The sequence below is a fragment of the Rhipicephalus microplus genome, chromosome X, assembly GCF_043290135.1.
Source record: "Rhipicephalus microplus isolate Deutch F79 chromosome X, USDA_Rmic, whole genome shotgun sequence".
Taxonomy (NCBI): Eukaryota; Metazoa; Arthropoda; class Arachnida; order Ixodida; family Ixodidae; genus Rhipicephalus; species Rhipicephalus microplus.
Window position 1 is genome coordinate 324425953 of NC_134710.1, and position 144179 is coordinate 324570131.

General features: G+C 44.9%; 1 protein-coding gene across 4 annotated transcripts; it reads right to left on the reverse strand.

Annotated features, from left to right (window-relative positions):
* Positions 1-11782: 11782 nt before the first annotated feature.
* Zasp52 (Z band alternatively spliced PDZ-motif protein 52) lies at positions 11783-112742 on the reverse strand. Of its 4 annotated transcripts, XM_037413670.2 has the most exons (17): positions 112257-112742; positions 58181-58332; positions 54289-54409; positions 52344-52513; positions 51051-51259; positions 46790-46988; positions 44632-44717; positions 42789-42891; positions 39574-39853; positions 35771-35836; positions 32940-33027; positions 30280-30366; positions 18354-18465; positions 16735-16921; positions 16089-16209; positions 14421-14536; positions 11783-12343 (listed from the first exon to the last, which is right to left on the reverse strand). In XM_037413670.2, the coding sequence occupies exons 1-17, from the start codon at positions 112362-112364 to the stop codon at positions 12266-12268; spliced, it is 2283 nt and encodes a 760-aa protein (XP_037269567.1). In that variant the 5' UTR covers positions 112365-112742; the 3' UTR covers positions 11783-12265. The 4 variants fall into 4 exon arrangements, with proteins under 4 accessions (XP_037269567.1, XP_037269566.2, XP_037269564.2 ...); XM_037413669.2 differs by lacking the exon at positions 30280-30366 and having other exon boundaries at positions 18354-18945; positions 51174-51259; XM_037413667.2 differs by lacking the exon at positions 30280-30366 and having other exon boundaries at positions 18354-18945.
* Between the last annotated feature and the right edge of the window lie 31437 nt (positions 112743-144179).

A 144179-nucleotide genomic window follows, 5' to 3' on the forward strand; every position in this document is an offset into this window, starting at 1 on the left:
AAAAAAGGCCCTACGCCGACGATATGGCACTGCGACCTGGCAGTCACCGTGGATTCTGCTCAAGCTTATGTTTCATCACTACCAGACAGGGACAATATCGCACGCAGCGCCTCCTCTGTTTTATGAATTTTAAGCAGAAGCGACTGATTCAACATGGAGAAGGCGCTGTCTGAGGCAAGGCAAAAAACATAAATGGCCACGAATGAGACCAGGGCTCATGTAGTACGGCCGACAGAAGGCTATCATCTTTCGACTACATTGGCAGCCAAGCACGCAAATACGTGGCCCATTTTTATTATTATTAAGAGCTGCTTATGGTGCGAGCGAATGAGCTCTATGATACTAATGTCTGGTTAGCAGAAATACTATCTACAAGATCATCCTTTGGTTGTCTCTCTTATCAAGAGAGCAGGGTGGCATTGAGGAAGATGATGACACTATAAATGCGAGACCATAGGCTGGGGCCGTATAACAGTCGGGATAATACAGCCTGCCCCTCATATAGCTAGGCTGCCCACACTCAAATGGAGTATTACGAGGGTGCCCTATACTGCACACTCTTACAATCACAATAAAATGAGAAAGGTTGTTCCCTACCTACTGAATTCCCTGTGAAAATTAAGAGCACGGAACACTTATCTAATGTGTTGTGTTAAAAAACAATAATACAAGATAAATTAACGTCCACGTGGCCATCATTGCAAGCGGGTCCTCTATACTAACATTTTACGTTAATGAGGGAGCCGGTAGCATTGAGTTACACCAAGCAGTTGTATGTGTGCACCATGTGATGGCCTACGTAGACGTTGTGACGATAGATCAACCTGCGCATGAAATCCACCTGTTACAATTTTTTCTCCTCACTTATGCAATTCATATGGTGCCATTCATGACGCCGTGTCATACATGTTATGACAGACTATTTTTACTGCATTTTTTCATGCATGGATTCACGTTACGTTATATATACAAACCAAACGGCCGTGATAGCTTCATGACATATCCATAATGTTATTTTTGCTATTCGTTGCTTGATATACACGACACGCATCTCAATAAAATTTTGCACTGGGTGAGCTTGTGTTTACCCGTAACAGACAATGGTCATGCACAAACTAAGCAATGACGAAGAAGAGGCGGACGAGTGCGAAATGTTTGCGGTCATCCGTGTCTTCTTTGACCTTGTCAAGTTTGCGCGCTACCATTTGCTGCCACGTCAATTTTGGTACATACAAAGTTGATCAAGTGATGGCGAGAACGCGATAGGACAGGTGGGTGGATAGATACGTGCATAATCAAAGAGTAATCTGTAAACCAGGATTGAAATAGTTCGAATTTATTTATTCCCGTTTAAGGAGGTTTCATTTAACTTTCGCTAAGGACATGGCAATCTTCCTCAAGCACAAACCCTTCGTACTTTTTGTAGATTCTTTGAGGCACAAACCATTTTAATTACGAAATTATTTTGATTTATGCGTCAAGTGCTTCGTCTTTAGAAGATAACGTAAGACAAAAGGAAGAAACAGCTCAATTTCTTGTAATTGTTAGTAAATCGTGGCGACTGTAATTGTGAACCTTGGATCTTACGGATATACGCGCACGTGACGCTCTGCGCTTACGAACTTATCACCACTCCTGCGAAACAAACGAGTCCTTTTAGTTTTGGGAGTCTTAATTTGACTGGCATGAGGCTCAGAGAGCGGGGATTAAAAATAAATGAAAAAAGGGGAGTTGGGAGAAGGGGGCATTACGATGATGCTTGTCAACTTTGGCACCGTTGACCGTCATTAATAGTAGATTAATGCTGCCCCTCTGTCAGGGCTTACGTTTTTTGTGTTTCTTGGAATTCTACTGAGTTCCTCTTTTCTTTATTTCGCTCTTTTCAGTAAAGGCTCATGAAAGCTTTCTTGTTGTTTCTTTGCTTTTGCCCTCGTCAACTTTTCTCATTTGTAATCGACTACAACAATCAGGAGTTAAGTTTTTCTTTTAGTTTTTTGGTTATTTGTAGTTATATGTAGACTTCTGGTTAAAAGTTCCCAAGCCACGCTTCCATAAAACCGCAAATATACATGAAATAGTGGCTTGTGACCTTTTGACTCCCCCACCCCCTTTACCTCTTAAAACTGCTTGTTTAGCACATTCATACTTTTTGTATCTGTGATTGGTTTGTCTTGTTGCTTATAATGCGACTATTTCCCCTGCATGAGCTTTTCGGCTGTGGCCGTGAATGTAATCCTGCTAGTGCAGCTCATTGTGTTACGAATTTACCGCACGTGCACGCTAAGGACAATCGACCGAAAATCTGGCAGCGGCAGATTTCCTGGCATAGGTCCCTGTTCTAACAGTATAAACAAGAAAGCGAAATCAATAAAGAAAGGACGCAGTAAGTAAATAGCAAGTTTTACTTCTTCTGAGGCTTTCTTATTAGTTATATAACATTATTAATACATTTTATGAAGTCTCCACGCGTCTTAACCGACGCGCGGACGTATTAACAGCGGGTATTAATTAAATTTTGGGGGGCAACCCAGCCGCACAACTTCACTCTGCAGTTTGCGGTTCCATAGTTTCTGTGTAATGTTTTTAGTGTTAGCTGATGTCGAGATTCTGGAACTATTCATTCAGCGTGACAAGCGCTCTATTTTGACGCAAGCTGTACGCACAATATTAACTCGAGCTTCTTTTTTTCTAGCACCATGACTCACCTTCGCTGCACTGTGCCCAAGCTGCTGACCTGTGAATGACAGGCCCGTCAAACTATGTGACCGTGCCCTTATGCGAGGCAACTGGAGAGCGAAGAGGCTTCAGCGCGTCGGTACGCCTATCATACGGTTCTCGATCAAAGCTTGGATCCACGCTTTTGCGGCAGCCACAACGCGGGACGAATACCACCGTAATTCCTGTACTCTAACACTTATCAATGATTTTTTTAGATTAACCAGGATTTTCGCGGCACAGGGAGGCATGGAGCTGAACCATGCACTTGTGCGAGACCGGGGTAGATAGAGCTGAATCCAAGCTACTAACCATCAGTTAACGCTTACCACTACGAGACTAGATTGATGAGATAACACAGTACAAAGAACCAGGATAACTACTTCTTGCCCATAGCTCCGTCAATATGTGCCTCAGATTCTGCTGCAAATTATTTGATATAGTTGCGGCCTCAGCTACCACACCAGTCGAAAATACCGTTTCATATCATTTAAACGGTATAGCTTCCGTCACTCGGCGTTAAAATTTACTCATTCTTGGCTGAAGCCCAATATGCACTCGAAGGCGACGTCACGCATCAATGGCATGACGCAATAATTCAGCAAAGCCGACATCCCATTTCCTCTATATTTTCTCTTCGCAGCACTCAATATGGTTACGTTACGTCGGAAACAGTGCCAAACACATGTTATTAAAGTCGAGTGTAGCCTAAAGTAACCAATCTATATACTCTTAATTCACGCGCCATCTCCGTCCCTGCAAGTCCAGACGCGCGACCACACCGTTGCACACTAGGTGCAGTTTTAACATGCCTACTATTTTAAACTTGCATTGCAGCATTCAAAAAGGAACGGTGCTGTTACTTCGTTGAAATAAAGCAATATGAAGTAAGTTTACAACGTGATTTGTTTCATTTCGAGACATGTACATTTTACTTGTTTAGAGGCATTTATGCGGCGTACGGATCATATAGTTTATAATTGAGGCGAAAATGAACTTTTGGGACAGTGTATATATCCTAATAATTAAAACAGCGCAAAAAATAAAGGAGTCAGCAAAATGACGCAGAACACAGCGCTTACTCGCACCAAGCTTCATTCATCACTATCCCTAAATATAAACTTGGCAGCTACACCATCGAGGGGCACAGAAAACAACGTTTGCTAACGCAACCCATCTACAAAACTGCATTCTCCGATTTTGTGCCATATGTCGTCTTGTTTTAATCGTCAAATGTAAGTGTTTTTCATGCGCAATCTTCATCGCTGTTAAGCCGCGAGAACGTGCAAATGTTTTCGTTTATGAGTTGGCTTCACTAAGACAAGCAGTGTGAAAAAGCCCGCTTGCAAAACCCAAGCTTCTATCGTTTTTTAAAGTTTGAAGTTTGAAGTTTGAAGTTTGAAGTTTGAAGTTTATTTTGCTTCCATTACAGAAACAAGGAGCAGGAGCAAAAGGCTACAAAGGCCTGACAAAGGGCTCCCACTCCTGTTGGCACTCAGCATCAGCGGTACATATGGCAATACAAAATTCATCACAGAAATTCATATCAAATTTAAAGATCATATAAGCAGTATACAGACCATCTGATGAATAATACATGATAAAAAGATAACATGTAGGTTAAATCAAATCAATCCGGATAAGCAGCCCGGAATACCAAAGAAATATGCACAATAAACAGTCGCAAAATACATAAGATTATTATTATACAGAATAAAATATACTGACTTCAGTAAAATATAACATAGGCAACGAGTGTGAATGGCATTATTCATTTGTGAAAAAAACAAAAAACATAACAGTATGACACGAAAAAGATACGCATCATACATATTCCAATTGATGATTTATAATATACAGTTTCATAGATTTTTTCGACATAGTATTAAAATCAAGGGGGCTTAGGTGATTTATTAAATGCGGAACCTGGTAGCCTATATGCTGCCGGCCATAAGCTGTTCGGAATTTCGGTATTACCCTAGTTTCATTGCGTAGAGAATAACGACATTTTGATTGGGGTGATTTAGCTGTGTAGAGCTTGTTCTTTTTTATATGCTGAAATATTCTATAATAGTACATTTGGTTAGCTTTTAGCAAATTGTGTTTAATAAACAAATCATGCGTTCGCAAATCTCGAAGCCTACCTGTGTAGTTTTCAAAGCATCTAAGGACTCTCTTTTGCAATATTATCAATTTCTGATAATTTTTTGAGTATGTTGTACCCCAGACTAGCATGCAATATGTAAGGCGAGAGTAGAACATGGAGTAATATAATACTTTTTTAAGCCAGAGCGGTATCAGATCCCGGATTTTATTAAAGCATCCCGTGATTTTACTCAGTTCAGCGGACAATTTTTCCACATGTGTCGTCCAGGACATATCGCCTCTAAACCATATGCCCAGGAATTTATGAGCCTCTACTTGTTCTATTTGCACATTTTGAAACAGTATTGCTAGCTTAAAATTGATCGGCTTGTTAATAGGGGCAAAAATAATGTATTTTGTTTTATTGACATTGAGTTGCAATTGGTTGCTGTGCAACCACGACATAAGTAGTTTTAAGTAATTATTTATTGAAATTTGTAGCATTTGCAGCGACTTTCCAGCAAAAAATACATTTGTATCATCAGCATACATAATTACACTTTGGGAATATGGTATATAAGCAAGATCGTTTATGTACAAGTTAAACAACAAGGGTCCAAGTATAGATCCCTGCGGGACGCCTTGTAGTATCTTTAATTTCGTAGATTTGGAATTGTTAATAGATACATACTGATACCTGTTTTGTAGATAACTTCGAATCAAGTCATGTGCTATCCCTCTTATCCCACAATCATATATCTTAGTCAACAAAATGGCGTGGCTCACAGAATCAAAAGCTTTTCTTAAATCTAGAAAAAGACCAATGGTGTATAATCTTTGTTCAATGTTATTTATTATTTCATGTTTTATAGAAAGTAATGCTTCTTCACAGGATCTTTTTTTTCGAAACCCATATTGCACGTCAGACATAATAGAGTACTTTTGAACAAAACCATCAACGCGAACGTTTATGACTGTCTCAAAAATCTTTGACATGACTGGTAATACCGATATAGGGCGGTAATTATTAAAAGTGTAGTCTGTGCCACCTTTGTGCACCGGGCACACTCTAGCCAGCTTGAGTGCTTCTGGGAACACACCCTGTTCGAGCATGCAGTTAATGACGTGGGTTAAAGGACTGCAAATTATATCCATTACATATTTCACGGCAGCTGGTTTGATATCGTCGTAGCCTGCAGCTGCATTGTTTTTTAGGTTACGCATGATGTTTGACAGTTCGTGCTCCGTAGCTGGTGCCAGTACAATAGAATTACTTGAACTGGTTTTTTTTTTATACGCATCTACACTTGGATGTTCATAGCGCACAGTCGAACTGTACTCTCCACTACGAATGAATTGGTGGTTTAACATATTAGCGGCTTCGTCATCATTTAGGATGCCTTGATTTGTAGTTACAACTATTGGCGCTGCGTCATTCTTTCTTTGAGCAAGATTGTTAACCGCCTGCCAGAACTTCTTTTTGTCATTTGCTACTTGGGAGAACAAATTCTCATAATAACAGATTTTAGCATATCTAAGTTCTGCATTGAGCTTATTTCGATATTTTTTGTACTCAGCAAACTTTTGTGGGTCACGCGTCTTAACGAAAGAATGATACATGTTATTTTTAGCGGCAATCTTATTTAAAAGTGCCCGCGTAATCCATGGCTTTCTAATCTTTTTCTTCCGGGTACGCTTAGTTGTCTTAATAGGAAAGGCTAGCTCGTAGCATGACATGAAACTGGCATAGAAATTGTTATATGCTTTATTTACATCACTTTGCTGGAAAATCGGTTCCCAGTTTGTCTTTTGGATCAGAAAGCGGAAATGAGCTAAAGAATTCGGGTTTATATTCCGATATGTGCACACGCCCATTTTTATGCTTTTATCATTTGTCATTGGCAAGAAACAAAATATCGGCAAATGATCACTTATGTCCACTGATAAGAGGCCAGCATAGCTACTTGTGCCAGGTGCATTTGTAATGGCGACATCTAGCAACGTCGCGCTATCCGCTGTAATACGAGTGGCTAGATTGATAAAATTTTCACAGCCATAAGCATATAGAGTTCGCTTAAGTTCACGCGCATTAGTGTCATTTCCCAGCATGTTGATATTCAAGTCACCCATTATCAGAAACTTTGAACCAGTGTTAGTTAGATAGTTTAATAGTTCATCAGTGAATTCAAAGAATGGCGTCTTATTTCCGTTTGGGGGCCGATATATGACACATACATAAAAAGATTTCAAACATACCGTAAGACATTCTATATGTTCGTTAGTAGTGGTGAAACTTGAAATCACTTCGTATTGCAGATGTTCTCTAAGATACATAGCCACGCCGCCACCACGCCCATTAGTACGTGTGATGCCTTGGTATGTGTACCCTTCTAATTGAGGCGGCTTTTCACTTTGCGTTAGCCATGTCTCAGTAAACATCAACACATTGAAGCTAATGTCCATATTTTCAAGAAATTCTCGCAGGTCATCTCCTTTGTCTCTAATACTTCGTAGGTTTAAATGCAAGGCTGCCATGAACTTATTTGGATTTAACTTAGAAACAGAAATATTAAACGAGTCATAATCGTGATAAGTACAGCAGTTGAGACCGGAATTAGCCATGTATGTCAGTAATTAGTGCACAAAATTGTGTTCAGCTAGACTGTGGCATTCACTCGACCATTTTATCAACATCATCCAAACAGATTAGGCGAAGCACAGGTGCGGTTTCATTTCGCCGTGCGAAAATCTTTCCGCCAGCTGTCCACACAAATTTCCAGTTAACAGCTCTTTTCTTTCTGATGGCAGCTCCGAGCAGCTGCTTAGCTTCTTTCGTCAAATGCTCATTGATGAACACTGGATTCTGCTTGTCGAATCCAAGCATTTTTGTGTCTAGTCTCGTCTTCTTTGATTTAGCAAGAATTGCATTCCTTTTGTCTCGGCGGACAAAACGAACAATAATGTTGGACTGGTCATGCCTAGCAGTAGGAACTCTGTGGCAGACGTCTATGTCATGCTTTTCAATGTCCTCTTTTATCAGTTCGCCAATTTTTGTTACCACTGATATTGGTTCACTGTCAAGAGGTATGCCCTTGATTTCTAGATTGTTTGATCGCTGGTATTGCTCTAGCTCCTCCAGCCTGCGCGTCAGCTTTGCATTTTGTGACTTCAGTTCCTTGTTTTCAAGCAGAATTTTTTGCAAATCCTCTCTTATAAGCTTGAGTTCCTGAATATCAGGCCTCAGTCCTTTAAGTTCATTCAATGTATCCTTAATTTCATGTAACTCAGCGGCTAATTCACTCCGCAGATCGTCAACCTGCTTTTTAGTCATAATATCTAAAAACGTACACTATTCACAATAAACAACAGATCCAAAGTCTGGGCAGGGCAGTTTTCGCTCGGCAGCAGTGCACACGTTTCACGTTTGGCAACACAAACAGAAAAACAGCAAGCCTCACCTGGAAAGACAGATATCTTTTAGTTACGTGTGCAATGTGCACCGCTGCCGAACTGCAAACGCCGGTAGGTCCGGGGGCGCTTTTTGAAGCCAGCCGTAGTGTCCACCGCCACCAAGCGGACGATGCCGATCGCCTTGTTATCACCGGGGGTGTAGCCGATCAAACCCGCCCGAAGATAGAGGGTCCGCCGGCTGGAAGTATCTTGGAAAAATTGTCCCTTGGTCCACGTCTCGCAGCTTGAAACTTTCAAAGTCTGGAAAGACAGATATCTTTTAGTTACGTGTGCAATGTGCACCGCTGCCGAACTGCAAACGCCGGTAGGTCCGGGGGCGCTTTTTGAAGCCAGCCGTAGTGTCCACCGCCACCAAGCGGACGATGCCGATCGCCTTGTTATCACCGGGGGTGTAGCCGATCAAACCCGCCCGAAGATAGAGGGTCCGCCGGCTGGAAGTATCTTGGAAAAATTATCCCTTGGTCCACGTCTCGCAGCTTGAAACTTTCAAAGTCTGGAAAGACAGATATCTTTTAGTTACGTGTGCAATGTGCACCGCTGCCGAACTGCAAACGCCGGTAGGTCCGGGGGCGCTTTTTGAAGCCAGCCGTAGTGTCCACCGCCACCAAGCGGACGATGCCGATCGCCTTGTTATCACCGGGGGTGTAGCCGATCAAACCCGCCCGAAGATAGAGGGTCCGCCGGCTGGAAGTATCTTGGAAAAATTATCCCTTGGTCCACGTCTCGCAGCTTGAAACTTTCAAAGTCTGGAAAGACAGATATCTTTTAGTTACGTGTGCAATGTGCACCGCTGCCGAAAAGTCGGCTGCACTTTTAACCACGACTGAATTACAAAGAAGAGAACTTGCTATTGTCAATATAAGCCATCTTAAATCACAAAGTGAGGTCCATAGGATCTGTTTATAACATTTTAAGAGCGGAGAGAACCTCATGGATCTGCGTGGTCGCATGATATCATCTGTCATTTACTGTTATCTCATGTCGTCGGTATTGGTATCGTTACGCAGTTGTAAAAACTCGTTTTATAAAACAAATGTGGCTGCTTAACGTATGACTGTGCGTGAATTTGTACATATCTACAGCGCCACTTCGTAAAGTTTCGCTGAATAAAACACTTATCAACACAGTCACCTTCTATTTGTATGCTCCGCATAACATCGACTCCCAAGAATCGTGGAATATACTGAGTTTTTTTTTTTTTTTTGCTCCGGAGAACGTATGTATCTCACAAGAGCACGTCCAGTGTGCATGACTACTGCCACTTCAGAAAGCCCGAAAAAACAAGCAACCTGCCCTCGGACTGGGAAAATGCGCGGACTTCTTGCCCAAGGTAAATTTACTGGTAAAGTTGTTCAGCGAGTAGGTTGTTATTGATGTTACAGAGTAAAATTTAATATTTTCATGACGATTCGGTCAGGATTGCTGATATAAAAAAACCAGCCAATCGAAATATGTGTGTTAATTGCACCAGTTAAAGATGGCACGTACGTCACGCGTAGAGGAATTTCTTGATTCATTTACTAGTTTTCCACAGGCAGGGTTAACTTTGTAATTTCAGTGCTCGGCGATTGTAAGGTCTGTTGGTTGCTTTATACATTATGAGTTTTCTATCAAACATCTGTAAACTTAGCGTCACGTAGATAATCAGTTAGAAGGCGTGAAATTTTCTTGCTCTCCTTCGCGGTACACTATCCACTGAACAGATGCATTCACATTTTTCAGGCTGTCTACAGCTTATTTTTTTCTACCGGCCGGACCAAATGAAGTGTTTCTATGTCACAATTTTTGCACACTTTTGTACAGTTCATGAGCAGCTCGTCCACTTTTGGATGCCAGTGTTTTGGTGCATGATGATGCTGTTCTTACTCGACAAAGTAAAGGTGTTTCCGACAAATGCGAAACCACTTACCTTCTTCACCCTGTGTACCTGGACAACGAGCGACCTTTGTTCACAGGCCCAGCCATGAGCCGTTTCATTTAATGAGTACGCTAACGTTTAGATACTAAGAAGGAGTGCCGCGCTCCCGAATTTCTTCAGGTCGGAACTGTTCCTAATGAAACGGTCACAGTGTGCTTGCGCTTGATCAGTTGCACCCTGATTTCACTCCCATGTAATGATGGGAGTGGCCATATCATTGCATTCTCCTTATATCAAAAGCACAAAACTTGCCATGCATTTGAGGTTAAGATACTTGTATTACTCACTGCCATTTTAAGCAGTTCAGTGCTCAGACCAACATCGTCTCCATAATTTGTATTGCCATATATTCGTATCTGCAAATGTCGTTGTCTCAAAAAAAAACATGTCAAATTTGCCAGAGACAACGATGAAGGCGAAATTAATGAGAGACAATATATTTTGTAACAGTTATTGGCATTAGCTTTATTCGTTGTACACACTGGATCAGCGTTGAGACACAAAACACGAGCCTCTTAATGTGGGGGGGGGGGGAGGTAAGGGGAGTACGCGCCGTCTGTTATGGTTTGGCACGTAATAGACAGCGTGACGGAGTAAGCAGACGCATTTAAGTATTTTGCCTTGTCATGCTGACTTCTCAACGACTTGGTACAATGCTTGCTGTAGTACAATAAATGATGCCTACAACAATAAGTAACAAATAAGACGACTAGAACTTCCAATGGGCAGGTGACCCAGCGAAAAAAACGATAACAATAAAATGCAGCACACCAGACGTTAGCGGAGAAGAAAGGCATGAACGAGTGTATAGGTGAAACGTGACGAATATAGCGTGTAAAAGTATGTTTTACTTTAGAGAGCTGGTTAGCGCTTATATAGTTGTTTCGTCTCGCTGAACCTTACGAAATCACACTTGTTTTATATTTCACCCCTAATCACTCACGGATTTTTTTGCTTTTTTTTATTCAAGCTTTGTTCGTCTCCTGATGTTGATTAGATAAGTGTTTGGGCCACTGACAGCGCCAACCTTGTGCAGATGCGAAAGAGGCTAGCGTCATGCATGTGTCTCCTCATTGAAATGTATTTTTTTTACGCTTGCACTGAAGCTTTACCTGGTAAGAAGCTAATTACTCGCCAACAAGGCGGTTTATTGCTTTCTTTTCCCTCTGTGACAGACATAACCTTAACGTAAACTGATGCACTGTCCCCAAGGCTCTTCTGCCTATCCCGCAGCTTGATGCTACCAGAAAACATGCCATAATCAAGAGATCAAAAACTATTTTGTCATGTTGAAGTTAGCGTGTCATCCTGTGAAAAAATCACTGTCTCATGAAGTTTTTTTGTCGTTTCTCGTGACCTTCGCTGTTTTCTTCCCCGGCTGTTTATTCACAGGTTCTTGCCGCCCAGAGGCATGTCTTCACATAGCGAGGCAGAAGTTAGCGAAGAACATCGCCCTCTTCATCGTCTATTTGCCATATCAAAGAACACAAAAATATATCACTTATGCACTTTGTATAACGTAATAAAGTTTTGTGCATTACAGATAATATTTTCATTACAGCGCGTTTATCGCTACCATAAAGAAATGTCCGATTGAGTAGTGTTTCTATATTCTCCCGCAAACATAATGTATCGACTGAACAATTATATTAAAAGCAATCTTATGCTTCCGGGTTAGTTCCGTACTCATCTTTAAAATCAAAGGAGAACAAGAGGGAAATATGGCAACAAGTAAAACAACAAAAATAAGAAAAACAGATTTGAGCCCCAGCGAGAAGCAGCTTCCAGCAAAACTAATAACCACAAAGTCCAGCAGCCGACAAGACGATTGCAGTGGGCGCCTTTCCATCCGCTCGAGCTGCTTCAATTTCCCGCCGAGCCGTTCTTATGAAACCTTTCCTTCTAGTTCTGCTCTTTTTGTCCGCAGAATCGGCTTCATGCAATTATGTAACGCTGGCTATCGATGACCTTCTTGTTTTCCTTCTGTTCATCTTTTTAGCTGAAGCTCGATGACTCCAAATGCCCCTGCGAATGCCCCATAGGCGCTGAGTCCATCTTCTTGCCCAAGAGGCTGGCTTAGCGGGCGTGTGCCTTGCAGAAGGGTCGTCCTCCTTTGGCAAAGAAACTTTGCCCTTCCAGGTTTTTCTGGCAAATCTGTGGAAGGCAAGCGACAAAGAATAATCAATTAGATGGGCGGAAGTGCACGGTGTCAGTAATGCTTTAGCAGTAAATATGCCGGTATCTGTGAATTACGGGAATTTTCACGTTCCCAATGGTTTAGCAGTTAACATGGTTGAAATTGACAGGTGGTCTAAATGGCTCTCGATTACAGAAGAACAGTAAGAGAAGACGGATATAGTCACAAGCCCATACATGATATTTCACTGCCCTTTCTATATCGTCATTACGTCTAGAAATCAGTCAGTCAGTCAACAAACTTTCTTAGGTCCTAAGAAACTACCTAGTCGTGATTGCAGGCCGGGCCCACGTTGAGGCTGGAAGACCTTGGTCCTCAGCCCATTCACAGGCCTTTTGTACAGCCCTTAGTTGCTCCTGGGAATCACCACTTCTGAGGGTTTTTTAACACGAAAGTGTTTTATGCCGGGGACCACCGAGACATTATTGACATATTTGCGTCTCGGTATACTGTTATAAAATTAACGCTACCAAACGAGAAAAAAAGACATTAAAAAATTCCCCACCGGGTGTCGAACCCCTGACTCCTTAACATGCGGCGAATAACGCCCGGTGTTCTACCGGATGTAGTATCGCGACAGTTGCGGAGGTCTATAATAACTAGCCTTAAATCTTTCTGTCAGTCTTTCTCGCACGGTGCTCTCTGTGGGCAAGACGGGGCAGTGGCACCGTCTGTGAGCGGTGAAGAGAAGTAATGCGGCAGGACAATTACTATCACCGATAGATAACAATTCGTCGATGAAGCAGTTAAGCATGGCGTCCGAGAACGCTTCTCTATAATAGTGAAAAACCCTGGCCACGCTCACACTGGGAAGTCGCCGACGCAGTAATGTTATTTGCCTTTCGCTTCATGTTCGCGTGTAGAAGCTCGTTGTCAGGTTCGTGGAGCTTCCACGTGCACCAATGGTGTTTCGCTTCCTAGTACTTCGGGTGCGATAGCAATGACAAATTAAACTGCCGCAGTAAGCACCTCAGCTAGGCGATAGCGTCGATGGTTGCATGTCGTTCCTTGGTAGAGTCATACAGAGGCCAGCGGAACGCGGGACGCCTGCGCGCGTTCGCGGGTCAAGCTACGATCATCGACTCCCGCGTTGCTGAAGCGCAATGTAGGAGTGCGTGCATGGTCACATGTGTCAGTTACCCTATCTCTCAGGAGAAAGCACCATGCCGTCTCTCTTCTTTATTGGCGACGCTTTGAAGAAGCATACATATTGAGTACCAGTTTATTATGCGCTTGTTAGTGTCACCTTTGAGCGAGATTTTTTTAACACATACCTGGATAGGCTGTATCCAGGTATATGTTAAATAATTCAGCTACCACAATCATTAAATCATGATCATTGGTGGTAGTCATCGCGATGTAGACGTGCCAAGTTAGGTGTCAATGTGGTGTCCATGTGAAATGGTGCTATAGCTGCCTAACATCAATGGACATTGTACCAGCTTTCATACACAACTACACAATAAGCACTACTTCTAAGTTGACACGTTTCACTTTCGTGTTACTCCTCCACCGATTCCTAAGACAGCCTTGAAAATGAAATAATTTTGTGCTATACTTTTAAATATTACAACGATAACTTGGTAGTATTTTATATCCTTGCCAATCATATTTACTTTATGCGTGAGAGTCATTCCTTAGTGACATGTACGTAGCGACTGGTCTCTGAGCCTCCAAAATTCTTAGTTGACATGCGGCACTACTCGAGTTTCCAGCTTTAAGAGGCACCTGACAATGTCCGTTTTGTTTTAATTTCTGTGTCGGTGCCCGCATACGTTGGCCACACTTATTAGAAGTGTGTCATTGCTTTGCTCTGGAAAAACAATTACCCCAAATAAATTATTTAAAGAAATGTGTGCAGAAGAGTGCGGAAATTAGAGACTTTCTTCATAGCTGGTAGAAACTGCATTATCGAGACGGCTGGCTTAGTTTTTTTGGTCAAAACAACTCTGTTTTCTGCGTCTACTCTTTTCCAGAAGTACTCGTGCACTAAATTACGCCGTTAACCTCAGTCGTATCACGCCCGTTACTGACCGTGCACTTGAAGCACTGGGAGTGGTAGTTGTTATTCAGTGCCTCAACCCAGCGATCTCCGGCCTCGATCGGAAATCCACAGCCTACGCACTTGGTGGTGAAGAGCTCGTTCCAGTCTGCAATTCGAGAATCAAAATTAGATTTTCGGATTAAGTGGGGGTCAATTATATGACCGATATGCGGCGTCAGTTTCACTTCACTCGATGATACCATACATTGCGCTTGACCTATTTTGCCACAATGCATGTAGGGGGAAATCAGGCTGAAGTACACTGATAAACATTATAAAAGTTTGCAAAAAGTAGTTTTCACAAACAAAATGGGAGTTCGTGAATGAATCAGCACAGGGTGACTACAGGACACAGCAGGATTGTTAGCCGTTGCTGACCTGGTGTGAGCTTCGCAGGTTGGTTGGCCTGCTCTTATTTGTTGCCGCATGGAAGTCCTGGTCTCGCAACGAAAAAATGTTTCTTCCTTCTCTTTACGGAGTCATCCAACATGCTTTCAGGGCTTCGAGAATATATGCGGAGAGACTGAGCATACGATTTATACGCTCGGACAATGATTTCAGAAGATGTAATTCTAACGGTTCCGTAAACGAATTGGTGGCGTATGATGGTGCAAAAATTTTTTTCTAGTAGTACCAGAATTTACAAGTAGTGGTTCAACTATAATTTAAAATAATTAGGTGTGGGTACTAGTTTTAGCACTGAGTAATTCAGTGACAGTGAGTAATTGCTCGGACAATGTATGTATATTTCCTATTGAATAGGTATCTTCACACGCGCTTTGAGATTGAGAGCAAGCATTAAAGTTTAAGGACATGTTTTTTTATTTTTCCCTTTTTTTTGAGATTAGAAAACAGTTTGCAAGAAAATGATTCAGAATGTCGGTAGAAATTTGTTGGTTTCGTAAGGAAATGGCTAGTTAATTTCTGCGCAGGGCACATCGAAGTGTACGGAAACCTTCACGGCTGTTTCTAAATGCACAGATGAGATTGCGCGTACGACGCGTGTAGTTGAGTTCATTTTGGAAGTGACAAAAGTACCAGCAATGCCGGTGGAATGTTGGATAATTCATGTCTGAAAGACGACGATCAGATTATCAGCGAATGACTGCCGTGCTTGTGTTCTTTTTTTTTTCGGCACAACTTTGCCCAATACATAACTCAATCTTCATCGATCAGTTTCACCGATTGTTTCTGCGCTCTAGCAAGCACGTGACAATATTATGATATTAGCAAGGACAGAAGGAAGAAAAATGGGCTACAATGACCTAACATTGCACGTGGCTTGTGACGCACTTCACTGTCCATGCTTCGCACTACCATTTGGCAGCACGAGGTCCTTAGTTGCACCCAAGACTAACAACGTTACTCGGCGTTACATCAACCGAGAGGCAGAAGCTGGGTATCAAATCGGCAATGTCAAGCTCCCAAGCAGAACTCACAGTGGCCGAGCCACTGCGGTAGTTGACAAATTTATTATTGTAATGTTACCATAATAAGATTATCTTTGTTAGTAGATAAAAGAATAGAATCAACTGGGAAACACGTACCGTAATGCATGACTGAAAACTATAGTAGATTGGTCAATCAGATATAGGGATCAATGTCTTTATATTGTATTAGCTTGAAAGAATGTTCGAGGGGCAACCGAGATACTCGACCTTTCTCGCAGTAGGGCATTCCATCTTCGAGGTAGAATGAGCTGTTTCCGAAAGCCGTCTTGCAGTACGTGCAGACGAAACATTCAGGGTGCCAGGTCTGCTCAAGGGCATTCAGACAATCCTGCGAAGAAAAATTAAAACAAATGAAGAATGTTTTATAACGCGTGAAGCTTTTAAGACAAGAAATCAAGTCACGGTGAGAGGCTCTACCAAAAAAACAAACCATGTCACCTTAGAATAGACCCGCAAAGTTCAGGGGCCCAAGTTTAAAAAAGTTTCTTTCTTTTTCGTTGGTACGGGTTCTGTCTTACTGGAAGGCGGCCGTCACGTTAATAAATTGACCAAAATCAGGAATGACTGAAACTTTGTCTTACACTAAAGTGTTTACGTAGAAGCTTTATTTGTTAAAAAGAACCCAGGTACTTCTCTCCTTTATATTGAGCCTCGCCTCGTACCCCGACATTCTCCGACTAACACAGCATTAATAAAGAAGCTTCAGCGACGTTTGTAGACCCTTAATGCACACTCTACGAGGGAAACTTCTCAATTACAAAAATAATTGACTTCACAGGTGATAAAGGGCTTTCATATGCTATATATAGAATTTCCAGGCTGGTTTAGTTCATTGTAGAAGGCATATTCTTACGCCTTTGATGCGATGTCCACACTTCCTGCAGATGGGGGCCATGTAGCATTCGTAGCAGTGTTCGCAGTACAACTTTCCCTGCTCCTCGACGAAGCCAATGTCCTGGAGCGACTTGCGGCAGCTACCATTGGAGCACAAGAAGTGATCTGGGCACCAGTTGCGTCCGAGCGCTGTCACAAACGGACCTCTGCAAAGCGAAATAGTGGTGGTCAGTGTGTATGCTTCGTTTTTTTGCCAATGCGAACCTACCTGCATACCATACGAGATCAAATAATTGAAAAGCATTAGTGACTTTCGGTTATTTTTTGTATCTTCGTTTGTTTGTTTAGACACTTGCGATGTCAGGACCTTTTGCTTCATACTACATTGAATATTGTGGCGTAGCCATAGCGAGCATACTTTTTCGGAGCCCCCGTATCACAGAGGTAAAAACACAGAAGTGAATAAAGAAACGAGTTGTTGGACACTCCTTCACACATCCTTTCAGATCAAAAAGGTCATGACGACCATGAGTACAGTGGTAAATACAACAAAACTATTTTTGTTAACCATATTACACGCCGAATTGAATCTGTCATCAACTGCGACCTACCAAGGTATAGAACAATCTCAGATAACCTCGCCTCTCAGTGACCAGTGTGCTTTGATATTGCTGCACTGCACACCTGATGAATCCTGAAAATATCTGCTAAAGGCAGCACTGCAATAGTAAAAATGTTTGGTTTGAGACATTTTTAATATCTGGGGTTTGGCGTCCCGAAACCATGATCTAATTATGAGACGACGTACGAGAGGGCTCCGAAAATTTCAACCATCTGGTCGTCTTTAAGTGCGCTGACATCAAACAATACACGGGGGGCCTCTACGATTTTGCTTTTACCGAAATCTTACAGTCGAGGCCCGATCGAATACGCGAACTTTGGGTCGGCAGCCGAGCGTCATAATTACAGCTCCACCGCTGTGCAATGGGTTCATACATAACGTAGCGGTGTAGCTCCTACGTAAGATATCACTGCACAGGAAAGACTCAAAATCCAATCGATGAAAGAACGAAATTCTTGAGAAATCGCTTTTGGTTTGATACAACCCTCATGAAAACAAGCAGATAATGAAGGCAAGAAAAGTATAGGAGACGTTAATTGTATTTTTATAGGTGTAGTATAGAGTAGTTAGGATATAGATGGACGGACAGTGAAGTGGACTGAAAGAAAACTGGCCGTCTACAGGGACCTAGCCTGCAATTTCAGAGAGTAAAAGGCGGGACATTTAAAATCTTGAAAGTATTGTGTCGGGTTTACTGTCGCACATCAACATCGATAAAGGCGATTGTGTGCGTTTGTGTGCGCTTGAGGAAGAGAAAGAAGGATATAGAGAAACATTGCTTTCCCGCCTGGCAGCTTCTGTAGTGCCCGGGTATCATACAGTTCCTCTGCGTCATACCCTGCTATAATTTTCTTCTTTTCCTCGATCTTCGGAGTTCATCTTATCCCGCTGAACAGCGACGGACAAATAAACGTGTCTCTATCGTACCAACCTACCTAAAAGCACACTGAATCTCTCATTCACCACACACGTCCAACATGCGTTACTCGGGTCCATGAAGTGCGCAAAATGCGTACCTGATGGGCGATCCGCAGCTGGAGCAGATGGGTATCTTGCCCCCGATGGCCTGCGTCAGCTTTCCACGGCCTCTCTTGGGCGCCGGCCTGGACCCCGCTCCTTGGGAGAGACCTGAAGGGCCCGTAAAAGGAGCCGATGAAGCACCGGTGGCCAGTGCAGGCGCGGGCTGCCCAACGGGCGTCCAGGGCCCACCGTTGCCTATTTTGGTCGGCGGCGCGCGCGACATCGGCTTGGGTGCCGTAGGTGGCGGCACCTTGACGCCACCGATCGGTTGCTGCTGACCACCGCCGTAGCCCGACAGTGGGCTCGGCGACGACGACACAAACGAGGGTGGTCGCGACGAAGCTGGGCTCGAGACGGGCGAGTATGGGGATGCGGATGGGGACGAGGGCCGGAAGGGCCCTCCCGGTGGGGCGCCGAGTGGCTGGCCGCCGCCGCCCCACTTAGGGGTCGACGGAGCCGCTGTCACCCTCTGAGTGCCCGGAGGAGGCCGATAAGTAGGAACGCTCGGCATGGCGTTCGACTCGAGAACGTTGCCGGCGTGAGTGGGACCACCGGCCTGTGCAGGCGGCCAGGTGAACTTGGCGCCTCCTTGCCGGCCGACACGGCAGCGGTGGCCAGCCGCATATGCAGCGAGGGCGTGGTGGCGTCGCAGATAGGCGGGAGACGGGGAGATAAGAACCAGGAAGGCAAGGACAGAGATAGAGAGGAAGAGAGGAACAGAAAGAAAAGACATGAAAGACGAACGAAAGAAGACAGGCCAGAAACAGCAAGCACGCTGGCGTAGCGTAGAAATGTATGCATGGCCGAGCACTTGGAACTATTTACACTCGAAAACCTGTAGCAGTCAGCCACTACGTGGTACAGGATTCTTTGTCTTCTTTATTTATTTCCAGAAAAAAGATAATGTACCAAAAAATCTCGCGCATAGAACTGAGCCCACCTGTTCAGGAACCCCAATTTTATTGAAAATACTTTTATCGCTTTGTTTGGAGTGTACGGTGTGGATTTCATTCATCTTGATGAAAGTCCTCTCATCTCGTTTGCCATAGAACATTCATATATCTTGCTTGTACTGCATGGCGCAAGTGATTTTCGTTTCGATATAAAGATTGTGCTTTGGTCTCATTCAGAGCCAACGTTTCGTATTCAACAATTAAACTTTACTCAACAGCCCTAAGGTGAAACTCCCGGAGTTTTTTTTTCTGTAAGTACTATTTGCCATTGGTTTCGCGAATGGTATTCGCTGATGATACTTCCAGCAGCGCAATTTCATGGGTGAATTTTTTTCCCTCAAAGAAAAGCTTGCGTAAGAAGACTTTTTTCTTTTTCTTTTGCATAGAAAATCCTATAGCAGGGCCATCACTTTTTGTACGTTATGGGAACCAGAGCATTCAGCATTCATGAATGTGACTTCTTGACGTGCTTCTGAGGCAAGGTTTTATAGTTTGCGCACAATATGCGGCATTCAGCTCTTCACTTTTCATACTCATACTTGAGGAGCATAGTTGACGTTTAAGTAGCTCGGCTTATTATTCGGTCCCCTGTGGCGCATTAGTTCTGGAATGATCGATAAACTTAAATGCGTGCTTTCTCAGACTACCCTGGTGGCTCAGGAGTTTCAGTGTTCGGAGTCCAATTTCGGGCCATTTTTTTAGACTACGGTTGCTCCAGTTTTTCGGAACCGTCTTATTCATGTATGACTTCGTAATTGACGCACTATTTTGAAAAGCAAGTGTTCTGTAAAAGAGATTATTTGGCTCACTGTGTATTGAAGATACAAACTGCCTTTAGTTTCTACTTTTGTTTTTTTGCACGCCAGGCGCCCAGTATTCCGCACGCCTATGAGCGCTTTACGCGTTTCTAGACAACTGGAGATTGCATAAAGGGCGCATTCGCTCCTAATGCTTCTTTTTTACAGAGCCTCTCTACTAAAACGCCGTTCAAATCTCCGCGACTTTGCTGAATGTGGCTAAATATGGCTCGTACTTGAGAAAGTCACGGTGGTTGCGTTACTAAGATGTTACGTCACAGTGATCGAAGACGTACTTCGCAAATACAAATGATATAAAGGCGTCTGTATGGTGTTGCAGAGGCACATAAGAGCGGCCATCGATTTCAAAAAGAGTGTAAGGCAGACTTCGCAGTTGGCGAGTGAATGCCCTGTATTGAAGCCATTTTAACACCTCAGAAAGCGCCGCGTTGCGGTTTTTAGAATACGTTCGCGGTGGAACTTGGATTACATCATCTGTGGATAGTGCTAATGGTCGGTCTATCAAATTCTTAAACGTGTTGAAGTTGTAGACATTGACTTACTACTTCGTAGTTAGCGTTAAAGTGCAATGAGGACTCAAGTATCTGTTGCGTTTCAGTATGATGCTCACTTCAACTCATTTTCAGTGCCAGTTCAAATCAAGTACTTTTGCCGAAATTTTAAGATAACGTCAATTACTTGCTCTCCATTTTGTCAGTACAGTGAAAATTAATAAAAATATTCAACGAACCAAGCTGTTGTGCTGTGATTTCGCTACACGACCTGAAAGACTAGTGAAGTACTGCAGAGGGAGAGACAATTTCAGCGGTGTTTAAAGCAGTAAAGAGTGGCTACGATAAACTAGCGCATCAGCAGTACCTAGTTCCTTCATAATTAAAGTTACATAACAGTATACCCCACCAAACGGACATTCTATGATGCACACATACAATTCAACTAGAAGTTGGCTCACCTGTACATAGACTACTCAAACGAGTGTCGACGAGATATTTTTAGACTTATCACATATGCACAGTATGTGTGGAAGTCATTCTGTGTGTGTGTGTGTGTGTGTGTGTGTGTGTGTGTGTGTGCGTGTGTGTGTGTGTGTGTGTGTGTGTGTGTGTGTGTGTGTGTGTGTGTGTGGGTGGGTGGGTGGGTGGGTGTGGGTGTGTGTGTGTGTGTGTGTGTGTGTGTGTGTGTGTGTGTGTGTGTGTGTGTGTGAATAACCTCAAAAAAGCTTCTTGGAAGGATATAACAATGGAAAGTACTGTAGCAGGTTTAATGATTAAACTTATTTCGTTCATGGTTCGGTGAAACTTTCTTACGCACTGAAGGATGAATTTATTGCAGTATTGTAAACGTGCACCCTTTGTTTACCGATGACGGTTTCTTAACAAGTGTACAGTTTCAGGCACTTTAGACACAATATGCGGTTAGATGTGCGCTTACTGGAGGACCGGAAATCGCGTTCGAAAGCAGTCTGCTTTCGCATGCGCCATTTGAACTTATGGGAGAACACACACATAAAGGACATGCAACTACATGCAATGCACGAAAGTACGGAATGTCACCAGAAATTCAATGCTAATAAATATAAAAAATAGTCGTAAGTACTGTAGGTCAGTACAATGCACTTATTTCTGCAAATGCACTTATTTCTGCAAATTGCACCCAAATGGTGCAATTCGAAATTTTCTTCGTCATCACTGTCTTATGTTTGACTGACTACTCATGGGGATCGTAACATGTGTCTGCGATATGAACATTTAAGTATGTACGCTGCAATGCAACTGCAAGTTTTCTCGAATAAGCTTTAGGCATCTAAGGTCCGTTTTATTTTTTCAAACAAAAACGAAAGCACCTAATTTCGCTTATACATGCACTAGGGGGGTGAGACTTGAGCGAGTTCTGTGCCCCCGAGTATTCGTGGTGGTGCTGGTAATTGCGGTGCAATCATAGAGTTTCCTAATATACACTAGAGGGAGCTCTGGCGTTAGTGTCTATGGGAGTTGACGCACGGCACTTCAGCGAGCATGGGAATGATGGGTAGTACACGTATTTATCTTATCTTCGTACTTCTGGCCTGCTTCTGGCTCCCTGTGTGTTCGTGTGGCTTGGGGCTGTTTTCTCAATAAACAAAAATCAGCAAATGTTCAGCGTTTTCACTTTACCACCTTATTCTTTTAGGCTTACGATTTCGAATCGGGTCACGAAGTTCAAAAGGGTTCGTTCTTTCTTTCAAAATGCCCCACCGCGGTGGTCTAGTGGCTAAGGTACTCGGCTGCTGACCCGCTAGTCGGCCGTGGCTGCTGCATTTTCGATGGAGGCGACAATGCTGAAGGCCCGTGTGCTCAGACTTCGGTGCACGTTAAAAAACCTCAGGTGGTCAAAATTTCTGGAGCCCTCCGCTACGACGTCTCTCATAATCATATGGTGGTTTTGGAATGTTAAACCCCACATATCAAACCTTTCCTCCAATACGAAACCGAAACCACCTATAAACGAAACCGTAAGTATGATTCGTCGCCCACAAGTACGATGACTAGGAAAATCCGTGTACTACCCATCATTTCCATTGTCGTTGAACGATCGTAGCGCCGGAGTCCCCTCTAGTTAATTTAAGGAACCTTTATGGTTACGATAGGCGAAGTTATAGCCTGGCCTAAATGACCGGCAAATGTTCCTCCTGGCCCCGCCGCGGTGGTCTAGTGGCTAAGGTACTCGGCTGCTGACCCGCAGGGCGCGGGTTCGAATCCCGGCTGCGGCGGCTGCATTTCCGATGGAGGCGGAAATGTTGTAGGCCCGTGTGCTCAGATTTGGGTGCACGTTAAAGAACCCCAGGTGGTCTAAATTTCCGGAGCCCTCCACTACGGCGTCTCTCATAATCATATAGTGGTTTTGGGACGTTAAACCCCACATATCAATCAATCAATCAATGTTCCTCCTGAGCATCTCTTGAATAAGAGCGGTTCGTCACCAAATATGACACAACCCTGTGTCTCGCAGGAAAGTATCAGAATACTTTGCACGCTCCTCGCTCCTCCTCGTTGCCATGAGCCCTTCCACAAAAATGAAATCTTCAACAGTCCCGTTCCTGTGACAACTTTTTTGCAGGCTGCGTATTATCGCTGCTCATCGCTCTCAAAACGAGGGCACAGCAAGATAAAATGTTCGATGCCGATATCACTACAGAAGACACAATACGGGAAAGCGCCTCACCCAGTCTTGGAAGACCAAGCTGGCGTGTATGCCGAATCAGTCCTTATCCGGTGAAGAAGCATTCTTTGTTTTCTAGGAAGTGCGTGGATTAAGCATAACTGATGGGAAAACTTGTAAATCACACTGAAGTGATTGTGTATTGTTCGAGTAAGATTTAGAAGCTCTCATTTTTGAAACAGAAGTCGGCGCTTTGCGTGAAAGCGCATCAGCTTTATCGTTGCCTTCAATGCTAATGTGTGATAAGATTCTTTAAAACCATACATTGAAGCTCTTGCCGATGAGGTTTTTGATAATCACCAGAAACTTTGTTGTGAGTATGTCAATTTTACAGCAGTCGCTGCAATGCCGACTGTGAGTCCGTCAGTACTACTACATATCGTCGTGCAGAAACAGATCACAACATTCGGAAAGCCGTGGTGATTGCAGTGCTTTCTACTGTTGTGGTCAACACAACACGATCCAGGCGGCCTGACCATGACACACCCAGGCACGGTATATGCAAAAAACAGCTGCGCAGTTATCCGATTACGTGCACACCGATCTATCGATGCACACTTGTAGATGGCCAAGGTACAGGGTGTTCAAACGGTCCAACACAAGCAAATTTGCTTCCGCAGCTTGAACGGCGCATTTCGCCGGCAGTTTAGGAACACTGAAAATACAGGCTACCCTCACAAAAGACCAAGGCGGGTTGATAGGGCTCCAGTGAGGCGATTTCAAGCCTAAATTTCAAATATGTGTTTTGTACCATGTAGAAATGTCAGTCAGTTCTTGCTCTTAGCTGCCGAAGCAGCACCGTGCCAGCGAAGGAGTCGCCCAGTCTTGATAGCTGCATCAGCAAAGCCTGAGATACCAAAAGGTGGTGTGGTGTAGATTCGGCTTCACTACTAACTTTCTTGTTTGACGCCACCTGGTGGACTTCCATCGCCAAGTGATAACCCCTTCCGTGTACTCCCCCTAAGCGTGTGCACTTACTCGGTGATGGTGATATGAGCTGCGGCTGATAAACAATCCGGCTTGTTATGAGCGCAGCATTCAACTTAAGACTTAGGATCGTTGCCCCAGCACACGCCTGTCATGCAGCGAAGTGTGTTGACTCTTTGTACGGAGGCGGCCACCATGTACCACCAAACACTCGTCGCCATAGCAGCTTATATTGTCATTAGTAGCGCCCAGGAAACGAACACTTGCTGCACAACGAATTGAATGGCTTGTGATGTTCAGCGACGGGCGTGTTGACTTCCACCGGGAAAAACATGAAGGCATATTTTTCCGCTGATAGCCAAGTGTCGACGATTGACGTGCTCGAAATGGCGTGATGTGATTGAAATATCCGGGCCAAACATTTTTGTTGATACCCTGAGAGCTAGATGCAGCTGTCATCGGCGTAGATGGATATTTTAACTGCCTTCGGGAAACGAAGAGGCAGACGCTGAAGCTAAAAAAGCCTTAAGCAGTGCCCCTGAAGTACGCATTGCGTTTTCACGAGCTGACACGAACGCCCTGGTTTGCTGCGTGATGCGCAGCTACACACTTCAGCACTGGACCAAACCTGAACGGCGACACCAGCGACTTCACAAATGGGACCCGGAAATGAGGTTCCGCATGCCCCTTAAATTGAAACGGCAACTCAAAAGTATGATCCACCATTCGTCTTCGTGTGGCGAGCACAAGACGTTACGCGCATATCTTCGGTCGCAGTGACACCGGTCCTAATTGTGAACACTGTGATGTGGCAGAAACGCTTGAGCACATATTTTGTGTCTGGCCAGGATACGCACGTGAACGACAAACACTGATTTTTTCTACTGAACTATATCGCAGTAGGTCATTAACTGATGAGACCGTGTTGGGCCCTTGGCCAGACACCAACAGTGCAACTGAAGTCACAATAGCAGGTATAACCTTTTTGGAAACAACTGGACTATATGCGCGGCTATAAAATGTGTCTCGGCTAGAAAGAACACTACATACTCACCTCTCTATCTCACCATCGTCATCCATTAATCTTTCTTTTCCCCTTTCCCTTCCCCCAGTGTAGAGTAGCAGGCTAGAGCAAGCTATCGCTCAGGCCAACCTCTCTGCCTTTCTGTAAATAAACTTATCTCTCTCTCTCTCTCTTAACTGCCTTCAAAGCTAATTTCAGGACGTCAGGAAGGCTGGCCAAGGCTGCGGTAAAAACCAAGGGAGATAAAACGCATCCTTGTGCGACGCCGAGGGCAACGTTTCGCTTCTCGCTCTTTACATTTCCAAACTTCATCCAGACAGGTCGGTCTCCGAGAAATTCACGCACAAAACTAAGGGCATTTCCCGAAACACCCATGGCTTGGAGTCCGTGGAGGCGATATCTTGATGCTTCGAAGTGAAGTGTGATTGTTGACGCCATTTCTACTTAAACGAAGACTAAGCATTAAATACTTCAATAATTGCTCAATAATCATCACTCAAATGAATTATATAAAGTATATGAGGCTATATTGCGAACATCAGATGACAATGAGCAAGGCGTCAAGCCGTTCAAAACCTTACATATTAATAATATTATCTGCAGTTTTATGTCCCAAAATTATGATATGGCTATGAGAGACGCCGTAGTGGAGGGCTTCAAAAATTTCGACCATCTGGGGTTCTTTAACGCGCACTGGCATTGCACAATACAAGGGCCTCTAACCTTCTGCCTCCATCGAAATGCGACCGCCACGGCCAAGACAGCAACGGGTCAGCAGCCTATAGCACCCTAGCCACTGTTTAACCGAGGTGGACAGCCGATAAATTGGACATATTTTAACATGTTCTTTGCAATAACGTATACAGTCCTGACTTATTTCCTTGGCATAAATAGCACTTGTGTCTTGAGAGATACACGAAGCCGGGTTGTATTCTTTCCTTTCTTTTTTTTTTGAGTTAGGCATGCAATGAGTTACAGGCTGTGGTAACAGTGCGGTGGCATTGAATGTATGTAAGCAAACTCGGGGCCGGCAAGTGTACGGAAACGCGGGCCTCGAAAGTGCGCCAATCACATGCGTATTTTTACATTTTCCAATAATTGGTGCTCTCTTGGTCACGCGCTTCTGATGTGACAATCTGGTCTATTATTGGGGTTACTTGTCATTTGTACGTTGCCACATTTATTGTTACGCATGATCATCGTCTTTGCTCGTAAACACTGAAGTGCTTCGCTGCTTAGCAGATGGATGAAAGTGCGGCATGAAGGAAGCAGAATCAGGAGAGAGCAATGTGCAACTTCAAAGAAAGAAAGAAAGAAAGAAAGAAAGAAAGAAAGAAAGAAAGAAAGAAAGAAAGAAAGAAAGAAAGAAAGAAAGAAAGAAAGAAAGAAAGAAAGAAAGAAAGAAAGAAAGTAGTGATGCAAGAATACGCCCACTACGCCTGCACCCCCCCCCCCCTTTTGCGGATAGAAGAACCCCTGATTATTTTGTTTATTTAATTTTCTTTTCCTATAGCGTATGCTCTTTTTTACGTTTTTATGCCCCTCACCCTCTCTTCTCTCTTCACCAGTACCGGGCAGCCAGCTGGTCCAAGAACTAGCTAACCTCCCTGTCTTTACATATATCTCTTTCTGTCTCTCTCTTGCTTCATTCACTAATGGCCAGTAAACAACACACAAAAGAAGACAGCTTTAAAAGTGAACATCAAAGTAACTGGCACTGAAACGCATCTTGCATTTCAACAGAAACATATTCAGAGGTAGTACCTTATAGTGTTGTCAAGATTATCTTACTTCCGAAAAAGCTGTCGTTTGGACGACGAATACATTTATATTGAGCGGTTGCTTGGTGCTTATTGCCTGCTACCGAAGCTCATCACGTTCTGTTCGCCTCTTGATTCGCACAACAATTGGCAAAAATTACTCGTGTGCCACCTCAACAGCAAAAGGTGTCGCATCACTCGAGTGCTCCAGCGTTTTACGGACAAAAGGGGCCGATTATTTCAATGCCAAGGCCGAAACAGCATTTTCGTTTATACTTCCATGTGTATACTCAATGCGGGCATGAGCTTGAGTGGGGCTTCGATCCGAGCCCAGGCTACTCGGTGTCCTCCACAAGGTCAAAGGCTAATCATCTAGGAGGCTCGTCTTTCGATTGCCGAAATCGATCCAATTACAATATAGCCAGCTGTGACCTGCTTCATCACGTGAAACGGGAGATTGCATGCGTTCGATTATGTGTCGCCGAGGATTCGAAGTAAGTGGAGGAGAAAGACCTTCCGCACCACCGAACATTGTGGCTCCAGATGACGGCTCTGATAGCGTTTCGCTCAGAAGACTGCGCATATAGAGTGTTTCGACAGCAGACTGCAGTTTAACGGAAACCTTCTGCTGCCGCGTTGTTGTGTGTGTGTGTGTTTTTTTTTTTTTTTGCTCAACTGAAAGCACCCAAATCTGCGAGAAAAGCGCGATTTCTTAATCACTGTCCAGCCTTTCTGTGAACTTATTCTTGCTCGCAGGAGATCGCAATGCCCCACGAATTCATTTCAGTCTTCTCCCACATTCTGCTGCCTCCCCGACACAATTACTTTCCTTCCAATCATGTGGATACAACAAGCGGTGCTTAATAATGTTCCCATATTGACCGTTATTTGGCCAACCTCCGCTCCCGAGAGCGACGTGCGCAGTGCAAAGACGGTTACCGCAGCTTGCCCAATCGCAAACGCCGCTTAAGCACAAATTGCTTGTGAAAGTAAGGATGATAATGGAAGCAACGCCATGCGGATATGCTGTCACAATTAACACGTGGTCTTCTATATGGGCAGAGCGTGCGCACCCTGTTTATCTTACTACAATGCGCTATATTCGTTCAATTCACAGAGCAACCGCTTATTTTGGAAATATCTGGACTGTTCGGTATATAGCAATTGTATCGTTTAAACAAAACGTACACCAAATGTGCTGCAATTCTAGTAAATTTATCCTAAACTATACTTACAGTTTGTTGTCGATTTACATTTTCTCGGTCAATTGTATCATCCAGACATTTCAACCAACGCCATTATATTCGTCACTATTGTATTCAACTCATATGTAAAAATATTAATAATAACAGAGCACACAGCCCTTCCTGCCAAGTACTGCGTACGACCATCGCCACCAACATTCACCTTGGAAGGGACACTGAATAGAAAAATATTTAGTAAACGCTAATTTCTTAATCCCAAACACACCACTTTTACCACGAGAGTATGCTTCGTAAAGGAGAAAACACGCGAAAAGAAATTGCGGCTGGAGATCACACCTTGAGATTATACCACAACAAACACCGTAATGTCATAGACTCTGGCGGCGTCCACTACTCCTACGTAGCTCTTAATCGGTAAAGATCAAGTACATTGTCATTTGTGGGAGCCACAGACGTAGCGTAAGAAGTTTCACAAAATTCATCGAGCAAATGTTGTGAAATTGCGAAAAAAAAAGGCTTCAAATCACTGACGTCGCGCGTAAAGATATTGGCACGACATTTTAAAATGAAAATTCAACCTAGATTTTCTCCTCTGATAATAAAGTTGTGATGGTGAAACATTCAACGTTATACTTCTCGGTTAACAATTTATCAATCTAAGCTGAGACATTGTTTCACTTAATTGTCTTTTTAAGGAACACTCGGGTGAAACACTGTATAAGTTTCGACTGACAAACTTTTCCAAACTAAGGCAATCGTCGTCAGTTGCACCATTTTATTTTAAATATTAGAAGCAAAAAAATGGAGGTAAAAATTTATTTTCACTTTTGGCACCAAAATTGAAACCTTAGTATCACTGAGACGGCAAAGGTGTCAGTGTATTTTTTTTTCGTATTTTCGCTTCATCAGTTGTACGATTTCCTAAATTTTTATATCTCAGAGTTATTGTTCACTTAGTACCCAATTTATTTCAGTTTTGTTAGTAAAAAATTAGGAAAAGCCCTAATTAATGTTATCAAAGCACGTCAAGTCACAGAAAGTTAATGTGGAAGTGTTAGTTCCACCTGTTCGTTTTTTTTTTATTTCCCGCTTATAAAGAGCATTCTCGAAGCAAGAGTTGAGGTTTCTGCATTGCGAAAAAGTTCTTTGCTGATAAAAGTTAAATCACTGTTTTCGTTAGACTACCATAGAAATGACTTTTTTTGACCACAGCTCTACACAATCCATATAGTATCACTTCCTTAGGAGGTCATGACCGGGCTTGTGAATTGCATATTTTAATACAGCAGGCTCTCAATGAGCTCAAACTGACGATGAAAGAGAACGTATAGGATTTGATAATCTGCCTTGTTGTCGTTTATTCTGAAACACCTGTGGTGCCTGCTTTAACAACAGTGAGAGCTTTGTGCAGATTACTCAGTTGACCTATTACATTTTCCTCTACACTTAACTACATAAATATAGAGTTAGAGGTAATTTAAATAAAAACGTTCAAAAATTATTGACTAGTAATTATGCGTGAAAAGTTATCACTTTCCTTAAAAGTAACAGCTAAATATTTCAGTACCCTTTAAATACCACTACCCTTTTTTTAAAGGCGATGCTCATTCGCACACCGTAATAACTGAGAAAAACATAAAATGAACTAAGAAAAAGTTGAGTGAACGTCATAAAAGTGAGCAAACTGTCAAAACCAACTTCTGAGAGGACAACACTTGTAATATGTACAGACGGGTCCACTGCTAAAGGGAACACCTGCGCGAGCACCATGTTTAGATTTCGCTATCTTACGGAATCATAGCGTCTTAGATATGCATAAGGCTACTGGTGGTTAAAAGTTGCGACTCCTCTTGACAGACTATTGACTTGCGTGCAGATTGTTCCTTAATCCACTTGCTCATTGAGGGCCAGCGATATTGATGGTGTGCAATCGAGTGTTCCCTTTAACAATGGTCCACACTTCACATTGTTGTGCACACTATTAGGATTCGCTGTTAGTAATCCAGCAGCGGGAGTGAATAAAAAACATATACTAACATTCCAGGACGTCTTCGAGTTCTGGTTCTTCATGCGCATGTCCGTTGCCAATGCCGTTTGTGTAAGGAGTGGGGGTCGCTGTGACGGCTGCGTGCACCGGGCCATGCAAGTTGTTAGCCACACTGCAATTCACTCGGTTCATCAATACGAGACGCGCGTGCTGTTAGCATTCACACCTGTGCCCGTCGCACTGCAACCCTTTGGGTCTATAGAGTTTCACAATATAATATTTAGAAGGGAATCTGGCCCTACTGTTTATGCGGGCTCCTCCAGCGGTACTTGTACCCCACGGGAATGATGGGTAGTACAGGTCCGGATATGCTTCAGAAGGATTACGCTCTTGAGATTCGCAACGCTTGTCTTCCGAATGTAGAACAAAGTAATATGAAGTTACTTCCACTTCAAACTTTCTTTATTCGCTTGAACGTAAAACTTATTGCGAAGAGTTCCAGAAGCCGTAAGGTGGAGGTTAAACCTGGACAGGTTTCACCACCAGGGTATGCATTGCTCTGCCACTGTATTCTAGATTTTCTATAAGGATATATTGAAATATTTTTGCAACACTTGAAAACAAACACGCGTCTTTCACCCTCGAAGGTACGCATTACCTATTTATGAAAATAACAGTACAGTATTGAGTGAGAAATTCTTAACGTATCGTCTGCTGCGATGCCAGGTGCGTCTGTCCACGTGGTCTGCCCCCAAGGTATCTCCCGTTTTCACGAGACTTCGAGTCAAATGAGCTTGATGTGGCGTCTACTTTGCTTCACCGTCATCTTTCAGGCGATTTAAACGACTTTTGGCAAGACGCACCCTTAAGAAAATACGATCTCTATGCAATATTTTGAACTGGACTTGGACGCTACATCTATGCGAAGCAATGAGTGCTAAAAATGACAAATATAAATTGTAAAGCTGCAATGTGACAGCAGATGAATATACCTAGTGGTTTTCAGCATCCTTCAGCTACAAAGACAGTGCTTCGCACCGCACCCCACTACCCACGCAGCGCGAAGAACGTAACAGAAGCGCTATAAAAATCTTTGGACAGTTCACTAGCTATCAATATGCAAGCTGAAGGCTGTACTTCCCATCATTCCCAAGGTGTTACAACGATGTCAGCAACAGTTTCCTCTATAGGTTACTGCATGAAACTGTATGCATTTGGCCACTTTGCGGACGTGGCGTTGTTATTCATGTCGAGTGCACACAAGGACACGAGACAGTAACAACATGCAAGATGAATTAACTGAGTCACTGTAGTAGTACAGTTTGACCAGACACAGGGGCGGGAGGGGAAGGATTGCACGGTGGGGGATGAGGATAAAATATATCAGCTTTCGTTGATGAAATGTATTCTTGAATGTGTGTCCTGCCTAATTCATTACACTTAGGGCTAGACATAATTACGGCAACACTAAACGCAACAAATAAAATTAAACAAAAACCTACACATCGTTCGTGACCATTCTTACGCCACCCTAGATCAGCCACTCCTCCAGCTGGCAGTTTCCAAAGTTCGCTGTAGGTTGGTATCAGTTTAGGAATGATATCCCGCTGAACAGTAAATACTTTATGCGAGGCTGAAAATTTCATTAGCTCCGCACATTTTCCTTCATTTAGTTGAAGTGCTAAATATGTCCAAATTTTAAAAAAAGGTTCTCATTTTATGACATACTTGTTTGGGCGTGACCAATTCAATGAATTATGTAACAGTTTACATGGATAGAGATATATTTTTTTAAAGCATGCAGAGAGAAATACGTGTAAATTTACATGTAGTTTAGAGACGCTGCTGCCTCTATGATTGGAGAGCCGCTAGGCAACCACCACTCATACAGTTGATCAACTGACAGTATTTGTGCAGTGCCTACAATAATGTGCTCGTGACACATGGCGTGCCTATATGATCCGGTAATTAGAACTGTATCCTTTTTCTCATCACTTAACAAAAAAAAAAACTGCTGCAAGCTCACACTGTGCGTTTAATTCACAAACTTGGAAAGCACATCAACATACAGGTAAAATGATTGAAATACGATTCCTTTCTTGCTGAGTATAAAAACGCAGTCTAAAACAGCGTTACCATTCACAGAACGTAGAGCTTATTTTTCATAAATGCAGAGAACAAACCTCTCTGATATCAAGTATCAATATCCAGTACTGAAAAACGGGAACAGCTGCCAAAAAAGATATCGTATTCAAAAAATATTTGTTACGCTATAAATTGTTTATTTGTATAGATGTAGCTGCCGTTTTTTTTTTGCAAAGAATGAATGTGTAATAAATTGGGGATAATAAACTAGGCATTATGTCTTTATCTTTGAAGATCGTAGATGTAATTGTTCACACATCTATACACATAATTGATTGATTGCTTGCTTGATCGATCGATTGATTGATCGATCGATCGATTGCTTGCTTGCTTGCTTGCTTGATTGATTAATTGATTGATTGATTGATTGATTGATTGATTGATTGATTGATTGATTGATGGATTGATTGTGCATGGGCAGTTGGCAACACTTTCAGTAAAGGACTCATCAATCTTTGGTCTCATTAAGTGTGAACGGGCTCACCAACAAAGCATGCAAAACATCCGTATAGTGGCCAACGCGTACACGCTACACGTAAGTATCTTCTGAATTCGCGGCTCTTACCTGGTATCGGACGGTGGGCGTCGGCCACAGGTGCTGTCACAGGATGCAGTGGTGTCATGCCACCGAACGGTGGAGTCGTCTTCGCTGACTGCCAGGTGAGCAAACGGAAAGAGGGGCGTCAGTTCCAGGGAAAGCGTTCTTGCACTGTCCGTTTGTTTTCTTACTGCTGTAGCTTCTTCTCGTGCTTTATGGGTGTGTTATAAGCCTCTACCACGTTTGTCTTGTTCCAGAGCAGTGACCCATATTTGTATGTATATTCTACCAGTGTGAAGCCCAAGTATGGCGGCGTTCAATTCCAGACCTCTTACGAGTGCAGTCATACGAAGATTAATGACGTCAAAAATAATCATGGTGCACACACAGCACGGAACATCAAAAAAATATACCTGAAAAACATTTTTGTGAGAAGTTAATGCAGAGCGAGAAGAAGCATTTTGACACACTTGAATATGGGCTAAAATCAATTTCTTCAGAAGAGGCATCACCTAGGTCTTAATACATTTAGTTGATGCCAAATACTCTGGGGCACTTGATGCAACTCTGACTATTCAGGTTACCACTTTGTCTTTGAAGTAACTCTTAGACACATCAATCACATGTAGCTATTACACACTCATTTGGATTATTCTCATAGTCAGGCGTTATTAACGAGAAGTAAAGATGAGTATTTACTAGTTAACACAGGGTATCTAACCAACCATTAACTTGTAAATTTATTTCTTTGTGACACACATTGTAACCTTTTAAATTGTTGCTAGGGCTGTCAAAATCCTCATCAACATATTACAAGATTTAAACATAGCAGCAGTGCACGTACTGAATGTCTGCAACAAAATGCGTTGGCTCACAGTCATTTTTTTGTTAGATTTGGTGTTAAAAAACGTTTTGATAATGAAAAGTTTGTGAAACATGAGTGCCTTTTTGGCAGGTTCAGCAGTGCCAGTTGTTTTCTTTTTTTACGTTGTTGCTGTTGCTATATCTGTGATTGCGGGATAGCCGACCACTCAATATTCAAGCATTTATTTCTCTTTTTCACAATTATTGAATAAGAATGTGACAGCAGCGTTTTTTCAAACGTCTGCAAGTTCAAAATCTTTCTCAAGGAGGCCTTGTCAGGTGACTAGCCTCCTCACGTGAATCTCAGTTTTAGTGATAGAGGAATTGGTTTAAAAGTCAGGGCGATTTCTGATAAATGATCGTTTTTTTTTACATTTGAATCCAAGCAGAAGGTAAAGCCGGATTTCACGAAAGCTTCATATCAATAATTTTAGTGATGCGTATACTTTACACGTGATATTTAGGAATTCTTTAAGCGTTCCCACAAGTAAATGAAACAGTGTAGTGAGTCAATAGCTTAAGTAAGGCGCTTGCGCTCGATTAACTTCAGCTTGTTTCTTAACTCATTATTGCCAGACATTTTTTGCGTGTGTTGTAGACCATGTGTGCTTTCCCACCAGAGAGAAAAGCAAAGGCGTCAAGAAAAGCATAAAAGATGTATTTTTCTTTCCGTCCTTCTCATTGTATGCGTGTATGGGGAGAACTAACGCTGTTCACATATACGTGCTTAACTTTGGGGTTAGATTGCATTTCGGCCTTGTATGAGCCGAGAGATAGATGGTAGTCTCGGGCATTTCACCACATGGAGTGCTGGCATGTGTGAGACCGCAGTGCGACTTACCAAGCTCTAAAGAGTAATAATAAGGTTTTCAGCTTCGTACAAGTGCATTGAATATATCTGCTCTATCAATAACCATGTGCGTGTTTTCAGTGGAGCGACGACATGACAGTAAGCGTTGTCGCCTTGCGATTGAACGTAACGCATCAAATGTGCGGGCGTACTCCTTGTTTGCCTTGTACAAGCATTACAGGCTATAGCACAGACAATCAGTCGCTAGTCATTCGCAATAACTTAAACACGACCAAAAAGTTAGTTATTGGCCTAGCCATAAGCTGCAAAGTGTTTTGCGCAATAGGGAGTTTTGGTGCCGGGGACACAAAGCTGGTTGCGTACGCACGCTCTTACTCTCCTTTGTATTCTCCATGGGTACTGCTGAAAGTACAAAGAAACGTAAGAGCGTGCGCATGTTTGCGTTTGTTCTTGTTTTTTCGTGTGCACTAACTGTCCTTCATTTCACGTGTGCCATAGTGTCCATAAAAGCGAGAATGAACTGCTCAGAGCAATAATGAATCGTTTGCGTGCCCCTGAAGTCGTATTTGACTCCTATCCAGCACAGTAGCGCCAAGATTAAGTAAGTATAGTAGCAATACACTAAAGGATGAAGCGTATTCGTTTACTTCGCTAAGTCACTACGTTGAGACGTTGAGGACGGGCAACACCAGCAGCATACACATGCTGCTAGCATTCGTCGCATCTCGTACACATACTGCAGCATGGCTCGTCGCATCTCGTGTCAAATTTTCGTATTGTTTTGGGGGCGTCTAGCTACGCTTGTTGCGCCATTGCAAGGAACCACAAATAGGCCCTTTCATGTTGTTTTGTTTAGCTTGTGTAGCGTAATGCAAGAGCCCAGGCTCCGCGCTATCGAAAATGCTGTTTGCGAAAAGAACTTGACTATGACATGTTACTTACAAATCCAGTAAATTTCCCATTCCTGTCAGCAAGCTTAGGCTCTCCTCCGCTTTACGCGAAGATATCTTAGTTCGCGCAATAGATACCAATAACAGTGGCTTGTACGAGATGTGCACGTTGATAGCTCGATGTGCATGTATAGTTCGCCTGCTACTCGCAGGAAAGAATTTTTTTGCTTTTCATTCACCACTGTAGTTGTGTAAAGTCTTAATAGGATTGGCTTCCACTTGGAACGCCTTACCTGCGGAGTCTGCGGCTTAGAACCCGCCACGGGAGAGTGCGCTGACACCTGGCGGAAATCGGACCGCTGTCCAGGAAACAACAGAAGTGCCGCAAGAAAAAAAGAGACCAAAGCGACAAACTCAGCAAGATGCAGGGGTGTTCAAATGTGCAAGTCAACACGGCTCGCATGCAGCTAGCTCACAAACCGCGCGTTCAAGCGTAGCTGTTGCAAATCACACCACACTACACGAAAGCACAAGGAAACATGCACTCTCTTCTCACAGCCATTACTCCTTCTCTGAGGCCTTCGAATTTCAGCCTGACATGCCTCCCGAATATATTGAAGAAAGAAACAGCACGCAATAGACATATAAACATATACAGGTCCCAGAGCCACAGAATTCGTTACAACACTGGACTAAATTGGCCGTTTCTTCCCTGTGCTATCCCATTTTTATGTGTTAATAATAATTTCGATTCTGAACAAACAAGTCATTATTCTTGCCCAGAAAAAGTATCATACATTTTTTTTATTATTTGAACACTGAGCGTCTTATGCATAAGACACCATTTGAAGCTGTTTTTCGTCCCTTAAGGCTGGTATTACTGGCTGGTTAGCACTTTAAATTACCGAAACTAACGCCTCGCGGGGTGAACGCAGCGCGTTGAGTTTTCTTATCGTTTTTTTTTGTCGCCAAACCACATAGCTTCGTATGCAAGCGAGCAGATAAACCATAGGCAGAATCCCGTGACTTTGCCTAATTTCCTAGCAGCATTTGTTGGCTATTAAGCATGCAGTTTGTTGTCACTTAACGCAAACTCCAACTCACACACCGCGAAGATAAAAAAGAAAGATTCCAGAATAAGACACAGCGATCACGACATGTGCAAGCACCAAGTGTGCGGCCCTCATGAATATTAATTTTTTGCTGATAACAAGAGTAGATCTTTGTGAGCTTATTACTAGTCATATCTTTAGATAGATATTGCGAACAGCGTATGATTTAATTGAGATAGCCATTTCGAAAATGGAAACAACCTGAGGTGTTATTCACTAAAACTTACTCACGTCATCAAGTAAACAAAACGATCGAGTCTGACGTATTATCCCTTAGAAAGTGTTACTTAGGAAACTAGTACTAGCAATCTTTAGACTTCCCTAATGCTGTAACATATTTTTTACAGAAGTGAGGCTGTTCTTAGGCCTCCACATTGTTCTCGAAGATAACAAAAAAAAAACTTGGCGTGCTCTGTAAGTTACGTTTTGGCTGACGGGCACCCGCTATTCAATGAGAAGAGTGGCTGGCTTTTTTATTTTCTTTCTTTTTTTCACGTAGTATTATTTTCCTAATCATATTAAGCAAGCGGTTCTGCCAATGTATTTCTACATCCGTGCACTTCTGTCTAGAGACTGAAATAAACCCAGCATTCACTGCATTTTATAAGTACCTCGCGTACTTTAGCACTCTTTAGCCAACGCTTCACACACACTGTGAGTATCCCAGTCCGAATAAACGGATGAACAACTAAAAAAATTACAACAAGAACAGAGATGCGGAACAAAGCTGTACGCGTTGTTAGGCTCAAGCATGGAGTCATGGAGTCATACACCATCAGCCCAGGGCCAGGCAGCGAAAAAGAGCAACACGTCGAGCCACACTCGCTCTGAAAAGCCGTGCACACTACAACTACTCGATCCGCAGCACCAGACCACGAAGTGCCGCCTATAGCCGCGTGCAGCCCGAGCGCGCGCCCAGACACCGCGCGCTGCAAGATCGCGACCAGAGATACATTCTCGTGAGGCTGTGAGGAGCGTTAAGAGCGAGGCATTTCCAGCCGCTCATCCCGTCGTGCATCTGTTACACTTGTTAGTCTTCTTATTCGTGCACGTGACGACGACCAGAGAGCAAACAGAACCCAAGATGGTCAGAGTGGATTTCAGTTGATTTCTTTGTCACTTTATTTGAAAAGCATTTCATCACACGATGGACAACACAGCGAAAATGACGTTCTTAACACTCCTCGGTCGGGTATCGTAGTGCGGTCCACCAGGTTTACCACGATGTACACAAATAAAAAAGTATCGCGCAAAGCTCATACCAAGAAAACAGATAAAACAATGATCCGTAACAGCACTACGTAGGATAAGAGACGGGACGTGGCCAACAGTGCCGAACGAGCGGGGCAATTATACGCGGGACAGACGATACAGGGCAGCCGAACACGAGCTAAATGGCGTACGCAAGAGACTTGCTGTTCTCTAAAGCACATTCTCTTCCACACATGTATAAAATAATTGCCTTACAATCAAACACAAAACAAACTCTGGCAGCACAATTTTCATGCTTCCATCTCATTTTACAATACAAAAGTGCAACGATTGTTAACAATTTCAGTACTGCAGTAAATGACTACGAAAGGAGTCTTTAAGATGGTTTCAGAAACAAAGCTGCCGTGTCTCAAAAACAACCACTAAAGCTTGCTACAGTAGTACGTAGTACACTGTTTTATGCTCAATACAGAAACCCGTAGGTGCGCTAATGAAGCACAGAACAACCATAAACTCTTGAGTATTTTGCAGGTACTTCTTTTAACACTCTTCAATGCAATATCCTGAGGGGGGAAAATGCAAACACCTTCTGATCACCTGGCTTGTTACGTTCGGCAGAGTATCATCACTTGTACGAAAATTATGAAAAAAAGAAATATCACACATACTGCCTAAATATCTTGGACAGACACACGTGAGCGCGTAAACGTAAACATCACATAAGTTTGAAATGAAAAAAAAATGAGCCAAGAAAACGTCAACTTTAGCATTTAAAAAATCTTGCTGGTGTCGCTTAATTTGTCAGGTGTTTTTTTTTCCTCGAAACTACTTTATTACACTGCTAGTGAAGTACGATATAAGGGCAAACTTTGCTTATCTATGTGATACGCTATCAGTGTTCTTTTAATTTATCTATATATGTCAGTACATTTACTTGCATATTCATGCGGAGTGCTATAATTCTTGAAGTTCTGAGCGCTTTAACGTGTACGGCTACACCCAGGAAAGTTCTAAGGGAAAGTTTCTGCGCATTGTGACTTCCTAAAAAAAGACAAAACGGAGATGGCTTTCAACCGTAGGACATCGGTTGTCCGTCAAGGGTTACCCTAGGGGCTGACATCCCCAACGAATTACAGCCTTATCAGTTTACTAGTTTACTAGTTGTTTAAACAACAGTTTGCTTGTTTACACAACAGTTGTTTAAACAACAGTTTAGTAAACAACTAGTTTACTAGTTGTTTACTAGTTGACATTGTCCTCATCATTTTGAGTTACAGACCACTGATACGCAGCGACAGTTACCTTTTTGCCGATGTGATGAGTTTAACGTAAAGGTAGCCGTTTGAAAATGCCGCTAGCTCATGTGTAGTTATGTCCGAGGGCGGAAAAACAAAAGCAGAAGCGTCCTTTCAGAATAAGTAAGAGTTTGGCACAGAAAGTTTAGCTAACCACACCAAAAACTGCGTAAAAACCTGCTCCATCATCCTTATTACGATCGGCCACCATGGCCAACGCCAATAGGTGTAGCATGGGGCACCGACACAGAGGAAAGACGAGTCGCGAGCATTCCTAAGCTGCACATCACAAGCCGCCTAGGTGGTCGTCGACGTGGCCGTGTACACGTCGCCCGGCCGCGTCGCGTGACGACGCCGCGCACGGGACGCGAGTCCTGAACCGCGCAGGGCTTGGCTTCCTGTCGATGCGAGCGGAAGCGGCGACGCGTGAGCCGGCGCGAGCCCCTAGTTCTGGAAGACTTTGCGGAGATTACTCACGCCCATGGCAACGGGGGAGTCATAGCAGATGCCGGGGCTGTCGGGTGGCGGCGGCGGCTGGTCAGCCAGCGGTGCGGCCGCGACCGGCGAGTGCGCGGCGGGCATCGCCTGGGTCGGCGTGTATGGAGCTGCCGGAGTGAACTTGGGCGCCGGCGGCGTGTACAACGGCGACGAGGCTGCTGCTGCGACGGGAGCCCTCGGGGCTACGGGCACCGGGGCCGGAGCTGGCGCCGGAGCCGGGGCCGGAGCCAGCGGAACTCCCTGCGGGATGTGGCCGCCCCTGGGAAGATGCAGGAGGCACTGATTTCGGACATTTGTTTACGCACGTAGCAAGCTGAAGAGAGTACACTTCAATGGAAGCGATCGCTCTTGTACAGGCACTTGTTTTCTTCAAAAAGTCGCATGCAGTTTATTTTGATATTCATGGACGACCAGTCACAAAACCGTTTATGACGGATTCTGGGAACAAACTAAACTTCTGAAGATGCTGATTGCTCCCTCGCTTACTCAGTTCGATGAAATGAATGGTCGCGCAGTTTTCACGCTATATATTACGTCCTCGTATTCTTCCCGAGTCTGGTTCAATTAAAAGTCCCTGGGTTGTTTTTAGACCACAGGGAGGAGTACCGTCGCTGATGGCAACCTTTGTTCGTCCTGCACCAGTCTGCCGTTATCTTCACAGACGATATATAAAGATACGTTTACAAAAGAAAAACACGTATTTTGTTTTGTTTTTACTTCACCCCCTATTTTACAGAGAACCCTTTTTAGTAGCCGCTGCAGTGGCAGGTTTATCACGTGCTTCCGCTAATAATGGTAATTGTTTCGGTGTACTATAGCCGCAGGGGTCTGATTTTGCTTTGAGTTCACTGCCAAAACTTGTCTCTACTCAAACATATCTGCCTAATAAGGAGTGAAAGCCCCGCAGGGGATAAAAGTCAATTATTCCTCATCGTCCCTCACATCCCATCTGCAGTTTTAAAGACATTAAGCCCCGTTTAAGAATTGTTAACAGAAATAGGATTCCTCGTATTTTCTTAAGCATAAATATTGAAAGCGTATCGCAGCCAACCAAAGATGCAGAGTCCTTAATATACTACTGGTTCGTTCATTTAAAGCTAACGCAAAAGATTAAACCATGCGGTTGTTGGCTTATCGTGTTCGGTAGAGCTATACACGGTAATCTGCGGGTGTCGCAGTGAACAGGGATAGCAGACTGCAAATTATGAATGAAAACAATGTATTCACGAAAGACAGTTTTTAAGAGAAACTCAATGAAACGCAATGTGTGTGAAAAAATTTATTAAGGGCCGCTGTAGAGGTGATAGCGACGCTCTATCGACCCTCCTTGACTACAGTATACAGGGCGTGTCAGTTGACTTGCACCAAGTGTGTTCTTAAAGGAGCACTCACATCAAATTTGAAATTTGAGATGTGCCCTTCATTCGATTGCTCGGTGTGCGTTGTCCGAATAATGTCCGAATTTACCTCTTGGGTAAATTCGGACATTATTGAACGTCACGTGGACGTTATTTTCTTTCGACGGCAAACAGCGTACGAGAGTTTAATGGAAAATGGAATGCCCTTGCGACATCGACACTATAGTGCTACGTGTTCGTTGTGATACATTCCACACATATCCTGAGCGATTATGTGCTAATAGAGATGACATCTATAATCCGAGTGTTCTTGCCGTGGCATCGAAGCCTGGAAACGCGCTCACTCGTCATGCCTGATCGTTGCACTGCTTTGAATGATTTCGTGAAATTACCAAGATGCAAAACACCCGTGAAAGATCGGCGAAAGAAAAGAGCCCGATTCAACGTGGGCTCAAGAGTCACCATGTCAGGGAACTATTGTGAGTTGCAGTCATCTGGTTCGAAGCATGGGAAAAGCGCGATGAAGCTGGCTCGTCATTACACGTATGTTACAAGCCAACACGATTAAAAGCTATCGAAGTGGAGTAGCGTATGAACAGATATCGTTGCTAACAAGTCACGCGCAGGTATCATTAATAGTGAATTTCAAGGTCTGTAGACCTTTTTACGTCCGCGAAATACCACGTGGGTCACTGCCGCCGCCACCGTGAGAAGCCGCATAGGTGAGGCCATCAGGAAGCGCGAAGAAGAACCTGGCAAGCATGGAACGTATTCTATTTCTCCACTGGTGCGCATTCCCTCTACCAATATTTTATTGACCCCTTTTCGTATACCTGAATGCTCTGCGCGCCAAAAAACACCAATATCGCTAATTTGAACGCACTAGCGAGCATGGCACCTCCTCATTCGAGCACCTCCTCATCGCTGCACCTCCTCATTGAGTACCTCCTCATTGAGCACCTCCTCATTCGAGCACCTCCTTATTGCTGCTTGAAACGACGTTTCATTTTGGAATCTGTTCTGCAAAGGGTCGATCGAAGCAAAAATGACTCGCGACGTCGCAGATTGCGGCGATTAAAAGCTCCATACTGTCGTATTTAAGCCTAGTCGACATTTTGTACGGCGACGACGGCAATACAGGTGACAAGGCATGACTGAATCTGTGCGCCTAGCAGACCAGATGTTTTCGAAGCAGCTGAGCCTAACGTCACTCTTTTCTCTAGAGAAGTGGTCAGCTGTGGCACGATCTGGACGCCACCGTGAGGTAGCACCACTGATAGCGACAGAGCTAAAAATGGCGGGATTGCCAGCCGTTTTGAATCGTGCTAGATACCAGTAATATCAGTCAATAAAAGTGATAGGTATTTTCCCTCAGTTGCGTTAGAGGTCGCGAATCACTACTGGTGGTCGATAGTTCTTCGTTGACGCAAAAATCTTGATATGAGTGAATTTGATGTCAGTGCTCCTTTAAAATTTCGCGCACGCTAAAGAAAAAAAAATGTAAAATTACAAGAAAGTTCACACGTGAAGATAGTTTCTTTTGTATGCGTAAATATGTGTAAGAAACCCAACAGCGCGGCAGTCTCTGGGTCTTCTGCCCATATTCTTACCATTATCTTAAGGTCTACTCAGCATGGTCTCAGCAAACGCTGATTAGAACTATAGCGATCTGCTTCGTCGGGACGAGCACATTTTTATCTAACACCTGTTGTGTAAATCGTCAACCGACACGAGCGCATGATTTTCTGCGTTCACGCTGCTGTTTTTTTTTGTCTATGTTAGCCTTAGGCATAATAAACTTCAGATTAACTAGTACACACGCAAACTTTGACTCACGGTGGCACGGGAACTGGCTCCAGGTTGCTGCCAGGCGCGATGTGGCGGGCGGCCTGCTTCGCATGGATGTCGCAGTACAGCTTGTCCTTGATGTTGAAGTATCCTATAGAAAGCCATGAAACGCCGAGATCAGAATTCTACGCGTGCTGAACATCCTCCGTGCGTACTCGCGAAAGCACGTGCAGATGCTAGACTCGCCGAGCACTTGCACTGTTTACGCTGTACAGTGTGAGCTGATTGATATGTGGGGTTTGACGTACCATAAACAACGTGCGATTATTAGAGACGCCATAGTGGAGGGCTCCGAAAATTTCGACCACCTGGGGATTTTTAACGTGCACCCAAATCTGAATACACGGGCGTAGAGCATTTTCGCCTCCATCGAAAATGCAGCTGCCGCAGCCGGGATTCGATCTCGTGACCTGCGGGTCAGCAGCCGAGTATCTTAGCCACTAAACCACCTTGAACTTCTCAGGAAATCGTCAACCTTGTAGAGTACACAAGCTCCTGAACGCATGTGCTTGTAGGCGGAACATTCCTAAATAATACATACTTCTATCCAACTTCACGAGGCACCTACCTACAGTACGGTCCACTGTTAGAGGGAACACGCAAGCTCGTGGCCAGCGCACAGCGCAGCGCTAACTAAGCCTATTTTCTATTGTTAAAACTGCGCCGTAATATCTTTCTCTGCCTCTTGTAAGGCTAAACGATACCTCGATATTCTGTCGCCGTTTCTGTTACGTTGTTTAATTACAACAGACACCGCTGCCAGCTCTCCTCATAACGCTGTCATGAGTGCTTCAGTGGAAAACCGAACGAAAATACAAATTTTTTCAAAAACATTCCTGCACAGGAAAATGGATTTTCTTTATTTGAGAGATCCTTTTTCAAAACAAACTGGCAACTCCAAACTTCCCCCCCCCTCTGTCCCCACCCCTTGAAAGATTCCTAGAATATAAAATACAATCAATATTTAAAGACGGCACAAGCGCTTGCCTCAGCCCACCTGATGCTATCCGTGTCCACCGGGTATGCGAGTGTGAACTAAAAAGACAAGCAACGACTAAAACTGTGTTAAGTTTACTGTAAGCTATAGAAGTTTGTGCTGTAGTGAAATAAACGCCCTCAAGCAGAAAACCATCACGCCTGGTAAGCTCTAAACCTGATCCTGGCTAACTCCTGGCTATATCCAGAAAACTAAGTAAAAATTGTCATGTGTCCAGTCTATATCTAGCATTTTGAGCGACACCGATTAAGAGTGTAGATAAATGCTGTCGTAGATAGATTTCACGCCTGGCAGATAGATACTCTGTCACAGAGCATATATCTTGCTCTCGATAATACATAACCATCTTATTTAGGTACATCGTCAGTGAAAGCATGACATAATCAATTATTCATACATTTGCATGTACACCTGCAATTGGCGCTGTAATTATTTTTCGCACTTGTAACTCATTATGCTTCTAGTTCTAACAGATTTATCGACTGGTATGATGCTATAATCCTTAGTGCGAACTGCCCAACGAACCGTAATTTGCGAGATAGAGCTCGGAGCTGCCTTAAAAGATGATTAGACTGTAGGCATTTCAAGGCCACATATAGCGTGAAAGGAAGAGTTACTCGAATGCATTACCTTCCTTTGCTTGTTTACATCTCGTTATACTTACAACAAAAAAAAAACAGACGTAGGTGAATCGCGTTAACTACGAAGTTTATTGAGCGTGAACGAGCGTCTCCGAAGTTTAATGACAGTACATGCATCGTGGATAGCCTCTTAATGATATCCAAGTGTACGCGTAGCGTCCTAACGTCGTTATGAAAGCACGACAATGTTTACCAATGTTCTTCAGAGAAGTTCCACAGGTGGCGCAACGGAAGCATTCAGCGTGCAGGGCGCGATCCTTGATGCGAACAAACACACCTCTGTAACAAGAAAAAAATTGAGATATGCATAAATTACTTGTTGCAAGGCGCAAACACTTATTATCGCCGCACTTCATGCAATGGTGATGACAAAGTGCAAAGTTCAATTATTTAGCAAAACAAAAGCGTCTTACGTAATGCGGACAGTGCGCGCATTTACAAAGAAAGAGCCGTCTCTATATAAGTCTCCATAACTATTACTGGCTATCGGCTATTATTCACATGTCAAGTGTATACTTGCGCGCAAACAAAAAACTTGAAGAATTTTTTTTTTATATTTTCGCGTGCAAAAGAGTTGAGCGTGATAGCGTAATCGGGCCCCATTCATATAACCTTCTCAATCTCTGGCCTAAATTCGCTTCTTGCTGTACACACTACAAACCATGCCGCAAAGAAAGAAAAATGTGTACACGCGGAACATTGGTCCTCTCAAACGATCTAAGAAGTCCTAGTGCGAGTTCTGAAGTTGGGAAAGGCACGCTACGTCATCATTATTTCTTTTGCCAATCGGCAAAGAATACACGTATCGCAACACGCGCTTCCATAGTTTTCTGACGCTGTTGCTGATGATTAGGTATGCCTATGCACTTTGTAATTGCCAGGCTCTTAAACAAACTACTGGCTATGCAATTCATATGTTTTTACGCCTGGTGCATACAATATGCTATATACTACCACCCAGTATGAGATGCGTTAAGGAGTCTCCTCGCACTACGTGGTAATCATACGGTGTTCTTCCCGAAACACTTTCAAGCAATGGCATCGCTGGCTCTGTGGTGGAACCCCTGCATGCCTCGCAGAAATCCGGGATTAGATTCTCACTCGAACCAAAGATATTCATTGCTTATGCATTTGCGCCTATCTCGAGTTTTCACTCACGGACAAGGCTGATTTTTCCCTCACAACCAATGTCTTCAATACCAAAAAGAAATTATATAGGTCTACCATTTGTTCAGTTAAGAGTTCAAAGCATGAGGGGTGTTTAATGCCTGAAAGCTGTTCGCAAATCATGACGTATCCTTCTGGTTTCCACTCCAGTCTCGACACTCACGTAATAAATTTTTCCTCGGATTTATCCTTCGCCAAGCTTCAGGAAGTAAATATAGGCAACTCATAGTCAGAAAAAGCAACAACAGAAATAGAACAAATGTAGAAATTCGGGTATGCGTGCGCTGAATTCTTCTATTCTGAGACGCGCGATACACGCGTGCTTACCAGCCTAACAATCCACCCCTCCCCCCTCCCCCCTCCCCCGCACATGCCCACACATATAAGGTAGCTCTCCCGAGTTCCCTTTTTCACTCATGCTCTCAGGAATACGAATTACTGCTGTTATCAGCACTTACCAACGTGCTAACCGCACCACTGCCACCACCAGCTTAAAATATTGAGGGATTCTCTCCTTTCTTCCGTTTGCTTTTGACATTTTTTCCGGTTTCGTCCTTGTTTCAAAGCACTCCCGAAGCCGGACGTCTCTGGAAATCTGAAGCCCGGCTTCGCGCATTTTCTTTAATTCATGAATGTGTTGCGGAAAGCACGACGAGGGAGTGGCGCAATAAGCGAAAGAAGCAACTTGTCGTAGCTCGAAGTGCGGGCTGTGTCTCACTAAAACGGTGCAATATTGCGCGATACAAGGCCGGTGACAATCAAGAGGGAAGCCACAGTCACAAATAATTGCAGTGGGACAAATATTTCTCAGTTAGCCAGCATCTCCGACACCCTGTCTTTCGACTTGCGTTGTTCGCCATCGCAAAAGTGCTGGTCATTCGCGAACCTTTCTTACTTGAGGGCAAACGCATCTTTCCTTTCATACCCCAGCTGACTCTCATCGGCTTCCGCTGTACTGCACAGTTTTACTGGTGACAGAGCGAAGGAAGTGGCGCAGGAAGGGCAGCGACACGAGCGCCGGACGACGATCTCTCGTGTGACAAGCGTTATAAGGGCGAGCGGACGGTGGCACCACACCGGCGGAGTCGTTCAGCGTTTGATGCGCGCCGCACACGGGCCGTCCCGCTTCCCGTAATGCATGTGGCACACGCGTGCCGTGACCGCGGGTGTGGCGCGGTACGTACACGATGAGCCTTCCGCAGTCGGCGCACGTGTTGGGGGCGCCCACGGAGGTGTTGGGCTGGCCTGCTGGTGGAGCGGGAGCCGTCTTTGGGGCCTCCACGTGGCGAAGGTTGACCAAGGGTGATGGTGTCGGGCTGCTGGCAGCCGCCACCGGCGAGGGCCCACCCGGCGCGGGGCTGCTGCTTCCGCCACTCGAGAAGTCTGCAGTGGAGAGACCCGCAAACATAAACGGGTCATTTCACTCAGCTGAACAATCGTCTACATTATTATTTATTTCTTCTTTTCACGGTGTTCACTGGTCCCTTTCTGAGAGCCCGCCCTCTGATTATGCGTGAACTAAAATACTGTCCACCAAATGGAAAACAAAAGAAAGAGATACTATTTGGTAGCGATTTACTTCTTAATTCAAGGCGCGCCAGCGAGCAAGGTACAGTGTCAAAGAAAGCAAACAACGCCGCACTCCCACTATCCTTCGAAAGAGGACCTATCCTTGAACAATTTGATCTCAGACTAGACTGGATATTCAAGCATGGGTGATACTTACGCATAGCTGCCGCTCTTACATCCATAAAGTTACTGTGAAAAAGTTGGCAGGTAGAAGGCACACTCGGTACAATCACATAATAGAACGCCACTTTTGCCGCTGTTTATTTTCTTTTAATTTTTCTGGTATTTGTAGGTTCCCGAGATCGATCATGAAGTACTGTACTACTGCAAACGAAGGCAGCATTCGCATTCTTGAATGAGAGCACTTGATTCCAATACAATGCTACATCGTTTGTTTTCGCAAAATTTTTGCTACGTCTTCATTTAGTAATACTAAACGTTGTTATATGAATAAGGTGCACGTTTTCTTCGGTCGTCCCTGCCCAAGAGGCTCAGTCACTTCCATAATAATACTACGAAACAGACACACACACAAGCCTGTCCGCGCTGCAGCCTGGAGCTGCATCTGTGAGGCCACGTACGTATGCTTAATTTAATAGAGTCTCAACCTTATAAGGTTGAGACTCTATTAACTGATTCTACTATCGTCCAAGCTGTCCTTTTGAGACGCTTGCTATTACGCTTTTTCAAACAGAAACAATCTGTAATAAAAACAAAAAGACGACTTGCACGTTTCGGTTTTTTTTTTCTTTCTCGCATGGTTGCGTTGATACGTCGCTCTTGGCATTTCAGCTGGCATTAGATATTCGGTCCACAGCAGCCTGCATGCTTCGCCCGCTCTAACTTTAGGGCATCCACGTGCTTGAAAGTGTTGAAAGTGACGTCGGACGTCATCTTTCTCATTTTTCCGTAATACTCCGCACGTGTCGCACACCGCGGTCGTGCACAATACGTGACGGCAGCACCGCGAGCGTGTGTGGTCACACCCGGCTCCAATGTGATGGCTCGATAGTAAATGCAAAGGAAATGCAAGGAAGTTGGCCAGGTTGCATGTGGTGTGCTACCCTGTGCTGGTGAATGGAAAAGTTGGCAGGAAGAGAAAAAATAATACGAAATAAAAGCGATAATGAGTGACCACGTACCTCAGAGTCAATCATATCGCAGTTTCTGCACGTTAAGGCCAATAACTGGCAACCTTGGGTGCTCGAATGTTCTCTCAGATTGCACGCACACCTAGAATTTACCGATCGTTCTGTTGATGCGAAAAGTGAAGTTGGGGCAAAAATACACCATTATCGCCCTTTAATCGGTGTTGGAAACACTGTTTGCTGTACTTCCCCCGTATCCGTTTTCCACGGCGTGTCAACGGAATTTAGAGATGCCAGTCATACCATCAGCACCCTGCCCCCCCCCCCCCCCCCATTTTTTTCTATTCTCAAGCAGCAAGGCTCTTCTGTAGCTCTCACAATAATGCTCGCCTTTAGAAATGTGCCCTAAACGTTCGTTCTGATTAAGTAACGATACATCAGCAAAGGATGCTATGCCGTTTTCATTCGAATACGGCCAAATAGCTGCGAATCAGAAAGCGTCGTTTCTAACACTTTTCAAGCACACCGTAAACACTACAGTAGAATTTCAGGTCAATAATAATTTCTAGATGACGGTACTTCCTAGAAAAGCGTTTTCACCTAATAGTTTTGGCTGGTACACCAGTCTTAATCAGACATCTATATTTTACTGACAATTTTTTTCAAAGTTGACAAACCCTTTTGTGTGTGTGCGTGTGGGGGGGGGGGGGGGGGGACAAAGACAAAGGTCATGTTTATAGCACCTTGAAATCGAAGAAATTCGAAATCATGAATTTAATTCAAGCTACGCTATAATGTTTTTAATAAAGTAGTTAGACAAAAGCATGTGTTTTCAGAGTCAGCAAGTCTCAAGTTGGGGCCACCGTTATAGATCGTTCATAGCTAAAGGAGCGTTGTTGCACGGGCCTGTGCTGCGGCTCGAAATGCTTTTCACGCGTAGACCTCGTCATCCGAATGTCACCCTACGATTCGTTAATTTACACTGCCAATATACGAAAGAGAGAAAAATATTTTAATGAAGAGCTGTAGATGTTTGTCTGGCTTTAAGCCTGACATGCTGCTGCATGTGCTGGGTGATGATTATGATATATACACTGATAAACACATAGCACATACAGACACACACACGTGAACTACAATATTTACAACGTTTTGTTCAGGCTTCAGGCCCGCAAGAAAGTCAGCAGCACTTTCGTGGCGCGTAGGCACTCGTCGTACTAATGTATGTCACGATCACACTCACAAATGGGAACAATCGAATGCATAATTTCTACTACAAATAATTTACTTACCTTTTGGCAACACAGCTGACTGTTAATAACAGGCTTAAAAAGTAGCTTTAGTTTTCACACACAAAATTATAAGCTTTGTAAAAACCACACACGCAGCACATTCACTTATCGTTCGGACTTTATTATCGACACCAAATGTTATATATACATATTGAAGTCCAAGTACAGAACAAACATACTCGATGCAAAGCTATAGTGCGGGATAACGTATACTCCGACTCAGACTTTAGAAAAGCAGCATTCTGCGGGCAATAAAAACATGCTTCCTCGTGTTAACATGAAATGTCGTCTAATAACACATTGTTTAAGGAGGGCATGTTTTATCTTCAAACCACGTGTAAAATACATTTGCTTTGTAAATATATGCGCAAAGTGTGAAGCTTGCACAGACAGCGCGTTTTTCAAGCCGAGTTATCAGCCTCCGCTCTTGGGAAAGTTGAAAAAGGTTGCTAGGGCAGATGTTTGCTGGTAATGATGCATGCATAAAAACACAATGCTAGACGTGCCTATCTTGCGGGGCTATCTAGTAGACGTAAGTTGCACTACCTACTGTATAATATTTATTAACTGCCAGTTAGCTATTGTACTTTTCATTGAAGCTAAAGCTTGGAACACATTTTCTACATCTAGGTTTCTTTGTTTCCGTCGACTGAAAAGTTCGGGCCTTTCATTCTGGACACAAACATATGTCATTAAAGTTTCGTTTCTACATTTTACTTCGGTTTCCATTATGTGTTTCACCAACGTAAAACTATCCCGCTAAAACAAAGCTCGGCGAGAACCGTTGCAGTATTTGCTGTTATTTTGGTTACCTTCTCTTGTATTTTCTTGCCAATACTAAAAATTGTAATGTTTGGTTACAATATAAGATAGTAAATGAAATGGTGGACCAGGTTGATAATGCCGAATCACGAAAGTTAGAGAACTGTTCTAGTCAGTGTCTCAATTTAATTTGGTTTTTAGTATTAAAAAGGCATGCCAGATCAAGTTGATTGCTGTTAAACAAACACTCGGCTTGACACTGATTTGTGACGTGCCTTGATGTACACATAAAATGGCGCTTCCCTGAAGCAATCTAAAACAAGCTTGAGGACTGACTCAAACTGTACTGGAAATACGAAAATGTCAACTTATATTCGTCGTTCTGTTTTCACGTTTCAACTTGACTGGCCGATCACATCGTAGTTTTTGCACGTTAAGAGCCCAGAACTTGTGAAGCCAGGTGCTCGAACGTTTTCACAGATCGTAACCTAGAATCTACATTCATTCACGGATTGCTTTCTTTGTGCGAAAAGTCAGAAGAGGCCGTTGATCTCGTGCTTTTAGGTGAGCGTTCCTCGTCTGCTACCAGCGTTTCAGCAAGAAAACTCGCCGGTGGCAGTTACTCGCGCAAGAGCACCACGAATAAGAAACACTGCCGAGTTGGCGCCCTGCGGCAAAGCATGCAGGGCAGCGTGTTAAGAGAGGAGGGGAATGCATGCGCGGCACGCACAAACCTGTGACGTCATGCGAGGGGGAGCGCAGGCAGTCATCCTCATCGCCGAGCACATCCAGCAGCTTTCGGAAGGCACGCGATTGCGTCCGTGTTTCAGACACACTGATCAGGTCGCTCTCATCACCTTTTGGGTGCTTGTCTTCTTCCAGGACCATGCGGTAGACGGCCGAGTCCTTGTTAAGAGGTTTGTCTCCCTTCATGAAGTTAATGCTGCATTGAGAGGAGAAAGACGGGCCGTCACCCAAAGATGCGCAAAGGTTTACAACAACATGAACTACATCTATTGATGTCGGGCCTTTCTATGCGTTTGCGCTCCTTAAAAGGTGGGCGACATTGCAAATGTTGCTAACTAACGCACTACTACTAGCGAGGGTGATTGATCAGTGATCGAGAGGAATGATATTTGATGTTATAGCTGCTGCGTTCGAGAGACAATGCTTGTTCGCACTCTCAACGACGTCATTCAAAAATAGGAGTACAATGCACTATGAACCTAGCAGCTGCCGTTACGCTTCTTTGTTTATTTGGCGGAGCATCGTTGAGTACCTAAGGAACAATTAGTGGCATCTTATAGGCTGTTGGTGAGAGCCTTTTATCGGTGGAATATGCTGGTATCCTCAAAATGTTCATCCAATAATGGGCTTGTGTATTTTTGCTAACTCCATACAGCAAACTGTATTACTGTTCACAATAAAATCTTCACCTTCACCTGACTTTTCTTAATTACTATATATATATATATATATATATATATATATATATATATATATATATATATATATATATATATATATATATATATATATATATATATATATATATATATATATATATCTGTTGTTAGGGTTCACAGGCAGAATTTCCAGTGTCTGTGGCATTGGTTGTGCAGAAAAAAAATTATGATGTAAGTAAATAATGAAAATCATGGCCCTAAGTAGAGCCCTGATGGTCAGCGTAAGATGTTCTACTAACGAACTATACACTCCTTGAATTCGCGTCGAACAATAGCCGTGTACAGGGATCATATAGAGTGAATAGTTGCGTTAACATATGCGTACCACGATCAGAAGCGTATATAGAATAGCACCAAGCGTCGTACAATATGGATTGCACAACGAGTGGGTGGTTTTAATGCACTCAGCCTTTCTTATTTTGTGCCATTCTGTGTGGCTTCTCTTCTTAAAGTTCCTTAATCTTTATGTTTCATTTTTCGGTTTATACTACGTGCTGCTCTTATACCTACTGCAGTGCCACCCGGCTTTACGCGGCGCTCTATGTGACAGTGTGCACTCACCCGACGGCTCCCGATGTGAGGACCTCCGTCTGTGCGGACAGCGTGTCAGCGATGTTGTTCATGGAGTACACGGGCATGGGAGAGTTGTACTGGTTGTGCACCACGGCCTGCATCGTGCCGCCGAAAGGCTTGGCTGCCGTGTTGTGCCCCGAGCCTATTGGTTTGTACGGCTGTAAAAAGAGAAAAACAAAAGCACCGCTGTACTTGACCCGGCACCCGGACACGGCCCACCGTCGTGTACCACAGCGAATTCCGCGGGAGCGTGTAAAAGGAGCCCCTAGTCACACGCAGATCTTAGACATTCGCGTAGCGCCTGATTCAGAAGGTGTGAGTTCCACCCTTACACTATGTGCTGCCAGAGCGCTGCCTCAAACTTTACGACTTGTCACTGAAATCCCTACAAATCCTCGTTATTTATTTTTTTATTTTTTTTACTTGTTACATCTGCCTACAGCGCCTGAGTTGGGCATTATCTAAGGGACTCAATTACACATAATAAGATAATAAAATGCAACAAGTCTTCATGATCAAAATGGTATGTTGGTACATAGAGACATAACAGTAATAATAATAATAATAAAAAGTGCGCAAGACAGTCAATTTTAGCTACTTAATTCATAGGTAGTTGTCAATCGCAGAAAAAAAGTTTTTTTGCACATACTATATCATCAGGAAGCAGATTCCATTGTTCAATTGTTCTAGGAAAGAATTAAGAACTTAAAAACGTTAATACGACATTGGTAGGGCCTTAGTTTTCTTGAATCGTCACGTCTCCTAGAATGATAATGAGGCTGTTTTACATTTATTTTGGAGTCAATTCCCGTGTTACCTCTGTAAATATTGAACGAAAGTTTTAGCCTGATCATCTTTCTGCGTGTGCAAAGCAACTCCCACCATAGTTCTTTTATTTGTGAACTTCGAAGTCCGGCTTCTCGTTGATTTCGGCAGCAGTGCACAGGAAGGCGTATTGGTTGGTGGTAACTTTATTGGATTGTTTTGCAGGATTTATAGTAACGTGGACTCTAGACTTATTATAAGAATTATTATTGTGATTATTATTAATATTACTAATACTATTATTATTATTAGCTCCAGTGACGCTTACTCATAACAGGCAACATGTATAAAAGATTCAGTGAAACAACACACAAAACAAAACTGAATGCGTTGTGCTGCACTTCAGGAAGAAAGTTAAGTACTACGGACTTGTGGAACCAGAACTTTTTCAAGAAGCGTATATCATTTCACTCAAATTTCTGAATTTGTTGAATTTAAAAACTACCGCATGCAAACACAGAGTACGAAAAACTGAAACTCCGTGCGAAAATTATATATCACAATCAATAAAACTGCGTCCGTTAAGTCATGTATCACGATGAAAAGTTGCGCGCTATAGAGATATTATTACTTTCAGTTTACAGTACCATGATACTGTAAACTAATACTATTTTTATTCTTATTATTGCTGAGTAAGAGTTGTTCATTTTAGGTTCCATACAATGGTGTGTTGCTGTTCTACTTTTCAGAAATTCAATCTTTCAATTTAATTGTGTTTCAAAACACTGTCATGGTTTAAATGAAAAAAAAAAGCTTCATACAGTGTCTAGACTTTAAACTCTTCTGAATAAAGGAAACCTGCTCTAGTTTGGTACACAAGTTGCTGATCAAAGCTATGATTTCTGCGCATTCATTAAAAAAAACTCCCTCGTTTAGGCTTTCTCGTATAATTGCAACCTAACATCACCCAAACGCCATGTATGTGCTCCGTAATAATCACAAGCTCACCAGCGTTCTTTTTTCTCCGTGGGCCAGACGTGCTACGTCATAAGAAACCCACGCGTGCTATTCGCACAATATGAAACACCGTGGCAATGTAGAAAGCTTGTTAAGTAGTGGTAAAGCGGGTAGACTCATGTCTCTACGATACCCTCCGCAATTCCCTCACCTGTTTGTTCGCAGCCAGCGACGTCTTCGTAACCGGGGCCGGTCCTCCATTGCTCATCGGACTGGGCTTCGGCAGCGACCCTACTGGAGTCACCTTCGGCTTCCACGTCATGCTGGCGCCCCTGCAAGCGCCACATTTTGCTTCAGCTTCGTGTCAATGTAATCACATCACTGGTGACGGGATAAAAATGTTGCGTTCCTGGTCAGCAAAGACTAATGTAGCAAAGTGTTAGGTTTCTCGTCTACCACTGCCTGTGTTTGCCAATCTGAGTGATAGTTAGTCAGTAGCAGTGAATTCACTGTAACGTTTTGCATCGGTTCCGTTATAGTGCATAGAATATACTGGCTAGTGTGTGGTTCGCTGCGTTGTAGGTAGCACCACAGGTTGAATAAATGCCAGCGCCTACCGCGTGGAGCGCTGTAGAGTGTGTGGGTGCCGCAGACGGTGGTTTCACAACACGGAGAGCACTCGAATTTTGGGAAGTTAGAGAACAAAAGATTCTCCGGAAACACACCGAAAGCCCCAGAGTTAAACCATGACTGAAAGGTAATGCCATATAGTTTATAGCGTACTAACAGTCTGAAGGTGAGAGTTTCTGCACGCAAGTGTCTAATTCTACACTGTGTATGCACATTGTAAGCAGACGAATGTTTTATAAGCTGAAACAGAGACAAATTTTTTTTATCAGAGATCATCGATGGACATCTCAGCGCACAGCCGCGCACAGAACGGCATACACGAGAGGCGCATTGTGCGCTCTATGGCCAAATAGTAGGAAAGGCGCTGCTCACACAGAGGGAGATAAATAAGCAAAGAGTAACACGATATTTTCTCTTCTTCAGGCTGACGTATGGCACCCCGATCCATAAGCCCATATGATGCCATCCTCAGAATCGTTAGTGAACCATTTCCTTCCACACCATCCTCCTTCATTTCTTCTTGAGAGACCTAAAGGTGGCCGCCTATTACTTTTCTTACAACCAGAGAACAAGCAACATACATGGCAGAGGCAATCCAGATGTGCTAGACAGCAGCCGAAATATACCAGACACCCGCCACAGCGTCTCCTTCTGTCGTCACATGGTTATTTCTCACATCCTCGGGGGAGGCACGACGCGCCTTTTTATGGTTCGTCTCAGAGACATTTCCTTTACTGTGCGCACGTGCATGGCATGTATGTATGTATGTATGTATGTATGTATGTATGTATGTATGTATGTATGTATGTATGTATGTATGTATGTATGTATGTATGTATGTATGTATGTATGTATGTATGTATGTATGTATGTATGTATGTATGTATGTATGTATAAATGTATGTATGTATGTATGTATGTATGTATGCACCGGTGCTTGTGTGCGCGAGGAAGCGACGTTGTGTTTGTGTCTCTGTGCTGTCTCTTTCTCTTTTCACTTTTGTTGCAGTGCAACGCCTGAAACGACGAAGCCAAACAAAATCTTCGCGCAGAGCGCGATTAGTTCTTAGGAAGAGTACAGTGCATACAGACGGAGAGGGAGTGAAGGAGAAACGAGGCCCAGTTCACTCTGCCCTGTGTGCGTCGTAATCTTGCAATACCAGCTATAGCTCTCGAGGCGATCCACGAAATTCCGTGTATTTTAACTCGGCTGTAGAAGGAATGACACAATCGTTTGTACTGTCAACCACTGTTCATACTTCCTCACAGAGTTAAGATTATCTGTAGGGCTTATCTGCTTAGTCGTGTCTCGTGCGAAGACTGCAGGTAATTTTGCGAGAGCTGCGCTGTGTGTTTTTAGAGAACGCGCGAGCAAGCACTTCGCTATTCCGTGAACAGTGATTCGGTCTGTGCTGAGTGGACGTTTCACAGGTGCGCAATTATGTTTTCAATGAAGAACACTACAGATAATTATATCCACAGTATAATATCTAGGATTTAACGTCCGAAAACTGTGATATGCTAATGAGAAATGCCGTAGTGGAAGGCTTACGAAATTTCGACCTGTGCGGGTTCTTTAATATTCACCTAAGTCAAAGTACACGGACCTCAAACATTTTAACGTTTACCGAAAATGCAGCCGCCGTCGCCGGGATTTGATCCCGTGACCTTCATCTCAGCAGACGAGTGCGATAACTAATAGCCCACCTCGGCTGAGCGCATTCATTCATCTCCGTAAACGCACATGTATGCTTTAAGCAAGCAATATCGCGCACACAACAACACACGCGCACACATACAGACACACTCGCACGCGCGCATGAACACACCCAGGGAGCTAGGTATGGGAAGCAAGGGAGCTTGACTGCCAGTCGTCCGGCCGCCAAGACCCCATACCGACCAAACTATACCGACCAAATGAATAACTAAAAATTATGTGACCTTTCAGCTCGCGGTATTTGAATCTCTGTACACAATAAAATAATCTGTTTTATATTAACAGAACTTAATGTCTATTATTCTGAGCAAGCTCCTGTGTGGAAAGCCGGAACGTCGTTGAATTAATGAGGTAGATAGTTTGACGATGACTCACCTGGCTGGGAGGAGGCATGATGAAAAAAAAAATGAATGAACGCCGACCAAAATGAAAATTTTCAAAATACTACAAAACTACGTCCCAGCTTTGGTACACCAACACCGAAACGTACTTCTTTTAGTTTTTTAAGCCTTGCCATTTTGGTCAGCCTTTATTCATTTCGTTTGTTTGTTTATTTTTCACTTCCTCATTAAATTTCAGTTCTTCTTTCGGTCAGCGTGGAATTTTGTAATTGTTCATTATTGCACGGCTGACGAAGAGGAAGGGCGTGTCGCTACAACCACTCATGCATCTGGACTATATGTACCTGCTTCTGTGGTTTTTTGATTGATTCATTGTTTTAACGTCCTGAAACCACCATATGATTATGAGAGACGCCGTAGTGGAGGTCCCTGAAAATTTCGACCACCTGGGGTTCTTTAACGTGCACCCAAATCTGAACACACCGGCCTACAACATTTCCGCCTCCATCGGAAATGCAGCCGTCGCAGCCTGGATTTCAACCTGCGGCTCAGCAGCCGAGTGCCTTAGCCACTAGACCACCGCGGCGGGGCTTCAGCGTTATTTTTTCGATTCCTTCATTGTTTCTCGTATCACACAGCAACGCTATGCATGGTTTTCTGCAAGCTAAGTTACAACTATCATGAGCGGAAACGGAACTGTATAAAAAAACTAACAGAATTTGTTGCCGGTTAAAAAGAAAAGAACGGCTGAGCAGATATATGCCTAAAAAGTTTCTGCGCTGGCGGCGTGTACCGAAATTTTTTTCAGCTCCTATCATTTTCACCAAAGCTTAGGTTACCGAGTACAATAGCCCACCTAAAAGCGAGAACCCTTTTAGAAAAACATATGACATTTTATAGGCGGGTAAATTTCACTTTTTTTTTTCTGTTGTCCTCACTTCATGGGACGGTGTGATGACAGGACGCCCGCAGGAAGGACTGTATTTAGAGAACATAGTCACGGTGAGTAATTTTATTGATTGATTTGTGGGGTTTAACGTCCCAAAATTACCATAAGATTATGAGAGACGCCGTAGTGGAGGGCTCCGGAAATTTTGACCACCTGGGGTCCTTTAACGTGCACCCAAATCTGAGCACACGGGCCTACAACATTTCCGCCTCCATCGGAAATGCCGCCGCCGCAGCCGGGATGGAGTAAGTTGCTATAACGCAGATGTCAAGAGTGACGTATCGCGGGGTAACAACATATACCGTGACAAGCAGGATGTTCAGCTGACGGTAGTGCAAAAAGATGCGACTCGCATTACTGCACGATGCAAAGCTTCAATCAGTAGAACACTATACGGCCAAGCGACGATGATCAGGATGAGGTGGCTGAGACTGAGACACAAAGAAAAGCCGAGTCTCACCCTCACCTCTGAATCTGGAGCTCCAGGTAATTCCCGGCACGAACAATGGCGTCCTGTGCTTCCTTGTGACGCATCTGGTCGGTCGACTTGCCCTGGATGCTGAGCAGGGCATCGCCCGTCTGCAGGCCACCCTTCTCAGCCAGGCTGCCGGGGTTCACCTGCGAGGCGACAAGACGCCGGGATGGTCAGTACCTACACGACCCGTATAGAGCACGCTACAGACCGCCTTCTAATAGTAAGCCTTATGATCACTGATAGAAGCCATAGAATAAGAGCAGCTTCGCGTCGTGTCATAAAAGTAGCCAAGGCAATGCTCGCAAGTGCTGCAGCTCTAATTTCATAAATATGAACTTATCATGCGCACAATCCTTTCCGCCGAATGTTTCATGGAGAATAAAAGCAGGACGGGTCAAACATTGACGTTTTCAAACGCGAAGCATTTCTTAGCGGACTTCGGCGTCTTTGATCGTAGATGTCTGTCTATCTATCCACCTACAACATTTAGCTCTCCTGGTCATTTCGATAATCGGATCTATGCCAAAAGTAGTATAGAACGACTTGACTCTATGACGAGCAAAAGGGACTTGTCACACCATGAAATTCACTGTTTATGTCATGAATGTCATAATTTACATGTCATGGTCTTGCTGTTCTTTCAGTAGTTTCGTTCACGTGACATGTTCCAAAACTTGTATGGTATGACATGACTACATGGCGAAGTAAGTGGGAGGCCCTAACGTGGAAATCATGACATGCATGTCACATAAGTTATGACTATACGCCACGCTCATGATGCTCTCGTAGCCAATTCGTTAGCTTCACATATACCAAATTTGGTATTACGAGACGCGAATAGACGACGAAGGTAAATGACATGTTTAATCATGATAATCAAGACATTCGCGTCATGTGAGACATGACTACATGTTACGCTCATTGTGCACTTGCGGCCGTTTCGCTAGCTTCGCGTATACAGGGTGTCTCACATAACTTGAGCCAGGAATTTGAAAGTGAAAGGCACTTAGGAGGCGAATTGAACCAAACGCATACAACTCTCACTAGCCTTTAGGTACTCAAGCTATTGTTATTTCTTCCCATAATATTTATTTATTAATTCTCAATTACCTACTTTTTAATTATAGGCTGCAAACCTCAAATATGAACACTGAGATGTAGAGCACTTTCAGAAACCACCGACTAAATTGTTTCCTATACTATGCGTCTCGCGCTGTTAATTTTTTCACGTTATAAAGAAAGCCGGCGAAATGTGTAAAGAGGCGGTGTGACGGACCGCGAGCGCTGATGTAAGCTTTCTTTACAACGCGGAAGAAATAACAGCGCTAGACGTATCGCGCAGAAACAATTTAGTTGGTGGTTTCTGAAAGTGCTCTACATCTCAGTGTTCATATTATTGGTTTCAAGCTCTTAAATAAAAATTAGGTAATCAAAAATTATTAATTATTAGTATGGGGAGAAATAAAAAATAACCTGAGTACGTACAGGCTAGTGTGAGTAGTACGCGTTTGGTTCAATTCGTCATTGAAGTGTCTTTCATTTTCAAATTCTTGGCTCAAGGTATGTAGGACACCCTGTATAAAATTCGGTGTTAGGTGACGTGAATGGACGACGAAGTTATATGACTGGTGCAAACATGATAATCATGACATGCGAGTCATGCAAGAGCATGACTACACACCACGCTCATGATGCGCTCGTGGCCGTTTCGCTAGCTTCACATATACCAAACTTGGTATTACCTGACGTAAATGAAGAGCAAACACAAATTTCAGACGCAAACATATTAATCATGACATTGAAGTGATGTACGGCATAATATACGCCCGCCTCGTAACGTTGCGCTGATTTTAAAGTGACATAGCAACCTTCCTCATTCGTACTTCGCATATCATCAATTCCCACTGTATCTGCCCATTTTTTTTTTTACTTTGCTACAACTACTCTCCGCGGGTTGTAAACATGATCTTGCCACCCCTGTTCACAAGCACCTCGCGAACGACAAAACTCAAGCGAAAAAAAAAACAAGAAAAATTAGCACGTGACGCACCACCTGTAGTGTTTGGGGCTTTTTTGTCCCTTTGGCATCGATAATTCGGGTGATATTATTATCTAGTGTTCGACGTTCCCTAACCACGAGATCACCATAAGAGACGCCGTAGTGGAGTTCTCCGGAAATTTCGACCACCTGGGGTTCTTTAACGTGCACCCAAATCTGAGCACACGGGCCTACAGCATTTCCGCCTCCATCGGAAATGCAGCCGCCGCAGCCGGGATTCGATCCCGCGACCTGCAGGTTAGCAGCTGAGTACCTTGGCCACTAGACCACCACGGCGGGGCTGCGGCAATTTCAATCATCTGGTGTTCTTTAACGTGCACGGAGATCGCGCAGTGCACGGGTCTCCACCATTTTGCCTCCATCAAAATGCGACCGCCACAGCCGGGATAGAGCCCGATACCTTCGGGTCAGCAGCCGAGCACCGTATCCACTACTCCACCGAGGTGAACTTCATAATTTGGTTATTGTGTTTTCCTTTTCTCTGGCAGTACATGCAGCATCTACTGTGACAGCCTTTAAATGAAAAAAATAGATAGCAAAACATCGGGACAGGGTTTTCATTCTAACACACTTGCTGAAACACTTCGAATCTTCAGAGATCTGTTAACCTTGTGAAGAGTAACGGTGAGTATCTCCACCTAAAATTACCCAGATTATGACGTTGGTCTGTAACTTCTTCCTTTTCTATTTTAATATGTTTCGCTTCGGCCCGTTTGCTTATACTTCCCTTTTATGCTTCGCCGTGCTCATTCAGTCACAAACTCAGATTATGGGGGGAAAAAAAAAGCTGCACTCCATTTGCAGTCATCAGTGCAGCCATCGTCATAAGCCTGACTATGTCCACTGCAGGACAAAGACCTCTTCCATGTTCCGCCTGTCAATTCGGTCCTGTGCTTGCTGCTGCCATTTTAAACCAGCAAACTTGCGCATCTCATCTACCCACCTAACCTTCTGTCTCCCCTTGACCCGCTTGCCTTTTCAAAGAATCCCGTTAGTTACTCTTAAACACCAGTGGTTATCCGGCCTACGCGCTACCTGTCTGACCAATGTCCATTTGTTTTTCTTGATTTCAACTATGACATCCTTCCCCCCGGTTTGTTCCCTGATCCACTCTGCTCTATTCTAGCCTTTTAATGTTATACCTATCATTTTTCTTTCTATCGCTCGCTGCGTCGTCCTCTATTTAAACTGAGCCCTTTTTATATACCTCCCGGTTTCTGCTCCGTATACGCAAGTGCCGGCAAGATGCAGCTGTTATATACCTTCCTCTTGAGGGATAGTGGAAATCTGCCAGTCATGATTTGAGAATGCTTGCCGAACGTGCTCCACCCCATTCTTATTCTCCAACTACTTCATTCTCGTGGTTCGCCTACGCGGTTACTACCTGTTCTAAGTAGATATACTCTTTTACCCCTTAAAGTGCACTGCCACCTCTCTCGAAGCGCTGTTCTCTTCCTAGATTGTTGTACATTACCTTTATTTTCTGCATATTGATTTTAAGACCTACCTTTCTGGTCTCCTTGTCTAATTCAGTAATCACGAGTTGAAATTCTTCCCCTGAGTTACTCAGAAATGCAGTGACATCGGCGAAGCGCAATAAAACAGACGGATGGCCGGTGGTTAGTCAGCGTAACCAAATGAACAACAAAGGATGGAAAATGAAGCCTAGGACGCTAGCGATTTAGATATCAGGGGACGATAGCGTTACGGGAAAGAAAGTAAATGAGCAGAATATATTTCCGAGCAAGTACGCTGCTGCTGTAAAGTGCGTTCGCTCAGCATATCGTCGTCATCATTCTAAGTAAGCTTCTCAGTCAGTGACAATATAAAGAAGTTTGCCGGTATCAGGTAGGTAGGTAGGTAAGTAGGTAGGTAGGTAGGTAGGTAGGTAGGTAGGTAGGTAGGTGGGTAGGTAGGTAGGTAGGTAGGTAGGTAGGTAGGTAGGTAGGTAGGTAGGTAGGTAGGTAGGTAGGTAGATAGATGGATAGATAGATAGATAGATAGATAGATAGATAGATAGATAGATAGATAGATAGATAGATAGATAGATAGATAGATAGATAGATAGATAGATAGATAGATAGATAGATAGATAGATAGATAGATAGATAGATAGATAGATAGCATTATTTTATTGATAACCCCAGAAATTTTAGTCTAGTTGGTTGCCTGGCTACTCCAGGTGTCTGGTAATGGCCATAGTATATACATAACAATTATTAGGTGCAACATCCTCAAACCACGATATGGTTATGAGAGATGATGAGAACATTCGACCAACTGGGGTTCTTTAACGTACACCTAAATCTCAGTACACGAGCTTCAAGCATTTTCACCTCCTTCGAAAATGCAGCCGCCCCGGCCAGGATCGAACCCGCCACCTTTAGGTCAGCAGTCGAGCAGGTTAGCAACTAGTCTACCACGACGTGTAGTAGTGTGTGTGGCGCATACTATGGTCCCTAAAATACGCCAACAGCAAAATCAGCCGGCACAAGATAAGGTAAGTAAGAAATCACGGGCCAGAGACCCTTGTCCTGCAGAAGACAAGTAATAGGTTCGGGAAGCAATGGCTATTATATTTGCGTATACAGATTCAATGTATTATATTGCCGTATACAAACTCAATGTAGTGGTACTGCTTCTGACAGCACGAAACCGGAGAGAATGAAAGAGGGAGTCTAATTCGAGACTGAGTTATGTTGTGTCATATGTGGCAGAAAACAAAATAACAAAAACTTGATCCGTGTAATTTAGATATTGATTATCTTACAACTTACGTTCACTAGCTAGAACATGATTGTGTATCCTCCCCGGCTCACCTTGGTTAGTACAGCGTGAGTCTCTTGCTGCGACGACAGCACTACGAAAAGTACGAAAACCGATGTGATCGAAAAACTTACCTTTATATAGTATCAAGGCTGATTGCAGTGACAACATGTGCCTTTCAGACTAGGCGAATGAACATTACTGTCATGAAATACTGAGAAGTCTGCAGTGCTACAGCCACACTCGTGACTCTGCGAACAGTCGTCAGTAAAATCTGCCTCAAAAGACGGGCAGTCTACGAGTCCTTAGTTTACTCTCAGAACGTACTAAAGCGACAAAAACTTGTTTACTTTCTTAGCAATAACTGACAACGGGCCACTGAGTGAAGTATTGTACTTGAAATGTGGTCAGGATCTTCGTTGGTTATCTAAGCGATGCATTATTCTAGGAAAACGTAAAGTCGTTATGGTAGCAAATAAAAAAGAAAGCTTTGGTACTGCACTGTGAAACGCGAAATTTCATTTTCCGGCGATGGTAGCTAGATTTTATTGAAGGCAATATTCGAGAACGCCCGAGCACTTAGACTTAGGTGCACTTTTAAAAACTTCAGGTTGTCAAAATTGATTCGCGGTCGGCAGCTATAGCTCAGTTCATAATTAAGCTTTCACTTTGGCACGTAAATCAAGCGATCTCAGTCCAGATTACCCTACATGCCTACTATTCACATCATTCCCCTCCTCCTGTCTGGTACGTGAATTCCGAGAATTAAATAGCACTTCCCCAGTAGATTCTTTGCATTGCTACGTCACCCCGCAAGCATATTTTCAAGTTGCCTAAGTGTGGAGCCAGAAACAGGCTTTACCAGAATATAAGCTAGCAGCTCAGCTAAAACTATGAAACCACGTCAGCAAATTCTGGAAGCTTCTTTGTGAACCTACACGTCATTTCCTGCACGCAAATAGGTTTCCTTTTACTCATACGCGCACACGCGCTCAGAAAGCACTCATAAACGCGCGCACTCTTATCTTTGAGCTGTCTCGAACATTCTCTAACCATCAGCAGGCCGCTATCATTCCATGCGCTGAGCTTCGAAAGGCTATCTGGCCAGCAGTTAGTGTACGGCGCGATCTAGCGTTCCCGCATGCTCGTCGTCTTGCGGGCCGTGCACACCGTTGCCGAAGTCTGGTCGTCTGCAGAGAGGGTGATGAGAATGATAGAACCAATGCTCGAGAGCTCTATAACGTGCTCTTCAGTGCTTTTACTGCAGCAGATATTGGACGAACGCTCGAAAAAGAGAATGCACAGTGAGCGACGCATTTTCGCGGCAACGAAGTGCCGTTAACGCCTCGGCGCCGTCTAGTGCTTCGTTTCTCTCGGGGCACTACCATATCTATTTCGCCGTCGTCACCCAGAACGCTCACAGTGTTAAGTGCCATATGGCGCACTCGAGAAAAGGCGCCCAGTATCAATTACGGCACACCGTTCTTCTGCCGACGGAGAAAAAAAAATAAAAAGGCAGTGCGCACTTGACCGATATCAACTGTGCCGACAGGAGGCGAACGGCATGTAGAGCGGCTGGCATCACCGGCGCGGAATTTCCGAAACGAGCACCACCCCTTGAGCGAGCACACGAGCCGCTGAAAGACCGGTGGTCGCACGTGTGGAATGCCGCGTGCGACCGGCGGGCAAAAAGAAGATATAAACTCAATAGGCGCGTGCGTGCCTTCAGCTCGCACGAAGCGATGGTGGTGAGAGAGAGAGCAGGCTACAATCGCTAGGAACGTCTTCTAAACGTCGGACGGGGCGCGCCCCACTGACACGCCACGGGCTTCTTTTTATATACTGCCAGGAGCGTACATAAACTGAGACGGGGGTGGAAGCTGCAAAGGTGATGCGGGCTTTAGTAATTTTGCGCGTCATCCGGAAAAAGCCGCCGTAGTTTGAGAACTGCGCTCTTCGGGAAGATGGTTAACAGCGTGATAATGACGTCCAAAAGCTGCCAATAATTAGAGCAACAGAAAAGAATAAGAACATGAAAAACTTTATTTTAATAAAAGCGGTAAAAAAGAGGGAACTCAGGAGCATGTTTGTTGGAGATTTTATTGAAGCACCTATAAATGAACGTCAGGGGAGAAGTGCACTCCAATGTCGCCCCTAGCGTCGCTGGGAATCTTTAAAGACGTGGCAGCGGCAAGGAACTGGCTGATATCCTTCTGAGCGCTGGAATAATTTGAAAATTCCGACAGAGACCTTCGAAACATGGCTGTCAAAGTTAATGTGATTAGAGTTGACGCAACTTAGTGACACTCCGTGTCACCACTGCCGAAATTCGCCATGTACATTACAAGCACTGCTGTCGGGCTCCTGTCTTGGTATTCACTTCAGTTATGCTGCGCCATCTATAAAGGAGCCCCCACGAAGTCAGTACGTGCCGCTCGTTTGACTGCGTATTCAAGCAAGATTTGCTGAAACTTTGCATGCGCTTTTGATACCACTCAGTACCAGGCGAATTTCCGTTTCCTTGTTTTTCTTTTTCTCATTCATGCGCAGAACTTAGCAAGCGGCACATATCAGGAGACCAAAGTTTGACTCAATGAGGTTAGATCGAAACAGGTGGACAGACATACGTACTGTAAACTTCATGAAGCTCTCAAAGAATGATAAGAAAACAAACAAGATCATGACATGCTCGTAGTTGCAAATTGATGAACGAAGGATTCATTACCGGGCAACTGCGTAATGATGTTACTGGTTCTTTCTGTTTGGGGGCATCATGGTCGCCTGTTGTTGCTTCTTGAAGCAGGCTAAGAAGTTCTTGTCAGGACTTTTTAGCCTTTGAACCAAAGGGTCGTGTGTGGTTCCTGTTATAAACAAAGAGCTTTGTTTTGGTCAATGTGTGTCGACATGGTCCCGATGTTTCTTTCTTTTAATTTTCTTATCAGATTCCTTAAAGAGGCGATAGTGGGGCAGCACTTCCTGGTCTTCAAGAGGTCCCTCAAAGGAGAACTTGCAGATACTTGAAAGCTTCGGCGCAGTATCACCGAAGTGGAATTTATCTATATAAGCGAATGCAATGAGGCAACAGTTCACAAGTGTCCATTGTACCGATACTTGGGTACGGCTGCTGGTTTCCCGAGTGTCTTACAAACGTAGAATGCTCAATCTATGGGCAACCATTTGCGCTTGACCGAGCAGTTGTAAATTGAGTCATCACCTACTGCCCTGCCACTCAAGAAGGTTTCAAATAATTCCCTCTGATGCAAAGTTAGTTCCGTGGCATCGAAAAGCCATATGACACCTTTCTGCAAGTGGCACCACCACATCACGCTTTTTTTTATTGGTTAATTGTAATTAAGAAAACTTGGTCCAGAAAAAAAAACTAACTGCAGCAAGGCTGAAAGAAACATTTGCGCAAGAACTCATGTCCGGCTGTTTTTTGTGTGTGTGTGTGTGTGGAAGTTTCCTTTATCGTATAGCCATCTATTTTTTTTTTCTTTTTCCCCACACTCAATAGTAGAAGGTTTTATTTGAGCACGCTTTCCTGCACTCACTCAATATGATCTACTGGGTGTCGTAACAAATACATTAAATTGTGTACTAACCTTTTTTTTAATTCATTTGCCAGCAGGGTATGACTTATACTTCTTAGTGAAATGAATAGAGCATATATCAATGGTTGTTGAATAGTGCCCATGTAAAACCAAAGGTAGTGCGTTAATTATTTTTTGGCTGATTACCGTTTAAACAAATACGATCGGGTAATCCAACTGTCAAACGACACCAAGTCAGTGTATTGACTTCTTCATTCTAGTAACAAAGCGGCTACAATATTGTAACAAGAAACATTCAGAATCTGGGTCATACATTCAGTATTATACCTTGACTCGTTTCATCGTCCGTGTTCATTTAGAAGCACACTTTCGATTCCCAGCTCAGGTTCCGCTCAGCTGTATACAGCTGACGTCACTTCAAGTCAGCCTTTAAAAAGTCTCTGTCACCGACAAAACATTACGACGTAGCAATGCTTCCTGAGCCGTAGCTGGCCAAGGTTCTTAGCACCATACCGCCTCAATCGCAGTGCTGTAGAGCCGTCGTGAACGTTGTTTCCAATTTGGTAAGTTGGGAGGAACCGTCTCACAACGCACACGGTATAGGCATATCGAGGACGAGGCCACTCAAAACATACCTTAAAACACACCCTAACGCAACCAGCCTAAAAAAAAAAAAATATGGGACGCTGTCCCAAGAAAGCCGACACAACACGTGAGGGTACCTGCATGTATACCTGAAATGCTTGAAAGCGGAACTAAACAGATCGATTGCTGTTCTTACAGAGTATACAATTCAGAGCGCCACAATTACTGTGAAAATTGCAGCTATTTTTTTCCTGAGTTTTTACAAATTTATTATTAATTTAGAGCTAAAGAATGGATTGATATGTGAAGTTCAACGTCCGGAAAATCACCAAATGATTATAACAGATGACGTAGTGGAAGGCTCTGGAAATTTCGACCACCCCCATGGGGTTCTTTAACGTGCACCGAAACCTCGGCACACTGGCCTCAACATTTTCGCCTCCCCCGAAAATGCAGCCGCCACAACCGGGATTTGATTTCGCGACCAGCGGGTCAGCAGTCGAGTGCCTTAACCACTAGACCACCGCCGCGACGCAAGAGCTCAAGAAACCTACTGTTTATAATTTCTCTGCGTACCAGACCGCGTGGTCGTTTAGGAGCCCAAGAAAACAATGATTTCAAGCGAGCGTCATTAATCAGAGACTGGTTATTGCGCCAAAATGTTTCGGAGTTGGCAGATGAAATCCTTGTTTAAGCAGAAAAAAGTACAAACGGGTAGCCTCATTTCCTTTTCACGACCCCTTTAAGCCATCTCTGTAGATCTGCCTGGCACAGAAGCTCATCTTTCTCTTCTTTTTTTTTCATTTTTTCTTCTACGCGGCATTTTCAGGTATACATACACGTGTGGCGCTGGAAATTTCTCCGATTTCCCGCGGCCAGTTGCAGCGCTTTCTGCGTGCGTTTTTCGCCGTGAGAACGCTCTGTACCTGAGATTTATCGTCGCTTCTGCCATCAAAATGTCATTACCGCATAGCGATGCGATGAGCGCGAGCGGACAGTGAGGCGCATCGCCATACACGGCCGTGGTCGGCACGCATGCTTAGCGAAGAATGCTTGCAAAGTGTATTCTTGGCCTTCATATAGCGACTATTTGCACGATCAAAAAGGGCATATTGTACGCTGTCTATAGTTTTGTCGTGGTAGCTTAATAATACCTCGCACATATTGGCCGCCAGGGCCTCCACTAGAGAGGCCAGCGCTGCGATCGTTTTGACGTCACAGATAAGATGCGTGCGCTCGCCTTGCTGCGTTGTAGTTGTGGAATACGGCAGCTTCGCTTTCGCGACACCATTTTGCACCGTCCCTCGTGGCTGCACTGGTTCTTACGGTTGATTGATATTTGGGGTTTAACGTTCCAAAACCACCATATGGTTATGAGAGATGCCGTAGTGGAGGGCTCTGGAAATTTCGACCACCTGGGGTTCTTTAACGTGCACCCAAATCTGAGCACGGTTCTTACGGTCGTGATATTACGATGCAAATTAGACACGACAGTGCCACCGGGGTCACCGATTTGTAGTTTGCTTGCCTGTATCATCAAGTCTAACCGCTTTTTCAAGCATTGAGCTTCAAGCCCCTCCGTGGTTGTCGAGTGGCTAAGGTACTCGGCTGCTGACCCGCAGATCGCGGGTTCGAATCCTGGCTGTGGCGGCTGCATTTCCGATGGAGGCGGAAATGTTGTAGGCCCGTGTGCTCAGATTTGGGTGCACGTTAAAGAACCCCAGGTGGTAGAAATCTCCGGAGTCCTCTACCACGGCATCTCTCATAATCATATGGTGGCTTTGGGACGGTAAAGCCCACATATCTATCATTCAAGCATCGAGCTTCAAAATAGAGGGAAGCACGCATGATGTCTGCAGGAAAAGCGCAGGAAATGCGTTGTTCTAGCAGACAAAGCCAACCCGGCATCCTATTATTGACGTCATTACGTAGGTGGGGCCACGGTATGTCCTCGAGGCCAATATAAAACAAAAATAAAGTATGGCTTGCATTATGTGGAGTGCGTAGCCATGCGAGCTGGAGAGTGAGGGTGAGGACGGGAGAAAGGATTTCGACAGTGTGCGTCTTCGTTTAACTAAGCGGCTGTGTGTGATCAAGTTTATATAAGGCCCGGGCACTGCCTTCTTAGCGTAATTCAGCAGTATTTTGATGTCAGAGCTGCGGGGGTGCTTCAATCTTTGTAATTCAAAACAAAATGTGAGGGACGGATCGAAAGGCATTGAATATATTGTGATGTAGAGAAAGAAAGAGATAAAGAGATTGCAGTCAAACGGTACGCTTATCATCCAAGCGGGTTGAGTTTGTATATTGGAATCACAATGCGTGCTACACATGTGTGTAGAAGAAAGCGTCATGACCAGCGTCTTCCACTGGTAGATAACCAATGATGAAAAACAACCGGACGACGGTAAACTGCTTTGTCAGTGCTTATTGGAGCACCCTGCTTATCGCTAGCGCAGATAACAAGGCACTGACACGAGCGGAAATTGCCTCCCACCAGCAGAAATCCTGGCTGTCTTTTCAGGAATCATAATAATAGGTTCTTGGAATGTCTGGACAGAGAACGTAATTTACTCCGATGCGTACACAAGTCGAGCGTACGGAAAACAACATGGAGTCCAAACCAAAAGTCTATTTTCGTGAGTTTTTCTTCCTAATTTTGCCTCCTCTTATTTTATTTCACTTTATTGTGTGGCTGCGTAGGGTTGAGAAATACTTACAAGCTTGTGCAGGAAGTGGGTGGTTTGCAAAACAATGCAGAAAAAAATAATTAATTTGTATTATTCAGCAAGTGGCACAACTTATGGGCTGCGGCTTGCTGTTTCACTTTTGAGAGTGCTGCCCCGCTGTGGTCTAGTGGCTAAGGCTCTCAGCTGCTGACCCGCAGGTCACGGTATCTATAGTCCCGATCCCGGCGGCCACATTTTCAATGGAGTCGAAAATGCTTGATGCCCCTATACTTATGCTTAGGTCGAAGTTGAAGAACCCTGGGTGGTCAAAATTTCCAGAGTCGTTCACTGCAGCGTCTTTCAAAATCATATGGTGGTTTGGGGATGTTGAACCACAAAAATAAAAAAAAATGTATCGAGAGAGTGCTGCCCTTTTTAAGTTTCTTTTTTTAATAATGAATAATACCTTCACCGGGGACCAAGACATCTGAAAAGAAGACGTCAATTTAACAGTACTATAGTTATATGTATACAAGTAAACCAATTTCTAATATGTAGGACTTCGGTTGCATTACCCGAAAGGCTTATTTGTTGAGCACATTTTAGATAAAGGTCATTTAAATGAAGCACACAAAGAACGATTCACTCTGAAACATGACGACACGTGCTGATCGATTGATTGATTGGCATATAAAATGTGGTATTTAACGCCCCAAAACCACCAATTATTATGAGAGACGCCGTAGCTAGTGGAGGGCTCCGGAAATTTCGACACTCTGGGTTTTTTTTTAACTTGTGCCCAAACCTGAGCACGCGGGCCTACATCATTTTCGCCTCCATCAAAAATGCAGCCGCCGTAGCCTTGACTCGATCCCGCAACCTGCGGGTCAGCAGCCGAGTACCTTATAACCACTAGATCACTGCGGCGGGGCGACGACACGTGCGTCGACGGTTTCTGCAGTCGTAAGGGCGCTGTGACGGGCACACATTGCAGCTTAACACTTTAACGCTTGCCGTCGTGTTATCTTATATACATTGCTACAACACTGTCAGTCAATCACAAATTGCGTTCCTTCTTTTTAGGGCCGAAGCTCCTTGTAGCGGCACCCGTTCGTCCCTCGTAGTCGTAGTCGTAGTGTGTAACCAGTCTTACATTTTGACCTCCAAGGTGGTGCCGGTGAGAGATTTCTTCTGTGCGTTGCTGAACAATAAAAAATTTGCAGCGTGCGCTTTAACTAAAAGCAGAATTCTCCTGTCTCTCATTCCCCCTTAGCAGCCATTGGCATGTACATTGAGCACTATCTGACAAGAAAGGGTTGCTACGTTATACTCGCTGGGCATAACCTCCACGGTTTTAAAAAGGTTTAGTGAGCGTTGGGCCACAGTACCATGAATAGAGTGAGCTAGTATATACCATGAACTCGAGGTGGTTAAAGGTGGGAAGTAGACACGAAGCGCAAGCCGTAAAAAAGTGTGCGTGTGCTACCTCTCGTTTAGTCCTTGGAATGTCCGCTAGATGGCGGTGCATATTGTTATGCCTGCGAGTCCACAGCGAACGTCCGTGCCTCTGAAAAAGGCAATCTGTGTCAAGGCCAGCCCGCCTGACGCGAACAACTCAACGGCGTAAACACGCACGGCGCCTTTCTGGCGCGCACGCGCAGTGAGTCAGCGCAGCCGCGAGCCCGTCGAGTAAACAACCAGCGTCTTCCTGTCTGGCGGCTGACGCAATGCGCGGTGACGTCACTCGTCCTTGGGTGCAGCCACCTGCAGCGCAGCCTCTCCAGATTCGATGAGAAAGAATGACGCGGCCCAGCGGCGACCTCATTGGAGGATTCTTACCTCGCGACCAGCGGCGCTTCGGGTTGGACCTTTGGGTTGGACCCGGGGCATATAAAAGAAGCCCTGCGGCGCGTCGAGAGAGACCCCTTTTGACAGCAGACCCATTTGAGAGTAGAGCTATGTGTTAGTGAGAAGAGCTTAGCTCTTCGGGTCTCTGTCGGCCCCAGTGCCGAATTTGTAACGCCTCTGTATATATGCTGTACATAAACCTTGTTTAAACTCACCGTCGTCTCGTCCGCTCGTCTATCAGCTATGCGCAGAAACAGTCGTGAGCTGAGAAACCTACGCTACATAACCGCTGGTGACCTTCCCGGCGGAGTTCGAAGCAGTGGCGCCTTCGGGACCGTGTTGGCGTCGCCGTCTTTCGTAAACAGTGGTTGCAGCGGTGAGATTCGTAGCGCCCTTCGTAACGTCGTCGGAGGCGCGCTTCGCAACAATATGTGGAATATATAATGAAAAGATGCGAGATGGTGGTATTCGGAGCGTTGACTAGATTGGCGAACGAACACACAGACAGATTCATGGACGGACTCACGGATGGCTGCACCGACGGGTGGACGCATGAACGGACGCAGGGGCGGATGCATGGACGAACGCAGGGACGGACGCACAGATGGACGTGTGGACGCACGAACAGACGCACGCACGGACGGGTGAATGGACGCACGGACGGTCGCACAGACGGACGCGTAGACGGACGGAAGCAAGAACGAATGGACGGACGGATGCTTCGCCCCACTCTCCATCACTCACTCCATGGATATGCTGCCATTTTGTCTTCCTGCACATGCCTCGCAATACAATCTGAGAAAAATCAAAATGATTCTAATGGGAGTGTTTTGGAATATACATTAGGACATACACGTAAACACCCGCATTCAACAGCCACGCACACGCGTCACAGCTTGTTCCGGGACTGCACCTTCTAAAACATCGGCACGATGTTTCAAACGCTCTGTATTATGAGCCTAAATATGCTAAATCGATGAACATGCAGTGAATTTCGTTTCTATGTTATGCCAGTGAGGCGGGCCGTGAAAATACAACCAAGCTTTTTCTTTTTCTTTCCTTTGGCGCAGACCGCCAGCCATTCACATATACACTTTGCATTGCAACAATTTCTTTAATATCAAACATTCCAGTCCGTCGAACAACTGCTCGAATTTCGGATTATATATCCCCAATATATCAACAAATATTTCTTTTCTCGCGAGTGCCAAAATGTGTCTCATGAATACAAAAATGAAACAAATGGAAAACTTCCTCACTTCTGAAAAAGCATATTCTTGGGAAGTAATCAGGATTGTAGCTTCTGTATGAACTTCAGCTCGAGCTCATTTTGAGTTTACGCGTTCAATCGGGAGACCACTGTGTTGAGAGCACTGAGGGACGCAAGGTTGGCGAACTGGAACAGACATGGTAGTTTGTGCCTATTTTGCTTGGCGTTGCTGCGTTTTTGTTTATTTTCTGGGCGTGTTGATGCCATAAAATTTTGTCGCTGATTTGCGAATTTTCGACTGACTTACAACTGTAATAAATATATCTTACAGCCACATTATTTCCAAGGAGCTCATCTTAGTTTCTCGGATTACTTTTTTGAGTAAAAATGATAATAAGTTTCGCATTTGCAATAATTTCTCTCTTTCAGCAAAAGCAGCTTCGTATTCATCATTTAGAGGTGAAAAGTCTGCCCAATAGAGAAAATCAGTGTCGTATCTATTAAAAAAAATTAAAGTTCACTTACTTCGACGCATCACTCCTCCACTCTTCCGTTTACTTGCGGTTCAAATCAAACCAAAATCATTCAGATGTGTACAGAACACCGCACGTGGCACGTTTGTTGGTGGCTGGCTTGTTCTTAATAACATCCGACACAAAGCTTTCTGGTGCTACGAGCAACGAGCGATGTTCTTGTTTCTATTCCAAACACTACCGGTTGAGCATTTCCCTTCTGGGTTTTTGAAGATTCCAAAAATTTCTTGTAAAAAATAAAACTGGCACGAAATCAATGCTTCCTAATTGTTTCAGTGAGCATACGTTTACAGACCACAAGGGCTAAAAAAATTGAATGATCATTAATTATTTAAAATTAATTGACTATATCTACTAAAAGAGCAGATGTTTTTTTGGGTGGGGGAGGGGGCGAGCTTGAATCATTGCGCCACGTGGTGCAGCAGATCTAACCATCCGGTTCCTTAAGTGAAGCCTGCGTGATAAACTCGAATAATACGACGAAACACTGCGTAAACCCAAGGAATGCCATGAGGTGAGTGCCACTACTAGACGCCTAAATGGAGGGTTAGGGGCCACCTCATTTTTCTTCCTTTCTTCTTTAAACGCAGCGCAACGTGGGCTGAATGTCGCAAGCGTAACATATGTAACAATCCGCCACCCTCCCCAGTTTTTCTTTTATCTCTTATCCTATTTCGACGTGGAGAAATACCCAACATTCCCATGCGCGGCTGCACTTTCTTCCGCCTCTATCCAGGCCCACCAGATGCAATCGCCCGAGAGCGGCATTCTTCGACGCTGACTGAACCTAAGGCTCGCCAGGTGCGGCTTTCCGGTGAGAGCGGATGTGCGGAAGCAATGAAGACGATGAACGAGCAGTAGTCTCTTACTGCGTGCGCAACTCCATTTGCGTAGCGCTGCGTAAATCAACGAAGTGCATGCCACCTAGCTTGGAGAGTCCTCACGGACCTTGATGAACTTGCGGAAGGCGGTCAATATAATTGTCTTCAATCACGCGCTGCTGTTCCTACGTGTATCGCTCCTCTTCAGTTTCCTCTCTGACCACTCACAGGTGCGCGAAGGACATTTGTGTTCTGCTAACTGGTCCCCCTTTTTCATTACACACTAACATTCCAAGATATACACTACAAACTGTGTACTTTCATAACAGTAACCAAATTCGACTTTATGAATAACATCTATGTAAACACAACTGGGGAGAAACATTTATATAGCAATTGTTAATGATAACCCGGAGTTGTTAACCAGGTTTTTTTACCTCAGTTTCTACTCTGGCTGTAGAATTATAACTATAGTATATACAATTGAAATCACACACGCACCCCTCCTTACACATACAAACACGCACGCTCATACAGTAGCACGCACGCACACACACAAAGGTGGCGATTTGCAAATCGCTGACACGGTGTTTTGTCACGGGCCGAGGATGTGCGGCAGCTCCAAGCTCAAGCCACGTTGCAAATCTAGTGCTGCCTTTAGAACCTGTCGATCTACGTGGTAACAAAACAATCACACAGGACCTATTTTGAGTCTTCTCGGGTGTAGTATATGATCCGCATCGGGGAGTCTGACTGTTTTATCTTGTACCTAAAGTTTGATTGATATGTGGGCTATAACGCCCCAAAACCACTGTATGATTAAGAGAGACGCCGTAGTGGAGGTCTCCGGAAATTTCGACCGCCTGGGGTTCTTTAACGTGCACCCAAATCTGAGTACACGGGCCTATTTCCGCCTCCATCGGAAATGCAGCCGCTGCAGCCGGGATTCGATCCCACGACCTGCGGGTCAGCAGCCGAGTATTTTAGCCACTAGACCACCGCGGCGGGGCTGTACTTGAAGTCACTCGTGTATGCAATGTCAAGTCCGGTCCGCTTAATGCATGTTTGATCTTACCTTTTTTAATCCTCATGGCAAATACATATAAAAGCTACACGAAGGGTCTTTTTTGTGCAGCGAATCATATTGGTTATTTTACTGCGATAGCAATTGCCCCACCGTGGTGGTCTATTGGCTAAAGTACTCGGCTGCTGACCCGCAAGTCACGGGATTGAATGCCGGCTGCGGCGGTTACATTTTCGATGAAGGCGAAAATGCTGTAGGCCAATGTGCTCAGATTTTTGGGCGCATGTTAAAGAACCTAAAGTGCTAGAAATTTCCGTAGCCCTCCACTGCGGCGTCTGCCATAATTATATGGTCTGTGTTGGGACATTAAACCCCGCATATCAATCAATCAATTATTACGATAGCAATTATATGGATACTTTCGGTTGGATTTTGCCGTCGGCATCAGCATCAACGTGGGTGTCGGCGTTGCCGTCATTCACGTATATCTATACGTAAATATGTATGTGAAAACACAATAAAAATAATCCAAAAAAACTATGAACCAACTCTCTGAAGGTAACCCTGATTGGATGCGAAGCAGCCGTGGTGCCCACGGCGTTGACCCGGTTGAAACGGGCGTGGACGAGGGTGCTAGAAAAAATCGTTTGAGTCGAAACTCGGTGTAGCGTTTACTGCAATAAGCGTTTGTTTGAAACATTTACATGAGTGAATTCGAGTTGCCGTTTACTCGAGTAAACGTTTGCCGGTGTCACTGCTCTTACCCTGCCGACGCTTGCGTTCCGCTTCCCTGGCTAGCATGACGATAGTTATAGCGCGTGAACAAAACGACGACACAGAGTAAAGAAGGACACGAAAGACACTTCTTGTCTCTGTGTCGTCATTTTGTTCTCACGCTATAGCTATCGTCATGCCATACCAACTTGTCCAAGCTCCACACTTCTAAGCCACACTCCTGGCTAGCACTTCGTCGGTGTTGACGCCGCCATTCGGGAACGCGATCGGCTTCGCTAACCATCGCAATGCCGGTGACAGCCGCAAAAGGAATGCGCACACTAGCGGGAAACATTCTGCGATGGCGCCCCACCCGTCGGCGTGATCGCGCGGCAAGCGGCGACATGCTGTCCACATTGTCAGCGCCGCGAGATTCTCGAGGCGCGCGTAGCGCATGCCCACGCCAGCTCGCGGCTTCTTCTCACCGGCAAATAGAGAGAGAGAGAAAGAGGTAGCGCGAGTGAGATGATGCTCACGTGAGGAGTGGGCTCAAACGTTACGAGTGGTGGAGAGGGTAAAGCGATCGAATGTTGCGAGTGGTGGAGAGGGTAAGGTGAGAAAGATGACAAGCGGCGAGGGGCGAAATGCTAGAGAGAGAGTGACGTCAACGCGCGCGCACTAAGAGGAAAGGCGTGACCTACTTAGCACCGCCTCAACACCTGCAGCCTGGGGAGCGCGGTGCGGACGGAAGGACAGCGTTTCACAGGATAGTAAAAGAGCTACTTCGCATTCAAAGGACTCCAGTGCGCGGAATTGAACATCCGACCTTTGAAGTATGAGTGCGAGGCGTTAGCCACTGAGCCACGAAGGAGCCCCTTCTTTTTTTGACAAAACGAAGCGTATTTTTTGACAAAACGAATGTCAGTTTTCTAAGGTGTACCGTCATGTGCGACAATGTCAGCGTAGTAAGGGCATCGCTTTATACACCGAAGTGAGCTGGTAGCCATGGCAGCAAAACATCATGATGACATTCAGGAGCATTATTACTTATAGGTGCGTGATGTCCAGATATAATAGTTCTCGCGCATTTGGTGAAATGGTCAATTCCCGTGCCACTCGTGTGTCGAAAAATATCAGATGGGTACCCGATGGGACAGACGTAGCAGACACATATACATTGATGGGGCTGTCAAAGAGAATCACACCAAATGTTGACCGCATAATCACACATATAAACAATAAGAATATACAGGGAAGTCAATTAGATGAAAAGAAAACCACTCAACATTCCCCTCTCCCCTTTTTTTTCTCTGCTCTGGTGACAGAACAACATAGAGGCCTAGCGAGTGCGATAAAACCTAACAATTTACTTGAGATGATGGCTTCACCTCTTTGCACACTCTGTTGTATACGTGTGTTCGTACATTATACTTGAACAACGAAGTTTTTCATCGCTATGCGTCCCATAAAATCCTTGTCCTCTGGCTTTGTTGAGAAATCGATGACTGCCCTGCATCTTGAGGGTTGTGTCTTAAAGGTCAGGGGCGAAGCCACAATGAGGGGGGGGGGGGGGAGTGGTTATTTTCGTGAAAAAGAAGATAAAAGTGCACCCCGCAACTGTCTCTCACAGTGGAGGACATCTCAGCAGTAGTGCACAGGGGAAGGGATGAATAGGCTTATTAGAATGTGGAGAGAAGAAAAGAGCGGAGAATTAAAAAAAAGTGGAGTTAAATGCGATGACGCAGCCCGCAGCCGTCGAGAAATTAAGTTCTGCACTGTCATATACAATGAAATTGTTGTAGCGGTGAGTGCTGAAACTGCAGTTTTGTGTTTGTGAAATAATTAGGGGAAAAATGCTCTCGGATGTCAAACATTAGCGAGTCTGAAACGTAATCGTTTGTTTTGCCTTCCGCAAGCGAGGAAACAAAAGTGCGTTTTCAAGATTGGAGTGAGGACGCCAGCCTTATTGGAATCCTAAGCTCAAGTAAAACACGGCAGGTTCTCATTTCAGTGTTTTTATTGGGCCTTCTTTTTAACAGATTAACTGCGCTGTCTCAACGCATTATCGCAGGAGAGAAAAGAGTACGAGTAAGTGTAATATTTGGTTGTATTATTGTATTATGGTTTAACGGTTCGACATGAAGCGTCACCGGATAAACATCGTGAACCACGACATTGTTAAAAGTCCTTGCAATATACTGTAGCCATTGCGTTCCTCCTTGCGTTAAAACGAACCTTGCAATTATTGTGATCATGAAGCATAACAAAGCATACCCACCAACACTCGTGAAAAGCACTGAACGGGTGACGTTCCTTTGCCCCAAAAAGCTTGTGGCAAGTTTTTTTGATGAGAGAATACTTTAGCCAGTTCTCCGATGTCAATTTTTAACACTCCTGGAGCATGTAAAACCACAAATAATATGAGCAGCCACTGTACATAATAAGCAAAATTGAAAGATTAGTTTCCCTAACACCAATCACGTGTGCAGACTTGAACGCTGTATACTGCAACATTCTTCCTTCGGGACTCGCTCGCTGGATTTCGTGCCAACTGGTTGTGCCCCCGCGATCTCCGACGACAGCGCAGCTCTGGCCGACTGGCTCGCCCTACGCCATCTCCTGACGCCGACAAGAGCTCTCGCTGAGTGGTGCCCCGTTTTCGGACTCCTGCGACCGTGTCCATCTTTCCTACCGTCTCGTTATTTCCGTATGTGGTCTCTCTGTCCCTGCCCTATCTCTATCCCTATTCCTTTAATCTTCCATATGCCTTTTAATCCCTCCTTACCCCCATCCCTCGTGAGCCACTGTTGAGGTGTCGCAGGCTGATTCAGACAGTTACGGGGTTCACTTTTAATGTTTTTTCTCTCTTTTAAAAACCAGTCGCTCCAAAATACATTCTTCCTTCAAAACAACTGTGTGCGGATGACAACTTTTTTTTTCTTCACCAATTCCCGTAGAATAGACAAATCAAGCAGATTTTCTCAATTTTCTTTTTAAAAAGCACAGTTCTGTTTACGTTTATACTGTTAGGTACAGCTACAGAGAAAATTGAATGGTTTGCGACACGCAGGACACACCAATGTGTCACATAAACCGTGGCTTTTCGCGCAGGAATTTTTAGTATCACGTGGGTCCCCGCCGTGGTGGTCTAGTGGCTAAGCTACTCGGCTGCTGACCCACAGGTCGCGGGATGGAACACCGGCTGCGGTGGCTGCATTTCCGATGGAGGCGGGAATGTTGTAGGCCCGTGTGCTCAGATTTGGGTGCATGTTAAAGAACTCCAGGTGGTCGAAATTTCCGAAGCCCTCCACTACGGCGTCGCTCATAATCATATGGTGGTTTTGGGACGTTAAACCCCACATATCAATCAAATCACGTGGGTGCTCTACAGAGACCACTCACAAATAGTAACAAAAACAAGAGATCAAATAATGAATACAGCAGAAACAAAATAAGCGAACAAGGAGAAGGATAGGGGCCCCGTTCAGAGTAGTGGTTTTCCGGTGCCGACCAGTTGTTGCCACAACGCCTTCCCGCCCCGGTGAGCTCCTCACGAATGGTGTCGCCGCGACTGCGCAACTTTAGAGAACAAAGCGAAAAAAAAAATAAAGTGAGATATGCCACGATAAGGGTGTGAAAGAAAGCCAGATGGGTCGCTCCTTCCTGTCGGGATCGACGTGATTTGGGTTCTTTTTCGCGGCGTCTCTTCCTTCCACCCAACCGACACAACCTTCGAGGTTTCACCCTGCACGTCTTGCCGCACTTTTCCTCGGCGGGGCGCATCCTTTCTGTGTGTATTTTGTGATCAGCGCCCCCTAGCCGCTTTGACGTTGGCCCGCCTTGGTTGTGGGTTACATTCGAGCAGTGAGTGTCAGTGGCGAAGAGGCCACGCGTCGCACCCTCCCTGGGCCCCCACGGCCTGGGAAGCGTGCGCCCGCCGGCACACAAGCGCCGCGCCTTGTACGCCAAGACATTGCACAATGTGACGATGCGCATTCGCTCGGACTGCGTCCCTCCTCCGCGCTCCTATTTTGCGAGAGGTTCATGCGTTTCGATTCACAGATCGATCTGTACGCACCCGCCGCGTGGTCGGGCCACTAGACAGACTCTTCCGCGCTTATATCGGCGTGTTACATCGGTACTGCTTGTTGTAAACTGAACCAGTTCACGATCAGATATTCCGGCATATGCTTCTGTTGTCAACGTCTACTGTCGAGGTAAAGTTGGCTCCTTGAGAGCGGTGGATCGTGCGAGTTGGTAAAGTGTGATAATTAAACAATTCACATGTAGTAAAACTAAATCGAAAGTAGCAGTCAAGCAACAGGCTAAATAGGATGATTGCCACTGCTACTCATCTCCTTCTCTCGAGTAGTGTTTATTTGTTCACTCCGTCCGAGTATAGACCAAACGCCTAAATATCTTTGTGCGGATACCTGCACAGTACGGGCGCAACGTAGGTGATAGGAGGGAAACAGAAGTGGCATTGTGACAAAAAAAAAGAGAAAAAGCAAATTTAGGCAGCATTTCAACAGTAGTAGCAATCCTCATGAAAGTGTGGAGCTGGGCGGCCTGCATTGTTTGTCTTCCTCTTTCTCTTTATTTCTTTATACCTTTGTTTCTCATTTCATTTTTCTATTTTTATATCTCTTTTGGCTCTATCTTTCTTTCTTGCTAAAGTAATTTCTTTTAGGAGCGAAGCTCCTTAAGGCGTGGGCTGTGCGTCCCCTGTATGTAGCCACCTCTCGTTCAGTTCTTGCAGTGTTCACTAGATGGTGGTACTTGTAGCTGACGGCATTAAGTATTACGCTAGCCACCGCCCGATCTAAAGGGTACAGCCATATCCATCCATCCGTCCGTCCGTCCGTCCGCCCGCCCGCCCGTCCGTTCGTCCGTCCGTCCGTCCGTCCGTCCGTCCATCCATCCATCCATCCATCCATCCATCTATCCATCCATCCATCCATCCATCCAAAATATGCAAGATGTTATAAACTAGACGGCGGTACGTGTAGTTGATTATGAAAGATGCGAGGTGTTATAAAATAGGAATGATGCCACATATGGCGCGTGTCATCGTTCGATATAGTGCGGCGACGTACGCTAGGTGGAGCGTTGCAATAAAATCGAGTGGTCAAAATGTACGGAGGATTCATGGTTTACCAGGTTTACCTCCGGAGCTTCGCCCACTCATCATCATTCACTTCGTGGATATGGCGGCACTTTTTTTATCGCTCTTTCTTTAGTTCTTTCTCATTCCTTCCTTTCCCTCCATCTCTGTGAATTTTTCACTTGCTTCTCTCTATTTCTTTCTCTTCTTTTCTTTCTATATCACTTTTTGCTCCAGTTCCTATATTTTCCATTTCTAGTTCCGTATCTGTCTATCTTTTTCATACTCATTTTTCCTTTTAATCTCTTCATTTCTCCCTCTGTGTATTTTAACTGTCACCCATCAGACTTACATATCATCCCACGCCATACAAATCGGCGCACGTGTTTTGGAGAGAAGCAGAAGATGAAGAAGACGAAAAGAGCACGCACCGATTCGTGATGTTTATGATATTTTTCTGTTCATTCTGCATGGACGGTGACCATCGGCTTAAGAAGCTTCGCTGTTAAGAACTGCTGATGCACTTGCACATACTGTTCATTCACTTGGGTCTCACCCCGTGACACCTTGATTCAAAGTGCACTGGGATATATTGCATCATATTGCCGCTGTCATGGAGCATCCGATCTCTTTCCCAATGGTAGGGCCTAAATACAACTATGAAGTGATATAGATGATATAAAGGCCGCACAATTGATTTTCTACTCCATTTGTTTTCTTTATAAAGCATCTTCACAATCTCGAGTATTACGACAGCAGGGCAATTTGGAAAAGGACGGCACAGTAGCTGTATTGCACTAGTCGTGCAGAGATATCAGCAGTAGCGTATTTCTATTTTATTTGATATTGAAGTGCCATCAATCGTGAAGCACGGTGTTGCAAGCCTCAGAATCTTGGCTTAAAAGATATAAAACTCAATCCACTCATTTAAAGGGCGTCATATAGCACACTCTATTGTGCCTATATTAAAGTAGGCTCTATTTTCTTTATAGTTAGCATTACTGCCCTTTGTTTGATCCACTGATCATTGTACCACTGCGCGGCTGAGATCAAAGTTGTGAGCTTGACTTTAGCCGCGGCGGCCGCGTTTAGACTGGTGGTTGGGCAAAGCACTCGTGTATTTTTAGTAGGTGTCCAATAAAAAAATTAAAGCTAGTGAAAAAACGTCAGGCCTGCGCGGAAGGCGCAGCACAGCCACAGCGAAAAATAGAAGAGCGGCCTTTCAGAGCCTTTTCTAAACACTCATTGGGTAACTGTTGCTAGCACACTTGCTTGGTGCCCACTACGACATTATTATTCAAAATTTTAGGGCAATAGGCCAGCATTCACTATGCTATTTTTTGTGATTCTTCTGAGAAGCGTGGTATCCGCTAAACTATTGCGAGGAATTTTGTGTCAACTGTTCATGCAATGGCTGATGACGGTGACAAATTATGCCTGAAGTGGGTATGCACCACAGTTGATGGCTGAACAAAAACAAGCTTTTTTAATGGGTTAGAGCATTGGACGACCTACTCGTTACGCTATTCGTATTGTGCGACGACTGCTTGTTATTTAGTTGTTTTAAAACGCTTTATAAGTCGTATTAACGCGATTGCTTTCCCGTCATCAAGGCTGCTTAAGGCAAGCTTGCCAACAAGTCCCAAGCACCAACGTGGCTCAGTCGCAGAATACTGGGCTGGCATCCAGCGGACCCAGGCTCGAGCTCCGCCATGTCATTGGTACTAGGTTTCTTTTTTTTTTTATTATGAGAGACGACGTAGTGGAGGGCTTCGAAAACTTCGACCCCCTAGGATTCTTTAACGGGCACGCAAATCTGAGCACACGGGCCTATCGCATTTTTGCCTACGCCGAAAATGCAACCGCCGAAGCTGGGATTCGACTCCGCAACCTGCGGGTCAGCAGCCCAGTGCCTTAGTCATTAGACCACCGCGGCGGGGAATATTCGCGCTTAGGAATTTAAACTTACGTAAGAGTAAAAATTAGCTTATTGCGATGTTGGGTGTATCATTCACTGTGATAACTGGTCAAAGGCAAAGAAGCTTTTTGAACTCTAGCAGCTGGATTTCATGTGACATTACTTGAATAACGTTTGACTGTCGCAACGCTTATTATTAAAAGTTTGACTGATTCAAGTACATCTAAACCGTTAAGGCCAAACATTCGATGGAGCCTTTCTTCTCCGTCAGCCGTACAATCTGCTTTAGTAAACTAGTGGAAAAAGTGACATAAATGATACTATCACGCTTTTTCTAATTCACGCTTTTTTCTAATCTCCAGTTTGATCCGAGTGGATAATTGGTCGTCAGTAACCTGGAGAATCTAAAACTGCTTGACAAAACAAAAAGACACTGTAGTGTATTCCAACCCCAAAGAGACCACAAGCATTCAACACGCGCCCCGCCGCGGTGGTCTAGTGGCTAAGGTACTCGGCTGCTGACCCGCAGGTCGCGGGATCGAATCCCGGCTGCGGCGGCTGCATTTCCGATGGAGGCGGAAACGTTGTAGGCCCGTGTGCTCAGATTTTGGTGCACGTTAAAGAACCCCAGGTGGTCGAAATTTCCGGAGCCCTCCACTACGGCGTCTCTCATAATCATATAGTGTTTTTGAGACGTTAAACCCCACAAATCAATCATCAAGCATTCAACACGCAAGTATAAGGAAATGAAGTCCTAAGTGGTTCTTTCTTTGCAACATATGTGTGCTTATACAGCTTCGTGCGTGTGTGTCATTGTCTCATTATTCGCTGGTGCGCCTGCGCGTGATACAGACTCTTCTAGTAGCAACATCTTTGTGTTACTTTCTTTTGTTCTTCCCTTCCTTAACGGAGCGTAGGACAGCGATTAGATATTCCCTTTCATGAATCTCTTCCTGCGCCGCCGCGCTGCAAAAGCCGGTGCGGACGCGCGGGTGGTCGCCGCTGCTGAAGTCCGCCCATGCGTGTAATGCGGCTCTTTGCAAGTCCAAGGTTGCCAGCCAGGTGTGACCCATGCATCACGTCGTCGTTAACGCGCGATGCGAATCGCTCCCGCCTCACAATTGACGGCCCTGTCTGACTCACTCAAGCGCGATGCGTTTCAACAGGGCGCCTGACACCTCCCGATCAACGGGCCGAGTCTCTTCTCTGAAAACTTGCCTTCGTTGGCCTTTCTTCTTTATTTTGTTTAGAGCTTTCTAGAGATGCGACTAATGTTCGGCCTTGAAGACCTGTGCTAGTATCGACAAAAAAAAAAAAAAGTTTTGTTTTCTTACAATCTTCTCTAAAAGTTTGGTGGTTTGAGAGTGAAAAATTCACGGAACTTTCACGAAAGTGACGGAATCTTTCTGTCAGCTTGTGAGCATTGAAACTTCATATGGATATCAGACATCGAGGAATGGTTTCTTCAGAGAACTCGTCTGGCAGCCATACTTTCTTGCTTCTTTTTTTCTTTTTCTTATCCTGCTTGATAAAACTTCAAGAAAATCATAAGCAATACGTTAATTGGCGAGTGAATTTGATGGCTCCCAACGCTCCCTGTTTGGACCTCCTGACGCTGTTTACCATTCCGTGTGCTTAGTTATGAAAAGAAACCTTGACAACCAAGAGTTTGTAATTCAAGGAGCAAATGGGTGACATATTCTCAAACACTGTGTTTGAATTGAAAATCGAAAGCCACTGAGTGGCTTTTAATTTTCCCTTTAAGACTCTTCCAGCCACCTGGCGAGGTTACGCATAAATAATATGAAATACTTAGCGTAGTTCACTATACTACAGAGGGTGCAGTGAGTGAGTTATAATGAATGGTTTTCTTTCTTTTCTTTGTACATACAGTACAGTAGGCATACCACTCGCACCCAACTGTGAATACCATCAGTGATCGCATGATACCTTTAACGCAAACATAAATAGAACGCACCGACGTTGTGCACGCTGTTAATTTTTATTCAAACAAGGTCATCTTAACAGTATAAGTTACCTGGATCTCGTTATCATAACAAGTTCATGGAAACGTGCTTGATAAGGAAAAGACCTAAGGTAAGGACGCTTTGTTTTGCGAAGCCATTCCACACACGTGCAGCAAACGTTCAGAAGCACTCACAATTGCTTGAAAAGGTGAACAAATTTTATCCTATGAAGAAACATCAGCGCACTTATAATTTATGCAGCAACGTGCACTTCATGTCTGCTAATAACTTCCGGCGGAAGATTCAACGTTTGAATATTCGTGACTATTGAACTTCATTACAACAATCTTCATGACAGCTTTAATAATTTGAAATTTCGTTTCACGATACCACTTGCTATTGAAGGATGACGACAATGAATTTTGCTAGATGCAACAGGTGGTGTAGTGTATATGATTTTTTGTCATGTTTTTCCCATGCTGAAGGCTAAAAACTTTGCACTGGTCTTTAATGAGCAACTTTCAAAATATATAGGTACCTGCTTGTGCGCATAATAGCATATATGTTGTAACCAACACAATGCATATAATGCAGTACAACTTGCAAATGTGTTGGAGCAATAAATCCTAATAGCGAGGGAGAATGTGGCTCGCTGCTTTAACATCGAAAGCACCGCACGACTACTAGTATGCATCGTCCAGTCTCATTTTTTGTGGGTGGTTCAGTGGCCCGACAATAAAAAACTGGACTAAGAAAAAAGCGAGATAATCTGACACAGAAATGAACCGTGTTACTGCAACTTTCTCCGAGTGCTTCAATCCACTCACGCCTTGTAACACGTTTCCCAGAAGCCATCATTTGTCACTTTGGCGTGGTTACACGTCCGTACAAACCTCGAAATGTGTCGGGAGTGGTTGCGTAACACGGGTGAAAAGAGTCGCCCTTTTCTCGGTTACGTGTAGTAACCGCGGGTACGTACGCGCTGTAACCCTTTCCTGTGGCGCATTTTTCTTCCATTGAGACTGGTTGGCAGCCAGCTGCAATGCCGAGATTTAAGGCGGGCCGGCTGGCGCCACGAAGAACGGCGCGATTCGTACCGATAGCACAACGCGTTTTTTTTTTTTTTTTTTTTTTTGCGACGCGTGCGTTGTCGGCGGCAGCACTGGCCCTTGCAGGTTTCGGTATACGGACGTGTTAATTGGAAGACGAATGACGCTATCAGCCTGTATACTCACTTACGTGCAACTCCTACCTTTGGCGGCAGCAGCGTGTTCGGTAGGATAAAGAAAGTCCCGGCATGCGACCCTCCTCTGCAACCGAGTGCGCGGCCGGGGTGATCAGAGTATACTAACGTGAGTGCGGTGCCCTAGTTACGAGAGTGCCGTGTGCCACAGCTTGGCGCCGAAGTATATGCGCGCCTCGTGCATTACGGGCGGCCGGCCTTGTGTGGCGATAGTTCTGCTTTCTTTGTTTTCAGAGGGCCGATCGGCCTCACGGCCGGGCCGCCTGCTTTTTTTGTTTTGTCGCGCCTATTGTGGAAAAAGGCTGGTCAGCTTTTCAAGTGCGCACCCACCTCTATCCAACCACCGTGGGACCGAATCGATTTGATGCTTTTACTTTAATGATAATTAAGTGATTAATAAGAAAAAGAAACCCATTGTATGGGCATGGCGTTTCACATGGTCGTTATGCTCACTATCTTTGAACATTCCGAAAGCGAGGAGGAGGAGGAGGAGGAGGAGGGGGAGGAGGAGGAGGAGGAGGAGGAGGAAGAGAAAAATGAGAGGACGGGGAGGTTTTTCAGTTCTCAGACCGGCTGGCTACACTGTGCTGGAGGAGGGGGTTAGAGAAATAAAAGCTGATAGAAGATGTTACAAAAAACGAAAATAAAAGGAGACCAATAATACGTGAAACGACACTGCTTAAATTCTGTATCTAAGACTAGTTGGCCGCACACAGTAGCTCTTTACTAAATCACAGCAGATGGAGCTCATTCTAATGCACCACGAGTATTCATTGTACAAAGACAAACAAAAGGAAGAAGTTTGGCGCCACAGGTGGTATTGGAAGTTGAACTGTCAGCCCGTATATTGGCGCTACTGCCGGTAGCACCACTATTCTCACCATCATCATACATTTGAAGCAGAGTTTCGAATGACGCGAGGTGTCCCTATCAAAATCATTCGCTGCAACTAAGGTCCTTGTCAGCACGACAAGGTTCGAAGCAGCAAAGCGTTAACAAAGAACCACAGTACACTCAGACGAGGGGCATAGGCATATTTTTTTTTTCGGGAGGGAGAGGAGCTCCCCTTAATTATTGTCATTGAGCACTCTGTATGCCGTGGCGGAAAAATTTTGGGGGGGTGAGGGAGGGGGCACAGGCCTGGTGTTCCGCCCTCTGGCTACGCCACTGACTCAGTTGCACTAAAAATAAAGAAATGCATGAATAAACTCTATAAAGGAAGTCTTATATATGTGTATTTCATGCGGGAAGAAATGATTTTTTTCATAGCTCTCTAATTTCTTCGCCCTTTCTATCATTACTTCTTTCCAAATAACTGACGTTTTTTTTTTTTTTTATCTTCTGATTCTCCATTACGTACCTATCCGCTGATACACCTCCTATGACAGAATTTACTCCCGAGAACACTTATCGTTTCACTCCGTGGAGCAAATGTGGGCAACCCACTGTGTTAATGGTAACAGCACGTGCCCACTGTTGCCAGAAACCTTAAAGATGAACGAACGAACCAGAACGTGTGAGCCAGCAACAATGAGTAGCAAATTTTTACGACTAGTTGACATCATTCTCTATATCAGCAACTGCTACACCGGGGGTTCAGGAAGCAGCTATCCCTTGTGGAGGGAGGCTTTCGTCTTCTGTCCTCCAGAAAACCGTCTTTTCTTCTGTTCTTTTTAAGCTTCTGGTTGCGCGAAATAATGGATATATAGAAGGGAAAAAAGAGATGGAGTGCACGCAGGCTGTTCGACTAATGAAGTGATTTGCACGACTTGAGTGACCCAGATGGCCAAGCTAATTGGTGTCGGCGTGCTCTCCCAGGCTCTGCCGGTGGTCCACCGGGGGCTTGTGCATCCGGAGCACGCACGCGCGCGTATACCTGTGGCCGTGATGTGGACGTTGCGCAACGCCTTGCTCGCGACCGCTGCGCGCGGCGCAGTCTCGTGCTCGGATGAGAAATTTCTGCAGCAGCGCTACCTCCATGCGGCATTTTTCAAGTACTTGCAAGGCTAAGTCGCAGTCACTCATTCGAAAATCCTGGCATGTGTTGTACTATGTTTTGTCTTATATATGCTTCAATGGACAATGTTTCATCGGAACTTATTTTTGAACGAGTTGGTTCATTGCAGGATAAGGGATCTGTACTCCCTTGGTGGGCAATATTTTTTTTTCGTATTTTGGTTCTCTTGTTATGAAGGGGCGAAGCGTGAATGGGGACACTAACGGGTGAAAGAAGTATGCGCAACGCAGTGCGAACGTTTTTCTCGTGCTACACATAGTTTTCTTGTTGTGCCTCACCACTTCCTGATGAATTACCAGCTCTTCCAACAACCCATCCTTCTGAAGCCTTGTTATACATGATGTGGTAAAGAGGCCATCTCACTTGTCCCGGCTCATACAATGCTTGGTCGGCTTCACGGCGACTCATAAGCTAAACATCCGGAGAAAGAGAACTGAAATAGATAGAAGTACACTGAAGATATTTCTGAAGACGTGCACGACGCTCGTACGTTGAATAACGGCAGGGAGCATTTTACAGAGATGGAAAAACGCTACACGGACTGATGAATTCGAGCGCACTTCAATAGTGATACGGAGGTATGCACTATCTTTCCTGATTTCTAACGTGAAACAAACAACGTGTTTGCAACGCGTGCACGTGTTTTGTACTATCTTGCCTCTGTTTTTCGTATATCTTTTCATATTTAAACAAGCTCCGAAAATGAATGTGCTCTACCCATATAGCTCGCTTATCATTCCTGCATCATGTAGCCTGCAGTCTCAGCAGTGTATTGAACTTTACATAACAAAAGGAACAGCTGAAGGAAACATGCCTATGGCAATCATATGTATACATTGAAAATTATGGAAACTGGGCTCTAGCTTCTCTGCCTTGCGATGACGCCGTTCGGATTTTATGATAACAGTTCGCGAAACAACAATGTGCAGGCACTGCATGCGATGTGCGTTTTCAGCCACACAAAGTCATTTAAGCGGGTGAGTTAACGCGCAAGGCTGTGCGCGTACCTTGCAGCCTTTACAGCGATGCTGAAGTGTGTCGGATGAAGCGTTCGTTACAATAGCCTGTACGACGACAGGCCCACTCTCAGTAAGCAAACCTTTGCGCGCTTTTAGTTGCGCAGAGTAAGAAGCATGCATACGATTCATACATTCTTCTCATACTTCACTCACGAAAGTAAAAAGTTTTATTAAAGCATCCAATGATGAGTGAATTCATTTACCATTTGATTGTGTTCCCTGCGCAATTGACTATGTTTCTTTTTTTAGGTTCTTTCTAAGCGTTCCCACTTTGCCAGCAGTTATTCACCTTGGAAGTTTCACGGTGTCACAGACACGACTGCACTTTTTTTTTTCTGCCAAAAAAAGGTATGTACTCAGCGGCCGCTTAAGGGGCTACATATAGGTGCGCTGACCCTCCTCGAGCAAGCTTCGGCAAAGGCGCCCACGCTTTTCTACGAGCTCCTGTCTTCTAATCAGGACACTTTCGGTGAACCTAATTAAGACGGCTTCATCTGTCGAAAAAAGTCCAACAGTGAGATGAGAAAGTTCAGAATGGAATTCCTTTTTTTTTTGCACTCTGCCAGTTTTAATTTAGAGAGCACGTCTAAAAATGGAAGTTCTATTACTTCCGTAGGATTCACAGCCAGAACCGTTTCACTTTGCAGGCAAAGACTATAAGAAAACTTGGGAGTCTGCAAGGAGTAAGTGTGCGCGGGTTTACGTCTGTGCGTCCGAATGTGAAACTATAACTGCTGCCTAAAGTTAGCGGAGGTTTGCTCTAGAACATTGCACTTTTTAATAAAATAAATTGCAATCAGCAGCAACAGTGATGACCCAAATTAAGAGTCCAAGCAAACGGTAAGCCAGTGCAATACTACCCGTAACCATAAAAAGATGCAGTCTTCAACTCGAAGATATATATAGCGTGGCGTCTGAAAGCTTAACACTGTTTTTGCAGCGCACCGCAGTGAGTGACACTGCAGCCTAGCAAATTGTAGAATTCGTTCCCATAACTTACCGTGTCGCCACCGTCCATGTTGATCTTTGCGGAGGGTTCGCTGCGCCTTCAGGACCAAGCCGAGTGAACGCTACATCCATGCAACAGGGCACGAGACGCGCACTTCGTCGCAGACAGCGCGACGAAGAAGCGGAGCGCGTCATCGAGTCGGGCGTCGTCCTATCAGCGCCTTCATTTGCATGGCGGCCTTGGCTGTGCCGCGGCGTCATTCACAGCCGAGCAGCGGGATGTCGCGGCCCTTTCGGCGTTGAGTTCGACAGCTCGCGCGGCTCAATCCGAGCGGCGGCTCCTTGCCGCGTGACACGGCCTCGCTCCGACCCGCGCACTCGCAACGCCGTAATGTGTTAATTTAAAATCGCAATACTGGAAGCCCGTGCTCGAAAAATGCACGTTTTCAGCCGCGTACCACGCCCGCGGCGCCTGCACGTGCGGCGCGTAGGCGCGCCAAGTACGATATCGTTCGACTCTCTCTTTCTCTTCGTTTCGGTCTCATTCAACCAGCTGCGCCGGCCACCTGTGAATTTCCCTCTCGTTCCGCAGGTGGCTCGTGGAGCAAGGCCACGAGCACTCGCGCATATGCATATAGCGCCGCACGATTCATCGCAGATGGAACGAAACTGCAATTTGATTCTTGCTGCATGGGAGCTGTTATACTGAGTAGGAGGTATGCCTAACGCAGTAATTTTGTCAATACCATGGTCTCCTTGAATAAACAGAGTCTGCAGGAAAGCGTTTGTTTCTTTGTTTATTTGTTTGTTTGTTTGCTTCCTTGCTTGCTTGTTTGTTTATTTGTTTGTTTAGTTCATTTTCCTGAAAGATTTATCTGCGATAAAACTGCTGTAGTTCTTGAAGTTAATGGTCAGGCTGGCGGTGAAATAAAAATTAAAGGTCAATGTTCACACCACCTAAAGCTATATAATCACTTGTAAAAAAAGTGTGTTTGCATTGTGCGCAATAAGGAACTACCGGCATCTATTCGGACAACTAACGAAGTCGCTCGGTCACCACGCGACCACGCTAATATCCCAACTTTCAGCCCTCCTTGGCAATCTATCTCCCTCTCTTTCTCGTAGAACGCCTGACGATTATAACTAAGTCAGGTCAACGTCCGTGGAACGAACATTATGCCAGGTGATAGAGCATGCATCTGGAAGTCGTTTAGTGTCTCTGGAGAAACATGGAGGCTGCTTAATTACTGTGCCGAACACACACACATACACGCTTCAGTTTTGCCCCTCAAATAATAAAAGGTCATTTTCTGACACAGTGATACTCGGAACAGGACATTGTGTGCGTCTTCCGCAGCACGTGCATACACACCAAATTCACTACTAAAGGTAATCGTAACGTATTGTGTGCCCCGACTTCAATGTTAATATGCGTAAGTTCTATGCCTCGGTGTCGAGAGTGGTCTCCTTGTCTGTTGACAGTCAAGTGAAGGTAAGCAGGGCATGCATTACTTATTCGAGCACAACTACAGTTGACTGAACCTACTGCTAAACATAACGACTTCGTGTATTTTTTCATTAGGGCAGCTATGGTTAATGCTTTCTTCTCATGTACTATGGAGGAATAACTATACGAAGTTTTCATGTCGCCCGTACATTTTTCTTCGAATCAACTACTTTGTCGAGGTGCGAGCGAAGTGCTTCTGGCGAACAGCGCACCAGACTTTCTTTTTTTTTAATATCCTTTTTTAATATATTAAGACAAGCCTTTTTACCTGAACCTGGCTCTTCAATATCAAAGTTGTTCTGAACGATACAGATTGGCGTTGGACAGGTTTCGTGGCCAAAGTAGGCTGCGGTATGTAGTGAAAAAGCTTACACTCCCTCTGTATCATTGTGTATCATTGTCTATGAAGAAGGAGAGCTCATGATACCATCGCAAAGCCTATGTAAAGGACGCACATATGTTTTTTTTTTCTTTTTTTAAGCGAACCGTAATTGTCCATACGAGCACTCCCAAGCTCTATTTGCAGATAATTCAGTACATTTACATTCACTTGCGTAAGCATGGGCTCCAGACGCGATGGTGTCTGTTAATTCTTGTCCGCTTTGTGTTTCTGAGAAAGCATCCACAACTCATTACATGACCAGAAAACGCACAACTGGTAGGTTGCTTTACCTTAGCGAAATTGAAAAAAAAAAAACAGTTTTATACGTGGGTATTGAAGCTCAGTAGTTTAACCTTAGTGCAAGAGTATTGTACTTGTGTGCTGATCTTCAACTAGTTTAAACTTTGTTTGCCGGCTATCTATAGGTGTTTTGATCTTTAAGGCTCTCTTAGTCCTTAGCAGCGGCCAGTTTCTATACAGATTTTTTCGAAGGTAGTAGCTTCTCAGAACTCTTCTACACGCATTTCGCAATTGAGTTGGTGTCCAATAATGTTTTTACCAAAATAAACCCCAATGGAAGCATTGAAAGTAAAAAAAAACAAAAATTTAACTTAAAAATAAAAAAGACAAAAAGAAAGAAAGATGTGACATTAAAGTTGAGACTTCAAAAAAGGCTGAAAAATGCAAAATCACCTTCATTTAATCCTAGCTTATATAATGATTCAGCTGTTTGTCGACTTTCACTTTTTATGCGATAATTAACAATCACCTCTCTGTGTGTCAGTTGTCATCAATGTATAGCGTGGCATGACTTCGAGCAAACCAACGAGCAATATTGAAACGTGTAAATCTCAAACTATAACAGCTACAGTATACCACACCAAATCCGCTGTCCACTACATGATGACACGAACGTTAACTCAGCTTTGCGGGTTTCGCGCCGAAAGAAAGCCTAACATGAAAAAGCCACCGTGAAAATTGATCATCTTTAAGCCATCTTCAGGCCATCTTGTGTAAGCAAGCCACTCAGCACATGCTTTCAAGGTGTCGTTGAAATTTCCACCAGCTGGAACCCGAGATTCGGTACAGCGGGCCTTCGCGCTCTCAAGGAACCACACAATGCCGTTTTGCATTGGCTGCACAGTTAGTAATGATTTTGGCAGTGCCACATACCACGTGACACCATGGTGTCACGTGGTACACTCGCAATAGTGTAACTGTTTCAACCCTTCTAACTAGCATACGCTGAATAGCAGCTTATTTCACAGATTTTCAATGCCAAGCAATAATGTTTTTTTTAAAACAATACAGAAGTTTCTTCAAAATGCTGTGGCAACAATACACCTGCAGCCTTTTCCCCACAAGAAATCTGCGTCATTACGAAAGTATACGTCGAGCATGTGTCGAACATTGCTCGGAAACGAGGCATCGTCTTTTTAAGAACGGCCCAGCAAGGTCGCATTTCAAGAAAATTAGTTTTGTTTTTCTTGTGACATGTATTCAGCATTTATTAACTTTACTGACAAAGGCGAAGCGCTCAATCAATCTGTAGACGCATACACAACAGTCACCTTTTATTGGATTTATCCTGTCCAAAAATACAATAAAATATGACATGCGGACAATAGTCGTTTATACATTTCAGTGCATTTTTACTATTACAACCACAAATATAATCGTTTTTGAAAATTCACGATAGCTTTATGGCCGTACAGGCGCAAATTCCTGCAAGATTAGAGGAACGAAAGGAGAACAAATTTGTATAGTAACGGGGCGCACTTGTATAATGTAGCCGTACGAGCTAGCGGTACCCAAAGTCGAGAGAATAACCAAAAAATGTGCAATAAAAGGACATTTGGCTTATAATGCGAATGGGCCATCAGTCCTTCTTTTTTCATGAACTCAGAGAGAGAATTATTTTGATGGAGAGCTGGAGAAGTTTGCCTGGATTTTCACCTGATATACTACTCCAGGTACCGGGTGATCACTACAATATATACAGTGATAAACACATAAAACATACAGTCACACACACGCACTATACTATTTACAACGTTTCGTTCAGCCCTGTGGCCCGTAAGAATGTCAGTAGCGCGTTTGTGGCATGTAATCCACTGGAGCAGTTCTGCCCTGGGCCTAGAATATCTTTCAACTCCAAGTTTGTGTCCCGTTGTAGCTTCAAGACTATCTTCAGGGACTGTCTGTGTGATGCGTATAACGTGCACTCAAAAAGAACGTGATTCACATCTTCTACGACGTTAGATTGGACACACACTAGTGAGTATCACAGTCCGATTTTGTTCCTGAAGTAATTGGTATACGCGACGTTTATTCAGATGTGATGTAAACATGCTTAGTGTTGCCCGCTGAGGTCTCGCGGATTACTGAAGTGGCAGGACGGATAGATCTTGTCCTGAGGCCCATACTGGTGGCTAGAGTATCTCCAGAGGCAGCAAGCGCGTGATAACACTAGCGTTGCAGCACCTTGCCTCGAGAAAGGTATGTCAACGATTTCTGCTGAAACATCCTGTCTAGTTTTAGCAGCGTCATCAGCCCGGACGTTGCCTGGCATTCCGCAGTGGGCAGGTATCCATTCCAGAAAAATGCGGTTATGGAGCTCGCAGACTTCCTTGCATAAGTGTTAGATGTCCATGATGGCATATTCCTCCATGAAGACAAATTTTAGGTTCTATATCAACCCTTAAATGAATAACAAAATAAAATAAATACATTTGGTTAGAAAAGTGAGCTGATACAGCCTGTAGATATCTCACAGTTTGCCTCCTGCATTACTTTGTCGAATTCTATAAGCTCGCTTCGTATCTCACCCAGTTTAATTCGCGAGGTAAAATTTCTTTTAGCTTTTGCTTGTTTATTTTTTGCCTCTGATTTAGAAATAAACGAGAAACTCAAGAAGGGAGGTACTCTCAACATTTCTTTATCCATTCCGCTCGCTTCGAACATACCATGTGCGTTCTTCCTTTCATATTATCGTTTTTCTTTATTTCCACAGGAAATCCTGCGTGTGGTTGCCACGCGTCGTTTCCCATTCCACCTTGCAAGAGCGACAGCCTGAACTTTCCGGAGACGCAAATCCTTCGGATCAAGTCCGTTTCGTATAAAATCACGCGGCAGAGACCGTGGCAGCACCCGCGACTAAACGTCCTCACTGCAAGCGTTCACCACTGCGTGTTTTCCCAAACGCCGACCTCCTCGTCGACGTTGCCTCGCAGTTGCAGCTGGTTACTTCCTCGTTTTGCACTGTTTCGGTTTGTTTCCCTCTTTCTTGGTCTTTTATTCACTCGGGCTTCTGCGGAGTGATTCACATTCGTGCGGTAGCTCCCGAAAGCACGGATGCTTCGCCTGTGTATATGTGTATCTATCTCCCTCTTTCAGTGAGGGATTGTTTCCTGGTGGTGGTGAGTTGTTGTCGCTCGTGCAGAGACCATTATAGCCACACGACGCACTGGATCCCGTGTACCGTCTGCCTCGGCGCGTATTTACGCGAGTCCGCGCGCATAGTATAAGCATTCTGGGCGCGTTTCCGCTTCGACCGCGCGCTGTCTCATTTCCTACGGACGCTGCGGCGGCGGCCGCCGTATCGCGCCGCTTCTGTGAACGACATGCCGGATGGTAACGCGCACGACGCCGCAAGGCTTTTTTGCAGTTGGTTCTCGTCTCAGTGCGTGTACGTAGTGTTTCAGATCGGTCGGATTCAGCGAAATTTCTTCGTATGCACTTCGTTAGCTTGGTCGTCACTGCCGTGTAATAAGAAATAAAAAATGGCGCTGCCGTAATCGCTTAAAGCGCTCTGCGGCAACAAGAGTGAGATATCGTTCGTCCTGATATCCAAAAACACAGAAACGAAGCCTCTGTGTGCGTTATAGAGAGAAAAATACGCTCACATATGGGCAAGAGCATTCACATCACAATGAACATGGACTCAGCAGCAAAAAACAAAATTCCTCCAACTCCTGCTTCCCAAACCAATCCCCACTGCACAAATCTTACCCGAAATTTTCTTTTTCGTTTTTCTCGCTACATGCCGTATAAATATGACATCAAATTTTACCGGCAGTGAGGCATGGTCTTTTCCAGGTTAGTAACATTACGCGACATTTGCATATAAGTTCAAACTTATTGATTATCTGCAGTCGAGCTTCCAGACACGGCTCCCCGACGTGCTGTGCTCGGAGGCAGCTGTGCAGTTGCTGTGCCCCTTGTCGTCTGATCATAGACGGCAGTGGCGAGCTTCGGGCTGGGCGAAACCTATATGTGCCGCGACGTTGATACAGCCCTCTCAGTACGTCGACGGCGTCTGCCGCTGTTTACAAAAATGGAATTGGTCTATACAAGGAATACAGGAGTGAGTCACACCATGCACCACCCTTTCGCGACGTTTGCGAAACACATTTTTTTTTTTTGTCTTCAACTATGTCAGCCCGGAGGACGGTGACGTGGACTCTATGTTACAGCGTGCGCCAGTCTGTGTCGTCATCAGGCTGAATTCCCCGAACATTCCAACAATGCACGCAAGCATCTGTGTGACGGCGTTGCTCAAACGTTGCAAGGCCTGTCGAAAGCTGTGCTGCGTTTCAAGGGCTATTTATGGCAACCACGTTCGCAAGTACTTTCCACGGTGATGTTGCACCGATAGTAAAAACAAAAAACAAAAAACAAAGAACAGATGAAAGAATGTTTCACTTACGTGAGTACACCTTCTTACGTAATTAAAAACTCAGGAATCGGAACACCGAACCTTCTCCTTCGTAATTCCTCTTAGTTTAGACACCTCCGTTATTGATACAAACATCATCACAGTACAGAGGCTGCCTAAAAATATCAGCCCCCTATTATGTTGCCGCTTTGTCCCACTGTGTTTTCTTTATTATACCATGCTTCATCTTTCATCTTTATGTGTGTGTGTGTGTGTGTGTGTGTGTGTGTGTGTGTGTGTGTGTGTGTGTGCGTGTGCGTGTGCGTGTGTGTGTGTGTGTGTGTGTGTGTGTGTGTGTGTGTGTGTCCAGCGTTTCCAACGTATTCTCAGCCATCTCGGTAAATATAAGGTTCTCTTTGCGTACAGAATTGTTATTTCTAGCAGAATACTGACGTCAGTATCTCTGCCGAAGTTTCTCTGGGCGTTCAAGTTTTCTGCCTACAAAAAAAAATTAACATTACCATGCGCGGGTGCTTGTCGTTGCGAAAATATGCGAACTTAATTGAATGGAGCCTGAATCTACGAATATTCCTTCCTTGTGTGGGAAGGCATTGGCTATGGGCGTACCTTACGTGTTGAAATTTTTTTCTTCGCTTGTAACCAACTATGATGAGCCTTAGTGTCCATCAGCGGTGAAAACAGTCGTAAGTTTAAAAACAAAACTTTTTCAAAGTAACGTCTCACATTTACCCGCCACGGTGCTGTAGTGGTTTTGTTGCTTGACTGCTGACACGCAGGTCCCAGGATCGAATCCTGTCCATGGCGGCCGCATTTTTGATGGAGGATAAAATGCTTTAGGTTCGTGTGTACTTAGATTTAGCTATTCCACCCTAACAACCCTAGGGGGTCAAAATTTACCGAGCCTTCCACTACTAGACACATGTCGTAACTATATGGGGATTTTAAAACATGGAAACCTAATAATGATTAGATTTTTATCATTACATCGTATATTTGGAGGTATGGCACGGAACGACGTGCCTTGGTCTATTTATTCCTGGCTGACACACAAACACCTTTCAGCTTGCTACAAATGAAACAACATGAATGGTTACTTGTTACTTGTGCCTTAGCGGTCTGCGTAATTATGGGAACAAATACCTTGAAGCTCGAAGCCTGATCTGTATTCTTGATAACAGGTGCTATCCAGTAACCAATCAGCCGTGTTTAGTGACCTTGGTTGTCTCGTTTCTCGACTGTCTCGTGGGCTGATTCTGCACGTAGCATTTATTTTGGTAATTAGCGCGCAGTAAGAGAGCAATCATGTGCCCAATTATAATATTGCCGATGAGTAATTAGTATACCGTTCTAGTAAGGTAAGAGTCACGGTCTCGTAAACCGATATGCACGGTTCGCTTTTTTGTTTGTGCTACGAAACATTATAATATCGACGAAAAACAATCTTAATGTCGCCTTCGTTTAAAAGAGAATATCTTTGATGGATCGAATGTCATGAGGAAATTGACTTCGGTTGTACTGGCGATGTCAGTTGAAAAGCTGGAGAGCGAAGCCTAATGAATGTTCACAATATAAAAGAGCCGCATTGTGTAACGACTATTTTTTTTTAAGCCATGGTTTCTGCACTTCATGATTGAATCTCCCGAATCCGAGCCCCCGTTACACCGTCTAGGGGATCGCCCTGTATTAAGAGCCGGATCGTGGGAATTAACTTATCTTGAGGAAGAAACATTGATATGAAATATGGCTGCAGTTGCAGCGAAGCGAGCGACAGAATAATAATGTGGAGGCAGTGCTGCATTTTTTTTTTGCAGTTTGGTTGCACCTTCTCAATTACCTCAAAGGCAAAACGAGGTTAAACTTTGGAGGACTTCTTGCGTGCGTCGTCTTTCACTTATCTTGCGTCGGTGAATTGCGCGCAAAAAAAGTGCAGCTCACACGATGCGCAGTATCACGTCTTCCAGCGTTAATTTCGAGAAGTGAGCAGAGCGCTCACGAGACGATCTCGATATCGAACAACCAGGATCCTTCATAGTAAAATATCCTCGTTCCTTCTAAATCGCAATTTGATTTTTCCACTGGATTGCCTCGATATGGCAGACCTTTTCATACTTTCAAACCGAGTTTATTCAAAACGGATATATTCGTCGTCAAGAGTTTGCGTTTTCTTTTTTTCTTCAAGACACTACATAGAGCATACTGAAATCACCGCATTTCGTAAACACTTTCTTTGTTGTCACTAATTGGAATGAAGGTGTTCCCTCGCTAGCATATAGCTTCATAGTAGTACAGAATCGGATAAATCTTCATCTAGTGTCTGCGGGAGCTGCAATGCATGGCGCTTCAGCCAGCATTGTAATGATACACGGGCTTGCCTAAACTTCTTTTTTTTTTCGGCTTCATGACGTTCCATGTGTCCTGCAGCGGCTTTGACGCGAGAGGAAGTTCGGGCAACAGTTCGGCAATGCCGCTTCACCACCTTGATGCTTTTAAGGCACTGCGCCGTGCTCCCTACCGCGCTGCAGAAATTAGGTGCCTCTTTCTTCTTCTAACCACTACTACCTTGACGCTTTTAACCTTACCAATTCAAATCAGCTTATGACGCTCACAACGAGCCGTTTGTTTATCCCAAACAAAAGCCAGAAGACAACCATAAACGAAGCATAAAGTGTGTTCGAAGTCGCATGCACAAAGAGTGCAAATCTACGCACTACAACTCATTGCCACGATAGCTTGACGATCGCAGCGCCGGAGTCTCCTCTAGTAAAAAATGCACATACATAATATTGACATGTTGTTATAGTGCCTCAGATATGCGCAATAAATGCTTTTTAATTGTTCATCACACAAATATGAACGCCGAACCTTGAGCAATATTGCTGAGCACTGCGGATGGGGTCGGCCGTTTGGAGTATCGTTTGGTCACTTTGGTGCCGTTTAGGGTACCGTTAAGGGTGGACAAGTAGACAAATGTACAGACAGACAGACAGACAGACAGACAGACAGACAGACAGACAGACAGACAGACAGACAGACAGACAGACAGACAGACAGACAGACATTTTTGCATCGAAGGTCCCCAAGAAAAGTACACCCGCTAAAGACAGGGCCACGCAGTATGGCACGTGGATGAATGATAAAAAGCAGCTAAAAGGGCGGGGGAAGAGTCGCATGACACCTTATTACCTGCCGAAATTGACGCGTGCTAGGGAAAGTATCCTATATCCGCTTCGTCATAACGAATAACACGGTGCTATACATTTCGCTACTCTTTTTTTAGGGCGGAATGTCTGACAGAAAGAAAAAGGGGCGTATATAGGGTGGCTGATGGGGCTGCCCGCTGGGGTCTGCTCGTTTAACCCCGAAAATTCCCAGACGATGCGACTTGCTCCTCTCGAAAGGTGCCCTCGCAGCCGTGGGCGCGGGGCCCTCTTATATATTTAGGGGTGCCCGGAATAGGTCCGCGTCTCCTCGCGTAGCCCACGAACGGGCTGCGTCGGGCTGGCCGTACTAAGAAGCACCGAGAAAGTCTCGTCGCGCGCAGCACAACGCTTTTCTTTTTTTTTTCTTTTTGCACGCCTATGACACATCGATTCTTTTCGAGCCACGCCGTTTTATGTACGCCGTCACCACGCGTCGATAGGCGCGTGTAGACAGGTGGGAGACGCGCGTCAATAGGAACAATCAGCGTGAAGTATTTAGAAGGAAAGAAACAAAATGAGTGGGGAGTAAAGTACAGTAAAAGGGGGGAAAGAATGACGGCGGGCACAAACGGTTCCTAAAGAGAGGGATAAAGAGGGAGATAGAAAAAAATTTAGCCCGGCTTGCATGCTCTCTCTTTTTCTACCTTTTCTTTTGTTTATCGTCCCCTCTACTTTTTTTTTCTGGTGCCGCCTCAACAAGAAAGTTGCTTTTTTTTTCAACAATTTCTGTCTTTCTCTGTGTTTCTTTTCCTTTATTTCTCTTTTTCTCTGAATTTGTTCTCTCTCCAATAAAAGTTACAACATCCCTCGTCGGACAAATTGGCCCACGCGTTTTGGGAGAGATGCAGATGAGGGAGAAGAGGATGCAGATGAAGATGAAAATAAAGAGAGAACGTGCCCCTTGAGATGACAATTTTTTGTCCGCCACACGCAGCAAACATCGATCACTACAGCTCCGCTCTAAAGAAACATAGCGATCTGGAGACCACCGATGTTATATAGGACCCTTTTGCGATGGAAACCAACGCGAATTCCGGAACTTCAAAAGGCAGGGCCTCCTATGCCCAGTGAAATATGCACTGAATAGACCACTTTTTTATTCTTATTCACATTGATCGGGTTCTTTTCTATTCATGCGGGAATGTCCAAAATTGGCGTGGGCTATCATAGGTACCTTTAGAGAAAAAAACAAACCTTTAGTGGAAGAACATGCTTGACGGCATTAAATTAAGACAGACTAACTGCAGACGTTTCCGGCGTCACAGTCAGCGTTGTTTCATAATCGCTGTCAGCTTATTTAAGTAAAGGAAAATTCATGTGGCCACGAGAAACTGCAATACGCAAACTTAGTTTATTTTCTTGCTTGCCCTTGCCAACAACTCTGCTACAGCGGCTCGACTGTATGTATCTGTATACGGGATGTTTCAAGAAATGTGTCCAATATTATTTAAATGTTACACAAAAAATGTGTCTGCGTGCTACTATTGGCGTTGCCTTCCTGTGGCAGAGGGCATCTTCGGATGGATACAAACATTAATTATGGCAGTAACTATAGAAATTAACAGAAATAATTCTTTAACCAGTAGTAATAGCCGGTCGAGTCAAATGGTTGAATTCAAGCTATTCCTACGAATAGCCCATAGCCAATTTCAAATTTTCTAAGAGCAGCCATTGCTAATCTCCACTGAGCGATGCAATCTCGCCAATTTAGCTGGCGAAACCGAAACCGACGCACCAGACAGCGCATATACCATTCACTTATACAACACTGTCAATACCGAGACTGTGTCCCTCGCATTGGCGAAAAAGCATGCATACGCGAGCATCGATGAGCGGCCTCGAAGCGAATCGTCTAAATTGACGGTTGATATCGGCGAGAGAAACAATGTCGTCACTGAGGGCGTTGTCGAAGTGACTCGTAGATGCGCTTTTTGATGCGTCGGTTTCGATTTTTTTTTTCAAATAAATTAGGCTCATTGTCTCACTCCACGGTGATTACCAGTGGCCGCTTTTCCGAAATTTCAAAGTGGCTAGAGAATATTCGTAAGAAGGGCTTGAATTCGCCCATTTGACTCGACTGGCTATCACCACTCGTTAAATAGTAATTGTGTTAACTTCTATAATTAGTGCCGTGGTTACTGTTTGTACGCATCTGAAAATGCCTTCTGTCACAAGAAAGGCAACGCCGCAAGTAGCATACATATACTTTCTTTCTGTTATTTAAAAAAAAACTTTTAGACACATTTCTTGGAACATGCGGCATATTTTATGCGTAAGCTTTTATAAACGATGGTTCAGCAAATAAGCCAAAAAAAAACATTTATTTTCCTGGAATACACTCGTTGCAGCTGGAATGCTCATACTATGAAATGCCATCGCTTGCGGTTCCCAGGTAACGTAGATATAGAAGTGTATTACCAATAAATCAACATCCGTGCGGAACAGCTATAGCTGCCTTAGTATATGTAATGCCCGTGTGAAAAATAGCCAAATCCAAATGCGAAAGAGAAGCTCACTCAACCTTCTCATGCTGCAGAACGCCACTCATTAGCGTTCTCTCTTGCTCATCAACATCTGGCATCATTTGGCTCACCGTATATTATACACGTGTGCAGCGGAGACTCACGCGTAGCACGCGTAATCGTGCGAACAAAAACGCGCCTATTGGCCACGCGGGCGTCATTAAATGTGACCGCGCTGCCGCATCATGCATCTGAGAGCGAGCGAGTCGTCCGCCTAATTAGCAGTAATTGCGGTGACCCTGAAACTTTTCTCATGTTACGCATCAAGAACGCGCTTTCGAGCGAATGCACTGAAATACAACGGACGGACACAGTACGCATACACCGACGATGCCACATCGCGGAGCTCAGGACAGGGCGCTTGACATCGTGACTGTTGGTACATACCAGGGATCCCGTGCTTGTATACACACTTACACGCGACACTTAATACGGCGAAACGTTAGATGCGCGTGTTTGGTATAAGCTGCCACACTGCCTTCTGTTGTCGAGTATCCTTCTTTTGGTTTACGAGTACACGTACATCGGCAATAGTTTGCTCGAAGGAACTTGAAGAATGGCCACGCAGTACCTGCAACTAAGGCGAGTAATTCAAAAGCACGTACCTCCCAGCAAGAAATCCGTTGCTTTTTTGTTTTTGTTTCTTGTCTTATCTTATTTAATTATGCCATTTAAAGTCGCACAAGACTGCGTCTCACGAAAGAAGGCTTCAGCGAGTTAGTTCTGGGCGCCCGGGCTTTCTTCCCAGCAATCCACGAAGATGACGCGTGCCTGATGCCGACCTCCCTCCTCCATTGCCCAATTGTTAATCGCTAATCAGTGGTGCGATGGCGAGAGGAAAGGGCTCTCCTTCTGCGCGAACTGCACACACTGCCATTTCGAGGCTTCCGTGACGAGATTACGCCTCATTACGGTGCCCTCAAGGCGTCGTGAGAAACGGCGACCTCGAATACGGCCGTAGATCGCCCTAGCGCGAGAGATGCTGAGAACACCAGCTTTCTGGTGAGAAATGTCGTTGTTTCGCTACTGTTAAAACTATCTTAGGCCTTATGTGTACGGCACCGAATTCACGAAACTTGTCTTTCGAAGTGCGTTTTCCCTTTAGGCAGTCGTCTTCGCTGATAACTGGTTCAGCATTAGGACTTGCTGAAATGTTATCTTAGAGTACTTTTTTCAATGAGTACGAGACCAGGGATGCGTAAGCGTAACTAGTGGATGTAAATTAGGTTCCGACTACCCGGGTGTTCTCAATAGTGCATAAAAGTACTCTATTATTCCAGCGTTCCGCTTGAGTTTGGTATGATGCTGGAACGTTACAAAGGTGTAACGGAGAAAAATGGAGGCTAACTTGTCTTGAGATAAAGTACAACAGACTGTTTTGCCAGAAGCGATAATACGTCAGTTAGTTCGACTTGCCGAAAGAGCCTATAGAAGACCTGTATTAGTGCACGTTAAGCCAACATCTTAAGTGAAAATGTTCGGTTGATATAAGTTAATAGGTTATCAAATCTCCCTGCATAAATGTCAGAGCAAGTGGTAGGCACCCGTGCATTCATCAAACTAAAAACAGGCCGAAAATGAGGGGTGATTACGCCTTCCGATACTGAAGTCTCATTGGGAGTTATCGTCAGCCAGTGTTTTAATTGTTGTTAGCTTTTACGGTTTACAGCAATGATACACTGCTAACCGCACATGCCTTGCTTGTATCAGCTCGTAGGTCTCTTCTAAATTACTCTGCAAAGTCTACAAGTATGTTAAAAAGAAGGAAGGGATACAAGGTGGACGAAGACAGGGATTCTATTTAGATAGAAGTCCGGTTGGCTGCCCTTCACCGGGAGAAAGTGAAAGGGGAGTGGAAAGATGCCAGAGACAGAAATAGAGAAAAAATCAAGAAATAGTATCTGACAGCATCGTAGCTAAGTGAGTGAATTGACAACAAATGTTTATTGATAGTTCCATGGTACTTTTGATTTTTGACCGAAGATGTTGGGTTATCCTCGGGGCTCTATGATAACGTCGTTGTTTTTTTTTTTCTTATCTTGACGCTACTAAGCACATTTCGCACCATTCTACCCGTCCACGTACAAGCGGGCTCAGGTTCAAACTCTGATTTAAGATGAGGCACTCCGTGTGCACGGCCCGCAGCTGGCCGTGCACACTGTTCAAGTCACAGTTTGATACCTTTATCGCTGCTTCAGCGCGTCATCAGCATTCTCTTCTCCTCTTCTCTTCGTTCTCGCCTTGTTTACCTTTTCTCAGCTCGGACACGATATCCTCGGCGATAGAGACTCGCTGACAACCTCCCGCGGTCATTTGATCCGAACGCGAAAGTCCACGTTGATATACTGCGTTCTGGCGGCCGGTGGCGCATTCGCTGCGGCGTAGCGACATGCGACACGGCGAGACCAAGGGAATGCGCGCGGAAAGGAGCGGGAGTCTGCTTGGGCCGCGCGTTCGGCGGCAAACAGAAGAAAAGCGAGCGTCGAAGCGTCCCGCGCCAGTTGCGGGAGGCCCGCCCGAAAATAAACAGGCGAGCGCGCTCCGTCCTCCTGGCGCTTCTGCGACGTGCCCTTTGGCATTGCCGCAGCTGCGGCAGAAGCAGCTCCGACTCGTGCGCGCAGTCCGGCGAGATCGGCGATGCGCGGATGTTGTATTCCAGGGATTCCCGTCTCGGCTCGCAGCGCGGCGCTGACAGTGGACGGCCTTTGCCGTCTCGCGCAACCTACATATGTGTACCCCCGGAGAGCTGTAAGCGAGACGCGAGGAGAGAGCTATACCAGGGAGACTCACTCGCAATGTTTTTGCTTGTAGCTCTTTGGTTGGTGAGAAAGCGTGCTTTATAAATAAAATAATGGAATAGCCCTTCTCTGTTTCTCAGCAACAGGCAACGACATGCCGAAACGGCCCTGCCGCTCATGCAAAGCGAACGCGAATGATTCCACAAAAACTCGTCCTCAGCGATAACGGCGTTGCACGGGGGGATTCAGAAGTGCGTGCCCTCCCCATATTTGAGCAATACTCTGAAGCGGATACATTGGAAAATTGCTACAGCGCGGCCGCGAATAGATATCGGTTGAATGCGGAGATTTCGCTTTGTCGTCTTCTTTTTGCGACACTCCCCACTACGTGTTCTCAATCTCTGTGCATCCACCTGAAAAAGAGACGTCAGAAAGTGAAGACATCGGGGAAGTGTCGTTCTCATGGTGACGTTTCGTTGCGCTCTTCCATTGCTGGAACTTCTCTCATAATGCATTTCAGCATTTCACAATTCGTTGGCGTCGAATACCCGCGAGTCTGTACGTACGTGCCACACACGCGTACATAAAATACGTTGAGAATCGCATTGCGCGAACCTTCTCTTTTTTTCATTAAAGTTTCGGTATTGATTGGCAAGAAAAAACACGAAGTATATGGATTTTCTTCGCTGACTGGCATCATTGGGTCACGGCGACGCCGCAAACACTCGCAATCTGCGTGTATGCCGTTGAGAGCCTATGCGTCAAGTGCGTGATTCGCAATTTCAATGCATGTGGCACACACATACGCGTGCGCGTACGTATCTCTGCTTGGTTCGCTGCGCTGGCTGCTTTCTCAATCACGAGATTTATTGCTTTTCCAGCCTCATCTTCATTTCTTTTCGGCTTTTCCTGTAAAACTCTCTCCTCCTCGGCATGGTTTTCGAACCTTCCGCCACACTTCTGTACACATACGTACACGCGCATCTTGGCTGACGAGCAGTGTACGCGTGGTGTCGCTTTTTTTTTTCTTCCGCGCAACTTGGAACCGGTTTCAATGATGCTCTCACTCCGAGGGATTGAACGAAAGCGGAGGTTTTAAGCAAACAGGCTATTTATTTTCCTCCGTCTTTGTGACTCACTGAGCCGACGGAATTTCACTATCGGCCTTTTCTCCGCCTTAGCCGCGTCAAGCAACAACTTGGAGGAACAGGATGCTGCGTCACAGTGATGTCCAATCTTTCCGACCAGGACAGAATATCTTCGACTGGCCATAAAAGTGGCAGGAATGGCTTCTTGTCATCAGGATTCATGTGGTATTACCAGGTCGCCAAAAATCAATCCCGGTACTGTATCTCTCGTGTATGTTTTTTTCTTCTGTCGATTACGAAGAGAACATACATGCGAATTAGTTTTGCTTCAGAAAGTAAGCTTTTTGAAACTGCCCGGCTGAGCGCTGGCAGAATTTCGACAACTGAGAAAATAGAAGTTTCGCATTGTGTCTTAAAAAGTGTGGTCTTTTGAGAGAAAACAAATACTATTTCGTTTTATTTCCACCCAATACTGCACTTTCCTCTGGTGAAGTCTGTTAAGGTCGATATTAATACAGGTGCAAGGGAACATCAATCCGACGCAAAGTTGAGAAAAAGATACACATCCACATGAGGTTTGCGCCATTCATCTTTCGTTCAGTCATCAATGTGTAAGACAAATTCGTATTCCTTGTAAAATATATGCCAAGATAGATATTGAACATATGATAGGCAACCTTTTTTGTCCAGGAGTGTTTACCATTGCAACTATTATTTTCAAAAGCACAGGCGAATTTACAGGGCCCCTAAAACACACAGAGTCCAAAGGCGAGACCTCGCACTTGGTATCCTTCTTACAAGCATCATCGCCTCCCCGTCCCTTACTCTTTCATAAAATAGGTGCGCTTTCAGCGCTCAGCGTTGGGCCGGTCAAGGTTTCGTGCTTTTCAAGTACACTGATATCTCCGCTTGTGCAGAAAAAGAAGTCAATTCAGTTTATCGCACATGATAAATTTGCTAGACAAGGCAGAACGGGAGAGCTACTGCATGGTAAAGCAGACTATACAAGACAATTCACAACGGACATCTCTAGTGAGAGCTTATTTCATCCATACGTCACGTGAACAATCAGCTTGCGTCACGAAATGTGCCACAAGGACTGGAAACGTCCGCAGAGAAGAGTAATACCTCAGTGGCTCAGTGGGCCAGCGGGCCCAACCCCCGAGAGGGGACGCAAAGTGCGCGTGCGCGGCACGCTGAGTCAGCCAGCGCTTTCACGGAGCGAGCCGCTCGCACGCTTATTTCATCCATAGAGTTTGCTAAAACTAACTAGAGGGGACTCTGGCCCTGCCATCGTTCAGCGACCATGGGAATGATAGGTAGTACGCGGGTTTGCCTATAGTCTTCGCACTTGCAGGCCGAATCGCACTTGCGGTTTCGCTTATAGTTGTGTTTCGGTTTTGTTTCGAAGGAAAAGACGAACCCTTTTGAACTTTGTGACACGATTTGAAATGGTCAGCCTGAAAGAATAAGGTGGTTAATCGCAACTGCTTAACATTTGATGATTTTTGTTTCGTGAGGAAACAGCTCTAAGCCATACAAACACGCACGGAGCCGCCAGAAGTACGAGGATTAGACAAATCTATGTACTACCTATCATTCCCATGCTCGCTGAAGCGCCGTGCGTTGCAGCTCCACTAGACACTAACCGCAGAGTTACCTCTAGAGTATATTTAGAAAACTCCATGGTTTCGTCACTACAGCGGAGCGCGCGCAGCGTACCAGTGGGCGAGCGTTCTGCAGGCGAAGCCTCTGCTCGATCGACATAACTTCAACCATGGTAAATAGGTGGCGAAGCAATGCGCTCTGCTGTCTCCGTTGAAACAAGCGGAACATTCGGTCAGCTATTATTATCACGTTTTTCTTGCGCTTCACTCGTCCCTCCACTCCTTCACAGGGCTCAATGATCCGCTCAGCCGCTCAGCTAGTACGCGCTAATAACTCACTCATTCTTTGTATTTTCAGGGGATGTTCAGGGGCCCTTCATGCTAAGTCACATTCGGTCCCGGTATTTTAGTTTTAGTATTGTTATTTGAAATCTTCATATGCTTCCGGCTCACTTGCTCATAATGCTTGAAGCAACCTGCTGTCTAAGACTCCACGAAATGAACCCTCCACTGGAACCTCGACCTCCATCCAGACTTCGCCCACGTGAAGCTTCGCTTCTTTACCTGCTGTTCGTGGATGACCTTCCCAAGAGCATACACAAGCCTCACTGGAGTGACTGACAGTGCGGAATGCGCGGTCTGTGGCACTGAAGACATCGACCATTTGCTAAGGCGTTGCCCTCGATTTGCCCCCGAGAGCCGAAAACTTTCTAACGCGTTGCGACAAATGGACGATCGGCCACTATCTGTGCAGATGCTACCATTTCGCCTCTCCTGAAATGCGACTGCCGCGGCCGGCATAGAAACCGCGACCTTCGTGTCGGCAGCCGAGCACCTTAGCCACTGATCCACCGTCGCAGACTCAGGTTGGCATTCTAGAACTGTCTCTTCCAACAAGGGTCTGTCATCAAGGCGGGGCAACACAGCAGCCGGTGGCAGTTGTCTGGGCGCCCTGGAGGAAGGGCAGCACGAAGAACATGGTCTATTGTTTCTTCATTGCCGCAGTGTTTGCAAGAACCGCTATCTTCCACACTGATTTCAAAGCCAAACTTTGTGGAGAAAAAGCGACACCAAGTCACAGTCAGCAAAGCACCATCGCCTCGAGCCGAGGCAGTCTGGAAGGGGGCCGAAGTCCACGCAACAGGTCCAGTCGGTAAAGCCGTGATTAGCATGATGTTTCCCACACCAGAAGTCAAATAAAGCCTTAGAGAATTCTTTACTTGGTAGTAGCTTACTTGATAGGCCCTAGTTATCCCGCTATGAAACATTTGTGTTTCCGCGCACCTATACTTTTATCTCCACTTTCCTGTCCATATCTCTCTCCCATTTCCCTTTCACTTAGTAGAGGTTAGTAAACCAGATCTACATTTCTGGTTGACCTCCTGCCTTTCTTTCAATTAATTAGCTCTCTCTCTCTCTCTCTGTCCTTGTTAAGCAGTATGCTGGTAGTTAGACCACAAGTCCCTTTTCACGTAGGTACTCCCTTTGACGCTGCCAGCAGCAGACTTCATAGCAATGAGTATTTCTATTAGACAACGTCTTTTGGGAAACAAGCGGGTTGTAGCCGATTACTTCGCTATGTTACAATTATGGCAGATAACTTAAATGCAGCCCCTGTATATCTGATTGCATACTCCCAGAGGTATTCGATGGGCTCTTGGAGCACACCTCCTAGAACACAATACGTTATCGCAAACCATCGAAGCAAGGCAATAGAGCAGCGAATTCGTGGACTTCAGAAGTATGCAAGAAGTCCTGTTTTTTTGACACTATGCCTAACTTTTACGAGCGTCAAAAGTTCAAGTTGTTTTTTTTTTACAAAATTATTTCTTTCAGGCGTTTCCTCATTTATTCTCAAGTCAAGAAAAAGTTTCATGCGATATCCAGCAAAATTTTAGGGCGATTGAATTCAACGAGCCCCAAATTCAAATGAACGAAACAAACAGCGGTGGTCTTTTTTTTTTTCACTGATAATTCGAACTGAGTGCCGTGGCTCATCTTCCAGAACAATGGCACTTTATGCTCGAATGGATTTATCAACATCACACCTCCTCATAGATTGTGTAAAGAGCAGATATTGTCGCCATAATGTACCACCTATAAATGCACATTCAATCGCAGCTAATTGTAGTATTAAATCACGGTCAGCTGCGAAAGAAAGTGAAAGCACACTGCACCGCCCCCCCCCCCTCCGGAAATGTTATAATCGCCATCTGTAAGCCTGTTTAGTACAACGCTTGCACCCTTCTTTGGTGCGCGTCCCATTTCCGCGAACCTTGACAGTCCGATGGGCAGGCCTGTTATTTGCTGACGATATCAGCGTCAAGCTAATACAAATTGCATTGCACGCAGACGCGGCTCCAAAACCAGGCCAAAGGACACTCAGGAATCCTCAGCTTTCTAATCTATGCCTCCTTATCAGTGTTTCGGAATTACACAAAGTGCGTTTGCCGGCTGCTGGAGGAGGAAATACCGTGCATTCTGCAAACAGAGTGAGCCGCTCCAACCCCTCCAGACCCTACGCCCTACCCCTTCAAGCTGTCTACTTTGCGTGTCGGTAATCTCATCCTTTTAATTGTTCGCCGAGCATTGTGTTCTTATCGCTACCGGCGAGTCGCTCTCTACATTGCGTATTACTTTCAAGCGTTTGGTACTAGTCCGTACGCCAACGGGAACTAGCTGACATTCAGTTGAGCGAACATTATTGATCTTGTTGACATAGCCGAACAACGTGCAGTACAATTGAACTTATGTGCTTGAAGCGCACGCCACTCCGTAATGTACGTAGAGAGCATTGCGTTTATTATTTCATGCAGGACTGAAGATCAGGTCGCTCGGTTACAAATGAGGAGTAGTTGCCAGGTATGCTGCGGAAGGGCCCATGGTAGTGATTAGTCGAAACAGCCCTCTCGGTTACCCTGCTTCTGGTGGACTGCACAACAACAAACAAGCTGGGTTTTCGATGGTCGGCTAAGCAACACCGACAAGTATGAATATCGACCGACGTGGACCGAAACGGCTGGTCGCTAAAATTTTCTGTCGACTCAGGGCTATTGGATCTGAATGCTAATATTTCCTGCCACACAATCATCCATAAACTGTAATCACTATCATTTAAGCTATAACTCGGATTCCAATCAAGTATCATAATTAACCGCGTTTATATGGTCAGTTTGCTGATACGTATCATTTCGGTCCAAGTGGTGGGGCATGTTTGGCGCGAGCTTTATTTCCGCCCATCGGGCTATAGCTATCATCTGCGACGCAACACTTGGACTTCAGTATTGATATCGTTTCGGAGACCCGGAAACACTGGCATATTTCAGCGTTGTTGTTTTTTTTAAGCATAAAGTATCAGAAGTTCTTGAACTGTCATGGCCGCTAACCATCATAAATGATGCAGGAGATGTCCTGGACGTATTCCTCTGACTGTATGACAGAAAATAGGGCGCATATATACATTCAGAGAACGCATATGCCATAATAGTTGTTAAAAAAAGTTTTAAGCTAATCCCTATGCAGGGTGGACATGAAGCGAAGACGGTCAGCCAGTGCCACAGCTCAATTACGGGGGAAAACTATATCCCTTGCGCCCCTAGGCGGATTACAAAGTTATTCTTGTTGCACTATACATTCAATTGCTTGCACTCTCATCATATACAGGGAACAGTGACTCTTTTTAGTTAGGCTTTTGATCTACCTTGCGTGTCTGTATTCGCACTCACATAGTACTTTTTGAAAAGTTATCCGCAACTCCATGAGATTTTTCACAGCGTATAAGATATAACTGACGCCATTTTTGCAAAATAATAGCGTGGGCTGTGAGACAAATATAGCAGCGATCGAAAATCACCGCCAATGTTGTTAACTCATTTCTCGCAGTTACGCGTCGTTTGAGCATAATTGGCGCTTGTAGTGAAACCCGACACCGAACACGAATTCACATCACTGTCGTGCAGCGAGCCTCAAATGTCAGACGCGTCATTTGAGCTCGTGTTGCAACGTACCCGAGTAGCATATCCAACCAGACGCTCTGTCATCTCCTCCACCTCTTGAAGAAAATTTTTTTTGTTTCCCTCTCTAAAGCTCGTAGATGGCACACGCGTCCTCTGAGAAATTGCACAAGGGCGTTCCGAAATTAGCGCCCGCTGTCCGAGCCAAGCGGTCGGTACCGCCGAGTCAGGCGGGAAAGACGAACGCCAAGCTCAGCCGCGGGGAATATCATAGCGGTCAAAGAAGCAGGCTCGGGCTGACCTATAGTACCGCAGCCCGGGAAATTTGTCGGGCAGTGCAAACAGCAGAGAACAGTTTGCCCAAACAGACCAGAAAGGAAACATAATCTCACTTACCCGTTGAACGGAGAGCGGGTATCCAAAGTCTTTGCCGCCAGCGAGCCGAAAGCCCCAGGAGGTGCCTTCTCCGCGCTGAAGCTTCACCGTTATCACCGTGTCAACCATGGTGCCCGTTTTACCACTGCGTATTCAGTAGTAGCGGTAGTAGTAGAAGTAACCTCGTCAAGGGGGCCGCTTGTCGTTGTCCGCCTGGCAGAGTCGGTGAGGTCGTAGTACGCCGGTGAGAAAAGTCCCGGTGCACGTATTACTGTTTCTTCCTTACTTTAAACGCCGCGCGCACTTGTTCCCTCGTTCGATCACCGGACCCCCCGCCTTGGCTCGGAGGAGAGAGAGCGCGGAAAGAAAGTTAGTCCAGAAGCGACTGGAAACCGGCAGCAAAGAGTTGGTGGTCGCGCCGTAACTCGAGCGGCATCAAAATCGATTGAGCCCGGTCGCCGAGATGAAAAGTTTTCTTTCCCAGTCGCTCCTCTCTTTTTGTGCGTGCGGCTCCTTTCGCGGAGGGGGGAGGCTTCTCGTCGGAGGAGAGAGCGCGGCCGCCTGCGGACTGGATTCAATCCCGCGCTGAGCTGAACGGGGCGGCTTCGCTGCCGGACGGTCGGCGCGCTCGAGGCGCGAGGGGCGACGGCGTCCCGTGTGCAAAAGCCACTGACGTCAAGCTTTCCTGCGCGCCTTGTCTCCGCTTAAGAGTGCGCCGCTGCTGCGAGAAGGGGGGCAAACACGGACCGTGAGTGCGCCCGGCACCGGCCTGCCTGCTCTCATAAACGCATGCACGGGCCGGCCCCCCCTCAGCGACCAACGATATACCCGGCAGAAAAACCAGGAGTGGCACACTCAACGCCGACCTCACTGTCGTACTTGTCAGGACTATGGAAGAACGCATAAGGAACCAGGCAACGACAGATTGAGCCCATCGGTAATCTATCAGCTGATCCCGTTATCAGCAAAATCTGCCGCGAGACTTCACCCGCAGGAATATGTACGCTCACCTATTTTGTTTGAGCAGATTCAACGTGCAACATATGTACAATAAAATTCTCTCTTTATATAAAAAATATACATTGTTTATGTCGGTCAACAATAGTGTTGTTACCAACCAACAGATATCTCACTCAACTAGCCATAATTTAATTTGTGGCAAAAACTGATTTTAGTTCTGAATGCACTTTGATAAACATTTTTTTTTTTCATTTTCTTATTGAAAAACTTGGCCACTGAACTTGTCTAAAACCGGCAATTGACATTCAATTAAATGTCTATTCAGTACTCTCTGTATGTTTTATTTGTTGCATTTATCCGCCCCACCAAGACTAAACAATGTAAATGATATTTAGTGGAAGTACTAAGAAAGATTAGGTAATTTGAGTCACCTACTTGTTCCTGCCTTTACTGTAGTTGCGCTATTTGTAGCATATAAATACTCATAAGAACCACACAATTTTACCCAAAAAATTAAGCGGACTAGTTGTGCCCATGTGTTTCAGTATAATTGCCGCGTTTCCTGAAAAGATTCTTGTTCGGTGCGCCTTGGTTCAAATTTCGTCGCTTCCATGCGTCGGGAAGTTTCGGTCTGACGGAAAACAGTGACGGCGTTTCTTGCCTGCCGGGAGTGGTCTGTTTCGATAATGTTATTAGAGTTCTCTAATGAGTATCTCTAATTATGGGCAGGATTTGTGATTTCGAAAATAAAACAACATGTCCTCCATAAATTTTCATGGAGTACACCCCGATAACAACTAGTGCCCCAAATCAATTAGTAAACGTTATATGACTAGTTGTTAATTATTCACTTTAGCTTCGTATTAGCTGCGGCTAAGTATTTTCACCTTAACATAGAGGTCATAGGCGAGAGTGACAGAAACGTAACTTTCATATGATTTTTTTTAATCTGTAGTTTTAAGAAAACTAAAAAAATACGTCTGGGAATGTTTACTTTTATATCTGTGTTGGTTTTACTCTCTTCCAGCGATCAATTTTAAGTTATCACAAAAAGATTTTAGATAAAATACATTTATTATAATAAAATGTAGTTCACCCAGCATACTGTGTGTATGAATATAGGTGTAAGTAGCCATGCTTCGCTGAACAGATCGCAAACAAGAAGACAACGTCCTTTGCACGAGACAACCAAGCATCTACTTATGCTCTGAATGGTATGACTGGCTAAGTAAGAAGTATGCACCTCTATTCAGAAATATCGACTAATTCGTTTGTACACTCGAGATAGGTGCTATGTATATGAATGCCCTTACGTGAGTGGTGCTGTGGCGCACATGTCCTGATTACGTACATTTATTTAATGCTAAAAATACCACATCACTTCTAATGAGCGTGAGAGGGTGAGAAAATAAATGATTACAATAAAGTTCGAGATTTAACGTTCCAAACCACCACATGATCATCAGAGATGCCGCAGTGGAGAGCTCTGGAAATTTCGTCTACTTGTAGTTTTTTAACATACAGCTAAATCTAAGCTCGTGGGCCTACAGATTTTTCACCTCCACCGAAAATGTGGTCGCCAACGCCGAGATTCACTCCCACAACCAGCCAGTCAGCAGTCGAGTGCCATACCCACAGAAACACCGAGACTGGTAAGGGAGAAATATAGATAAGCAAGGAAGGCAGGGGAATTAACCACATGAACACTCTGTTTGCTACTCTATATATAAACTATTTCACGGAAGGGCTTCATTGCCGCCATATTGGGTGGCTAATCTTTGTGTTTGGCATCTTGAAGAACTTAACGAACAGTGTTACTGAAGAGGCATACGCAAGAAATTGGTTAGGTTGGTGCATACGTTATGTCATGTCCTGAAAAATTCACGTTGCCATATACAAAGACAAGAAGACACCAGCTTAAGAGCTCAAGATGGCGACGCCCACATCTCTTAGATAAAGTAGTTTTTACAGTGATGGAAAGAATAAAGGGGCGAAAGATAAGATAGTAGGCGAGAGCAAAACTGTGATTGTGCCTACAAAATCTTTATCTTGTAATGCTTTATAGAAGACCCATTTTATGTGAAATCAATAGGAAATGGTGTTAGCATAAATAGAAAAATAGAGAAAGAGACAAGATTGTATTCGTAAATGAAATAACTTTTGTAGTGATACCGAAATTCGGCTGTTGTAGAATAACATGTCTTCCGTTTTTCAGGAGGATATATGCTCTGAATAGATGCTTTATTAGAGAGAGAGAAAATTTTAGTAGAAAAACATATTTTTGCCGGGGTCTATAGACCGCTGGCATGTTACTCGCTGCTTCCCTAAAAATATATGAGGCTCACACAATCCCATACTTCTCGCGACTGTTTATCAGAGTGTACATTCTTTATCCTGTTCCCTATGGTCAATAAAAGCTGTAGTTCCAAATAGTTACCTTAATTTCAAATTGACAGAGAAAATTAATTTATGCGTGTAATCTTTATTTTCAATTAATGCTTGCACTGTTGTGTACCAGCAGTTTCACCTGACCCTTGTAGTGTGTTTCGCTCTTGCTTCATCAGTAAAGTGGCAGGCCGACGAGGGCTGCGCACGTGCGCCTTTGTGGTGTGGCCCGAGGGCCTCCACTCATTAACGAAGACATACGGCCCTACATTGAAAAGGAAGCCGCTGGGCACTCGTGACATGGTCAGCAGTTAAGATAACCTAATTAACGCCAAAGAGAAAAAAAACTTCCCTCAGAGGCTTTAGACGTTCCTTGTTACTATACCTCCATCGACCTTGAGAATTGTGTTTTGGGGCTGTATAGTTAACTGTTCCGTATAAGTGTGGACTACGGGGACAGGTACCTCAGCTAAAGGCTGGCCGCTGCTGGCAGTTGTGGTGGGTCCGATAAAGTGTTATCCTACATTTTCCTAGTAGCGCAACGCAGCTTGACAAACCACTTTGTTGTCCCGACAGTTGTCGTTTCTACCCGGGGACCAGCGGCAAAATCAGCAATCTCTATGAGGCCTGCAAAGTGCCTACACACACGGGACCTTATTCGTGTGGTCTTTAGTTGCGAAGGCAACTCGTGGATGCAGCGCGCGTGTCGACAGCAACAACAGGTCCTTTTGACGTGCGAAAGAGTACTGCTTATTATTGTCACAATGACACGAGATACTAAACGCACGTGATGGACATTGAATGGAGTTCCGACAAAGTATATCATACGTGGTAGAAAGCGTACGGCCAGGCACCTCGACATTCAAAAGTAACTAGTAAGTCACCGCTGTTTACTTTAGATAGGTTACACTGCGTGCTTGAATCTTGCTCTCCAGAACCTGCAAGTGATTCCTCAACAGAAAATATGTGGTGGTGAGATCAATTATCAATCAAGAAAATCAATACTAGATTGTGCACTTACAGACCACTCCGAGGCTCCCGAATATCAAACGTCGGGCTGAATTTTGAATTGTGAATCTGGATTTCATTCTCGCCATATCTCTATCGGCAGTGTTTTCTATCCGTCTTTTAAAGCAAAACATGTCTTTCCGTCACGGCTAAGCAACTACGCAATGCCCTTGTCTTATGCTCCGTAATGTACAAGGAAGGGAGGGGGGGTGTCAAACGTTTTTATGTCCCTATCCCATGTATTTCTATCAAAGCGTGACTTGCGAGCGTTTGACCAACACTGTACGTACATCGTATAATGCCCACAAAAGCGTCAGTACTTTATACGCTATTCCATTCTAAACGCCGTTCACGCAGCAACCTGCAGCGTCGAAGCGTCTTGAGCTTTGCGTCTGTGCCCACGCGTAACATATACGACGGTTATGCATGCACCATGGGGGTGCATGCGAGTGAAACATGTTCTAAGGAGAATAAAAAATAAACAAACCAAACAAAGAAGCGGTAAGTCCCATCGTGGCGACCTGAAACTGTAGTGGTGGGGGAAAACATCGAGAAAGACGTGGTGCGCCGTGCGCTCGTTTTCCTCCACCAACGAGCCATGTGTTGCCCCGCGTTCTCCGACGATGACAGCAATCAGGTAATGAGGTAAAAACAACGTCGACCCTCTCCTACTTCTTGGAAGTCCCGCGGCGGCTTGCGGAAGAAAGGAAAGTGGAAGCCCCAGCGATGCAGGAAATCGAGGCCCGTGAGGACTGTACGGGCTGAGATCGAAAGTGATTTGGAGAAGCCGGAGAATAAGCAATGGTCTCTCGCGATGGGGTCGCGTCGCGCCGGCATCGATAAGCCGCGTTGTTAATATGTCTCCCGCGAACGGTGGCGTTTTCTTGTTGTTTTCTTGCTCTTCTTGCGAATGTTTCTTTTTTCTTTTTAAATTTGATACCCCACCCTTCCGCTCTGTCCCACTTGTATTGAGCCCACCTAAGGTTTACGAATGATATGACTCTGTACTCAAATAAAAACAAGAAAGAAAACGAAACACAACAAATACACAGGGAACCAATGGGTCCTTCATAATGCATGGTCGTTGTTTCGGAGTTTGCATTAAAGGCTACTGGTGGATGAGGGTGGAGGGTGAGAAAGAAGTGTAGAGCACGCAGAATGAAGAAGTATATTTACTCACCATCTGTAGGCCAGGTCATATAGGATGCCTGCTGGGCGATATATATTTTTTATTCTGAGATAAACGAGACGCTCAGTCATCGAGGACGTTCGTTGCCCCACTGGCCGTGCACGGCCTCTCACGAATTCCCGGCAGATAACGGAACCTGGCCTCTTGACAGATTTCAGGACGACATAGCAGGCACGTCCGTTATTGCGGTGTCGTGCGATATTAGAAAGCACTTGCCTTGCTTAATAGGTCACGTGTTTTCGGAGTGCAAATCGGGTGTAATCAGTGTTTCAGGAGTGCTATTTTTTTATAGAGGTCGGCTGTTAAAAGTAAACTGCCCTGCCTTCTTACCATTCTATGTAAGCGGATCTGCTACGAAGTTGTCATGGTTATTATATACGCCGCCTGGAGATCAAAGGCTTTCCTTATTTAGAGGCACACGCTTTTTCCCAGGTAGATGCCTTTGGCTGTCACACGAGGACATGGGCTTAGCGGGAGCATTTTTTTTTTGGGGGGGGGGGGGGGTGCATGTTACGGAACTGTTGTTTTCCCATAAATACAAATGCAATTTGTCTGTACACACGTGTCAACATCGCAAAATGAAACAAAATGTACGCGTTTGTGTTGATCAATTGGAACAAAAAACACCCATTTGCTGCATCTGAGTCTTTTCCTACGGCTGATTTTCGATGCACAGTTGAAACGCTGATGTCGACAGTCCCCCCTAGTGACCATGAGACGCACCTAGTGCGCTAGTAATGCTAGTAGAAAAGTTGATCGAGAGGCTTGCACTTCACATAAAAACGAGCCATGAGGATGGCAGGCATGCCACTTGCAAAACTGAGTCTTGTCCCCCGTGGTGAAGCAGTGGTTACGGTGCTCGGCGGCTGACCCAACGGTCGCGGGTTCGATCCCGCTCGTGGTGGTCGCATTTTGATGGAGGCGAAATGGTAGAGGCTCTTGAACTGTGTGGTGCCACTGCACGTTAAAGAATACTTTATAGTCGAAATTTCTGGAGGCCTACACTAAGGCATCTCTCATAATCATGTCGTGGTTTTGGGACGTTAAACCTCAGACATCAGTGACATTGCGGTGAGTAAAAAACTAAGTAAATGCGATTTTTGTCTGGCAATGGGCTAGCGCATGAAAAGAGCAACAACCGAGAGTTGACCCCGAAATGACGCAAAAAAAAAATAGGGGGGGGGGGGGAAATTTAGATACTTCAGTGGCAGTACGAGACGTTTCAGGAGTGCCGCCCTGCGTCGGAGTCACGTTTCAACAGGTGCACGTGCATGCAAATGGGGACCTTAGAGCGTGGACTGCCGGTCATTTCACGTACATCGCACCCATCGACTCCTCTCGCGCACTCTTATCTTCAAAAGGGTTCGCGCCGAAAGAGCGAGAATCCAAGCGCTGGTTTGACATTGTGCGCGAGCAAACCAGCCAGCTGTTAAGGCGGGCTGCATTTTCGCAACCTTCGCGAGCGTTATCGACCTCTCCAAAGCGGGCGGCGCAAACAGCTGCGCTTACCGCTTGCGGGGCGTGCGACGACGCTTTTTGCTCGTTTGCCGGCCGGCAGCGGACGTGCCCGTCGACTTCCAGAGGCTGCCGCCAAGCAGCACGAACATTTATTACAAGCTGGACGTCGGCGTTAGGAGAGCGGCCGCGCACACGTCTCGCGACCATTCCAAGGCGGATGCGGCGCAACGAGGACGCCGCTTCCCGGTGGTCGCGCACGGGCTAGAGATGCTCACTGGCGCAGCGCGTACAGCATACGCGAGCGACACGGTGGTTCAGCCGCGTCATCCGTACGAGTCCACCGGTATAGTACGCAGCGATAAGCATGTAACGCGCTCGGCCACGCATCGCTTGTCGCAAACAATGTAAGTATCCTCATCGCGAACAGCTTTCCTCGAACATATGGGCGATATGACTGGGATTCCTGGAAGGCAGCTGCTCACGTCCGTCTCTTCAGAGACTCCCACGACGAGAATCCTTTACTCCTCTGGTATTTCATGCACTGTTCTGTCCACTACAACTTTTCTTTGTTTCTTTCCTATTGATGTCGTTGATTCTTTTTTATTGTCTACGTTAAAATCGATGGGGACTAGGTTGAATAATGATGCCAACCCAAGCACCAATTTCGACCCCCCCCCCCTCCTCTTTTTTTTTTTCATTTTCATAGCACTTAAAGTTTTCGCTGGTCTTCCAGGTCCTCGGCGACGAGGTTAGCCTCCCCCGTTTCCATTAGGTGGTCGTCGTTTATTCTTGGAGCTTGGTCCCGCTCCAGTTGCACGTCGTGGTTTTCATGGCACTGGCATTCCAGGAGCAAGTGTGCGAGGCTGTCTGGTACGCTGCAGGGTCAAGAGGGCAGTCGAAGCCAGAGGGTTCCTGGACTAGGGAACCCTCCCACCTTAGGGTGACACCGGGCCTCACTCGAAACACCGCTTTCTAAATAAACATTAATTTCTCTCTCTCTCTCTCTCTCTCCCTCTTCATAGCACTACATATTCAACACAATTGAAAAAAAAGTGGTCATGACAATGGCACTGACAGTGGCACGACCCTATCAACAAATTATGCTAATCTTGCCTCTACCAAGAAACATAATTTCAATAGTCCGTCTCTTCAAAACTGAACATAATTTATCGCTCCTAAGAGTGATGTGATTGTGAAGACGCTTATGTGCTGATCAGAAAAAAAAAACTGCCTCAAGATGAAAAATTTATGGCAGTGAAGTTGGGTTACTTGATTCAAGGAAATTAAAAAGGATAACTGTCGGAGGTGGGAATAGATTTACAGATAATTCAACCATAGAAAGGAGGGAAACATGAGCGTGCCTGCAAAAAGCACAAAAGAAAAACAAAAACCAGTATGCAGAAACAAACTAAAAATATCATGCAACTCGTTGCCATTACTAGATTAAAAATTGGTTTTAGTACAAAATAGCTGGGGGCAGAGGGGGTCTGTATTTGGTCATACATCTCTTGCTTAAGAGCGTTGAGCCTTAGAATAATTCTTTGGCTCAGATTTCGGTGTCTGCCGTAAGACTTCTTTCCTAATTCTATACAACAACATGGAGACAAATTATAATGAAGTGAAGTAGTGTACGATGCGTGTTATTGCTGTTTTAATTGAGGGGTTGTAATTCGGAGATAAATTTAAATGAGTGCACTAGAGAAAACGGCTATAGGTACTGGCGAGAGGCCGACCCACAACCTCCGCATTATTCGTGCGGTCTGCTACCAGTTGTGCGAAGGCGGCAGCTGCTTACGCACTAACTTTTTCGACTTTTTATACATTTCGCATGTGTTCGCCTACTCGGGCTGATGCCAAGAGTCGATGGTTACTTGATTATTCTTAATAATAAAAATATATATGTATGATATTCGGATAAATCTATGTGTATGAGCACAAGTCCTTCTATATACCTGTAAACAAGAGCGGTACACATAAACCCCAAATGTTTAAAAAAAATATGATGAAATCAATTCGCTATTGGCCTGGTGTGCGACCAATGGCGGCACAGGGAAACCTCGCTTGTATGACGTCAGTGCGAAAATTCGCGAGCCTTCGAGGCGCGGTGCCGTCGTGTAAACCTCGGCAAAGACGCAGTTCTTCTTGTGTGTGGTGGCTACCGACGCAGTTGTAACAACCATGGGTGTCCGCTTTTAACGATCACTTTTGTTTCTTGAAACTGCGACTGCTTGCCTCCACGGCGAGTGCTGCGCAATGTTGGAGTACTGCTCTGGACCTCTACATGATCACCGACCCGTGGAAAGGGCGTTAGCTTTCACAGCTACCCTAAGGACCCGAAGCTGAGGAAGAAGTGGATAGCCAAACACAGAGAGGGAAAGTGCACCACGTCTTCATCCACCGTGTGCAGCAAGCACTTAGCTTCTCAGTAAGCTTTCAACCGTGTTTCCGCGCTTCGCTAGCACTTCAGTCATTTATTGCACGCAGGCTACAGGCGTAGGCGGATTATTCCAGGTGAGGTGCTATCCCAAAACCTACCGTGAAGGCCCCTAGACAGGGAGCCGACGACGCGGCCTCCGAATCACCTCGGGTAAGCGGGCCTCGCGAGCGCAGCTGAGCGGCGCAGGACATCTGCAACCACAGCTTTATTTGGTGTATGTATCCGTACACATATACGTAGCTTACTGATCAAGATAAGCGCGCGCCCAGCGCACTGCTTACCATAAATTCATAGGCTAAACCTTTTGTCGCTGTTTAGTGCACATTCACTAAAGGTTGTCACATAGTCTTTGTGGCCCTGTGCGCGGCAAATACAATCAGCGATAGCTATTTGTAATATTCTTATACCTGAGCGACGGCCCTGTGTGGTATTATATGAACTACTTCATGATGTTGCTCTCATCGAACAAACATTACCGAGACAAACTTCACTCCTTTGCATTGGCCATGGTGTTGCATTAAGGAGGAATTTGCCCCCTTCCCGAGTAACACCATGCACCTACATCTCAAGACTTTTCTTACTGCGATGCAACACTTACTTGCGCCCTACCGACGCCCATAACAGCAATCCACGTGAGATTAGCTGAAATTTAGTAATTTGATGCTACTTTGCATTTCTAGTGTATAGATGCCATGAACGTTGATTGATTGCCGAAGCAACAATTTAAACATCTGATCTGCGGTAATTATCTTATGTGTTGGTTGCGAATGCCAGAGTGGCAGAAATTAGCGACAATCACGTGCACATATATCTTCGTATTCCCTGTCACTGTCATTGCACTGCAGAAAAAATCTCTTAAAGAAAATGGCAGGTGCGCCCTTCTCTGTGGGATTATTGTGAAAGCTAACGTCCTTTTCCCGAGTGGACGAAGCACACCAAGTCACCGAGCAGTACTTCATCTTTGTGCAGAGCTCGATCACCACGGGGACGTTGTGTGGCGGGTTCACAAGTCCACGTGTCTTCAGGACCAGAGCCCCGACGGTGATGCCATCTCCATTGACGGCATCAGCTGCGCAGTTTCAACAACGTGGTCTGCGTCGTACACCACCGCGCCGTCGCTGAGACACCGCGACATTTCGCTAGCTGCATCTACACGCCTCTAGATGCTGGAGAAAGGCACGCTTATAGAAATTTCAAAGCACCCAAACTAATTTGTATCCTTGGGCGAAAACAGCAGATGACGAGCGAGAACACTCAAAAATATAGTTTTACTTTCTGACCAGCAATGCGGTTGGCGGCATCGGCGTGCTCATCGGCCATCCGGGAGATTTCTTGGCCCTGTCTATTGGGCTGCAACTAAAACATATTTATAATTGCACTCGAAAACATTCGTTGTGAGTGTTAGTTGACCCTCGGCTGTTTCCTCGACGAAGTTTCCGCCCGAAGCAGACGATCCACGCACAGGAACAACGGCTGCTGCAGCGTGGTTGACAGCGGAGTCCGCAGACTGACGTCACACACGAGAGGGCGCCACTACAAGATATCGAGGCCAATAATGAGTCATCGTCGCCCATTTATGTAGGCTAATAATTGGGGAATATTGGCGTTCCGTAAACAGTGGTCTACTCATAGCTATCCCTAATCAAAACAGAACACATTTAAATAGTGTTTTTTTCTGAAGTAATATTTATCATTATAATTATTTTTCCCACAAAACTAACTCCATCCAGTCAAATGAATCTTTCGCCACACAAGCTGGTGATTCAACCTAATAGCGTTTTCTTTATTTTGCTTATATAATAGTTGAGATGTCGGAAAAGGTGCTTGCATCTTGGAAACTTGCACTTTATCTTGTCCCCATTCCTGAAATGGAGGTCAACTTGTGTCCTCCAGATAGCTCAAGTGAATGCTATATAAATATGCGTCATTAATACTTTTCAAATCGAGCGAAAGAGGAATTACACAGATGTTAACAGCAAGAAAATGTTCTCGAACGACTATATACGTTAGTGTTGGAATAAACGGTAAAGGTTGACACAACGAAGGTGCCAAATGAGGACATCATGAATACTGCTTGAGTGGACACACTGCCAAGGCAGCACATCGAATAGCTGCTTCTTCCGAACAAAAATATATATAAAAAGAAAAACGCACACACCGCTGTCCTCTATTTGTTCTATTGTGGCGAAATTGCTGTTCGAGTGGCCTCTGAAGAACGGACAGTACACAGTAATCGGGCCCCCCTAATGCGCAGAAGAGGTGACTGGTTTGCACGTCAGACAGGTGTCACTAGGCCGTACAATAAGCGCGCTATTTGTAACCACAAGCATCGCCACGCTTGTCAGCCAAAAAGGCGCTTCCCATGAGTGCGCAGTCTGCATTCGTAGACTTATGACAGGAAGTCCGCTTTCTACCTTTCGGCGACGTCAACGCGCATATTTGTTCGCGAAAAGTTGACGGCCACGTAGCGTTTCACATTTTTATGATTTACTATATGTGTTGTAGAATGCGTATACCTAAGCAGGGTAGTAAGAATGCAGTTCCGACACCACCACGTTGCGCAACGTGCTCAGAGTTTACAGCACGAGTCGTTGGCGTCAACAGACAATATAATCGCCGTTGCACACACTCGTCTCAATGTCTTTCATGCCATCGCTTCCTCGTTTAGCAGGAGAGAAGTTTTTACTAACAAAAAAGCACTGTCGAGCTGACTTCTCTTCATCGCATACGCATTCCTACACAGGGTTGTCATTTGATGCACACAAAAGGACTTGCGTTACGCGAGGTATGCAGGGTCGCCAGTTCAGCTTAAGATAAGCGGATATGGACTCCTTTTTTTCACCGAGTCGCTTTTAGAACTTTCCAGTCACTCATCGCGTTCTTTTGGGGGGAGGGGCTTATTTGTATTTTCCCACCAAATGTAGTTATTTTAGTGATTACCAATGCACGTTTGTAGTTCTTTATTAGCGTATTTGACGACGGTTGACTAATTGAGTTCGTAGGAGTGTGCACGCTTCACCACCAAAGGAGGCGAAGGTTCGTCGCCGTCCCCCCCCCCCCCACCTCTGCCCTGCTAAGTCATTGTATGGGGGTGATTTTGTGCCTCCCTTTAAGGAACTAGGGGAGACAGCTTCCCCCCCCCCCTCCTGATCCACCTTCGTGTGCACGCCTATGGTTGAGTGTTGAAGTTACGTGCGCAGGACGTATCAACAAGTATAACGTCAATGATGCGCTATAGCAAACAAGCCTTCAGCCGAGTGGAGGCTACCCTAGAGACAATTCTAACAAGTAGTTTTGTGCGTTCCTTCATATTTGCCCGTATTTTCGCTGTATAAAATAATTAGGTGTCTTTTTAAACCCCGAGGGTATTTCAGTAACACTTTGTTTATTACAAATAAAATATGGTCAAGAATGGAGGCATCATTTTTCCGCTTCTTTCGGACGTATTTTGTGAAGATTGCTCAGCAGCATCTGGCAACTCCGTGTGTGACCACGTGCTGGTGAATTATAGTTGCACTGAGTCATAGGAATTCGTGGCGAGTGTCATTGTGCGTGGCTTGAGGACATGTGCGAAAAACAGAGTGAGAGTTAAAAAAAAACGGAAAAGGAATGATGGGATGTTAATCGGAAAGTCTTCTGGTTGACCACGCGTTTTACTGTGAAGAAAGGAGGCAGGAAAGAAGGGAGAGAGACGAAGAGCGGAAACTTGTACCAGCTTGCGGGCAGCATATTGCAGTCACCACTCGCGCGTAACCACCACTTTCAAAAAGCGAATCGCGCGAAAAGTATACATATCAAAAAGCTAATTCGAAAAGCCGCTTTCTTGTGACCAGTACAAGCGTAAGAAGCTGATGTCTGTTATTTCATTGTCCAATACAGTATCCGGAATGAGTAAAAAAAAAATAAGGCCCAATGTCTCTAACTAATGCATCAATGGCCTCCAGGTGATTATGTGCTTATACCTGGACAAAACAGTTGTGAAAAGTAAGTGCATACAATTAGAAATTTTTATTATGCACTTAACTGCAGAGATTATTTTTTTTGCAATTAGCAGAGTATGCAAGTCTACCCTTGTTCATGTCATAGGGAGATACCGGCTAATAGAGCATTATGTATAAAGAGAGTAAGGCAAAACAAAAAAAAAGAAAGAAGGTAGAAATATAGTATTGGTTCAATGGAGCCACATCCATAATGCCATTCGGTGCACCAGGGCAACAAATATAGAAGACAAAAGACAAAATTTAACTCACGCTCCTCGTAGGAAGATAAAAGCAAACACAAAGTCAATATCCCAGGTCCATGGAGGACATCAAGGAAAATAGAAAAACGAGGTTGTCATTACACAAAGGAAGAATTCATGAATTATGGCGACGCAAATGGAAATCAGGATGAACAGTACTGCGGTAAGTTTGCGTGCAGGTATCGGCATTATTTTTTTCTCATCGTCGCAGTCACCGTCTTTGTTCGTGTTGGCCATGATAAACATGGTGGTGACCTGGTTGTGTTCAAATAGGTTAAACTTAAAGATAACGAATGATACTCGTTATAATTATAAAACAATGCAGTGAATCCTCCACTGTAAAATAGGATAGTTTCCTTTGCCAAAACGACTACAATTTGCTTCTTGCGTCATCAGCCACCCAATTAACAAACATCAAATGATGAACTTTCTGGAGAAGGTCGTAAATGTGCGTTTGCGTTTAAAAGTTACAGACAGGCGTGGTTCTACAACAGTCATACTTCGGAGGGTTCTCCTGACTTGTCTGTGCTCCGAGATATCCGGCCGCAAAGTTTAAATGTGGTTTGCATGATTACGCATGCAAGACGATGAGCGTCGGCGAAACATTCCTCCCTGATGCGACGTGCAGTCATTCCACGATATTGCCAACCGGCAGTAAAAAGGGCAACCGCTATCACCTCACCTCTTTCTGGGCCTTTGGCCTGTTATCAGATTAAACACCGCGTGCGCAACTGCGGCGCCCCATAAGGGGGGGGGGGGGAGGGGGGGACTTTGAGCTGCTGTCTTGCATGCTTAATCTTGAGGGCCGCCATTAAACATTGCAGCGGCATATCTTGGAGCACGGTCATCCTAGATTAATTCTGTCAACTGTAACTGCGCAGAAACGTGCCTGGCTCTAACTTTTCAATACAAATATGCACTTACTTTGACGTTCATTATTCAATCATCGATAAATTGGGTGGCTGACGGCGATATTCATCACCTCACTTTGTGTTCTTCCTGACACGTAAGTTATCTCCAAGGGTGGTCTGCAAGTACGCATCAGTGCTGAATATAAAGATAGCCATAAAGCCTATTTTGATGACCCTGTATATATTCGCATTCTTTAAAAATCAAACTTAGACGAGGTTGTCGGTGACCTATTCGTCTATCCTCACGGGGACAACAAACTTTTTAGAGTGCCGGCTATTTTTCTCGCTCTTTGAGTTTTGGCGTGGGGATTTTCTTTTTTTTTTTGCTTATTGTTTCTCTTCATGCCACTCGTCACCGACAAAACGTCGCAGGCAAAACAAAGGCAGAGCACATCGGTATGTCGCAGCGTCACCGTGACGACACCGAAGTCAGAGACCTCATCTAAGCTCGTTCGCCTGCTAGCGAATACGTCACAACTCGTTTAGTACTGCTTCGGGGCCTTGCACCTTCTGAGTGTTTTCGGATCAGCTTCGGTCTACGGCAACTGGGCTGCTCGTATTCCGACTTCGTGGCAGAGGGCTTCTCCAGAACGACCAAAGTGGCCCGTTCGCTGCTACGCATCCGGCGCCTCACTCGACTCAGCGGGCGGGCGGGCGTGCCGCGCCGGAACTCGCGGGGCGCGCGTTTATTCAGCCGGGCGTTCGCCGCCCGTCAAGAAACAAAGCAGCCGTATTGTATCGAAGGGAGACCGGAAAAGGAAGGCCTCGCTGGGTGCTGCTTTCGCGGTCGGCGGCGTGCTCGGCTTTTTATGGGGCTGAAGTCGTGGCGTCGTCATTCTCGCGGCTCACGAGGATCGTAACCGTGAGCATGCGGCGTCACCAATGTGTGGCTGTTTGCACACATATGCGCGGTGACGCCAAGTTATTGGGCGCGAGGTTCACTCGATGGTGAGCGCACTCACTTGCCGAAAGAGTTAGACTGGTATCGTGTCTAATATTCTTTTCAGCTGCCTGTCTACGTTGATATCAAGGGAGATCACCCGCCACGGTCACCTAGTAGTTCTGGTGTACGGCTGCTGAACCGAAGGTTGCGGGTTCAAACACCGGCCATAATGCGGTGGAAGAATCTCGTACTCTTTAACACTCAAAACGCGTTGACGAATACGAGATGGTCGAAATGTCTGAAGCCGTTCACTACAGCGTCCCTCGTGCTCATATCGTCGTTTTGCGGCGGTAAACCTCAAGAATCATTATTACTATCAAGGGAGATTGAGACGGGTTAACTGTTGTCTATCCCAGACTTTTACCCGCAGGTCGCGGGATTGAATCCCGGTTGTGGCGGCTGCAATTTTGATGGAGGTGAAAATGCTGTAGGCCCATGTTCTCACAATTTAGTGCCCGTTAAAGAACCCCAACTGGTTGAAATTTCCCGAACCCTCCACTACGGCGTTTCGTATAATCATATCACATTTTGGGGACGTTAAACGCCAAATATCAATCAAATAATCACTCATTCAATCAATGAATGAATGAATGAATGAATGAATCAATCAATCAATCATTCATCCCAGTTTTTTCACAAGAATTTTTTGTGGTGTGGCCATTCTGAAATCATCAGTTGATTTGGGACACTCATGTCACCGTATCAGTATAGAGGAGAAATGCGAACGGAGAGCAACACTCCAGAAGAAGCTACGAAATCGCTACAAGATGTCGAAGAAACGAAGGCGGTATTTCTAACTGCAATGAGCCTCGAACATTTGCAAGAACTGGTAAAAGGGGGGCATGTCGGGGCATTATCGAACAACTCTCGACACTGAGAAACCAGCTACTTGGGCAAGAAAAAAAAAGATAGTTTCTGACTGTGTCTCAAAATACACGTTTGTTCTCCACCTAATCTTTTCATAAATTTTATATAGCTGAGGTAAAGTAGTTACCCCAGTTATATTCATAAAAGCTATTTTGAAGGTAACATGACTTCATGCTACACTTACAGCGTTACCGCGGCCGTTTTGCTGGCTTCACATATAGCGAATTTTGTATAACGTGACGTGAATGGACGACGAACATAAATGCTAGGTGCCAACATGATAATCATCACATAGAAGTCATGTACTGCATAAATTAGGTCAACCTCGTAGCGTTGTTCTCATTTTAAAGTTACTTATCAACCTTCCTCATTCGTGCTTCGCATATCATCGATTCCCGCTGTACGCAGGATGTGCCAAGTTTTTTTTTTTCTTTCTTTCACTCAGTCAATGATGGTTTCTCGGTTGTGCATGCGCGGCAAATGACCATAAAAGCGAAGCGAGGGGGTGGGGAGGTACATGAAAACTAAGAAATATTTAGCAAATACGACACAAATCAATAAAATAAAAATAAAATTATGACCCTAAAGTAAAATCAATTATGCACAGAGCAACAAAGCAAAAGTCGGGGCCGAGAAAGTTTTTATCGCATTTTTTCATTATTACAGCGACTTAACCAACGTTTAGTCTTTACGCTGGTGACAGTTTCGTCCAAAAGGCTCGTTTTTTTTACACTCTGCGCTAACGCTAGTCTGGTCAATGCACCACATAATGCTGGAGTTTATGCACTGCGCCCCGTCCACGGGGGACGACTAGTGTCGGGACAAGTGAAGCAGAATAAGTAAGCCCGAGGAAAACGGTAAAATTAGCAGGCGTGAGGCCAATTTTCCTGTCTTCTAGTGCCGCCATTGGTCACTTTCTGGCTGGCATCACTAGGTAGTAGTGATTGGGGTAGTGTCATGTGTGCACAATGCAGCTTTTTTTAACATAACCGAGCCTAAATTGTCATCTTCGTTAGTAAGCATGTCCTACAGAGCTGTGTTCTATAAGGAAACGGCCGAAAGCGAAGATCATACGACGAGTGCTCTGCCGTGCTACTTCGCTTTTGTTCACCCCGCTTAAGCGTGCCAGGAGCCAAGGCTTAGAATTTGAGTTTACAGGTTAAATTTAACCCGAAGCTGGCAAGGAAACACAACCGACACGACCGCAGAGCTTAATAAATACTGGAAGTAACCCTGGCGCTAGTGTCTATATGAAGGCTGCTAACATGAGAATGATGAGCAGTGCGTGGATACGTTCTTTGCAATTCGCCTACATTCGCAGTCATATTACGTATTGTGTATAATCTTGGGCCACCGCTTACTTTATGCACATAGAACGACTACAGCGACTACGGAATCAAGCGGTTCGACCAATGACTTTTAGCCCATTTTACTCGTCTTGTAGCTCAATATTTCCAAAGTTTAACATACTGTCATTAAGAAAGTTATTTTGTCACAGACTGTCCATAGTTGCCACAGGCTCATCACGCATCACATTGTTTTGCGTAGATTAATCATAATCACTTGACTAATAGCAATATTTACCCGGTTTACCAAGAGCAATATTTTTTTTTACAGGTCATAAGAAAAAAACTACTGCAAGTTCAGAACCTTGTCTTCATGCAGAGCTATTAGAAATTCATTGCCCTTCGAATTAAAGTAATCGCACAACATTCACATTTTCACCCCCTGTTGCTAAACCTATTTTGTTCAGGAATTTATGAGATTCATCTAAACTAGGGCGGATTCAGGGGCGGGGGGAGGGGGTAAGAGCAATGCTCTCTTTCCCCTGAGTCTGTGTCAGCCCCCCTCCCCTCTCAATTAATTGCTTGTAATCCACTTCCCGTCACCAATTAGGACAAATGAGTGAAACCACGGCGAAAACGTGCACCTTAACAGTATTTATGTGATGAAGGGGTTTTTCTGCTAGTAAAAACAAAACGTCTTGACCACGCCCGCTCTAAGGTATTACCCAACACGACCGCCCCCCTCTGAAATGAGTGTCTGGATCCACCGCTGATTTAAACTGTGTAATTACCTATTAGCAGCTGTCAACAGTCCTGTGTTAGTTTGGCATCAACATTTGCTTTTGTGCACGTTATACCACTGATAATAAAACTAGTTGCATTTGTCATGCAGAGTTCATTATTCTTTTTTGGCTATTTATTGCTTTATCACCTGCTATTGATCGATTTCATCTAAACTTTTTCAGCAGTATTACCATCTTGTTATGCATTCATTATTATTATTCCTAATTAAGCTCGTGGGTCATTGCTCACACATTCACAGCTTATCCTGTATCTTTGTAATCACGCCACTCAGTAGCCATATGACGTCCCCCTGCCGGTTTCTCGAAGACTTTGGTACTTCCTGCAGTACTATTATAACCTTGTGACGCAAATTAATTATGTGATAAATATGACTTGACTTGACTTCACATGCTTGATTTCTATGCTTCTTTCTGACTTTCACAACTATAGTCATTTCACATGAATCGTTGACATGCTCAGATACAGGATTGTTTGTTTCGTGTTAACTAAAATAAAATTTCTCAGAAATTGAAGAATCTGATGCAGTATGCTCCTACAAAGTTAGCAGCATCTATAGTGGTATGACGTTAATCCTGTTTAAAAAAAAACTCGGTTTGTCCTCCTTAGCATAAAAAGAGAAAAAGCATAAAAAGAGAAGTGTATACTCCCTCTGGTGTCACAGAATCTAGAAAACGGCAATAATCAAAGATACAAGAACGTCTAAAGCCGCAAACACGAACACTAGACAAGTCCGTGCCCTAACCCTCATTGCCATGGTGGCTTAAAGACCGTAGAACCATAGCAATTATTCTAGGAAACTCCGTGACCACATCATCCAACATTAAGCGTTGTCGCGGCGTTTCCTTCCGCTATCTTACTTTAATGACGCGGTATATTTCCTTGATGCTGCTTGTCATTGAAGAAGGCCAGTAGCGCACACGTGCACATGGGCCGTTTCTTTGTCGGTCTGATCCCCGTGAACGTCATATCATGCACCCAGCACCTGTTGTAACACGACCACCAGGCCATTATCCTGGTCTAACACTAGCGTCTTTCACTGAAAAGAGCTCCCCCCCCCCCTTTATCTTTCTTTTTGTGTCTATAATCTCCGAACAAAACCATCATATAGCTATGAGAAATTTCACTTATTAACCAATTTTATATTTCTTCAGTAAGCAAGCGAGGATCGGTGTAATATTACTCAAAAAAACAACGTAACAATAATCGTTGGGGTTTTTAAGCCACAGAACCATGATATAATTATGAAGGAAACTTTAGTGGCAGGTTCCGAAATTTTGACCAGCATCTGCATGAATGCGTGAATGTTCACCTAAATCTAAATGTACGAGCCTCAAGCATTTAGCCTCTATCAAAATATAGCCGCCGAGGCCGCGATTCATGTCTGTGACCTTGGCATCAACCTTCGAGCATCGTAATCATGGGAGTACCAAGGTGGGTGCTGAGAGACCAATAGGTAGGGTGGGAACTGAATGAACAGATATATTGAAAGTGATGACAGTGTGATGATCTCTGTATGTAAATAGCCTGGAATCAAGGAAGTGTGCTTCAATAAGTATTGTTCAGTTGGTGTGCCAATTTTTTATATAGTTTCAAATTTTAAGTTCTGATCAAGGGGTAGGAGCCTCGCCGACTTAATGGCTCGAATTACGCACCCTGTCATTGCTATTGGTAAAGTTTACACAACAAAGTTTAAAACAAGGTAATTAGCATAGCAATGTATCAGTAAAGTCCTTGCATAGGAATTTGCGTCGCCTTCAGCTTCTCATCTGCATTTTCAAAGAATGCACGAAATTTTCATGACTGTGCTGTCCCAATATCACAAGCATAGAAATTTCGCTGCAGAAGCGAATTCTGTTTCATCGCTTTATTCGCTGCACTCTCAGTGAGTGTTCTAATAGCATCCCATAACAGCAAGGCTTTTACCCTGTTTATTGCAACTGTGTCCTGGAAGGACGATCGTATTTCAGCAACGGATCGTGTCTACAACTCAAAGAATGCACAAACGTTTATTATTTTTACATGCATGATGCCGTGAAAAGCTTCTGCGAGGCCTACTACAATAATATGTGAGGACTACTTTTGTTTATTCTATCACTTGCGCGCCAGGAAACGTGTCTGAGAAAAGCCAACGAACTACAAAAACGCTGTGACCACGTACAGTGCGCTTCAGGCTCAAGTTAACAGAGCAAAGGTGACGGTTAGAGGCGTTCTCCGCAAGCGGGGAATTTGTGGTACGAGTAAACAAGCACGCTTGTATCCGTGACCGCTGTCCCTCTTGTCTCCACCCGCGAAAGCAAAGGTATGTCCAAGGTCACAGACGCAATTAAGGACTCGGTTCTATTTTCGCATCATCTTTTTCTCTATTCGATTCTTTGTTTGACCTTTGTCAGCTTGTTGAGAAAACCAAGCCGGGATCCGGTGAGGTGGCAAGGGCCGCCGCGCAACGCTGAGACTGTACACTGCGTCTGAAATACCGCGCGTCGCGTCGCTGATGCGGGGGTTCCGTGCCTCGCGTTCCCGGCGCGATGCCTCAGCGCGTCCGGCGGCCACAGCAGGCACCGCAACAGCAGCCGCGTTCACTCCGGGACGGAAGCAAAAAGGGGAGCACAGCAACAAAAACAAAAAAGGAAGCAACAACGAGAGAGTGGTGCAGCAGAAGGATTCGGCGAACGCGCGGGGCAAGGCAGGAGGAGTGAGGCAGCCCTAGGCGTCGCACGCGTGCCACAGTGCAAAGGCGGACGAAGTGGAGCGCTTTTTCTGGCCGGGCGGCCCCCACCAAAATAGAGCGCTCGCTCGTTCGCCTCTCGCGGGCCGCGCGTTGCGTCACCGTAGATCGCTTTTCTCCTGGCCACAATTGGACAGGAGGCCCGGGCGTTCGCAATGAATCCCAGCCCGAACCTCTTGCAAGGCTGCCGGGAATCCGCTCCCCAGCGTCTGGCGCGTAGGTGGGCTTCGCCCCAAGACGCCTGTTGCCGCGGCCTGCGCTGGTCGCCCGTGGCATTTGGCTGCGTGGCGGTGGAGCGTTCCGAAGCCTTTCTGCCCGCGACCTAACTAGAGATGAGCCGGCGTTTGGAAACCTCTATCGTGTTACAGGGGCGGTTCCTCAGGAACGCTGCGTGTGCTGCGAAATATTTCTAGGAACCATGCACAATCACAGGGAGCTTGCAATTCACGGCGTCTCACGCATGTGTAGATATACGGCTCCAGTTTCGTCCTCGTGCCAACTTTTCTATTGTTAAGCGAATACTTGGTTTTCTGCTCCGATCACCTCGTAACCGTCGCGAAGCTTTGCCAATGAGACGAATATTATCATTATGAAACTGTAATGGCGCGAATTCTACGTGGGGAGACACCGAAGAAACAACGCAGACAAGCACTGTGAAATAACACAGACTAGCTTAAAGCTTCGTTTTACTAAGAATATTATCATTTTTGACAAAAAGCAAAGTGGTAAGCAACTGACGATGCGAGTACCCTATAATTGGTTTCTTTTTGAGAGTCAACACCGCCGATTTCGTTCAAACGCAGTGTTCACGAGGATGTATCTCCGTCATTTAGACCTAAACATTGGATTCCGGCATATCCACTGTGAGTTCCGGCACTGTGAGTTCTTAAGAATACCGGAGCGCGTATTAATGTAGTGAACAGTTTAGAAAACCCTGACATAGTGAACTCCAAGTGGAAATGACGTTATGCGCGACTTTCACGCCTCAAGTGAAATGTGATTGCCGCTACGCTCATCAAGTCGCCAAATGTCTCCACGCATTTTTCTCAAAAGCAGGGTTGAGCTGGCTTATATTTCTTCGCTTTCATACATATGCGAGATGAAGTTCCTTAGCTTTATTTATAATCACTCGTGTATTTTAATAGTTTTTACTGACACATCGACGAATATTCCTATAAATTTTGCTCTAAAGTGTTTTTTTTTTTTGGAATCTTGCTCTCCTTGACTTTTACCACCGTTACATTTGGCTCGTTCTAGTACGACGCAATCTGTGCCTCTCTCTGCTTATTACGAAATTGGAAATATTGGCTTGTTGGCCTACGAGGTACGAAACTGACGCGGGATACAAGGAAATGAACTCATTCTTTTTTCAGGTTTTTCTCCTCCTTTACTATCCCATTTGGCATGCTAGTCTGACACAATGGCCCCTACCTGTGTCCCCTCCCCCGTTATTCCTCGCTTGCTTTCTTTTCTCCCCCCCCCCCTACGATGTCGTGGGAGAGCGGACAAACCGTACAAAAACAGGTTGCTGACGAAGCCATTATTCGATGCATTGGCGAAGACAGTCAACTTGACGAAGCTTTGGTTTCGGGGACACTCCCTGTTTAAGGATTTCTCATTGCATTGAGCAAGAGTATGCGGGGTTTCCGTAAATTAGCGAAACTCAAATTGATGGTGTTTTTTTCTTGTTTTGTAGTCCTAATCTTACCTGCCTCCGCATCTGCGTGATTATTGTGCTAGTAGGGAAAGTTGGAGCAAAGGTTCTTTTCCTCCCGCGAAGTGTACGCGAGAGATCCTTGGTGATGTAGCTCGGTGGGGCTGAAGTATTCAACAGGAGTCGTTCAGTGATTAAGAGCAAACTGTATTAAATTTGCATAGGGTAATTACAAGGAGGAATACTAATCTGCACTTAATAAGGGGCGCTGCCAAGAGGCCCTCACTCTTCTACACATCACTTGATGTTAGAGCCGAGGGCACTGCGAGGAAGTACGCAGCACAGAGCCTCGCCCTTCTACCACACCGAGGTTACAGCCCGGACTGCCCCTCCACGGCTCGTCGTGCGATGTTTACAATCGAAGAACGCAGGGGGAGGGAGAAAGAGAAGGAGATGAGGGGCGTTAGGAACAGTTTGGCCCAGCGCGAATGGCGTTAATGCTTTCCCCCGCTGCTGACGCCGGTCTCCAACTGACCCCTGACCCCCGCCCGTGGCTCGTATTCCAAAGTGCCTGCGTCCGCAGTCTCTCTTATTCTCAGACTCTCAAGTGCGCTTATATTTGGGGGGGGGGGAGGGGAGTGGGGCAGCCAATTCTCCTATTTGTATATGGGGCAAGGCCTCAGTTACCGGGGACGAGTTTGGGGCCTGCCAACTGTTTATAGGGCCGACACTCCGGAGAACGTGACTTCTCGTCGGCGCCATTCATTCCTATTCCGAAGACCATGACGTTTTGCGGCGTAACTCATGCCCGGCCCTACACGTTCCCCCTAAAAACATAACTGAGCTCTGGATCCGATCAGTTAGCCTGAACATAGCAGGCCGAGATATTGCAGCTGTAATGCCTGCGCTAGTACACTTCCCGATCCAAGACGATGACGCTCCGGATCAAAACTCATGCCCGGCCTTACAGTTGGGCCAGTTGGTGGATCACGCTGGTCTTGTTTCTCTATATTTTTGCACTGTTTTTACAGCCAAGTATGGTTGTCTACTGCGGACCCACAGGTCGCGGGATCGAATACTGGCCACGGCGGCCGCGTTTAGGTGGAGGTGAAATGCCGGGTGCGGGTCGATCAGATGGCAAAAATTTTCGGAGCACTCCACTAGAGCGCTCCGGAAATTTCCAGCTTTAAAAGTGAACATCATAAAGGTCCAGAAAAGGAATACATAATCAAGATTTAAAAGACCTGAAAGCGAAACATAATCAAACTTCAAAAGCGAACAATCATACAGTCTTAATCTTCTGTTCGTGGCAAACTTTAAACCAGACAAGGTTATCGTATTGGCAGCAGATGCTGCGGTGCAGTAGCCGCTATTATTTTAGGACTCGTGACAATAACGGTACTAGTCTAGCAGCGGCTGGTGTGAGGCTTAAACGTTTCGTCTTCTTCTTTTTTTAATGCGAAGAATTTCTTCGCGAACTTCTGAGACTTTGAGCGTATCTATCTATCTATCTATCTATCTATCTATCTATCTATCTATCTATCTATCTATCTATCTATCTATCTATCTATCTATCTATCTATCTATCTATCTATCTATCTATCTATCTATCTATCTATCTATCTATCTATCTATCTATCTATCTATCTATCTATCTATCTATCCAGCTATCTATCTATCTATCTATCTATCTATCATCTATCTATCTATCTATCTATCTATCTATCTATCTATCTATCTATCTATCTATCTATCTATCTATCTATCTATCTTGCGGCCTATGACTTATAGCTCTCCTGGCCATTACAATAATGGTATCAATACCAATACTAGTATAGCATAATAGGACTGTATGATGACCATAACTGGCTAGTCATATAATAAAAATGATGACATGTGTTTCATGAATGTTATGATTTAGAATTCATGGTCTTGCTGCTCTTGTGGTGCTTTCTTTCACATGACATGTTGAAAAACTGGTACGGTATGACATGACTGCATGGCGAACACAAGCTACAGACCCTAACGTGGAAGTCATGACATTCATGTCATGTAACAACATGACTACATGCCGGCCTCATGATTTGCTCGCGGCCATTTCGCTAGCTTCCCATATACCAAATTTGGTATTACGGGACGCGAATGGATCATGAAGGTAGGTGACTGGTGCAAACATGATAATCATGAGATGCGTGTCATGTCACAGCGTGACTACATGCTACACTCATAATGCACTCGTGGCCGTTTAGCTAGCTTCACATATACCAATTTTGGTGTTACGTTACGTCAATGAAAGATGAAGGTATATGACTGGTGCAAACATGATAATGATGGCGTGCGTTCCATGTAAGAACATAACAACATACCACGCTACAATGCACTCGCATCTTTTTCGCTAGCTTCACATATGTCACAATTGCAATGACGTGACGTGAATGGACGATGAATATAAAGAACATGTCCAAACTTGATAATCATGGCATGCTTGTAATGTAAACCATGACTACATGATACGCTCATAGCGCGCTTGCGGTCGTTTCGCTAGCTCCACATATATAAAGTTTGGTATCACGAGACGGGAATGGACTATGAAGGTAAATGGCACGGCCAAACATAATAATCATTATATGCGTGTCATGTAAAACATATATACATGCTAGCGTGCTTGCGTCCGTTTCGCTAGCTACACATGATACCAAATTTGGTATCACGTGTCGTGAGTAGACGAAGAAGGCAAATGACACGTCCCAACATAATCATGGCATGCGCCTAATGTAAAACAACTACATGCTATACGCTCACAGTACGCTCATGCATGGTCATTTCGCGTTATATATACCAAATTCGGCATCACGTGATGTGAATAGATGACGAAGGTAAGTTACACGTGAAAACATAATAACGATAACATGGAAGTCATGTACGGCATAATTGACGTCCGCCTCCTAAAGTTGTGCTGATTTTAAAGAGACATATCAACCTTCTTCATTCATGCTTCACGTATCATTGATTCGCATTTTACGTGGAATCTGCATTTTCTTTCTGTTTGTTTATGCGACGCTACCATGTTTAGATAGGACGCGCAAAGCGAGAGCAAAACTGACATTGCGTTCGTCACGCCCACATTGTGTGCTAGAATATGATTGATATGTGGGGTTTAACGTCCCAAAACCACTATATGATTTTGAGAGACGCCGTAGTGGAGGGCTCCGGAGATTTCGACCACCTGGGGTTCTTTAACGTGCACCCAAATCTGAGCACACGGGCCTACAACATTTCCGCCTCCATCGGAAATGCAGCCGCCGCAGCCGGGATTTGAACCCGCGACTTGCGGGTCAGCAGCCGAGTGCCTTAGCCACTAGACCACCGCGGCGGGGCCTGTGTGCTAGAATAAGTATAGGTCTGGCTGCGTCTTCACCACTAAGTCTCTTTTTCGCAGCTCTTTGTTGGCACGCATTTGTTACATCGCGTTGTACAAGTGTCCCAGAGAGTAAGCGGAACGCGTGAGGGGTTGTTCAACTTATCTGTGTAGCAAAATCATGTTGTCATGCGATGTGGTTTTGACGACTGCTTTACGGCAGCTACGGCGAAGGAGCACTTTTTGCAAATGTCAGCGCGATGAGCGGTTTCAGAGTTTGACGTAACTAAACTATTAATCAGCGGCAAGACGCTCTGGCCACAAGCGTTTATTTGCATAGACGTAGCGAGGGGAGGGAGGGAAGAGGGCTCATGGGGCTCCAGTCCTCCCCCACAAAGTTCTTTAAATTTCGTTTGCCTATATATGCCTGCACACATGCAAACGCATGCAGGAACATGCATAAAGCATGGTTGACCCCCCCCCCCCCCTTTCCAAAAAACATTCCCCGCTAAGCTTCTGTTTACATAATACGCACGCGGTGCTTGACACTGCCTGAAGTGTGCTTCATTGCGAACGCTGCGATTGCCGGGGTGGCCCCAGTTCTGCAACCTCAAAACGAAGGGAACCAATTTGCACACTTTTTTTTATCTCTAGTTTTTTTTCTTGTGTGTGGGAGTTAAGCAAGAATAACCGCATCATGGGACAGGAAACTACACTGTTTCCGACAACGATACGAAAATAAATGGTCGCTGCAAGCCCACAAACGCTTTCCTACCATTGTTTGCAGGAACAAATGCTTCTCCTAAGTCAATAATTAAGCAGAATTTGAAAACTTATCTAACGGCATCCCAGGTTGTCTTTGCCCACGCTTCATGGATTGTGATACACCACTGCTAGAGCCGGGAGTGGCCCGAGCTCACTCGGGCTCAACATCCGGCTGCGGCTGTGACATTGCGATAATTGATAGATGCAAATGCGCACGTGCGCATATATTCAGGTGTCCGTTAAACAACTCTATCTCCACCACAAAGTAGTCACAAAAGTCCAAAATACTGCACTGTTTCCAACGTGCCCCTTACTCATATATTATTTCGGTTTTGGCATGAGAAGGTGGATGTTTTTTACGTATCATGTATGATTGATTGAATGTGGTATGGGACTGCAGGTTTAATCTCTTTCCACTCATTTGGAGAGAAGGAAACTCCGGGAATTTAATAATGTTCATTCATTCATTCATTCATTCATTCATTCATTCATTCATTCATTCATTCATTCATCTATTCATGTTTACCATACGCAGTAAAACTCACGTATGAGTCGACCATGCAGAAAGTCATGCATGCAGAAAGTCACTCAGACTCAAACCATGCAGAAAGTCACTCAGACTCAAAGTTGTCCGTGAGCCTGAGTATGAGTGAATTCAGGTGAGAAATATTGCAGCAAGTTTGAGTCCAAGTGAACCCGGTTGAAGAAGATTATGATAAATATGGGTCCGAATGAGCTCTAGGGTACAATAAATTTCCCGAACGAGCCCGAGTGAGCTGCACATTTTTTTTGTGGACCTATGATGTATACACAGTAATAATCAAACATATACGTCTCGTGCTTTGACAGGTCCTTGTGTTACATCGGGGACGCGACCGAATGGCCGTTTAATGACAATATAAAGTGGTGAAAACAACTTTTGCTAGAACTATTACCATAGCCAAATTTCTATGAGAATACGAGCATCACACGAAAGTCCGATTCCCAAAGTGTGACCGCGTCATGTGGGGAGAAATCAAGCCACGTCATTGCTGCCACGATAGCACAAAGTTACGTTTCTTCTTCCGTGCGCGGTAGTGATGCGAACGCCGAAAGGTGTGCGCAGCTCGCAGCTGCCTTACTTCGCGTATAGTCGCAACTAGAAACTGTGCAGAGGCAAGTGAAGAATATCACCCGAGGCTGCACGGCAGCGCAGCGATCGGGTTTCCCGAATGCCGAGGCGTGCCACTGCAAGCGACTTTCCGCCGGCTTACCTCATTCCGTTTCGCTATCTCGCTTTTCTCTTCTATTTCCCCCTGGCTCGTTCCAGTGTACGTGTGCTCTTTTTTTCCCGCAATATTGTGGACATTTCTCGCCATCTGCGACAGTATAGCTGCTCGGGAGTCATTGCCGTTTGAAAAGATATGGATGCCATAAACGCAGCAACTTCCGACTTCTGCGCTGAATATCTAACGGCAGCTGTACACGCGAGCAGTGGAGCGACAGCCTCTCCATTCTGCGCTGTGTCGAAACCAGTGTTGTACAGAACGGTGTTCCAAAGAACGACGTTCCAGGACCTAGTTTTTTTTTTTTTTTCGTAGGTATGGAGGAACACCAGCGTTCCATTCAGGATCGGGAGAACTGAAACGGGAACTCGTTACGCTTCCGGGGCAAGGGTAAGGGGAACGGTGTTCCTTCGCTAAACGTTCCACGGCATTGAACAGGCACACGAATGCAGAACAGGGCAGATGAGCAACCGTTCAAGGTGCACAAGTGTGCCGCTCACCCGTTACGAAACTATCCTTGTTTTCTTTTCAAGACGCCATTTCAGGGACGCCGGGGAGCGTGCTCACGGTAAGGGTTCTTATCGAGGAGGGGGGGGGGGGGGCGAAGGTTTGTTGCATATTATATCAATGTAGGGGGCTGACTGCGCCCCGCCCCGACCCTTTTATGTCATTGTATGGTACTAGCTTAGTGGCCCCCCTCTGCCCCCTCCCCATGCGCACGCCTGTGGTGAGAGTGACTACGTGTGAGCGTAACAGTTGTTCATTTACAGCAGAGCTGTTATGCTCAAAAGAGTGGCTACTGGGCTGGTTGGTATTTCAATTTTGAAAGAGATATACCTTCGGTGTCCTACCTGTCTTCTTTCTAAAACGTTTCCTGCGCACTGAGAAAGCATGTTTCTTTCAAAAATAATGCGCTCAAGGTTGTCTGTATGTCGTAGAAAGTTATCATCAACATGAATGGGCACGCACTTGTTTTCCTCTTTTACGTCGCTCCCAGAAAAAGTGCATCGCCTTGCCCGGCGTGGTACGCAGTAACTTTGATGGGCGAGAGAATGAGTAAAGAGGAAGAGGCAGAGGAAAGAGAGGGAGGTAAATAGAAAGATTGATTTTCGTAGAAAAAAATTCTTGGTGAAGAGAGAATGAATTTTGTGAATCCTAGGCGAGCGTCGAAACTACCCGACTTTCCAGTGTTTTTTTTCTTTGGTGGTATTTTATAAAGATAGACATGTCAAAACTGCTGCTTGAGTGAGTTGGTTCATGAATAAAATAAATTTACCAGCGCAAAAAAAAAGGGACGAAATATCTAGGCAGGGGACACACACACAGCGTTGTGTGTGTCTTTTCAAGATGATCCCCCCCCCCCTTTTTTTTGCGCTGGTAAATCTATTATCGACATGTCACTTTGAAGAAAATAAATACAGACACAGAACTGAGACGTTCATTCTGCTCGTATTGCTGCACAATGACGAACACATAACACTAATGCATTGATATTCAACTGTGGAGCGAACACATGAAGTGGCGTTCTTTTCCAATTATACACTAAAATGGCGGTAAGTATAAGCACCTCAACAATACCATATACCATTCTGGCTGACTTTACATTTGCTCGTATACATTTCTTATTTGAGTGATCATTCCAATGAAGTGTGATGTTGAAGAAACTATTGGTTCTGCGTTTCGCTGCAACATGTGCACCCTCTAGGTGAGCATAGTGCAGCCTTCTATAGTATAGTATAGCACTAGGGTGGGAAAGAGGAGAGAGAGGGTTAGGAGGAGGGTAGAGCATGCGTAGAAAAACAAGGAGAGAAAGAAAGAGATGGAAAAGAGAAATACTGAGAAAAACAGGGAAGAACGACCAAAATGAGTAACCGTCCTAATGAAGTGGGCTGTTGATAAAATTATTGCCTTCGCATTTCTCTGCAACATGCAGGGACATTAGCATAGCGAAGCATGGCATAGCATAGCGTAGCATAGCACTGTATGGTACAGCGTAGCAAGTAGCTGGGAAAACAATTTGAGAGTGAGGAGGAGGGAAGAACTAGCATAGAGAGACAATGATACACTAGTGAATAAAAAAATCTGAAAGAGAGAAAAGACAGAAGGCGGGAGAATGACTAAAGCAAGAGATATAAAAGGAACGAAGCAAAAAAATTAGAGATAAAAAAAGAGAAGGACGGGTGAAAAAGATAGAATGACAGAGAAATATGTCTGCAGAAATACGCTCACCGACTGCGAGGGGGGAGGTCCAAAAGAGTTGACCATTAGATGAGCTCGTTTGTCGCACTTGAATGGCTCCAGCGCATAACGGAAAGAAAGAAACGGTTTAGCCAGCCAAAAGAAAAGGACAGCGTTTACTTCGACTGCCTTTTATTGGTAAATTATATTAAATACATAGTCTTGCGTAAGCATACGAAAACAACAGAGCGTAACGCGAAGATCCAACAGCACCATCGCAATGAAAATTCGTTGGAAGTAAGCAGTCTGTCCTTTTGTGTTGACCGGCTCAGTAGTTTCCTCGCTGTTATGCGCAGGGCCAGTTTACATGCGAACAGGGTTACTTAATGAGTTCAAAATGTGTATTCTAGACATTATTTTCTTCTCATACTGCTGATATTGAATCAGCAGTGCCGTCGCTTTATTAAGTAGAAAGGCACGTTCAGCTACCCCTCACACGTTCCACTCACATATTGCGACGTAACATTTTCGTGCGAGCAAAGAGTCGCGAAAAGAGACCCCGGTCTCATAGCGCAGCGTGTGTTGGTGACGCAGCCATACCTAGTTGTCGTATAATATCTTACACCACTACGGGTTAGAGATGGATAGATAAGAGACACAGCTCTGGTTGTTAGGAATACCTATAGTTATTCTCGCACATAGCCTGGGCGTGACGAAACCAAGGTCAGTTTTGCTCTCGCTTCACGAGTCGTGTAAAAAAGAGGTCACAAGCGCTTCAGCCTCACACCTGCCGTGGCCAGACTGGTACCGTTATTGTCACGTGTTCAACGTGAATAGCGGCTACTGCGCCGCAGCACCAGCTGCCAACACCTTAGCATTACGTGCTTTACAAACATGCTGCACAAAACAGCGTTAAGACTGAGTAAATGTTTGATGTTAAACTCTGATTGTGAGGCACGCCGTGTAGTGGAGGGCTCCGCAAATTTGCGCTATCTCATTGACGCGAACCTAGCGTTTCGTCTGCACCAAAATGCGGCCGCCGCGGCCAGGATTCGATACCGCGACATTCGCGTTAGCAGTCAAGCACTATAATCACAGCACTACAGTATGATGGGTACCATTAGGGCTAGATTTATTGATTAATTGATACATTGGGTTTAACGTCCCAAAACCACTATATGAATATGATAGACGCTGTAGTGGAGGACTCTACAAATTTTAACCACCTGGGGTTTTTTAACGTGCACCAAAATCTGAGCACACGGGCTTACATTATTTCGCCTCCATCAAAAGTGCACCCGACGCCCCCGGGATTCGATCCCGCGACTTGCGGGTCAGCAGCCGAGCACCTTAGTCACAGAACACCGCGCAGGGGCAAGATTAGGACTAGAAAACAAGAAAAGAACCACCACTTCAAGTTTCGCTAATTAGTAAAAAAAAACGCATACCCTTGACCGTCACAATGAGAAATCGTTAAACAGGTATTGTCTCTGAAACTAAAGTTTCGAGAT

What these genes read in the sequence shown, in the direction of transcription:
- Zasp52 (XM_037413667.2), bottom strand. Translation starts at nt 112,364, where the DNA reads ATGGTTGACACGGTGATAACGGTGAAGCTTCAGCGCGGAGAAGGCACC. An exon ending in GTGGACATCGCATCAAAGGC is followed by an intron (nt 16,210 to 16,734) that starts GTAAGAATATGC and finishes TTTTCTTCGCAG; the next exon opens with GATTGTCTGAATGCCCTTGA. An exon ending in AATGCCCTACTGCGAGAAAG is followed by an intron (nt 14,537 to 16,088) that starts GTCGAGTATCTC and finishes CTCGAATTGCAG; the next exon opens with ACTGGAACGAGCTCTTCACC.